The sequence below is a fragment of the Falco peregrinus genome, chromosome 9, assembly GCF_023634155.1.
Source record: "Falco peregrinus isolate bFalPer1 chromosome 9, bFalPer1.pri, whole genome shotgun sequence".
Classification (NCBI taxonomy): Eukaryota; Metazoa; Chordata; class Aves; order Falconiformes; family Falconidae; genus Falco; species Falco peregrinus.
Window position 1 is genome coordinate 17,660,291 of NC_073729.1, and position 144,179 is coordinate 17,804,469.

The 144,179-nt window shown below is 39.9% G+C and overlaps 1 protein-coding gene and 2 long non-coding RNA genes across 4 annotated transcripts; all 3 read left to right on the plus strand.

Annotated features, from left to right (window-relative positions):
• The first annotated feature begins 3,856 nt into the window (after nucleotides 1-3,856).
• LOC114012951 (uncharacterized) lies at nucleotides 3,857-34,783 on the plus strand. 2 transcript variants are annotated; one of them, XR_003555753.2, is made up of 5 exons: nucleotides 3,857-4,249; nucleotides 4,983-5,152; nucleotides 7,089-7,173; nucleotides 28,671-28,770; nucleotides 34,529-34,783. It is a non-coding gene; the product is annotated as an uncharacterized LOC114012951 (long non-coding RNA). The 2 variants fall into 2 exon arrangements; XR_008748811.1 differs by lacking the exon at nucleotides 4,983-5,152.
• A 100-nt stretch (nucleotides 34,784-34,883) lies between these two features.
• SMIM38 (small integral membrane protein 38) lies at nucleotides 34,884-40,834 on the plus strand. The gene has a single exon (XM_055814773.1). It carries the CDS (start codon nucleotides 39,221-39,223, stop codon nucleotides 39,350-39,352), a length of 132 nt encoding a protein of 43 aa, XP_055670748.1. The 5' UTR covers nucleotides 34,884-39,220; the 3' UTR covers nucleotides 39,353-40,834.
• Nucleotides 40,835-44,358: 3,524 nt separating this feature from the next.
• Nucleotides 44,359-100,253, plus strand: LOC114012953 (uncharacterized). The gene is made up of 10 exons (XR_008748896.1): nucleotides 44,359-44,654; nucleotides 46,443-46,608; nucleotides 60,115-60,223; nucleotides 60,634-60,805; nucleotides 61,165-61,548; nucleotides 84,094-84,165; nucleotides 84,558-84,649; nucleotides 87,158-87,244; nucleotides 97,031-97,098; nucleotides 98,660-100,253. It is a non-coding gene; the product is annotated as an uncharacterized LOC114012953 (long non-coding RNA).
• The last annotated feature ends 43,926 nt before the right edge of the window (nucleotides 100,254-144,179 follow it).

Below are 144,179 nucleotides of genomic sequence, written 5' to 3' on the forward strand. Positions count from 1 at the left end.
ACTTTAGCTCTTATATCAAACTTGGTTTAGTGAATGAATGTTAAAGTTACTACCAGGTCATTGACGCTTTGTAATGTCTAGAAGCAGCTAAAAAAATCTTACAAAAGGGAATTGTTAACTGAAATTGGTCTGATGTTTCACTGGATCTAAGGCGGCTTAGGTTCTGAAGCCTTTCAATGAGAACTGAGCACCTAAACTCTGATGGGGAGAAGAGGAAATGGTCTGGAGACTTAAGCATGCTCAGTATCATTAGAGAACTCGTAGAAGTATGAGCTAATGTGTTGCAGAACTGTGAACTGGGCTTTCCTGCCTTCTCAATATCTCCAATACCTTACTCCTGATACCATCACTCTTTTTAAAGATTAAATAGGTTGTGTAGTACCTAAATGAGAAAGTTAGGGTCATGGGAAATCTGTTGCTTATTCAGGAATAAACACTAAATCCTCGGACTTCTTTAATCATAAGCTTCATATTTCATTCTGTACTTAAATCTTTTTGTATATTTGTAGACCTACTGTCTTCCCACAATGAAGTGAGAAAAAATGTTCAGGAAAAATCCTCAAGGCTGAGATGACTTTCTTCAAATATGAAGTATATAGCGATGAGTACAGCAAACTACTGGAGGAGGCACCTGTCATTATCTCCCATAAAGAATATGAAAAGAACTTCAAGGCTGTATGTAACATAGTCACAACACATAATAAGTATGTGTGTTTTTAAAAAGTGTCCTAGTTAACTAAAACTGATGCTTTCTGGAGGAAACAGTCTGATATACAGTTACCTCCATCATATATGCAAATCTGAAATACATGAATACTCATCAGTTGTCCCCACTTTAATTTGATATTTAAGGAGTTTGACAAAAGTGTGACATAAGGATACTATGCACTCATTTATGGTTTGTCATGAATTACCCATGTTACCTACTGTAAGGGAAAACTTAATTACCTTCCCTGACTTAGAGTTCCAGCCTTTTATGTAGTTCATTTGCATTGGTTTTCCTATCTAGTCCTGTACTTGGAATTTTTCCACAGTATTTGTATAAAAAATAGTTTACTGATATTGATTCTTTTTTTATCTTTATCTTTGAACTGTAAGTTGAAGACAATTGCAGCTTGTCCTTTTCTTTAATGCTAGAAATTCCTTGTAACAGTCTGTCATCTTTTTTCCATTAAGCTAGCTGAGCAGGTGTTGTCTTTGTTCTGTACAGATACTTTCACGGCCCCCATCATTGCATTATTTGAGTGCCTCCCAAGTACTTTCCTGAAAACATTCTGCTGGGATAGGAAAATATTACTATCCTTATTGTGTAGATGATCAGCTGAGATATTTGGTGATCTGCCCACAGCCGAGCTTGAAATCCGTGGGAGAGTTAAGAATTAAAACCCACAGTCCCTGCTCATTGCCTTTGCTCACAGGCAATACTGCTTTCTTTTTTTGCAACAGCTGTGAACTTCAATTGTATGTTTGTAAGATGCTGTTGACACTTCCACAGCGATTGGTTTATAGTTTTGCTACTGCCTATTCTTGCATGTAAATTTTATGTTTACTTTGTTTTAAAATAGGAGAAAAAATCCTGGAACCTCTGAACTTCTAACTCTACTGGTTTCCCACCTTATCAAAAAAGGAGGGAAGTCTATTACTGATTTGCCATCTGATTTATACTTCTTAGGGATGATCTGAGCTGGCACATGTGCTGGAAGTTTAGTACATGTAAGTAAACTGCTAGATTCTAGTAATTAAGGTACTACTGTAACTGTACAAAAATCCAGGGAAAAAATACAGCAGTTATTTGACTGCTCCAACTTTGACTTGTCAGACCTGAAACTGGCTTCAAGTATGCTTGAGTTTTCCTTTAGCCACGTCTTCCTTTGTGCTGCTTGTGTTTTATTCTTTTTGGTGAGCGACGAGTCTGACTTGTCAGAGCTGGTGAGGGCTTCCAGCATCATACTGAATTTGGAGAAGCGTCCAACAGGCTAATTGCCTTACATGATTTTGCTGACAAAGGATCATCGGCATTTGAGAGAATGGAAATTCATATCAAAATAGAGTGCATCTTTAAGACCAAGTTCTATTGTATAGCGGGTGTATGTCTGTGTAATGTGAAATATAATCTCCAGTAGTGCTACAGGTTGCTGGGCTGGATGCAGAAATTACTGAGTCAAATCGTAAGGATTATGTTACACAGCCTGACACACCAGGTAAGACCAGAAGGGATTTTGATTTTTATTTAAAGTTAGAGTTATTGTGTAGGATTCTGGGTAAAATCAGACTGGTTTCTGTTAGCTTAAAGAAAAGAATTACCGTTTTGTGTGTGATACGAAACTGTAACACTATAGCATTGAACTGGGTAGTGGTAGTATAACAATGACCTTGTACAACAAGCATCCTACTGAGGTGAGCTGGAAAGCCAGTCTAGTTTGTATTATTTTATTATGTTAGGTCTCCTTGCGTTTAGGAATGAATTGGTTCCACACGTAATGTGCTGAGCTGTTGCCAGTGCTATTTTTTAGTAAGTAATGATCTTAGAAAGTAAAACTCGAGTCTTTAATGTGTCTTTCCTTACTTGTTTGATACCAGTGAGAGTAATCTTGTATTTCACCAAAACTGCAAGTGTTTGGTTTCCAGTGTCCCGGATAATTGGTGGTTACTCTGAAAAGACCTGAACAATTACTTGTTCTTTAAACATGTTTTTTCTATACCTTTTCTGTAAAATCAAAGGTGAAGGTGTTAAATCAAGACGATATAACTTAGATCAAAGTAGCCAGCAGAAGGGGCCATAGGAGGATTGTCCTTTAAGCTTCACCACGTTGTGTAAGGTGTTACCTCTTTCTTTCTCTAATCAGATTTCATGAAGAAAGCAAAGTTATTCTTTCTTGAAGTAATTCAATCAGAGCCCTCGGGTAGATCAGCAAGAAAAGCACCTGCCTTTCTTGCTTTAGATTTGGTTGATAAACCCCAGTTTTTGATAGGAGTTGGTTAATCCATAACTGAAGCATGTGGCCACAGCAACACCTGCCATGCAGGTGAGCTTTTAGTCTTGTTAATATACAAATACGGTATATATTTTTGTATTAACCTTGCATGAACATGCACCCAATGCACCCAGTGATCATTGTTAGTAGGAGAATTTAATGAAATGAGATCATAAATGTCTAATGTACTTTTTGTTGGGCAATAAAGTTGCCCACATGTTGTAATTGAGGTCTGAAGTTAACATGCTTGCTGGGGCCTCTCAGGGGTAGATTACGTAGGCTAATAGAGCACTTGAAAAAAATGTTTTTCATGCTGTGCTTTGCCTCCTGTTATGTCCACTAGCCTTTCCTCCTTAACTCTGTCTTGGGTTGGTGCCCACTCTAATATCTACTGCCATCAAACTCAGCACTTGAAAATTAGGCACACGTTTGAAACATCTGCTTGACTGAGACCCCCCACAGTGACTATTAAGCCTTTGCCTCTGACATTTTCCGAAGTCCTTGGTTCTCTTCTTGTCTCCTGAGTGACCCTGCTGTAGTCCTCTGCAGATCTGTAAAGCAGGCTCCTGTACTTCCTAATTGTGCAGATATTGGAAAGTGAAGTGGAGGCTGAAGGTTCGGGTTCAGGCTTAAATTTTCTAGAACTCAACTACAGCGTATAGGTGGCCAGTGTGTTTAAATCTGGAGCACTTTATATTCAGTTCTGTCCCAAAGTTTCATGTGTGTGGCTTCTGATTTGCACAGAGAAGTGTTACCTGGCTTTTCACCAGACACTCATGAACAGGTGTTTGGGGAGGACCCCATCTAATTTACCAAATGAGAAAGGGTTGAATTAAATCCCATATAGATAAAAAAGGTGTTTCAGATAAAAAGGGTTGTGACCCATCAATGTATGTAAGAATCCCACTGAGAGGAAGGCAAATGCATTTTATAAGAAGGAATTTCACAAGATTTGTGTTAACTATGTTACATTACAGCTCCTTTTTCTGTGGCAACCAATGTGTTACTGTGCTAACAGACTAACCAGAAGACAGAACTCATGTTTTACAGAAACTTGTGTTGTGTCCTTTTACAGAACAAACTCTTGATGGAATATTTGTCAGGATCTGTAGATCTGCTATTTCATTGCTACGGTTGCTTTCTCCCCCAGCAAATGTACACTGGCTGTGCCTTTACGTGTGACTATCGGGGGATGTTACTGTGCCCAATGACCTTCCCTGACACTGCTTTTCTATGGCCTTGGGTGACAGCTCCACAGTTACATTATGTTTGAGGTAAATACCTTTGATGTGACTATTGTATCATTAGATCTGATTGTCTGTCTTGTACCCTGTGTTGGTGTTCAGGGTCAAGTAAGTAAAATAGTACATAAAAAAAATAAATGTGTGAAATGTTGCCATTTGAATTTGGAAGTACTTCACTGCAGAGGTGGGCTTACCAGTGGGGTTAATGGGACTGGAGCCCTACAATTAACTGAATTCTGCTTTGCCATATGTGCTTCAAGTCATTTTACAGAATTATGGTCACAGCACTGCACAATCTTTCTAACTGTACTATATCATCTTAGCTGGTTAATTGTGACTTAGAAATGGATTACCCATGTGGAAGATTGTGGTGGGTCAGACGCAGTGCTTGAAAGTGCTTTTGGAATAAGTTTTGAAAAGCTGATTGATGTGACCTCTCATGGAAGGGGACTGGGGGCACACAAAGTCTGCTCTGCAAGCTCCTTGGGGCAGAAATCCCATCTCTTGTGGTGAAAATAGATGATGGAACTGAGGCAAAATGATTTTGGGCACAAGAACTTCTCTCGGGAGTGGGGACTGAACCCAAATCCTGCATCTGCCACTTCTGTTAGACTGTTCTTGGTAAATTTGACATGAAGTTGGAACTTCGGTCCTTTGGCTCGCATGTCTTAATTTGCTGCTGTGATGGTGGATTTCTTGTAAGCAATTCTCCCACATTTTCCTGCAAAGGTCCTCATTATATTGGTTGGCTGTCTCATCACAGATACCATGCTGTTTGTGATCTGTTGGCACTGTTTAAAAAGGAAATTGTGCAGGGCTCATCTGCACAGCTTCCCAGTCACAGACCAGTGCTTCAGGGGAGCAGTGAACAGGGAGATCAGGAGTTTTCTTTTCACATGCTGCAATCTCGTTTTGAGACGCCAGCTTGCTGAGGTAGGTAGGCTTTGGGCAGGAGGATGCTCGTGCGTGTGCATCTGAATACTGGAAATCCCAGGGCCAAGTGGAGCTGCACAGAGGGACAGCCTTGCCTCTTTTTCCTGACCAGGGAGAGGAGGCAGGAGCCTGAGACAGTCTTTTCCCCTGGAAGCAGCATCTGAAGGGGTCCAGCATCTCCTTGTGAGGTGGAGATGATAGGATGAATGTGGGGGTGCACGGGTGCTTTTTGGGAGGGTGTGAAAGGAGGTGTGAGGTGTTAGGAGTTGGAGAGCAGAGATGTATAGAGGAATTAAAGTTTACTTGTGTGAGTTTGTACTTGGTATGTATTTGTAAGATGAATTGCAATGCTATTACAGAAAATGGGGAAGCAGGGAGAAACAAGATGTTTAAAACCAGGACAACTGAAAAAAAAATTGAATCCTGAAGAAGACGTAAAGATTGTCTTTATTTTAAAAAGCTTCGTGCATACTAATTTTCTTTTTTGTTTTAATTGGGGTGGGGGGGGGGGGGCATGGCAGGATTATTTTTTTTAACTCTGTAGTTGTGATGTTAGCCAGCAGAGGGAGGTCAAGACCCCGTTTTAGACTGTGCAGGTTGGGCTGTATGAGCAGCACTTCTGGATGCACTTAATGGAACATTCTCAGCATAGTTAAGTGTTGGGGCCTGAATCAAGGGGTTAGGATACAATCAGGTGGGTTTTTTTATGACAAAATGTAAGAAGGTATCTTTTGAAGCAGTGAATTATCAGTAATGCAAATCTGTACCTGGAACACCCTTGCATTGTGATTGGAGTAAGAAAATGTAAGAGTAAGAAAGTGAAACTTCTTAGAAGCTACCAAATCAATTTTCATTGTCCCATCTGAATGAAATATAGTTAAATACCACTAATTTCTAATGAGTCTCAAAACACTTTCTGATCTTTGAGAACACCAGACAGCAGCAGTGGGCATAATGTTTTGAGAGTAACCTCTAAATTTTAACACAATGATCAAATTTTCTTGTAGATGGTTCTTGGGAAAGAAGTTAATTCTACATTTCTTCAGGTTTTTAGTGTATATTCTAGGACCTGTATATTCTAGTGGCAGGGGCATCCTGCTACATCTTTTGTGCCAAAACAAGAGTAATAGTGAAATATGTGAAAATAAATCAAGCACTGCTAGGTTTCCTTTAAACCTATAATTGTGGTCCCTCTGTGACAATAAGCTCTCAACTGAGCATTCATCCACTCAACTGAGCAGTTGGGAGGTTTATACCATCTCAAGCTGATAGCTTAAAATGTAAACCACATTTTCAAGTAATTCATTGTATAAAGTGGTCTTGAAAATGTTAAATTATACTAATTTGAGCAGATGTTGTTGCCCTAGCAATCTGGACAGATTTTTCACAACTGAGCAGCTTGTTCTTGTGTGCAAATACATATTGACAAAAGCTTCTTTGCTAGTTTCTTGAATTTCTTTAGATGGGCATTCTACAGATGTGTATTTTTACTGCAAGGAAAGATGAAGTGTTGAAACATTTGAAGACTTAATTATAGGTGAGGTGAATCTCAAGATACAAGTAATAGCGTTTCCCTTTTTCACTTAAATCTGATGGGCTACCACTTGTGTTTATATACCATTGGAAACTTAATGTAGATGTAGTAGTAACGACTAAAACAAGTTGTGCTTTGTAAAGAGACCAAAGAAAGGAACTGAACAGTCCTTGAGTGAAAACAGTGAGGGGAATCAGCGTGTCTGGCATTGACATAATACTGCGAAATCAATGCTTTGATCAACTATAAAGCATAACAGCTGTGTGAAAGGTTTGCTGTGGTTAGCTGGCATTATCTCTTGTGTAAAGGAAAGTACATTGTAAACTAGTAAAAATTAACTGCCAGAGCACAATGATGTTTTTGTGACTAGGAATTCAGATAAAGTTTTGCTTCTGTTGGCAGAATGATAAAAAGAACTGGGGCCATTTGCATACAGGTGAAGAGAGGCGGTGATGTCCCGTGTTCCGCAGAGGCCAAGGCACCACAGGTATGTGAAGTGCTTCAGCTCTAAGTGCTGCCTTTAATTGATTTTTTTTTTTTTTTTTTTAAACCTGGTTAATTGTGGAGTAGGCAGAAATGGTCTTGGGGAATGGGCAATACCAGGAGAAGTCATTGGGTGGCAGCAGAGCATTTAGCACTTACCATGGCAGCCCAACAAAATAAAAGCAGAAGGAACTGTAGTTCTGCATAATTTTGGTATAGGTAACTGAAAATGAGATTTCAGAATGGTATTTGTGGTGAGAGAGTGCTGTGTGTCTGAGACAAGAGATTTCTCTCCAAAAGTGTGTTTGCATCTCTCTCTGTATATATATATATAAATTAAATATTTGTGTATAGATACATGTGTACACGTACACATTAAACCTATGTCTTTGTTTTTAGCTTGTTATGTGCAGGTTTTAGCTCTGGTAGAGTAGCGAGGAGCTTTAACGTGATTATTACAACTACCAGCTCCCAAATTAGATCCCATATCCCTGACAGATCAAGCTTGTTCCAAAGATATATAGCTTAGTGCCAGTGTGAATAAAGCCATGTAATAGTTCTAAATTACTTTCCTGCTGGAAGGAATTGAGTGGGTCTCCGAATGTGGCCAGCAATACCCACTTTCAGCAAAACTGATAATTTTTATTGGTTGTGTTTGGCTTTTCGTAACAGAAGTATGAGAAGCAGGTCAGTTAGTATTTGTTTTCCTTTTTGGAAGGAGTTAACCTCTCCATATTTTTTCTACAGTGTAAATATTGAGTCTTTTTGGATTATGTGAATGGTGCTCGAAGGACTTTGAAAATGTTCTGGTTTTGGAACTAGAAGCTCAGTGTGTTTTGGGTGTGTTCATTTCAGTGAAGAGACAGAGGATTTGTTTTTATTTGTTTTGCGTTTTCCTTTTAACATCAGACCTGGAGAGGGGTGATGCTATCTATGTACCTTAAAGGAATGTGGTATGGCCTTAAGAAGAATGCCAACTGTAGCATGCATACATAAATGTACGTGTTTCCTTTTCATCCTACACATTATGGCATTGCAACTCTGTTTGCTAGCTTGTGCTGAGTTGTTTGAGTTGCTGCTACTGTAAGGATCTTACCTTTGAACTGTTCTGTGATAGCCTGTTCTGCTGTCACCACCATGGGAATGCTATCCATCTAATACTTTATGGACAGTGTCCCTGCAAATATGGAAACTCAGTGATTGAAAGGAATGTAACATGTTCCTTTTGCTACTTTGCTTGGGAATAAGAAAGTTAAAAATGGGCAACTGTAAGGAATTATTCCACCATCAGGTTTTAATTTCTGCTGTTTGGAAGGTGCCGCTAACAATTCATGCTGGATGCAGTCTTCCAAGTATAGGTTGAACTGAAGTGTGTGCAATGCTATGCTACAGAGCCATGTTTTATCTTGAACATAAGCAGTTTGGGGACAAAAGCCCACACTTAGAGTACTTGAAGGAAGAGGCTGCTCACACTGACTTCCTACAGGCATTAGGGACAGTCTGGCTTGAGATTTGCCTCTGCAATAGGAAGGGACTTGTGGTTCATAGCTTCTGCTGACAGCTGAGCTGAACGTGAGCTACCAAATCTGTACTTTCTGGACTCAAGATCTTGCCTTGGTAATGCCAAGTTTTTCCGAACAACACTCATTTCTGTGTAGTTTCAGGACTCTGCTGGATTTGGAAGTCCCTGCTCAAGCTAAAACCCAAAACTTGTAGAAACAAGGTATTGCCTCTGATGAAGAGCTGCCCTGTTTTCAAGCTCTCACTGAGCTCAGAATTCAGTGCTTGCTCCTACACCTCCAAAAGCTATTATCTTTTTCCAGTAAGGGGCAGCAGTACCTGGATCCCAGCTACCTAGGAGTCTTAAACCCATGTTTACTGGTGGCATGTGACCTCCTCAAGGAATAAGGGCTTTTGGCTCCTGCAGAGCTTAATAAAGCCTATTTTTACACCCTGTTTTTAGTACTGTTGGGGACTCTGAAGAAAGAGGTCTCTAAAACTATATTAACACTTTGGCTGAGCGTATTACTGCTGAAAATAGGTATTAGAATAGAAGTTAGCACATCAGTTGACAAAAGTATCAGATGTCCCCTGCCCTGAAAAACTTACAAAAATAGGTAAGAAGCAATGCGTGAAAGGAAACCTGTTCAGTTATAGGAAGGTCTGGTTATAGTGTTTTTTAGTTTTATTCACTCATTCCAAGCAAGAAGAAATGGCATGGAGGTGAACTGTAGAGAACCCAAAGCAGGAAAGAAATTCCACAAACTCAGTATTTGCCAAGTGTGCCTGGACTTGCTCCTTTGCGATGGCGATGTAACCCTACCTCTGTGTGTTTGTGTGCCTGTGTTTGGGAAGCTGAGAGGGCAGGGTGTGCTCAAGCACAGATGTTTTAGGTGATCTCAGCTGAACACGGGGCGGGGGGCAGTCTTGGAGGCATCAGCACTGATTTGGTAGGTCAGAATGTGAGCACATCTCTCAGTAGTGTTGTAACATGCTTTCTGTGAGAAATGTAAGCTACCATGTCACTTAGGGAGCAAGTAGGAGGTAGGTGGTACAGCTAAGGGAGCTGCCTCGTGGAAGGCACAAAACAGAGAATGGGGAAAGAGGACAGTGATGGGTAAGGTGGCAGTGAGACCTCATTCCTTGTATTTGGACCAGATGCCATGAGGTTATTAACACTGCATGATCTTCTTCTTTCTATCTGCAGTGATTAAACTACAGTGAATGCAGTTCATCCCTGCCGTTTTCTCTTACTAGTTTAAGTAATTCCCTCATTAATTGTTGCATCCGCATAGCTCTGTACTTATTTCTATTTGCCTATACAGGGGGGAGATGTCCCCTCATGCAGTGTTTCATTATTTGCTTCCATGCTTAGTGTTCACTTTTTCAGAACATTAAGGTGTAGACTGGAAAGGACAGGAGTTACAGTACTGAAGGTCAAGGGTACAGGCTCTTAACGATACCTCTCTTTGGCATGAACGTGCATACTAGGAATGCAGTCATTGGTGAGAATGTGATGGTAGAAACAACACTGTGCTTTTTTATCTGTAGAGAATTTATTTGAAGCCACTTAGGGATTATGTCTGCCTGTGGTGATTAAGAGAATTGGTGGTAGAAAATGAAGGTGACTAATGGGAGTGCTGTCAATTTTTTGTTTGTAGTACACATTGCAGAATTTTCTTACTTTCTTTTTGATGAAGACGCTGGTTGAGGAAAGAGGCTGATACTGGAAAAACTTAAAAGGCTATTAATTAGAAATCCATTCTAACTGTTCTGGTACTGATGCTTTATATCCTTTTTGAGACTGTGTGCTGGTTCTGTCTCTTGGAGGAGTCGGCTTTCTAAATCTCAACTTTGTAACCCTTAATTAATAGTTTTTTGAAATAAATTGCCTCTGGCTTTCATTTTCTTCACATTCAGGGGTTTGTCATCATGACTGCAGAAAAAAACCCACAGTGCCTATTGTCCTGTGCCTATTTTACGTGCTGACAATGAAAAAACTTTCTTTTTCCCACAAGTTTGCAATGACATTCTCGTCTTTTCTACGGGTTACTTCAAGAGGATAACCACCATTTCCTCCCAGTTAACTTCCCTGTGTCAAAGAGATTTGATCATTTCCATGGGTGGAAAAGGGCAGTTTGCAGGCTGATAATTGCTTACATATCTCTGCAGGCTGTTGCAAAGGATGCTATCTTAGGGCAAATCTCTAGGAGACACAAAACCAGCATGTTAACAGAACAGCATGAGGATCTGTAAGATAAGCGTTGACTGGTGCGTAGAGTCCTTATAGCCTGAGTAACCACAACCAATGGTCAGTTTTGCTAGTAACTCTAGCAGGAATTCTTGAGGGTTCCCTTGGATCCGTCTTGTATTCAGCAAGTGCATCCAAATCTCACATGTTTCAAAGAGTGATTTTTAGGCTGATGCCTGTTTTAATGGAAGTTTTAGCTAGAAAGGTTCAGGCTGTGTAATTAGGGAAAAGATTATACAGGAATTTTTGAGCAAAGAGGAAAGTAAGTACTGTCATCTTGAAGAAGGGCAACCTAAGTCATCAAAGCATTGATGTATTTTTGGGATACATTGAGCTGAAATGCAGTTACTCGAAAGCTCTGTAGGCAGGAAAGCAATATACGTACGACTATATGAGTGCTAATGAGGTGCCTTGGTGTCCTAGTATGTGTACTGTTCTTGTGGTGGAGGTGACTTCCCAGAAAAAGTGATGTAAAAATTGTAGAGACACTTGCTTGAATCTACGCTGAGTATGAGCTTTTGTGTTGACAGGTAGTGGTACCGTTACCTCTGCACGTTGTAAATAGCTGTCAATAATCCATGTAGTTGTGTTAATGCTCTGAATTCTTCTGTAATATGGTCTAGGATATTTCATAAATTCTGGTCATGGATGTGCAAAGAAGCATCTCTACTTTTTCTTCAGCGTTTAGGATGATGTTGTTCAAGTCCCGACTCCATTACCCTCGTTCAGTGCTGAATTGGTGGCCCAATTACAAATTAGGGGGTTGTGCCGATTTTTGCCAGTGTACCACAGAACTTTGTCATGTGGCCTTATATATAAGGAAATTAATAATTATGTATTATTCATAAAACAATGTTTCCATCATTTTGTCCGTTTCTTCTCCTTCAATACACCAGCAGAGGGTGAAGGATTTATTGCCTACTGAATTTAGTTTAAATTCAGGGATAAACTACTCTGACTCCCCTTCTGAAAGAACTGTTCCTGTGATCTGAAACACTCTGTGCTTTCTGAATGCATAACGTATGCTGTGTGCCATGCGAAGCTAGGAGGTACGTCCTCTCCATGTCTGAGTAGTGTTCACAGCAAAAACTTCCAATGTACCCTTTTCAAGCTTTTTGAAGCATTATTGTTTTCTTTCAGAGCTGCCAAGTGGATGTCTGTCTGGAATGTGCAGTTTTAAGCTTTTTTTAGATCTGCCTGATAGTTTCTGGTCTGCATGAGGGAGATGATTAAGTAAGGTGGCTGCAAGGATCCGTCTTGATCTGAAACTGTTGCTTTCTACAGCAGGCTTGACTGCTCAGTGCACACTCGGGGAGTTCTTCCACTCTTTGTTGCATGCCCTACTGAGCTGGGTTACAAACAGCACTTTGTATTCTGAAAATGTAGCCAAAGGTGGAAACTTGAACTTCCTGGAAGAGAAAACAGATCCTTTTGGTATCTCAAAACAGGTTAGTCCTTGCAATATCCCAACACATTTTTTCTGACTAGAAGGCCGGGATTCTGAGCTCTTGATTTCTTAAGAGAGTAGTGGCAATTAGTCTACTATTCTGCAGAATTTTGAGCAAATTTTTTGAGCTGTTCTGCAGAAGGCGGCATTATTTCTTGACTCCAAGTCCACTGAGGAGTCTGAAAGATTTCCACTGCTTTCAGTGGGCTTTGGTCAGACATGTGATGCCTGATTCATGATTATGGAAATAGCACGGAATGTCACTGTGGGGTTTTTTTGGACCCTAAAAGCAGATGGGCAACATACCTATAGCCTAGCTTTTCATATTTTCCAAGTGCTTTTCCACTAAGAAAATGAAGTAAATAGTTACTATAAAATTATCAGTAAAAATTTAGATGCTCAATGTGTTCAGAAACAGTTTTTTAAATGGTTTTCAGGGTGTCTTCCTGAGTCTTTTGAAATTTTCTATATCCAAATACAGTTTCTCATAGGACAATTTTTCAAATTGAATGTTTTCCTATTGTATTCAGGCAGCTCAATGAAGAGAAAGGAGTGATTGTGAGCAGGTATGACTTGCTCCTAAGTACCCTGAAAAGATAAATGAGCAAGACTTGAATAAAAACAAATTTGTCACCATGATTTAATAGTTCAGAGATGCCTAGAATAAAAAGTGTGGTTACATTTTTGTGGTGCATAATTTGTTTGAAATAAATGTTTTTTTCCAAAGAATTTTAGTGATTTAGGTTCTGTAATATTTGGCATGTTTGTTATGTGCTTTCTGGGGTTCCTTTTGCAAAGATGGATAAAGGATTGATATCACTCTGGAGAGCGTTTATCTAGAGTAAAGGCAGTTTCTTTTCATTCTCTGATTCTTATGGTAGTGACTAGGGGCTGTTTGAGATCGGTGTTGTATTAGTACACAGGACAGTAATAATTCCTGTCCTAAAGAAACTGTAACCTAAAAAGGCAGCACGAGGAAAGGGACATACAGGGAAGTAATGATAAAATAAGATTCATTTCAGTGGTGTCTGTCTTTCTGAGATAAGGTATCTTCTGGGGGGAAACCAAGTGGATTGGTGAAGGGAAGAACCTGGCTGAACCTGTGCAGGAGGTAAAGGATGATGAAATGAAGTTGAGGTGAAAAAACAGAAAGGAGGGGAGAAAGGTAGCTCCAAACTGGGTGGACAATGCTGAGTCGGAGCCTCTGAGTGATCTCTGACTGAAGACCATTTTCTTTCTGTTGAGAAGCACAGTGTGTTTTTATGTTATGTATACATATTTGTCTGTATGTGTGCGTGTGTGCTCAATTGCAGCCATCTGTCTGCATGTGCTTTATTAGTCGTTTCTCAATAAGTATATCTGTATATATATATTTTGCAACATGGTTATTGTGCTAGGTTTTTATTTCTCTCTTGGGAAAAGCATGAAAGACAGAATATTTGAGAAACAAACTTCTTTGAACCTGACTTCCTCTATCATACAGTGCCTCCTTAGTGCTTCCTGTGTTGTGGCCACACGGTGAGATACTGTCCCAGTGGCAGCAATGGTACAACTCCAGCATGGTCAGTGCTGGGACATCTCGAGGTCTGAGGGGAAGTCCTGACTTGGTGTAAGGCAGTGGAATATTTTGTGGCGATGGTTTTGACACAAAGGTTATATAGCTGGCTCAGTCCTTCTGTATGTCATGGAGTTCAGCAACAATTTTGGTGTCTGAGATCCCCAAATCCTTTTGAAAGCTGTACGCATTTTGTGTGTCTTCTCAAAGACTTGTCTCTTTCTGCACAAGGTTCACCATTCAAAAATAAATTCGCGGTGTGAGGGTTCTTGTTTTCAGTATCTCAGAAGTGTTAAAGTCTAACCCCAAAATTTTGATTTATGTCCTCCTCGTTCATTGACGGGGGGAAGAACAACAGATAAGTTGGGAACTTGCTTGAGTTTCAAAAAACAAAGCACACAGGGGCCCATTCTTTTTGCAGTAAACATCTCTGCTGAAGTGCTCAGAAAAAAGTGAGGGCTTGAAACACTAGATTATTTATTATTTTTCCCCCCTGTGCATTGGAGATGGATTTGGAGTTATTTCTTCATTTAGCCCAGAAAGTTGATTTTCATTAATAATGCTACCTCTAATGTTTCATTGTAGTCTTATTTTAATGAAATGTTTCAGCATTAAGCGTTTTTCTCACAGCAGTGAAACAATGTACCTTTCCCTGCCAAAGACCACATTGACTTATATCCTCCTCATTCCTGTAGCTGGAAGGTGCAGTTTGGAATTTTTCCACTTACCCCAGCTGCCAGTTTGCCATCATTGATCATTATCAGGAGTCATTCAACTGAAGTGTCTGATGTACAGCAAAGCGTGTTCTTGGCTGTGTGTGATGTATTAGCTGTTTCAGGTCTTGGGGTCCTGCTTGTGCTGGTTTCTGGAAGGCTGTCCTTTATAACTGGTCGTAGTTTGCTGAGAGATTGCTCCTGTGGTATAATTAAGTTGTAGTGCACTGATTAGTTGGGGGAGTGTGTGTGATTGGAGGGGAAGAGTTTGCTGACACCCATGTTATAAACAGAGTACCTAATCCAATTCCTTGGCACTCAGTGGAAGTGTAGCTATTCAATTCAATGAGAGGAGGCTCATGCCTAGTGCTTTTTTGAGCAATTCTGTGTCAGCAAAATGTTATGCTATCTGGTAAGAAAGGTGTTATGAGATTGTGTGAGTTACTTGCATTTGGTAAAATCCTCAGACAGTTAATGGGGCGAGGAGGAGGAGAGGAGAGAAATAAAACAAGGTCTATTGGAAGCTCTTATTCAGTTGAAAAGAAATCAGATTTTTGTCATGTGAAAGTACCTCATAGTATTTAGTACCTTAGAGTTCACCAGTAAGTGAGGTTGCAGGAACCTGGCACATCATGCTAATGCACAAGGCACTGTAAATGCTTTGGGTGCTGAATTAAGTCAGTTTCTAAACCCGGAATTTCATCGCTAGTGAGGCTTTTGCTTTTCTGTGACAGCTAAACACTTAGACTTAACATTGTGCTTTGCTTTGCATCAATGCCTTGTTTCAGCAGTGTAGTTAGTAAGTTAAGATATAAAACCAGAAGGAATTTTAAAAATTCAATTGATCTTAGTATTTTATGATCATTGTATTTTGATTTAGTGATGCTTGTTTCATTTTGAGTTTTTCGGTTCCATGTTAGGATTACATATGCTATATGAGAATTTGTTTAAAGATCATTTTTATTGGAAGTAAAATAAAAACTGGAAATCTTTCTGTTATTCTAAGGGTTTATAACAGCTTGTTTGTACAAAGTCTAAATTTGGAGCCAGGTTTGACTTGTCCTTTAAAACAAAAATAGTCTCAGAACATTGCTAATAAATGCTGGAGGATTTGTTAGTGCTCAAACAAGTTTGAAGATACTTGAATTGTTTGCCAGACTTACCCTTTACGCTGATGGAGTTTGGGTTAGAAGGTATGGGTCTGCATTGTGCTTTCCTTAAATAGCTGATCGTTCAGTATTAGGTGCATAACAGCTGTCCTTATTTTTTTGTAGTTGTTCATGTTTGGTTTTTTTTAACAATTTCATATCTATTAATCATTTGTTAACCCTTTATAAACCATTTATAAATGTACCTTGAATAAAAAAGTGTGACCATCCAGTTTTTTCCTCAAGTTTAATATTAAAGGCGAGTCCAAGGTCAAGATGGGCACAGGGAGGCTTTAGAGAGCTGGTGCAGTTTATATTTTGGCCAGTCAGCTGAGGAACCACGTGGAACTAAAATTAGTAAAGTGTATGCAGTAAAGAAAGTTCACACGGTGTAATATGCTGTGGGCAGTATTAGCGTTGATTTACCCAATCTGTTAATGGTGTGGTCTGTCTAGACCTTTGGAACATTCCTTAGCTCCTTATTTAATGTAGGAGGAATCATTTCTGAAATTAGCATATAAATTGTCCAGAGTCAGCAGCCCTTTAAAACAGTGTTCTAGCCTTGTGTCATGGCACAATAACTGTTGAAAAAACCATAAATTTCCCAATCAGGCATGTTCTCATGAAGAAGCTCTCAGCTTCAGGTTATATGCTGAAATAATGTGTAAACCTGAGAAAATTCATTAAGTTTAAAATGGGGGAATTGTCAGGATTTGATTTGGGTAAGTTGTATTTATTTAGTCATGTTAATAAGGGGAAGCATATTATGATAAGGAAACATCTGGCAAGGTCTATTAATGTAGAAGGTGTTAGTCTATCTAACTGAAACTGGAGGCTTTTCTGACTTGGACTTAATTTTTTCTTTTCTTTCCTTGGTCTTCCACATAACATGTATGCAAGCCACGCTGTGTGGTGCATTCATTCCACAGCTCAGTCCACCCGAGACTCATACGAAAGCAAATCTTGCTCCTCGTGCTGGACACCAGCTTGCTGCAGAAAGGTGTAAGGAACCTGTTAGAGGCAAATCCACCTCCCTGGCTCTTGTTCTTTTGTTGGCTCTTCTGAAGTGCTGTACGTACTTCTTCCCACTTTAGCTGCAGAGAGTTACGTACAGCATCCCGTTCCTAGGTTGTGATTTTCAGAGGTAGGTAACATAACACGCATTCTACTTGTGAATTTGTACAGGAATTGGAAACTCGCCTTTTAGATGCGTACACAGAGATGGAAAATGAATTACTGTATGGTGTGGTAGGTTTATTTGGCATGAATCTGAGATGACCACACTGAGCAGTTAGGCCAATAAAATCTTTGTACTACAGAATCATGTGTTCTGAACATGCCATGCACTTCACAGAAAAACTATTTCAGGAATGTTACTAGAGAGCTTTATATGTTTATTTGGTACTTATTTTTCGTCTCCCTTGCTCCAAAAGCCAGGTGCTTTAATCACAATGAAATCAATTGCCCAGGTCACAGGGAAAAAGAAATGGAAAACAATTACAGAAACTCCTAAAAAATATCTAAAATAACACTTTAATATGTAACTGAATAAAAATTTTAAGTTGGGATGTTTCCTTACCTCCCAGGGGTTAAATACTGAAATTTTTACTGAAAATACCCTATTAAAAATTATTTTTCATTCCAGCAATGTTTGGCTTGTGACCAGGAAAGCCTCCAAGATGCTGGATCTTGAATTTGTCCTGGTCCCAGTGTCTATCCTATACGGCACCCCAGTGTTCTGGAGAAAGAAAGCATATGTTTCTGAGGAGTGGGGGAGAAAACTTTTTTTTTTTTTCCTTATTGTAAAGAACTGAACGAGCTGTCTGTGTGTGTGGTGATAACAAAACCAAAGCCAGCTTCTTCAAAATAAATTGCTTACCTGATGCTTTGCTAGAGTAGGGCATGAGAAGAGTCACTTCATAAATGCTTTATCTTGTCTTTTGTTCAAATAACTTTATTTTATACATGAGCAGCCCCAATGACCTTCTGATTGGGATGCCATGTTTAGGCTTGTACTTTCATTATCAGGATCTCAAAACAGTAGCTTCTTTTTGTTTGCTTTTTATTATTTTTTTTTTTAAAGAAAGATAATTTAGATGGCTAAACATAGGAATGCTGATAGATGCAAAGTTACGTGCAGTGAGCACGGTTTGTGTTCTGTGCTGTTCTAGCCTGGCACAGGGAGGCCTTGGCTGGTGTCTGTGGGCCTGAAGCTTGATAGAAACTAAAATTGTGGTAACAAAGTGACGGGCAAACAGTATAGCTTGAAGTAGCATACAGGAGTCCTGGCTTTTATTTGCACACTCCACTTGGGGTGAAATGGGTACACTGAGCCTTCCCGCTAGAGCAAGCGATAGCAGTTATTTTGTGATCGTGAGCTTAGCAACCGAAGACTTGCATTTATTTCACAGGCTTTAGAGGGTGTCTGATCCAAAGATAACCGTGCTCAAAAGTGTCAGAATGTACTGGATGAATCAGTGCAGGCCATTGCTCATGCAAACGTGAGGTGGTTTACAGTGCTTTCCGACAGGCACAGATTTGGAGAGGTGCTACGCGAGGTCTCAGCACGCTTCTCTGCACACCTCCTGCACCTCTGCCGTAGCGCTCCTGGAGAGCTGCCTCTGCCAAGCTTGAGATATTGTCAAGTACCTCTGAGGGACCACACTTGGGATTATTTCACTAAGTTTGTGGCTCATGTCAGATCTAACTGTGTGACACAAAAACTTGCTGCATCAATAATGCATGGTGTTTGCGGGGCAGAGTTATATTCCTACAGTCTGCATGTTGTAAAAGCCACGTTATTTTGGGTAGTCCCCAGTGGAAAAAGGGCTTTGAATTTTCTTATCTATGCTCCTCTCTGACATGATGTTGCTTGTGGTAAATGATGTATGTTTGTTTTTATGTTTTCCTTTTAAAATGTTTCTGCTTCAGTGGCACTTTAAATGTTGGAAGGGTTTCCCCTTTCCCTTATTACTCAATTTAATTGGAATTATGGTGCCTATCAAAAAGTATTACTGCAAGGTGACCTGGAAATAATCATTTCCTTTCATCTATACCAAGCATTTGTAGATCATTTAAATGTCACAAATAAAAAAGTCTCATTCACAAAGAAATGGCTTTATATGAGCACAGTAAAATATGAGATTTCATTATATACAAAAAGGCTATGTTTTGTATTCCTGGTTCACAGAGCAAACCTCCAACACATGTGGAATGTATGGCAGGATGTAGGACCCTCTGAGGGCTGTGCACAGATATGTGAAGGGGAAGGGGGAGGGGGAAGCATTTGTGGGTCTAAGGAAACGACCCCTTTCAGTAACAAATGGAGCATGTGCTCTGGGTCTCTGGGAGGATTTGTGCAGGGATCTTGCTCTCCATGTGCGCGCATTCCTCTGAATCAGACAGGTGTTAAAGTGAAATGGTGCCCAGAGGACGCAGCACCCTCCTATGCTATCAGCAGCCTAACCACATGACGGATCCAGAAGCAGCCAAGCACAACTGCTGAGGGGTTTGCCAAGGGGTTAGATGCCAAATGCTGAGAGAGAGTATCCTTGCCAGCTTGGCACCTTTAGGCCATGTGGCTGCTGCTGGCATGGAGTTGTCATTGTAATGTGCTGGGGAGAACGGAACCAGAAACTGTCTTAATAGTTCCTTGTGAATGAAGATCTCTTATTGTTGTGAATATAAAATATTAATTACCTTACAAACGTGTTTGAGAGGCTGTGTGAGGCTTTGGCATCTGTCCAGATTTGCAGTGGCAAAACCAGAGGATTGCCTCCTGGCAGCTGAATTTATTTATGCCCCCTCCAGCATCATGCTGGAAATAAGGGGGGAAGTGTTTGAAAACAATTGATGTCTGGGGAAAGACGTTCATTGGTTTCTAGGATTTGGATCAGTCCCTGAGCTAGTGCCTTAGGAGTGGATTTTACCAGTGCTTACAATCTTTTGGCACCTGTTACAGGTTTTGGCAGTGGCACAGGACAGCTTTGATTGCACTGTGACTGGAGCAGCGAGCATATGTCTAATGCCCATCCTAGAGAGATCAGCCTAGTGCCCTTAATGCCTTTCCTATTGGTTTTTTTTTTCTACTTTCTCTTCTCTTGTTCATCAAGCTGCTGTTAGTAGGCATCGTTACATGCAGGCAAGCACCCATCAGTGTCTTCAAAGTGAACAAATCAAGGATAAAGCAAAAGGTGAACAGGAACTGGGAGAGTTCTGTATTACCAAATTCCAGCTGCTTTTTGCATTTGATTTTGAATTGTTTTTCAGGCCCTGAATCTTTAAGACGTGTGGTAAACGGCGGACTCCAGGCAAAATGATTCATGTGCTATGTCTGAGATGTAATCACGAGCGTTTGGGTTTATAAATGTGTTAATTGAAATAACCAAGCATGTATCTTCAAGAAGAGATATCAGCGGACCCATTAAAGGAAGCCTCTGCCTACATGTCTCTGTACTGATTGTACATCTGTAAATGGCTGCAGTCCAGCAAAGCTCTTAAGTGCATGCTTAACTCTCAGCACAGCTTGGCTACAGCAATGTTGCTAACTTTGGCGTGTGAGCTTTTATGCGTTTGGGGCATTCACATGCCTAGTGTGAAGCACATGCTTATGTGCACTTCTGGATAACTCACTCTTTCTTGTGTCCAACAGGCCTGTAGCCAGTAGTACGAGTCCGGTTTTCACCTCAGTTTCCCACTCCTGTAGAAGGTATTGAAGATGACAATAGGGCCGCACATCATCTATAGATCTGAGGTTTTTACCCTTCATTTGAGCATCACCTAAACAGAGGTACAAACCCGTGAATAATGTCATGAAGTTTACCAATACAGCGTGTACTTTACCTTTCCCGGTGCCTTAGAATCAGTCTAAGGATTCCTGGGGATCTCTTGAACATAGTCTAAAATCTGTTAATTAAAATACATTGCGTGGTTTTTTGGAGAGGTCCGTCTGTAAGCCACTACAGTCACCAGAGCAGTTCATGGGGTCTGATGGATAGACCCATTCTTACAGATTAGATTAGTAAGTTTACTAGATATGAGACTGTTCATAAAGGCTCCCATTATTTTAGATCACTATTTAAAATATTTTAGCAGTACAGTCTGACTCTGAAGAAATCCATTCAAAACTGTGGCAAAGGAGGAGAGCATAGTGGAAAAATGGCACGCTCAGGTATCACACTTAAAATCCATATTGCTGCATCACAGTTGTGTGTGTTTGTGCTGATGGATAGCTTGAGAATTATGTGTTAAAATTTATCGTTGTGTTTACTGCCTTGTGAGAAGTAAGTCTCAAGAGCTGGGGTGATTAGATTTGATAAGAAACTTCTCAGGTGCTTATGGTGGTAATGCCTCTTGGAATTACAACTCGGCTTTGTTATTTAGAAAGTCAAGAGAAGATCTTAGGCTTCCTGTCTACCTACAGATTTCAAGTAAAATGGACATTGGTAGAGGCAGCTCAGCTGGTAAAGCTCTTAAATGATGAATAATGAGAATTTAATTAAATAAAATACAATTGTCACAGCTCAGACCTCATTAAGTACCTCTGTCAGCCAAACCCACCTGGTTTAGAAAAATAAAAAATAAAAAGGTAAAGGAAAAATTCCATTAGTAGCAAACAACTGTACTCATAAGTAAAGTCCAAGCAGGCAAACTGGGCAAAATATTCTAGTGTGTGCAGTTCAGAGTCCAGCCGGATATTTTCCACACCACCATCTGCATCAGAAGGTTGCTGGACAAATAACCCTGATTCTCTCCAGTAGCTTCTTGGTATGCCTGAGGTGGGATTCCAAAAGAGGAATAGCTGACAGGTTGTTGTGTTTTGTTTTTATCTTCATGAAAGCCTGTTTGTATTACAGGGGTCATAGTGCATCTCTAGTCTTTGGTACCTGTACTCATTTATCTTAAAGTTGATTTTTGGAAATCATGAAAAATCCAGATGGGGAGAAAATACCCTGTTGTGGGAAAGTTCTTCTCTACTGCATTGAAATAATTGAAAATGGGTTTCTAAATAGTCCAAAGAAATCCCATTACAGGTCAAGAACCAAATTTCCTTTTTTTAAAAAAAAAAAAGTAGTAAAAATGCAATTTTGAGAAATACTTTAAAATATCTTTGTCCAGCTTTTTGCCCCTGGAAGAGGAAGTGAGAAATTTAGAAAGCAGCACATGTGACAGATGCTGTTCAAGATGCTTAACACATTACTTAAAGATGCTCTGTAACCATCATGTTGTGAGTAATAAAAGAATGTGAACGAGATGGAAAAGGAACAGTCCAGATTGACTGTAGCTGCATCTGTAGCCTCAGCACTCTCACATGATGTAAAGAGGTCAACAAATTTCTGCCAGTTCCTGGAGCATTCCTAAACGTATTTCTGCAGTGCAAGGCAACATCAGATTAGGGAGCCCTCAGGTTACCTCCAAGTGAGCTGGCATGTCTGTAGTGGATTACCACACAGGGATGCTAGCTCCAGTGCCAGAAACAGTAAAGCTCTGTTACTGCCATACATAGTTAATTAGCTCGGGTGTCACACCAAGCAAACACAGCTATATTGCTTCTGGTTCTGCAGCTAAGTTAATTGAGGCTGGCTTGGGGATCTTTGCCCCAATGTGCAGTGCAGACATATCCAGGAATGCACTCCTGTTGTTGAGTGAATACTGTATTTTCTCATAAATGTGGCAGGAGTATAATTGCAGGGTGGAAAAAGAAGGCCAATATACATTCACTTCACTTTCGAAACTAAATTAAACCTTTGACTTAACTCACTTCTATACCAGCTCCCTGCAGGCATTTCTACAGGCTTCATTAGAGCCAACCTAGAGGCCATGGAAAAGGTCTTACAAAAGACTAGCCAGGAAGCCAGTCACAGACCCAGATCCTGCTGCTACAGAACACAATCTGCCTCTTGGCACCTTAGGCTTGCAGCTGCCAGGCACTCTCCTTATGTGGTCACTGGTGTTGGCTCAGAGGCTGGAGCAGATAGACGAGGAGGGCTAAGGGGGAACACATTCATCACTGCCAGCAGCGAGTGGAGGCAGTGCCAAGTCACTATGTAACTAGGCACATGTGCCAATTTGCTCAGTAATTGGATTGCTATTTGAAAAATTAAAGTGGTGTCTAGAAAATTCTAACCTTTGCATTTATGAACTATGAAGTTTGCAGCTGAGAGGCTGAACAGGAAGAGTGGAGGTGATCAGATGTAGGTGTTTAAGGAGAGCAAATGTAGGAAGTAATTTGATTACTCATGAAAGTGTTATACCAGCCTCAGAAGTAGCCTCTCTGTACCGGGGAGACAAAGAGCAAGGCACAGTGCAGTGGAAAGCTCTAATGTTATGGATAAGCTGTAACCCATTGCTTACTAAGGAAAATTAGTGCGGACTTGTCAGCTGAAAGTGATTTGTATAAAGAAAACATAATTACAGGGGAAGGCCTGATAATACTTGTTGGGTTGTTCCCCCCCGCCCCCCAAAGGGAAAAAACTGTTAACGGGCATTATTATATCTTTTCAGTTTTTTTCTGAGCTGGTGAATTTACTGTTTCTGTCTACTGTATATATTGCTCTCAAATACATTTGGTGAACAAATCCTATGTGCTAATATTAAACATAAGTGATATTGAATTTTTCAGCTGGAGAGAGAATTTCTTATTCAGAAGTATGCCTCTGCCACAAACCATTTCTGCTCCCCTTGAAGTCGAATTCAGACCTTGCTTTGACTTCAGTGGAAGCCTGATTATATCCAGAAATATAGTTACCCAAATTGTCCTTGAGGCAGTCCATTTTTCTTTGCTGTTGAGCTCATTGGCCACCCTTATTCAGCTGAAAACTTTGAGCATATGGAAACGATGGTTTATAAATTGTTTCGTAGATAATATTTGTAGTTTAAAGTAGAGTCCAGTTGCGAGTAGACGTATTAAAGTAGTGCCTGTGTTCTTCATCACTTTTAAGCGGAAACTCAAGCTGGAAGCTCTGTATTTAAAATAATGAAAAGTAAAAATCTATGGACTCATACTGAGGAAGAACTATTTGGAACCTCTGTGAAATGTCTGATTATTTCTCATGCACTCAGTCCCGGTAGAATGAGGTTAACACATGTTAAAGCCAGAGGCTAAGGAAATTTTGGGTTACATTTCTGCCCCTAGATGGAGTATTCTACACGCCGGTATTTTTTTTTAATATATTTTGGGAGAATGGAGCTGTGTTAGAAGCCTTGAAATGCCTCTTGTTCTGAATTCCCTTTACAGTGTATCAAGTGCTGTCCATGGGGACTAGACTAACTGGGTCCCGGAGACCATTTAAAAGAGAAAAATCAAAATAGGGCTTGTTTGTATAATTGATCTGATACTATAAAGGCCACTGCAGTTTCTTACTGTCTCTATTTGTTGGTTAGTAATAGACATATATGTAAAAAAGCAAGAAGCCTATCCTTTACAAAGTGTCACTAATTACTATGAAACATGTGATATTTGCAGCTTGCAGTGCTGAATCTTTCTGTGATTTTTCATGGTATTCCCTTCTCTTAGAATACTGTGAATACCATGGTAACCTTAACCGCTTGTAAAACATTTTAATAGTGACCACTGTAATATAGTGGTTGTGTGCAAACAGCATGCACCATTGCTTCGGAGGTGTTTGTAACACTTTGTTTTTGTCACAATCGAAGTAAAATGTTGCCAGATTTCAAGAACTGAATCCTAAATTTGCCAAACAGGGAGCTGAAAGTAAGTTCTCCTGTTCTGCAGCTCCTGCCTTTGATCATCTCGGGAGTTTCATTGATACATTCCTACCCAGCACTCACAAGCTTAGTGAACCATGGCTCCAGAAAGCACGGAGTTGCTTGGGAAAAGCATTTGGCTACAGATGCTGTGCTTGGAGGAGGGGGGTGGGTGTCAAATTGGAAGCCAGCTTTTGAAAAACCTGGATTGTTTTGTGTGTGTGAGTGAGAATTCAGCTGAGCTCTTAGCTCAGGTATGTTCACATGTGGGCTTCTGGTTTAGCCTCCTATAACAGGAGCGACCAGCTGCAAAGTTTGTCCCTGGACCGGGAGCTGAATTCCTGCAGAATCCGGGATTTTGGTTTGGACCTTTTCAGATATGATGTAAATGCCAGCAGCTTCCTAACAACTGTTCTTGAAGCTCAGAGCAGAATTTAGAGCAGACCCTTGTAAGTTAGGGAATTGCACAAGATATCCCTTCTCAGAACAGAAAGAAAAAGCCCAACAAAACCTACGCCATCTGACTAGAGTCCTGAGAAATGCTTTCCAGCTTTCAAAGAAAGAAAGGGTCTTAATTCAGATTTGCCGGAATCGTCTAATTAGTCCCTTTAATGCCATGCACCTTATAGTCTGTGCCACCGGATTCGTCCTATAAATGAGACGATGGGCTAATTCATCTTGGCAGCAGTAAACAGACCTTGTGATTGTCCTCCTTACAAACACCGGCCTGATTTTAGGAAAATGCTTTGACCAAGCCTCTGTCTCTGCTCCCTCCCCCGTGAGCTGAGCACACCCCCCCCTCCTTTTTCTGAGTGCTGCCTGTGCTTCTTGCCCTCCTTCTTCCCCACCAACCCAACCCACCCCGTCTCACACACAGTGACATACCTCACACATTTGCCACTGCTAACAACAACCTGTCAACTCTTTCTTTGCACTGTGCTAGGCGCCCTTTGTTTCTGCAGCCCAGCAAGCCTTGCAGCTGTTGTCCGAGGCCTGCTCCGACAGCCTGTGATCAGTCAGCTGCAAAATCCTCCCTGAACAACTCGGTATTCACAGCTCTAATCGGGCCAGTGGACTGTTTCCTTCTCTCTCGCAGTAAATCTTTATCACTTGCGCTCTGCTCGTCAGTTAGTGGCGCCAGCTCTTTGGGCTGCTCTATCCCTTTCCCATACTCTGCTGAGCTGTGTGCTCTGAATGCTAACTCCAGCCTTGTTTAGACTGGGTGCTGCCTCAGTGCTGCAATCCACATGTTGGGGAGGTCCAAATTCCAGCTCCTTCCCCACCTTTTAAGCTGGAGGTACATCAACTCTGTATCGCTCCAAAGGTGAAGATACTCAAAGGCTCCCTCCCTCTGCCGATTTCATACTTTATCCATACAAGTTAATTACATGATTGTTTTACTGTTTTTCCCCAGCAGGCTGTTGTGCTTCTCTTTAAGAGCTGGCTTTGGTAGGAAGATGAGGGTGAGCTGCCCAGCCTGGGGAAGCTGGTGATGGCAAGGGAAACCCTGGGGAAACTGGCACAAACCTTAATTTGATCGCATGCCCAGGGCTATTAACCTTCCTCCTAATGGTCCTCCCATGGACGGAAACGCATTTCCCTCCATCCTGTCCCTGACTTGATGCCATCTTAGTCTTTTAAAAGATTTACATCAAAGATGTTGAATTGTGAAGCAGATTTTTAGAAAAAAGGATCAAAGTTTGCTTTCTTAGTATCCCAGCTGAGATGAGAAGAGCCCATGGAGCTTTTAGGGTGAGGTTTCCGTCAGTGGGGAGTTGCAGAGGATTTATGCTTGTGGAACTGAAAGCACAACTTTTATCTGTGCCTGTTGCCACTTATGTTGCAGTGTGAAAACTCCCCCTGCCTCCTTTGGCAAAACGTCCTGGGTTTTATTTCCCTGCGTGCTGTGTTTGGGCCTGGGGTTGTAGATGACGGTGCAACTGAAGATCAGCTAAACGGCACATTTTGCAGAGAGACTCGGCTAGCTTTTAAGGAAAGGTTGCTGGCGATTACTTTAAAAAAATACATTGTTCAGGGTAGTGAGGGTTTACTCAGTTTATAAGGAACACGGGAAGGTTCTGTCTGAGCATTGGTCTGAGGACCAAAAAGTAATGATTTTTGATCTTATCTCTGAAAGCGGAGTTCACCTCTGGGACTGGAAACCCCATTTCTCTTTTTGCATCAGCTTCCCCCATCTTTGTCTTTGTTTCAGCCGTTCCAGGTGTGTGTGTGCACATGTGCATGCAGGGGTGAAGATAACCAAATATAGAAATATTCCTTTAAGTGTAAAACATGAACTGGCTTTAAAAATGTTGCTGTTAGTTTTATGAGACAGCTGAAAAAGAGATGCTGCTTGGAAAGTCTGGGTTAATTTCTACACAGACTTTCTGTGCCTTAGTTCCTTATCAGTACGTTATTTGCTTGGTGAAAGATAAGGTCATGTATATCAAATGCTTACAATGTTGGCATCGGTGATCAGGTTGAGCCTGTAAAGAGATGTGCCCAGTAAATTTAACGATGTCTGTCAACTTGATGTACAAAAGGACATTGCCATTAGATTGAACTACACATGTATGTCCAGTAACCTGTGGTGCTGCTTAATTACTGAGCTCACAATTTGAGTCTGGCAGCTTTGGGAACAGATCAGCATCCCACATATCTGCAGCAGTCTGCAGTCAGACCGGCTTTCTGGCCATCCTGGTAGTGCTCTGCTGGTGTGCTCTTTGTAAAGAGCTCCCACACACGCTTCTAGGTGGGATGGGTTTTGTTGCTGTGTGAACAGACCTATAAACACTCTGTGGGCTTGATTTGGGAAAAAGGCTCACATCTGGCTGCTGTTTGCCACAGAAGTGCCCTTCTGTTGTAGTGTGTTCTTCAGTGAAACCGAGCATGCATGAACAGGATTTGAATTCTGGCCCTTTTTCTGTAGGCTGTCTCCAAGGGCTGCAGTTAGAAATATGATCTGGAATAGTAGGGAAATAGTATGGAGTGTCCCACAAGCAGGCTGATTGTTCCATTTGTTGGAGGAAGCTTTGCTGTTGGAGGTGCTGTTGGGATCGGAGTCGGTTTGGTGGAATGTAAGATCAAGAGGATACTACAATATCTTGTTTGCCTAGGGCTTGTCATCTTAACCCTTTCTAGTCCCTGGTCTGACTTTCTCTTCTGTTACTGTTCATGCTTCCTTCCTTTATGTTCCAGGGTTTTACTAGTTGTTCTTCAGTGATGTTTTTCCCCTAGCTGTCTCAATGGCTACTGTGGGACAGGTGTGGTGGCTGTGTTTCGTATCTTGGTGCTCTTGGCACAAGCAATGAAAGGAGACCTCCTAGGCAGTCAGCCACCTATGCTTCCTCTGTACTTGCAAATCTCATCTGTCATGTGAGCCTTGATGGGGTTACTTTGCCTGCAGCTCTGGTGGCTGTATCCTCTGGAGGAGATCCTGGCTGTGTTCCTTGACCACTATCAGCTAGAAGTGTAATAGCAGAGTCTGGCCGGTTTTCTTTCTGACAACTAGTAAGCTACTGGACACAGTTTGTAATATGGTTGTCTTTTATCAAATAGTGGTGCGTTTCCATGGTTTGGGGAGTGGGAAGGGTAATCTATCCTCTGCACAAAAAGCAGTTGATTTTGAAGTGTGTCTCAAGAACTTGATGTCCTTTTAAAGGCATCCTTGAACATCCTAATATTTTTTTTAAAATATTTTTTTATTTATTCTTCTAGAAAACTCATGGTAGCTAGAATTTACGTATAACCTGACACTGTGGAAGGAAACACTTTAGCTTTGAATTACAAAGGAAGATTCTAACAGTCTGAATTAAGTGAATAGAACAAGAAGACTTTCTCAAAATGATGATTTATTTTTTTAATGAAAAAACCTTCAAAACATAGTGCAGTATTTTTACTCTCTTTACGCAGAAGTAAGTAAGGCTGTGCGCAGCCCAGCTGTACTTTACTTACTATGTTAGCACTGTCCCCATGTCCTGGTTCTCCTACTTGTCTACTGATGATTGTGCCTTGAAGGGAGGTTTTTCTGAAGGATGCAGCTGGGGCTTACCTTGGTATGTTTGTAATTCGGTGGTGCTTGGTAATGTGGGTCTACGTAATGATAATGTCAAATAATAATCAATTATTAGAAAAATGTCTTGAAGTTATGACAGGCATTTTTTATTTGTTCTTTTCCTCAGAACTTTGTCCTGCAGGGGAAAACTGCTCACAGGAGGCAAATATTCCTAATGGGAATGTACTGTTCGAAGCATCCTATCTCCGCTCTCTTGGCTTAGAGAGGTAAGTTCAGTCTTTCTTCTTTTTTACCCAAACCTGTGATGAAGCCTTAGTGTCGTGGTGTTTTGGGTTAGTTAATGCTAGAAGAGGACATGTTCATGGCTGTAAGATAAACAGGATGTGCAGAATTTCAGAACAGTTTATCTGTTCTCTGTTCTGAATTGAGTGGAATTGACTTACTTTCCTAATGCATCTGGATGGCATATATTGGAGCAGGGTATTTTATTTGTCTGCTGTTTTATTTTTAAGAAGCAATGTCAACTTTTTTCCTAGTTCCTCCCATATCTGTCTTTTAAGAAAATCTCAGATCTCAACATCTTTTCTATTTGATTTTTTTCCCCTGAGTTATTGATACTATACTTACACAGTAATTCCATTATAAAATAGTTTTTTAGTCAAGGAATTTCGATGTCTGATTTGTCTCAGACTTTCCAGAAAAATTCTACCTTGGCATAAATTTTGCACCTGTGAAAGTTCAAGGAAATTGGTTTAGCCCTTGCTAAATGAGGAAGGGATTCTGCCAAATTTGAGTTTATGATGAAAGGCTAGTTTGAGTGTGGATAGACTAGTTTTTTCATAATTACTAGGTAATATTAGCGTATAATAAGTCTTATAAAAATATGACTAAATAGATGTATTTTTTTTTTATTGCTTATAAAAATGAATTTGTGTTTCTTCTGTGCTGCTCAGGGAAGAATGCTTACTACTAACCAATGTGTTTAATTTTGTGAGCCACTTCTTGTGTGCAGATTTCCCATACATCTTGAACAAAACCATGTAAAAGACACAATTTTTCCCCTCATTCTTTTTTTTAAGTGGATCCATGTGACCTGCCTCTTCTCCAGACTCTTCCTCCCCGCCCCCCTTAGGAAGTTGAAAGGGAATGCAGGGCCATGCAGTGTTTGTTAAAGCTGATGGAATATCTTTCTCCCTCAGGGTATTTCTTTAATCAATCTTCCTTTATACCATTAGGTCATCTCCTCCTTTTTTTATTTTTTTTTTCTGAAGAAGCTTTGTTTTGTACATTTTCATGCATCCTGACGTTTATTCACAGAATTATGGCCTGATCACTTCCTCTCTTGTCTTCAAATTTTCTGTCGTTCTATCTATTTTAAGTGTCAGAGTACAAAGATAACCCCATCTTAGTTCTCTCACTTTCCCCAGCAGTTCCCCCCCCTTCCCTCCCTGCAATGAAAAAATGAAAGGTTTCATGGTCTTACAGATTTTCTTTATGCTTATTTTGGCCTATGTGCAACCCAAATACATCATCGTGCTATAAGACGGCTCTCTAAGGCTCTTGGATCAATTAAAGGTAGCCCTATTCATTGCCAGTACAAACCTTTGCCTATTAACTCTTTCAAAGGGCATTTGTCATCGCAAAAAGCTGTGAATGCCGTCTGGGTTCATTGATTAAAAAAAGGTATTGTTTTAAGGCTGCTGAATATCTTAATTAGTTGTAATCAGAGGGTAGCTTGTGTCTGTGAAGTGATACAGTTACCTTTCACCTACTTGCTTTATTTTCTGTGTTTTTGAAGGGGAAAAAAATATCTCAAATGTAATTCAAGCATTCTCATATTTGGGTACAAGAGGAGCACGCTTGCTGATCAAACTATAATTTGTGACATTATTTTGAAAAGCCAAATATTTAATGTGGTAACCCAGAATATGTCTCATTGGTCTATGATCAGCCAAGAGCAAGTCAGTTGAGAGGCACTGCTCATTGCCAGCTATCATTCTCCTTTCTTCACTCAGAAATCCGCTGTATTCTGTATTCTGGAAATGTAGAAATCCACCCCGATTCTGCAAGCACTTGCACGTGTGCTTAGCTTGAGCACATCCATTAACATAGAGTATATACAGCTCTGTTTGGCAGGTGGAGGTAGAACAAGGTAACATTTTTTTTTTTTTTTAGACCAGTAGTTCATTTGCCACAGATGTCTCAAACAATTTGAAGCTGTTTATCAGTGTGTACCGGAGCTCTGGCAAATTGTTTTAGCTGGAAAAATGTCTCTTTCGCTGTGCCCTGAATCAAAACATTTCTTTCAGTAGTTATAAATACAAATCTGTTTTCTATTTAAAGAGACCTTTTCAAAAATTCAAGTCAACACATTTCCTTGGGCTTCGTGAAAAGTTTTGTTTGTGCTTGTTGCTTTCTTGGTCTGTTTTCCTGAGAAAACAATATAGTTTATATTTCCATTGAAATATTTAATTTAAATCAAATGGTTATTTATGGGCCTTTAGAGGAGAGATTGGGGTGTAGACCAAACCTTTCCAGCCATGTGTCTCGATGGTGCAGCAATGGCTTGTGTTGTTCGACCCTCGCCCTCCGGAGACGCATTTCCAGAGAAGGTGGTGTGGAGATACATGATTTTCTTTTCATGTTCGTGCAAATATCTTCTTACAAGGAGGAAAAAACAATTGACAAAAAAAACCCCCTGACCCTAAGTCACAGTTAGTAGAAATGTGTGCTTGAATAAGATACTAGATACAGTGATGATAATGAAACAAATTAAATGTTATTTCTTATGGGAAGGGGAGGTTACATAAATGGTGTCTTACAGGGTGTTCTCCTGATCTGGAACAAAACGTCTTTAGAAAATACCTAACACACTAACCGTGTGTATCAAACTGCTGGTGCAGTTTGGTCATCTGGAAAGCAGGGCAGTGCCATGTCTGGGAGCCACCGGACAAATCCCTAATACACATTTAACCTGTGGTTTGCTTGATGTATTTTATTACAGGAAATCTGTGCATGCACATGCACGGGTTCTCAAGGTAATGTGGCAGAGTCATGTAAATGCAAATGGTGCCGTATTCAATCTCTTACTTTCAAATGAAAAAAATGTATTAGACAATGTATGTCTTCAAGTTAGAATATGTTGGATTTATCTATTTTTTGCAGAAGCCAAGAAGATATGTGTACGCGTCCCTCGCAGGACAATTCTGCTATACATGCTTAGATTCTGCATTAAGTACTTTTTTTGAGTACTTCATCTCCTTTTTTATTTTTTTTTTTTTTCAAAAATGCTTCCAAAAACCTCGTTCTGTCTTCAGTTGACTGTATGGATAAGAGCCTATTGTCATCTCAGATTCATAGATGAAGAGAAACAGTCCGATAAAAATTAAAATCCCAATTCAATAAAACACAAAAACTTAAGCACTTATTTTAATGCTCCTGCGATTTTGGCTTAAACTATTCTGAAAAGTTTCCTGTGACACTGTCAGAGGCAAAAATAAACTATGCAATTGAGTTGCAGACGGTACCTCAGCCACAGTATTCCTCACTGCAGTGTGTGGACATAACAATTTTTTTTTAATATACTAGATAAAAAAAAATGTGATGCATGGCATGGTCATACGGGACAGACATTTTCTTTCCATAGTTGGTTGTTTAATTTAGTGGTTTATATACTATGGTATTGAAGCTTATTTTGGTGTGGACATCAGTGCGGTTCTAACCTTTTTCTTCAGCTTTGTAGATTTTCACAGGAGTGTGTAGTGTCTTTTCTTTGGTCAGGTGCCTTGGAAATAAATTTTGAGAAATAACTATACCCATTTATACTGTAGCAGTGATGTGCATATGTATTTATATATAATGGTATTGTGTGTCTTGCCCTATATAACATTTTTAGGTGTCTGTACAAGTAGGAGATTTATGAAGTGTGACTCATTTTTCCTTCTCCACGCTGTTCCAGTGGAAGAGCTTAGACTGTGATGAGAAAAACTAGTACACGTTATTAGGAATTCCGATAAAGTAGGCTGAATAAATTTGTTTTCTTTGTGAGCCTTAATCCTGTGTTGTATTGGCTTCTTGGACATGGCTAATTTATTTGGAATTCCATTCTGTTCTCGACAGCATTCCTGATTAGCAGTTTGATCACCCGGAGCAAAGTTACATACCGGCTTTCAACTCTTGTAATCTAGCAGTGTAATTTTTTCAAATGGACTCTTTTCTTTCCGAGTTTGCCCCAGCTCCCCTTCTTTTTGTGTGCAAAGAGACTTTAAAAATAAGCAGGATAACCTGTTAGTAGAATGAAAATCTTGTTCAAAGCACAATATAGTTTGCTGAATGCCTGACTCTGGTCTGGCCACAAAGCTTCTGATGAAAAGTTCGAACTAGAATATGGAAACTTCCAAAATCATACAGTCAGATCATCCTGTGTTTATTGTAAATCTAGCGTTGTGTGGCTGTTGAAAAAGAGACTTAAAGCAAATCTTTAAGGAGATGGAGCTGAAGCATAAAGCCTGTCATGCACTCCCACACCATTGTATTTTTTTTTTTAATTTAGCATGAGAATAATAGGTCTGATAATTCATTATTACTCACATGGTTTGAAATAGACGTAAGAAGTTTTTTCTAGCTACACATGTATTTAATAAGGACCTTGTTGAATGCAATCATATTCTTGGTCCTCTATCTTCAGTTTCCCAAACCCTGTTAATTTCCAAGTGAACAGTTACAAGAAATACTTCAAATATACCTTTTGGATAACGTTATTTCATTTTCAAATAGGCAAAAAGGTTCAGAGCTGTGTTACTGCAGCATGTGAAATGTTTACTTTCCATTGTTTATAAAGGATAAAAGTTTTTTTCCCCAATAATTGCGTTTTAGGGATGGAGTGATGTTCTCAGAGTTATTTCCATGGTCTGTAGTTTGCCAAAGCTGTTTTGCCTATGGTAGGTTTTAGAAACTTTATCCTTTACTGTAACCCTTATTTAGTACGTAAGTTTGTCATGTGCTGGACCTTGTATGTAAATTGCAGTTGTCATTGTCACTTATCAATACTGGCTTATGCTGTCAAAGCTAATGAGGACTAGGAAACCCACATTTAAATGTAAACCACAGGCAGATTTTGATCTCAGATCTCTTTTTGGTAGAGTGCAGGAGGAGCATCATCTGAGGGAAACTAGAGGAAGAAATGCAGCATGTAGCAGAGCCCTTCTGTAAGCACTTAATCTGCCAAAGACATGTCGTTACAGACAAGAGCAAACTGGGTTTTCCACCCTGTGACACTTCCTAAGGTCCCAGTCTGGTTTTGTACACAGTGAGAAGCAAGGCTTTTAAGTCACAAGAGACTTAGGAATAGCCCAAGAGATACACAGCTCTTGTCAGAAGTCTCAGACTGTGGCTTCATGTGGGAGTGCCTTGGCTGTATAATGTTTTGAAGAGCTTAATCTGTCCTTCTGTCTTGTTCTGATCTTAAATTTTTATGGGTCTAAAAAGCAGCTCTTGACAAACACTTCCTCAAAGCTGGAGCATACTTTAGCAGATTTCTGGTTTTGAAAAACCAGTATTTCAGTTAAACACTGTTTTGTCAAAAATAATTGTGATAAAACTCTCTACCAGATTGATGTGAATTCTATGACTTCAGTAGAAAAAATAAAAATCCACTCATGAAAGGAGAGCTCTGAGAAAGGATAGCTTAGAGCTAGATCCGTAATGTTTAACAGAATTCAGTGATAATTCCTTAATTTCCTCAGTGGTTCTTTCCAAGCAAAAAAATATGTATGTGTGGAGGCTTAGCAACTTATGTAGGGTCTCTGACCACTAAGTAGGGAATTGCTTTGGTAACAAACTATTCTGAAGTTTGTAACGTATATTCTAAATATTTATGCTAGGCTTTTTTCATTTAAGTGACTAAATATTTTTGGTTTTTTACATATGTTTACCATTAGGTTAGTATTTTGGATGTTACTACTCTTAATTAGTTGGTGTGATTAAATATCATGGCATACATGTGGTCTATTCTGCTACTTCTAGGTCATGTTCTGATAATGCTCCTAGTACAAAATTCCTATAAATGAAAGGGAACCAAGATACCTACTGCTGAGCAGCGCAGCATACAGCAGCGTGTGGAGGTGATAATGGAGTCACAGCTCCGTAACTGTGAAGATCTCACCCAGTCTTCTTTTAAAATGCTGAAGTCTTAAGGTAATTAATTTTAAGACTGCTTTATAAGTTGTTTTCATTTTCTCCTTTTTCCTCATTTTTATTACTGGTTTTCCTATGATCTGTGCTTTTTTTTTTTTTTTTTTTTTCTTTGCTTTTAAATCTCACTTTTGACTGTGAGGCCTTTGAGGATGAGCTAGTGGTTCTGATTTTATGGACACTGAAGTTATTCTTAAGAGAAAAAAAATGTAAGAAGTGAAGTATCTTGTTTCTGTCCTCTTGTTTCTTGATCATGGAAATGGGCATATCAAACTAGCTGGTGGGAGGAGTGTGTTTGCTGGGGATTTTCCAGTAGAAAACCAGTGGGGCAGGTGTTTGATTTCCTTTGACTCAATGCAATGTTGAATGATCTTGATATGTGCATATTATCACAAGTTATTTGAAGCAGGAATTGACTTTGAACGTTAGATTTTGCCCTCTAAAGGTATGAATACCTTGATCTGGCTCTTTTGAAGTGGTATTTTGGGTTTTAGTGCGATGTAGAATGCTTGTTCAGGAGATTTCACGTATGTAAATTGGAACAAGGTGCCTTCTTGCTTCTTGATAACTATAGAAGGCACGTGATTCTGAGAGATAAGCGTCAGTCTTGTATTTTTTTTATATTCTTAACAATGAACTGGGAACTTCTTGTTAGCCATGCCAACACCTGCAATACTGCTGTTTTCTTGTGTAGATGTCCTGACTTTTGAATGTGGTAAACACAGTAAGTCAAATATCCTATTTTTTAATTCTAATTTATTTATGTTTTGTGATGTATTTCAAACTGATGAAAACAGTGGATGCTTTATTATTGTTGCATTGTCTGCTTTGTTGCTTGTAAATTTACTTGATATTTTAAACTTTTAGGAATGTAGTGATCTTTTGGGAGATAGACTGCTTTATAATTGGAACTGGAGAATTAGAAGTGAAATCTGTTGCCTTACATTTTAAAGGTCAACAAGGATGTATAATACATACTTTTTTTTGCTTTTGCTAAACTATCCGTCAATGGGCAGTGATTACCAGGACGATTAACTATGTGCCAATTTAAAAGCAAAATATGGAATTTGGCTTGGAAAGTTTCAAATTAGAAGGTTTAAATAAATATTTGTAACAGAAGAGGGTAGTTAGGTTGGTTATGTGATGAAAACATATGTTAGTAATAAAATATCACCCATCAGAAATACTGTTCTATCATACCATTGTTCTCCAGAGAGATGATTAGTTGAAAAATGATTTTAACAAAATGAACTCTGAACAGAGAGGATGCTTTTGTGTGTGATACAGCATACATTCTTTGAAAAGGCAAAGTATTAAAAATGGTGCCAGGCATTAGGAACATCTGTTGTGTGAAAAAGTGTATTTGGGAAAATCCAAATAATAATTATCAATATAGAGGTTTTACATAGTGCTTTTCCTTGCTCAGTCTCAAAATACTTAACAAAGGAAGAACAGCTATCTATATTAAACTGCATTTTCTGAAGCCTACCCACACAATGTTTTCATCTGGCACATAGATTCGCCTTGTTTATGCTGTGTCTTTAATTTTCTGTGGGAGCAAATCTGTCCTAAGAAATGAAATCTAAGCAGGAAAGCACTGTCCTTCCATCTTCAGCAACTGAAACGCAGTATTCATTTGTGTGAATAAATGCAGTACCCATGAAGAGTGCCAAGTTGACAGCCGTGGCATGTGGAGCCATAGAACTCCTATTGACCAGGCAGCCGTCATGGAAGCTTACCCGGCTTTGTCAGCCTGTCCCAAGCAGAGCCCAGCGCCAGGCACGAGGGTCGTGCGGTGTCTGTTCTGGCTTTGACACCTCTTGGGCAATGCTGGAGATGGCATAGCTGAGAACCAGTTGTGAGCCCGGGGAGGAGGCACCTGTTCACTTGGCACTGGAATGAACCACCAATTCATTCCTCACGTGCCCTTAAATAACCACTGGGCTTCTCACCACTAACAGACTGAACTGGAGCTGGTGGCCAAGGCATAGGATGTGCTGTATGACATGACAGCCCTGTTAGCTAATACTCAAATTGGTAAAATCCTGCTGGTGCTTGTCCGTGATCCTGCTAGCGCATGGACAGCAGGATTGCAGCAGGGTGAAGGAAGATGGTTGTGATAGAAGAGATGCTTTCAGGTATAGCGGTCACATCCATCTGGAGGAGACAGATATACAGGTGTGCCCTTTTTCAGAAAACCTTGTGTATCATTGCCTCAACCAATAGATTACTTTACAGCTACCAAATGAACCAGTTGCTCAAGTGAATATGTAATGTAGAGCCCCTGGCTGTGGGCTTACAGTGGTTGTATTGTAGCAGATAAAGCTGCTGAACATTTTGTCAAACTGTTTTTCCTCCTTAAAATCCCTTTCAGAAAGATGAAGATGTCCTGTCTTTTCATCTGTGTGGATGTAGGTCCCTTAAGAAAATAGGTTGTAGCTGATTTGCTTGAGGGCAAGCTGGATAGACTTTTTGGGTACCTTTCATACTTTTCTCCTATAACTGGAGGCAGCCCTGGTAACATATATATGCACATATATTTGTCCTTTCCACCCTGCTGCATTTTTTCAGCAAGAACTTTGCTAGTTGAAAGGAGTAGCTCCTTAAAACTGAGCATCTTTTAAGTTTGTAGGTATAAAAAGACACTTATTGTTCAACGTACCTCCACAAAGATTCCTCCTTAATCCTGATTGTATGTACTCATCCTTTGGTTGAGCCTTCCCGTGCAGAGGAATTTGAGTTGATTGGCATTCCTTCATAAACGCACATAGGGTAATACATCAGACTTTCTTTCTAAGCAGTCTGATCAGTTCTGACACTTTCCAACTCCATTTAAAAATCCTTGTAGTAGTTAAGAGCACCCATTAGTGCAAACAAGCTCCTGAAATACCTTAAAGTATTTGCTTTGTCATACCATTTAACTGTTTGCAAAACCTGGAGCTTGGCTTCTGATACACAGTCAATAAAAGGGAACGGACGTGTATGATAAGTACATGTACATGTGCTTGTGTTGTCCTTGTAGAAGGCGATGTGCTTGCTCTTGTGAGGTTACCCCAGTCAGGACAAATTTGATGAGAAAATGGTCCTGTAAGAGAATACTGACATACAGTATTTGGGTATGCCATTTCGTTTAATGCAGTTTTGAAAATCAGGGAAGCGGTCCTGACACTGTGCTATTGCTTGGACCTTGTCCAAGTCATTTAAGTGGTCTTTCATATTTGTGCCTTTGGAACTCCATTTGTCCAGGTCCAATTCCAAAGTCCAGGCCCATGCAAGGTATTATTTCTGTAATAGTTCCTATTTTCTTCTTGAACTGGTTCCTGGAGTTTGTGCTTGTTCTAATGGGGACTTGGCCTCAACAAGAACCTCAGCGTATTGCTGTACCTATGCCCTGATTTTAAAGGAAAAAGAATGTCAAATTCACAGAGCTTTATGTCTCTGAATCAGGCTTTAATTTCTTTTTAGATGGAAAGTGTGGTTTCTGGGGAAAGGAGCTTGCTAGTTGAGCAAGTTCAAAAAATTCTTAGCAGTTCCAGTAATTACTCATTTCATCAATCCATCTATATTTAAAGTGAGCTAAACAGAGTTCTTTCCTATAATGTCTCCTTCAAATAATGCTGCTTTACATTTGGAGAGCCAAATAAGGAAATAGAACATAATCTTACAGGAGTTTCTTTCCCTTTTAGTTCATATAGCTCAGAGGCTTGCTGTAACAAGAGCTCTTGTTTCTATGAAACCCGTTTAACATATTTAATGAAACAAACTATCTCCTAAAGAAAGCGGGAGCACTTCTTGTGTGTGCCTTGCGCTAGCATTGGCTCTTGAGGACATTTCTGCAGTTGTCGATGTACTAAATGAGTGATGCATTTTGGACAGCTTCTGTGTTCTGATTTGTTTTGTTGTGCTTTTTTTTCTCCCTCCCTCCCTTCTTCCCCTTTTAATTTGTCTAGGGAAAAAAAAAAAAAAAGTGCTCCTCCAGTGTTGTTTCCTGCAAAGACCATTCTTAAGAGCTCGTTGGACAGCACAGGGCTCTTGAAGTGATAGCTAATTGGTGAAAGAAAGGCCCTGATTGTCTTGAGGGAGCTGGAAAGTGCTGCGTGTGCTGCTGAAAGGGACTAGGGAGAAGGTGCCTGGTTTCGCTGAGCAGCTGCTGCTGGAGATGTTTGGAGATTACATCAGCATTGGAAAAAAGGGGCAAAAAAAAAAAAAAGTCCAACTTCACAGAGACGGAGTTTATGGAGGTTTTTTCCCCCTTCCAAAGGTCTTCTGACAATACTGTCATTGTCAATATAAGAGTTGTTAATTCTTTATGAATAGCACATGGGGCCTCTTGACTAAATAGTACGTTACATGTCCCAAATCTGTCAGCTGGACTCTTCTCTCACATGCTAGTGAGATCACTTTGATTGGAATGTTACAGAAATTGCTGGGCTGGCTGTGCAGAACTGAATACTGCATTATATAATTAGATCTCCCAGAGTATTTTTTGGTTTTTTTGCATTACCTCATTATTCTAGTTTAAATATGGAATCAGTCCTTTTGATGTTTTTACTGGTGGTAATTATATTAATACGATTCGTTTTGTGGTCCTGTCTTAGTGCTTATATAGATTATAAACTGGCTCAAAGGTTTCCTGACACAAGAAAGGAGCACTAAGACTTCAAAAAGTTGTGCAGATTTGAATCGACAGTGATGAGAAGTGGATCAGGTTAAATGGAGCTCAAGCAGATTTTACCTTGGGATCCCATTAGAGAGAAACGACTTGTTGAGACTGCAACCAAGTGAAGATTCTTCAGAAAGCCTCATGCTGACAGGGGGGAAAAAACCCCAACTGATTGAGTCAAATGACTTCCTATCGAGCTCGGGCATGAATTCGTGTTTTTGGGAGCAGACTTGCAGACTTTTGCCAGTTAAATGATCAGGACAAGCTGGAAGGAATCCTATTGCTGGGCAGTCCAAGCCTGCCAGTGGCCCAGCCTCGATAGATGACATGTGATGGCCTGCTGCCTGCTGGCCTGGACGTTAAGATGTCAGCTGCCACAACTGACAGCGCCCAAATGAAGCTGAAGATTGCTGGCTGCGCTCAGTATCCACGTGCCGTGCTGTCGGCTCGCAGGAGTGGATTTTTACCGGATGGTCTGATTTGTTACCAAATTCCTTGTGATTTTTCCTGATCGGTTGGATCTGAAACTGGCTGAAACTGACTATAACCGGCCAAATCTTCACATTTCTTAGCAAGTGATAGATCTGAGTACCAGAATGAGCTGGATACTGCTGAAATAATCTGTTCCATGAAAAACAGATCTGTGCTATAGAGATGGAACTCTAGCTGTGTTTCAGATGCGACAAGGGGTGGGAGGCACATGACAGCATGGCATGCAGTGAGTTTTGACTCCAAAGCCATGCAAAATATCTTCATATTTAGCCTTTAATAAGGAGCTTAGTAGGACACTGAAGGATGTGACTACTTCCCCAAGGCCATAGCAACTTAGGATTTCTTGGTTAACTTGTCTTGCAAAAATGAAATAAGCTGTTCCACGTGAACTCTCTGCTTTCAAATGGATGTTATACTAAGTCAAACACCCAAAAATCTTACTGCATATGCAACTTAACATATGCTTTTAAGAGATGAGTTTTTCTACAGTAAAACTAGGAAAATTGCATTGCCTGAGAAAGACAGTGTCCTAGGCTCTTTTTTTTAAAAAAAAAATAATAGTCCTTTTGATAATTTTAGTCATATAAAAGCGAAGGTTGCCACTTAGTAAACTGTCTTCTATATCTCTTGGTAGCATGCACGACGATATCAGAGTTCAGCCTAGGTAATTCCAATAAAGAGTTTCTGGCCCATTCACAACACACACTCCTACAGGCTTGTCTCATTAGTTAAACAGCCCTTATCACTTTGTCTTCTAAAGGCTCCTGAAATGGGGACATGAGAGATGGGGTGTGTTTATGGTGTGGAACAGGGTAAATGTCAAGTCATTTGATTTCAGTTTCAGATTTTAATTATGATGGATGACCGGTTTACTAAACAGCCAGCAATGTCTGAAGATGCATGCTATTGACTTGAAATGTAGCCAGATAACAATAAATTAAATGTAGATGTAACTAACTGCCTTATCCATTTCTGTGGTTTTTAATGTTAATGATGAGTGTGTCCTTTTTTTTTTTTTTTTTCTTACCAACACCACAAAGGGTAAGTGAAGTGTTATGTACTTGATGTGCAGACCTGACTTTGATAAGTAACTGGGAAAATAGGCACAGTGATCCATTTTTCTTCCTTCAGTTAAACATCGCTATTCTTAGCTGTTATATGCTAAACAAAGCTTGTAGATGAATTGATAGTGCCTTTAAGAAACAAGCCTTCTAATCCTTTATTTCAATTATATTGAAATTGTCGGGTGGTGTTACATTCATACTGTTTAAAAACGTTGATGTAATGAAAAATGATGCAGGTGAAGTTGTGGGTTAGTGCCTTAAACACTTGGTGATACAGGGAACTGACACTGCTATGGAATTCACAGCTCTGATTCCTTTATGTCTGTGGAGCAGCATCTGAAGTCTTCCAAATCAGAGAGCATGGTCTTGTTATGGACCATACTTCTACGCAGGCCAAATTTTCGTTGCCCTCCATGGCACCGTCAGGAAAGAATCATCAGAACGTTGTCATGCCTGAGATGTCGTAACTATTCCCCGCATTGACTGTGGGGAAAGAGAACTGGTACTTGGTGAACTTACTGATTGGTAGGCTTAGTGAATAGTAGGTATCTATCTTAGATACAACCCCTATCTCAAAACTCCTCACTGGCTAGACGTGGGGATGAGTCTGTTGGTAGGCTGGTTCTGTTGGTATTTGTATATTTAAATAATTTAATTTGGACCTTACATGTGTTACGTGAGTTTCACTCTGATTATATGAATGGTCTGGCCAACGTTTTACACAGGTAAAACTGGCTGGAACTCTGACTTTATTAGAACATTAAACTTTTGAGGCCCATTTAATTAAAAAAATACATATTTTGACTGCAGAATTCATTGGGATCTTGTTACCTACTCAACTCCTTATGCATTCAAAGTAATTTTATTAACATCTTGGTTCTGTAGATTAATATCACTTTTATCCAGTGTTGCAGGACCTTTTGAACATGGGAGGCGGTCCTGTTTATTCTGTCATTACAAAATTAGAGCAATCATGTTTTCAAGAGTGCAAAGTTTAAAGGAAAGGAGGATCTTCCTCTATTCCCATAGGCATTTGCCCTTTTTCTATTCATGGAGATAAAAATCTATGCCCTCTGAGAGTTGGTACGTGATGATGAGAGAGAACGCTAGCTCTGGAGCTGAAAGAAATGTGGCTCCATTTTCTCTGGTCTGTGTTAATGTGTCTTGACTAAGCTTGGCCCCAAAGTCATGTCTCTGCTGGACTGTGCTGTGTGATAAACCAGCTGGGCCCGCTGTGCTTTGCTTGGCATTGTCCTCTAGTCACTACAGGTTGTACTGGTGAGCCACTACACTGAGTAGCCACGTCCGTGCGGTGTGCCTGGGCCACACTCTCACATAGCAAAGAACAGAGGTGGCCTGGGGAGTGTTCCTTGAGCCTTTGTAACTGCTGGAGGGGGCTTCTTTCTGCCCCCTCCCCCCCCCCCCCCCCCAAGGTGAGGCCATCTCATCTGGAGCGTGGGGAGCCTCTGGCACTGATAGGCAGCATCCTGTTATTCCCGACAGTTGGTGTGAGGAGTCAGAATTCAAACCAGAGTTGTTCTGTTGCTTTGGTGGGAGCTCACCTGGAGCCATCTTCTGCCCTACCTTCTGTCCCAAGCGTAGCCACAATGAAGGTCTAAGTGATTTGTCACCGCCAATGGTGCAGTTGGCCCTGCTTTGTGCTTTTTAAAGTATCCTCAAAGAACTCTCCTGGTGTCTGAAAGCTCATGGTATTGTTATGCTGATTAGAAATTTTCTCACAGATGAATTGGTTTTATCTTGTTATATCCTGATTTAACTGTATTTTTTTTTCTTCAGCAAAATATATTATACAGACAGTATTTTAAATTGCAATTATTTTTTTCCCCCAAAACATAAAAGTTAGATTGTGTCTGTGCTTACCAGTTAATTTCTGTTTAGTGGATGGAGTGCAACAGAAGAACAAATTTTGGAGGATAACCACTTCATGTCAAGTAGTTGTAGTTTATTTAAGATCTGCCTTGAAGCCTGTATTTCCAATGGGATTCAAATGGGCTTGACTGGAAATCACTTTGGAGTCTTTTAAAGTTAATTCCGTTTCATTTAGGTATCAAGAAAATACTTACAGCCCACTGATTTTGTTTGTGGTTAAGGATGTATTTAAAAATGAACATGTGTTTAATGGCAGTTTTGAGCTGTGGCAGTGTGAATGCAGATTGCAGTGTGGAGCACCCTTTCAAGACATGAAACAAAGGTAAACGTAAAGAATTAGAAAAATAATAGTTAACTAGTGTGATGACATTATAATCTTATCTAATGTAAAATTATTTTATATGCATAGATTAAAATCTACTACATATAAATACATTGAGTATGTATCTATTAATTTGTATCATTAACATGCTGTGTACAGTGACTGAAATTACCGTGTAATCTATTGGAAACAAACCCCACTTTTTGCTTTAAGACATTTTCACAAAGAACCTCTAAGATCAGGTTAGATTCTGTTCTGATTTACTTTTGGAAAAATCAAGATTTTGTGACTCTGCCGACAGGCATAACTACAGATTTGTCTCATACTGTGTTTGATACTGCAGTACCATTGGAACCAACAGCTAACGTTGACCTGTTGAGGCACTACTAGAAGCAAGTGTAATTATTGCAGCTTATAAGCCTCTTGTAATGAAGTTTAAAAAAACCTGTTTAATATTCCACTGTTAGTTGTAAAAGAAGTCCTTTGTGTGAACTTATTTCTGTATATGTTTTTGCTCATCTACCAGTATATATATAAAAACATGTTTACATTTATACATGTAAAACAAAAATAGAAATGTACGATGTATGGATGCAGAACTGTTACTGTGATATTGTAACTGCATGTTTCTCACGTTTGTAGGGTTATGCTTTGCTTTGGTTGTAGCCAGCGATTTGAACACAAGTATAGAAGTCAGTCTGTAAGTACTGCTTCCCATTTGGTGAGTACCTTAGAAAGGTTATCCTAATTTCCGTGTCTGAATTTCCTCCTACTTAAGATCAGTGTTATGACAAAGGTCTGCCTTGCAGGTGATATTAGGGTCAATTTATAGAAGTTGTAGCGAGTTTATGAACTTGGCAGTAAGTACATACAGGTATGTGTGTAGATGTGTCTATAAGCATGTATGTGCATGTATATTTTCATATAGGGAAGTTAATATTGGAATATTGCATGATAACAGCATGTCCCACTTCAAGCTGCTCAATCTTGTGCAGCTCTGAAAGAAAAATTACAGATTTACATGCTTATGTAACTGAAGTTGCAAAATGCCATTTGCGTTGCTATATGTTAGGACTGTGTTAATTTATTGTGACTTTTCCTGGTACCAATGATACTGGTATAATCAAACTTGTTCCCAAACCAAATAGCAATTTTGAAGTTCCAAAACTGATATTATTTTTTTTATTTTTTTTTTTTTGCCAGGGCTCAAAATCTTTCTGAGCTATAAAAGTTCAATTGATTGTGAATATTTTGTCATCTGCAAATGTCATTTGTCCAACGTTCTGTAACATGCCATAAGTTAGCCTTATGGACTGCATTATGGTATGGAGAACTAAGTGCAGATAAGCTCGTGGTCTGATGAGCATGTAATTATATTTATTGATTGCAATAACTCTGCAATTTTATTTTGCAGTGCCATTACAACGGCATCCACTTAAACAATTACTGTCAAACCACATAAACCAAACTGCAGAAGGACTCCTTTAAATGGATCTGGTGATGCAACAGGTGGTCTAACTACTTTAGGTAGGTCCATTTCAGCAAACTCCAGAGTGGAGGAGCTGAAGACACAAGTAGGGCTACAGTTACGTTGGCTCTCGCAGAAGGAATCTGAACAGCTGGAGGCCCAGTGGCTTGTCTGCCAACTGTTTACAATGAACTGCCACATCATAAACTGAGGCTCGGGGGAAATCTTGTAAGCAGCGCTGCTACCCGTGTTCCTATTCTGTGGCACAGCCTGAGGAAACGGAAAAGTATTGTTAGGGTGTCTCTGTCAGGATTCATGTAGGCATCAAATTGTTGGACAATTAAATGGCAGAAGTCTTGTCTTGGCTGTGCTAGCAGGAAGCCAGAGTTACTTAATAAAATGCAGTTGGTTTATGCTTGCTTGTCACCAAAGGGGGTGACCTTATAGGGTGGCCCTTTGACTCTCGCTACAGGCAGGGCTAGTAACAGCGTCTATTACTAAGGCAGCTAGGCACTTCCAGTCCTGAAGGCCTATTTTCAGCTGTTCACAGCTTTGTCAAAGTAGCTTTTCAAACTAAATTTTTCCATGTTGCATTGGGTGTCTGCCTCGGGCTGAATTCTCTTCAGAAAGTTTCAGCCAGAACAGTTTAACGTCTTCCAAGAACAAGACTAGAGAAAAATACATTGTTTTACCCATGCTAAAAAAATATTGGCAATGTTTTTCTGTGAAAAGACCTAATTGTCCCATTCTGGGAGATGATTTCCTCCCGCCCCGGCCTTGTCAGGGATATGTAACTTGTTCACATGAAAGAAACTACGGAACTACCTGCTTCTAATTCAAGGGGGATAAGACCAAATGTGATGGGGAAACGAGGATAAGAAAATTGGCAGGGAAAAAATGTAATGATGTTTTGGGTAGAAAGGGAAAGTGCGCAATGCGTAATTGATGAAAGGCAAGCTGGACCGCACTGTGTAGGAGGACTGGCACTATGAACGGGCAGTAGAGGTAAAGAGGGTGGCCAAGAGCTGCCATAGTAGTGGTGAGAACCAAGGACTGTTCAGGCAGAGGGACTGGGGCAGAGGAATGGTAGTATGCTAGGAAGGAATGAGGGAGGCTGTTTGTACGGATCTGATAAGGAGTAACAGTATAGCGGGGAGAGCTGGGAAGAAGCAGGGAATGACAGTGAAATAAGAACAGCCAGTGAGTATATGGACACTGTGGCTGGATATAGGGGCTGAAAGCAAAACGTACATACAAGTGTGTGGGTGGTTGACTGAGCACCAGGCTGAGGTAGGAGACAGACTGGATGAAATTAGAATAGTTTGGGCTAGCAGACAGGATAGAAGTGGAGTCTGAAATCTATGGTAAGGCTGCAGTTGGGAGGCTAAGACTTATTGAGCCAAGTGATTTGACCTGGAACAAGAAGTCCAGGGAGCTGTTAAAAGAATAAGCGCTGGATAAAATGTTTGCTGGATCATTCTCCCTGTAAAATATTGATATAAATCCTGGGACTGAAACTTCATAGTGTTTTGGCTATCAGCAAATTTCTGTGAAACCTACTGTCAAAAATTGCTTTGTCCCAGTCTACCACTAACCCTCCAGCATAAAGTGCTCTGCATCTGTACACGCTCCGGTTCTCTTGATGAAGCACAGAAGTGTCAGCGTAGCATTGTATGCTGAGCATCCACAGGGCTGCATTCATAGGACGTAACGAAGTTGAGCATCGAGATTAATATAGTGATAGATTTAAGGCTTTATGTGCATTTTTTTTTTTCTGTTCCCTGAGTATTATGATACAGTCCTGAAGTGCACTTTTCCACAGGTTCTTTTGCTTACTTATTGCACAGGATGAAATGGGCTGGGACTGAAGCTTGCAGGAACAGTGCTTTGAATATTCCAGAAATGGCAAGATGGAGTGTGAAAGACAGAGCTTTAGGAAGACTAAAGTTTTGAGTGCAGTGATGAAGAAATTCTGTCTTTGCCTCTCATTGAGTTAAGTGAAAACACTTACAGGTAGGTTTTCTTTGCTTTTTGGCTGTTTACCTGGAGATCCTGGGTTTAATATGCTTATGTGTCAAGCACTAGCAGCTGCAGATTATCAGTTTATTGAATAAACTAGTACTAGTTTAACAAAGAAAATGGTACACAGAGAATGCAAATTCTGAGAATCTGGAGTGAGACATGTAAAATAAGTAGATGCAAAAAGAGTAATTCTTCTGTAGCTTCGTTTCTTATTGCAAAATGGTATAATGGGGATATAACAAAAATTTTAATCCACATCTGCAAAACACATAAACATTAAAGGACATTCAGGAGGAAATTAATTATTCTTGCACAGAGGACCAAGCACTGATAATGAAGAAAACATGAGAACTCATCAAGCAGGTGCTGTCCATCCTGTCCACTAAATGGCACCGGAATACTTCGGAAAAGTAATCTACTGGGCAAATGAGTATAACAAAATGAAGAGATAATAAGTTTTTCTCCTCATGTATCATGAATTAGTCAATAGCTGCCTGTCTCTAAACTGCTAGTGGGCTTTTAATGTGTCCACTAGATTAGGCTACTCAAATGAGGAGTGGCCAGGTATGTCTTATTTTCTAGATCCTGTTCACACTTGACTGTGCGATATAAGCAGAGCTTCCAGCGCTGAGATGCAAGTGCTCTGGGTGTATGCCAAAGAAAAAAATGTAAGGGGAATTTATGTAGATTAGACACAGCCATAGCATTTAGGTATGCATAGGAGGTTTGCCGGCTGATCTTAGATCTCTAGACTGTGTATCAGTCGTGCATGTCTGAATTACTTTATTTTTTTATAATCCCAGGTGAGTTTGAAGCCCAAGTCCTATGTTTAAAGGAATGCTTGAACTTAGGACTGGCCTATATAACTTAAGAGACCGTTTTCCTGACTGCCTCCCCTTTGAGAACTGGCAGCTTTAAAACTTTTCATCAGAGTTTCTAATTGATACTTGAGGTGGATAGTCTCTCTTTTTGTTGTTTTAGAATAATTTTTAATTTGTCACCAGGTAATAAAAAACCCCAAATAATTACTACTATATTTTGGGAATTATTAACGAATAATAAAATCTAGAAATATATATTTCTCCTCCCTAGTCTTTGTATTAAGATGAATTAATGGAAAAAAGATTCATCAAGGGCTATTAAATGCAGGAAATCCTTGTGCTACAGTGTCAAAAGCTGAAGAGAATATTAAAAAAGCATCACTATATACTTGTCCTGTTCTTAGCCGCCTCTTAGATATCCGCTGTCGATCATGATGGGAAATCATGCGAAGTTAGCTGATTCTGAAGGGTTTTTCTTTGCTGGTCCAGGACGCACGCTGTTTGCATCTAGAAAATAAGAATCTGTCCGTTATATTAGAATTCGTCAATGGAACAAATGCTCGCAGAGGGTTGGAAGAACTGGCTTCTACTGCCTGTGTCCTCAACAAAGCAGTGTCATGCTAAAAGGATGAAGAGAAAGATGGCAGTGAGAATTATGAACTACCTGAAAGCATGTGACTTTTTAATTAAACACTTTCTATACCAATCCCAGAGCAGGTATTTCCCGTAGCGTACCTCTGTGGCTCTGGTAGTTGATGAGATATCTGATTTTATGTCTGCGCTCACTGCCTCTTTCTTTAGACATGCTTTCTTTGGCGTGCATCTCAGACCGAATATAGAGATTTCCAGATTTTCAGTCCCTGCAAAATGTCTCCCACCACGCCTACATTTAAAAGGGTGCAGGATCCAGTTAGCTAACTTGTTCCTAGGCAGTTAAACTACTTCACATGAGCGCCAGACCACGGAGTAGATTTAACATACTATTTTCAAATATGTTAACAGTGTTGTGTAGGGGGATGTATTGTATCTGTCTTAGTGATAATCTAATTGGATGTCGTCCTTTGTATAACCCTGTTAACATTTTAGACTATTCTGGGAAACCCTGTGGCCCAAGTACTATGGAATGTAGTTAGGAAAAACAGTGTTTTCTCAAATATTTCAGATGTGGAATATTTATTTTGTAGCCAGAGAAACTTGTTTTGTTGCCAAGCAACTGACCATGAGTGAGATCTGCTGCCAACTGTACTTGAAAAAAGCAAAAAAACCTACTTTCCTCTCCTCAGGCGGCATGTGAGCATTTACAACACAATGAAGAGAAACTTTAAAATAAAATCTGTGTGACAAGATTCACTGTTAGTAGGCTCAGGTCTGTTAGGTCTTCTCCCTTCACCTTCCCCTGAGTCATGTATAGTTGACAGAAGAAGCTACTAGTGAAAATAATGGTGCAGGAAATCCAGTCACTTTCAAAAGCATTCCATTTGGAAGTGTGCTTCATCAGAGCCCTAGACAATGCAGTTTGATTGTTAGCTGTTGGCTGAGATTCTGGTCCAAAATTAAGCGAGGACCTTAGATGCAACTCAAAATTCTGCTCAGATTATTTTATTGCCTTCGTAAGTTCACTTGAGCAGGCATCCAGATGTTTAAATATTGTTTGTTTTAGAATTCAGGTACCCAAGCTGGTTTTCAGAGGTGCTAAAGATGCTCAGGTTGCACTCAGTGGATGAAGGTTAAAATGGGACATGAATTGCTTTGAAGGCAGCTTATAGCTATGTGGTTGCACCCATTTCAGCACAAGCAAAGCGCTCCCTACTGCACACATCTGTTGAATGAATAATAGCTAGTTAGGGAATTGTCTGTTAGTAAACAAACCTGTCCCTTGCAATGGACTTAGAGTGAACAGTCATTCTGGATTGACCTTGATGTTATTGAGATTCATTCCTTGCACTGGCTGTGGCTGTAATGAATGCTTCCACCTCTGCTTCTGAACTGGGGCCTTTATCAGCCATAATAATGGGGGAAAAGTGTTCTTTAACTGCTCTTTTAAATATAAATGGCCTGTTTGGCCACAAGTGGGCACAACAGAACATGCTTCCCACCTGGATAAACAGGAGAAGGGGAGCATTAATGTTGCTTGATATAAGAATCAGTGTTGTAGCTAAGTCTTACAGAGAACTGAGTCAAGAAATCATAAAATCATGCAAGACAGAGCTGTGAAATTTCAGGGTTTAGGAGCAATGTCCATGACGTTTTGGAACTTTTCATGGTACGTGTATATATGGTACCATTTTTCATAGCATGAATCTTTTAGGGTTTCTCAAAGACGTCCGGGATGCACCTGTTTATCTGTGTTTCCAGTGTGTTAGTCTATCTGTTCTTTGTTGTGTGTATAGCACAGCTCCATGCTTCACTGCCTACTTTGGAGATGTTGCTTGGGTTTCTCCCAGGAGAGGCCAGATGTCAAATTCTTTATGTTTTCAAGCACAAAAGGAGCTTGCCCATGATGCTGCTGTTCAGCCTCCTAAAGCTTCCTCTCCAACCTTAGTTCTTCTTTCCATTTGGTCCTCCTAGTTGAGAATAATGCCTGTCAGTTGACCTCGTTTAGCAGGGAAGGCTACACATGCTGGCATCACCTGTTCTGCAGCTTGATGTTCAACTGCTGGTGGAGATAGTGTGCACACATGTTAGTTTGGCTAGCTTCTGTGACCACAGATTTAAAAATTCTAATGTTATGTGAGGCACTTTTGTGGCTCTTGAATTAATTGGGAAGTTCAAGTAGTGGATTACTTCAAAAAATGCTATTTCAAGTTTATTACAATCGCATAAGAATGTTTGTAGTTTTCGATAAGACAGGAAAAGATTTACTGAACGTGAAGATGAAGATGCTTAGCACATTTCTGGTGTGTTTGGGGGAATTAATCTTCCCCAAATTCTACTCATAATGTTTTTCTCTAGCTAAAGAGTACATGTAACTTCTGTGCTGATCAGTTTGAGATTTTTATTAACATAGTTTCATTTGGGAAAAGTTTTGAGGTTTCAGGCTGGCTGGATTCCAAAGATGTAGAGTTATTCAAAGTGTAGCTCACCATAAAACCTGCTAAGTTTACTTACGGTGCAAAATAGTGCATGAGTATGGGTGACTAATTCAGTTTCTGTCATGTAAGTCGTAGTAATATTATCAACAAGAAGAGAAGTTCAGCACTCTGTAATGACTCTAATGTATACTTTTGATATAGTTATACGTACAAACATATTTACCATTTACAGGCTGTGGCATCAGTTAGCCAGCCTGTGATACTATTTCTTTCCATTAATTTAAATTTTTTTCAAAGAATAGTGTTGGGAGCTGTGAGATCTGTCCTAAATACAAAGACAATTTACGTGCCGGTAATGCCTATGTGATTCAGACTAGTGATCCTCTACGCTGAGCCATGCATAGGTATATGAAAGAAAATATGCATTTAATACTCTTTAGTTGTAGTACCTCACACTCTGTAAATTTTTAGATGCTGCCGTATGAACTACTGTGATACTGAAGTTTGTGGCCTCCAAAGAGTACTACAGTGGAGTCAGTGTTTCTCTGCTCTATGCTAATGAATTTTATCTTCTCCAGTGGCCTATAACAGAACTCATCTGAGTAGTTACCAAGAGAGGAGAGGGAGAGAATAAAGAAATGCTTGCCTTTCCTTCTTTGAAACTTTGTTGTTCTGTGGCAGCCCAGCCCACGATCAGCAGCTGTGCAGGCAGGAAACAAGTTGTGTCTATACAAATGGAACCGGCAGGTAAATGACTGCGAGAGCTGCCTTGCCTTTTGAAAGGATGCATGAAAATGTGAGTTACTGTGTCTCTGGATGCCAGAGGCTTTCATAAAGGAAGATACTAATGTATCAGGTTCAAAAGGTGCATAGGTGTTTTGATAAAATGAATTTTGTTTGGGAAGATATCTTTTGGTTCCGGCCTAAAACTTAAGCTCAAAATAAGAGAGGCCAGATGTGCCTCACGGTACTGGAGTGGTTAATGCCCTCCTTCAGAGTTCTTTTTATTCTTTTTTTTTTAATTTTTTTTTATAGGGGGTGTAATTTCCCAGATAAATTGAATGTTGACATACCTATGGTTAGTACTAAATATCAGAATTTTGGGTTAGCCATTTAACATCTTGACCTTAATGGTATGGGTATGCGAAGAATTGTATTTCATATCTAATAATTAATGAACCTGTTTTCCCATCTGCATGCAAGTTAATATGAGAATACTAAAGGACATGACAGGTGGTTTCTTTTTAATGACACTCAGCATTTCAGTCTCTTTCCTGCCAATATTTTTTTGACCACCACAAGCAGCAGAAATCTTAAAAATAATCTGGAGGTTGTGGCTGCCTAAAGATCCAGCCTGGAAATACTGTTCAGCCATCTTGAAGTCTTTCCTGTTTGTGTCACATAATCGTGTGACGAGGGAGCGCAGGCAATACTATCTGAGTTTGCTGTCCAGTCATAAATCAGAATAACAGCTGACGAAAGGGTGATCTGGTTCAGTGTTTTGCCCAAATCCATGGTCAGAAATATGGTTGCACATATTTTTTAACAAATAATTTTGAGTAACAAGCATGATAGGTTTTGCAAGATGGGGAACAATGTACTCTCTCTTTTGATCACAACAGCTATTGAAAACATTACCCCACTGCTCATATGGGCATAATATAGGGGCTGTGGTATATTATATAATATGTTGTTTGAAAATCTTTAGTACATTGTGCTCTTACTACGTGCCGTGGCTGCTTGGAAGGTCGTTATTAGTCATCCTGGCCCTGGTTCTTGGCCATGCTGTAGTTAATTTGCACCGGTCTACTGGAACTGTACCATGAAAGACAGTCTATGAGCAGGGTAATCCTTTGCTGTCACTCTGTTGCTGTAACAGTCCCTGTGCTACCTAGGGTGCAAAGCTATAACGAAGGGAGTGTGGTCAAAACATCCCAACATTGCCTGAAAACTGCACTAGCTCTAAGTCACCGACAGCTGATGCAAAGCAGAACAGCTCTGAAGATGCTCCGCTTTACACTAGAGTTTGACCAGAAGGACAGCCGTTCTCATGGGCTGGGGAGCCCTGGTAGCGTGTACCTGCCTTGGCTCTGCTCTGGGCTCTCTTTGTGCAGTTTGAATGCTGCTGAGAGCCTGGCTCAGTGAGTGTATGCTGGCTGTGGCAAGGCTCTCATTTTCTGAGTGCTTGTACGTGTTGCATGCACATTGCTTGTAGCTGGGGCTGCAATGAATATATGCATAAGCTATAGCTGGCAAGCACACAGCTGGTAAATAGAAGTGAGTCAAGTAGTAGAAATGTGCTCTCACACTTCTCGTGGTTTGCAGGTATTACTAACCATATTTTACAGCAACATTTACCGGTGCACCTAATGCAGAAGCTGGGTAAATGTAAAAAATCGTGTATCTGCTGAAACACTGCTTCTGTTTTTTCCAGGATTGGAAAGTACTGAATTATTTTTATTTTCCATAAAAGATAGAGTTCAAGGGTAGTGATAGTTCATTGCCAGACATTTTTTAGTTAGTTGTTTTGTCCCGTTCTCACTTTTTCTGCCTGTCTTCTGCAGTTGAAAAAAATGGGCTATGCAGCCTTAACAGTCACCTGTGGAATAGTTAGAGCAAAGTGTAATATTCTGAGGCTCCACTTTCCCAAGGTTTCCTGAAGGAGTCTCTGTTTATCATTCAGCCTGCAGCGCCTGTATTGGGTTACACTAGGAATGTGGAAAGCTATATGGGAAAATCTGTCAGGCTGTGAAAAGATCTCAGCCTTTGAAATTTTATGGACCACGCTTGCTAATGCACATTCCATATTTCAGGGTGTCTGGCTACCCTCCCTCCTTGCAAGGATGTGACGTACTTTGTAGAATATATGTGCATGTTTTGTTACGAATGCTACTAAACTGATAAACAAGGGCAGAGACCTAAGGAAGTCACAGAGAGGAAATCCCATGAGGCAATAAATTCTAGTGACACCTACTAGTGTTGGTACAGTTAAGGGTCAGTTCCCCATTTACAAAATGATCTCTAATATGATAAGGAGCACTGATGTAGCTCCTTTTCTGCAACAGCGTTCCAGTAAAATCCCAGTTTAGGAGTGGGGCCTGTGTTTTTCTTACATACAAATAATTATGAGGCTCATCTACAAGTTAGATCTTCAGCTGCTGTAAATCACATTTGTACCAATAAGAGGATTTGCTTTCACGTATTTCAGCAGGACCTAAACAAGTTGTCAAGTGTGGTTTATAGGACTTTGCTTGGATGTCTTGAGGACAGCTGCAACAAAATGTAATCACTAGAATGATTTCCTCTTCCCCCCCCCCCCCCCCACCTTGCATGTACTCACCAAGCTAGTCGACTGCCCTGACTACCTGCTAAAAAGGGGGGGGTTATTAACAGCAGTTCTGTTGGTGGGGGGTTTACAGGTTGGATTATCTATAAGTATGTGCATATATGTGAGGCATAAATTCCACAACAGCACGAGTTTGTCTGCACGGTCATGTCTGTTAGTTTTTCTGTAAAGAAGACGACTCCAGGTTTATGAATGCAACATAGGAAGTCAGTCCTCCAAGTAGGCGGATCCAAAGCCATGTTAGGATTTTGCACATTGAAACAAAAATGGCAAACTGTGCTCAGAAGGCAGTAGACACGCCTTTCACATATAATCAGTGTCCTGTAGCTTTAGAGAGAGGCTCTATTTAACAAGTGTTCCTCCGTATATATGCAAAAGATGAGCTTACCTGTTGGACGAAGTTCTGTGGCCATATTGTTGTCATTTGACTGTAAAATGACTCAATACATTTCTTGAGTTACTGTTGTCTTATTTCAGTAGCTCCCTATTTTTAAAAAAACCAGTAATCGTTTAGAAGTTACTAGGGTTTTGTTCAGGGGAAAAAAAAAGAAATGCTGGTTTTGGACAGCCGCTGCTCCCTTGAGAAGCCCACCCTTAAGAAGACCTGGCCTGGACTTAACTTCAGACTCTAATGAGTGACCGTGGACTTCACCGATGACGCGTGTCTATAACACCTGGATAGTTATTGGGCAGATTGAATCCCTAGCAACACCTAAATTTATGCATACATGTTCATGGATGCATTAAGGCTGATGGATTATGGACACCTTTCCTTAACGTTTGTGTTGTTTTGTTGGGCTTATATCCAGGCCTTAGTGTCATTCAAACCTCATAGTTTTTGTTTAAAATATGAAGCAAATGCATTGTGAAATTGATATACTTCCAAATAATTTTGTCATCAGGCAATTAAAATATCATGTGCTATAAACATCTCTAAGACGCTATGGATGGGAAAGTTGCCAGTTTCACAAGTCACATTGCTTTCAAAAGTACAATGAATGTACAGTACTCTGAACAGTCTGGAAAGAAAAGTAATTTTCCAGCTCTTAAAAATCTTTTTTTAGCTTTTTGCAGTGCTCTGAAGTCAAATTATGATGATTTTAAAGGCAGAACTGCTAAGTGCCAATGATTTGTCAGTACTGGCGCACTTAAATTCCTAAAAACATGGTCAGGCCCATGCTTAATATCTTAATTGTGCATATGAAATACTTTTAAAGTAAAACTAGCCAGAAAATGAGTGCTTCTTATATTAAAAACAATAAATTAATTTGCTTTATTATATTAGAAAAAACTTCGGATAACGTGCCTTTTTACTGCAGTGTTGCTGTTTCTGGTGAAGAATATGACTGTGTAGACTAGGAATTTTAAGAGGCATCTGTGAACTTTGACTTTTTTGACATGATTAGACACTTGATTATTTTCCTTGACTTTGAAAACTGCATCTCTCATGGGCTTGATCAAATTGATTTCAGTTTATAGAAAGTTAAAGAGCACCTCTTGAAGTAATTTGTTAGCTAGAACAGAAAGTATCGTGAACCCGATGCCTTAGAAATGTAGTTAGAGGTCTGAATGTGATGTGATTAACTTCAGACTTTTTGATTTATTATTGGTCTGTGTCTCAGTTCACTGAATTGCAGGATGAGGATAGGGATGCTGTGCCTGCCAGGAGGTGGGCAGTTTGGTATCTCTCCTCTCGTGAGCATTCAGAGCGGCAAGGTAGCGTGTGGGAGAGCCTGGTACTGTTCAACAAGGTGCACTAAGGGAAAGATCACAAGCTAGTCAAAAGTTGTGTGTTCCCTGACAGTTGTGGTTGTGCAGGTCTTCAGTGTAGTGTACTTTAAAAAAGAAATAACATTCTAGAGCCTGTAATCGTTATCTCGAAAGAAGAAAAAAACCCAGCATGACAACATTAATGACCAATCCCAAAGTAATAAAAGTTCCTTTAGTCTATTGTTGCTCTTTAGGAACAAGAATCCCAATGGGAAAGCCCTAGAGGAGTGCCAACAATTGGAAAATGTTACCTAAACAATTAAGAAAATTAGCTTGAGTAATATAACTATTTAGGAAGTACCGCGGGCCATGTGTGCTGTATGTTGACGCCCTGAACACATGCATTGGTTAATGCGCTTGTCCAGTTAATTCGAAGGAGTCTGTGTCAGCAGGGCAAGTGTAATAGTATCTTTCTTTCATTAGTACAGAGGAACAGAAATCCAGGCTGGCCTTTGCAATTCTGGCTCGATCGCAGCCAGAAACTCTGATGGGGCTGCTTTGGGGCGTTGGTTGAAGGAGGGAGTTGCCTGGGCAGAGGCCAGGGGGCAGCGAAAAGCCCCAGCAATGGGCATCTCTTCTCCCTGGTCCTTGATCTGTGCATGAAGGCTGCATAACTGGCAGAAAGGAAAGGGTACGAGAGGAGCACAGCATCCTGCTGGGGCTGAGCCCTTTCTCAGCAGTGCCTTGCTCCAGCGCTTGCCCTGCCTGCCCTGCAGCTCCGCAGAGGTGAGCAGCCCGGTTGGGGCAGCCTGGGACTCTCTGCACTCACAGAGCCTGCAGGGTACAGGCTTCCCCAAGCTTACCTGTCCTGTGCTTCCCTGCTACTACTGCTGGCAGTGTTTGGAGCTCCCTGCAGCGTTTCTCTTGCATGTCCCAACACCTTTCCATGCCGGGCTGGAGACAGAAACCTGCAGCCGGTGATGCAGTTCTGGGTGAGGAATTGCTGCTGCTGCCAAGGAGCAAGAGCAGTCCCACGGCTGCAGGGTGTGCTCCCACTGCCGTTTGCTTGAGAAATCGAGCTTTGTTGGCAGGAAGATGAGGGCAAAATGCTTGATTATGTGTCTAACTCCTGCTGTACTTTGGCACAAAAGGTAACGTTGCCTGTGCTGCGGAGCAGCGTTGATTTGTCCTATCCTCTGCTGTAAGTAAGCATGTCTGCAATAACACAGAAGCAGGTGCACCTATTTATGCCAGGTGCAAACCTACTTGCATGGTCATATGTATGTAAATAAGTCCTGCGACCTTCTGAACTTGAGACTACCGTTACTCAGATGAAGATGGAACAGGTATGGCTGTCTTGCTGGAAGTGCTGGGTGCCCAAGAGCTTTTTGCCATTTTTTTTTATTTTACATGTCGTGTGTGTACCGGGACAGTGTCTTGTTGGGTGAGGTAGTCTGTGGTGACAAAGGGGTCATAGAATGGAATATTTTGAGAACCTAGAGTATGGCAGAGAGGATTTCGGCGCAAATTCAGAGTGTTTTCTTAGTAAAATGTATGTATTTAAAATGATGATGTTTTCAGACACAGAAAAAACAACTTCAAAGTTTTTGAAGAGGAGAATCTTACGCAGAGGTACCTTTTTGATTACAAGGCCTTTTGTCTCCTTTATATCACAAACCTCTCACTTTACACTGCTTCGGCAGCGGGAAAGAACCCTTACAGTGAAGATGTATTTACTGCCGCTGCCCCTGGTGCTACATTGCCCTTCAGGAACGGTGTAAAGAGAAATCAATATAACTGAGAAGCAAGTACTTATGGATATATGCTGAAGGAGTTATTGCAGTCTGATCTGCCATATTTTTGGAAAGTTCACACTTAAATTTTTGTTGGAAATCGTATCTGGAAAAAGAAAGCTTAGTAATGTGGTATATAAATATGAGTGAAGCAATGAGCATGAGATTTCACTGCAAGTGCTGAGGGAGTAATAGATGGGAATTAGCAAAAGAATAGGAGGAATGAATGGGGATATGCACTGAGAGTTTATTCTCTTTGAAAGATGATCTCTCTGCCTGAGACTTAGAGTCACTAAATAGCTAATGGCCGATACAAATGGTTGCAGATAGGATAGATGGCATCAAGATTGATGGCTGACTGTTGTTGGTCTAGGTTTTTAATCCAGGCTTCTGCTGGAATGCAAAGTTCCTAGCTCAAGATCAATTATACAAGGACATCAAGAAGAAAAAGACAGTCACGGTATTTGTCTGCTTCTCAAACTACCCAAAATGTGAAACTGTTTTTGCTTGCAGTGACATGCCTGTTAATTCCAGGCAATGTAATACTTGCTTATTACAACCCTTTCCTTGCAGTTAAAAGTAAAAAACCCTTTTCTCATGCACTGCTTATTCCTTGCACTTTTTGATGAGTTGTGATTGTGTTGTCTACACAGATAAATCCTGTGGGCTTGGGAGGCCACTGTAACGAAACAAGAAGATGCCTGAGTCACTTGGGGTGGGCAGCATGCCAGTAACTGTGCTCTTAACCTAAATTCATCGCACTGCAGATATAACAGAATACACTCAGAATGACAGGGGACAAAAGAATTACACACCAAGCAGGGATGGGCCTGAATCAGTTGGTAGCTCTGAATTAGGAGGCGCTTTCATGCGAGTTCATCTCGGAAACATACAGCTTGTCTTTGCTGGCATTAATAAAATGGAAACTGGTGCATGGAATGGAGCGCTGGATAATGTAAGAAACCTGAACTTTCAAGTGTGGCTCCAAACCATAAGACATACTTAGATAATGACCATGTAGCAGTTGTCTCAAGTGTAAAGGGTTCTTTATAATAACACCTGTTAAACTTCCTTTGATTTTCCATTAACTAAATTCCAGAGGAGAGGTATATGAGTCTGGGAGGCTGAGAAAGAGAGCTATAACATTTTAAGCATAGTTTAAAAAAAAAAAAAGGTAACTATAAAAGAATGTGTGCTATTATCTTTATTTGCTTTTAGCTTCTGATCATTCCTTTAATATCCAGAGCACGAAAATGGGATATACATTATCTGCACCGTGGCATGCATCAGACTTTGAAAACGTGACTTAAACTGTTCCTGTGCTCACTCACTGAATATCTTTCTGTGAAGGAGATGAAAAAAGTTCTACTCAGGTCACGGGTGACACAGCAGACTGCAGACAATTGGTGCCGATTATGTTAATTAAGATGATTTGATTGGCAATAGATACGAATAGGATTGAGTTTCCATACAAAATAAAAATATTAATTGAATAACTTCCTGCCAGTGCTAAAAGTCATAGATAATTGAATGAGAAAAGGGAACTAGATTAATTGAACACATAAATTCTTTACTGGGTCAGTTTTGGTTAAAATGCATGAAAATGCTGGTTACTTATTTTAAATGAAAGCTTTTATCCAAATGTCAAGTGCTCTGACTTCTCACTTCTCTGTAGTTAACCAGCTATGGTCAAAATTCAGTACAAGTGGAAGACTGAATCTTTAAAGATGAAAGCAGAAGAAATTTTTAAATTTTTGTCACTTATTTCTGGTTACTGAAGAATTCTCTAATACAGCAGATAGTGTTGATGCTTTTTCTGTTTTTTCTACTCCCCATTTATGCCCCATTAAGTTACCACAATAGTCTTTCATGGGATATGTAGCAATTGCACCTGACAGTGATGTGCACAGATTTGGGTTCTATCACTGCCATTCTCTTGGAAATAAAAACCAGAACCTACTTTCTTTGCCCTCTCAGCCCCACAGAGGTTCCTTAAGTCGTGTATTTTAGCTACGAGACAGGACATCCTGTGTGATTTCAGCAAGTCCATATGGTTCTTGAATGCTTTTCCCAAGGTGAGGATTAGAGAACATCAAATGCTGCCTGACGGAGAGAGGAAATCTCATGTAATGCTTTTGTTCTGCTAACATCTATGTAAAGAGCTGCCTGGGAGTTTTGGAATGGAATCTGTCATCGCTGTAATCCTGTTCTGGAAAATTGTGATGGAGACAGCACAGGGAGTGATGTCATTGGCTGTCTGACACAGTCATTGCCCACAGCAAACTCATCTCCTTACCAAACTTTCCTTTGTCTCTGACATTTGAATGCCTAATTGGCAAGCTTATTGGTGTTGCTTTTTTTTTCTTTCACAGCTGTGTTAAAATTCAAAACACAGATATGTGAGAGAGAGGCTAAAACAGAGGAGGGTCTGTTCAATGCTCTCTGCAGACTTCAGAGGAATTTTTGTGCACTCTGCCTTCAGTGTCATATGCAGGAAATTTTTCTTTGGTCCATCCAACGCAATAAACAAACCTCCTGTGTATTAGCTTTAGATTTTAGCACTTCTGTCACAGTCTGTGGCAAGTGGTAAAACTATAATAAGCATTTTTCTTTATGTGTAAGGGTTCTGGTCTGCCCTCATTCTCTTAGACACCTGTTTGTTAAGGTCCTGTTGCCATTTAGGGCAATGGTAGCTCTATGACATAATGCAAAAACACTATTTATATACCATGTATAAGCGACTAAATAAGTTGAACAGTCTTACGTTTTGTTTTTAACCTTCCCTGCCTTTGTAGATTGATCCACCAGTGATGAGAAATGCTGTGATCTACACTGCTGGGGTGTGAGAGGGCAGCCTGTGTTGTAATCCTGTGTTAGAAGTGAATTAATTGCCTGCTTTCCTGGGTAAGTTGTGTTGCATATGGGCACCCTCATTTGTCAGGTAGCGTTGCAGGTTGTGGTTTATGAATTAAATCATCATGGTGTTAGACATTTTTAGATACATGCAGAGTTATTGTTTTACAAGTGATAACTTTAAGTATAACACAAAATGTCTTATTTTTAAAGATTATGATTATCATCAAAGAATGACATAGCTTTGGTTATGGCTACGAGTGCTTAGTATCATTGAAACTTAGGGATTATGTTTAAATGTATCAGGAACATACCTCATGCACATAACTGCTGCTTCTTGCATGTTATACAAGTAAAGGACCTCCAAAATGTTGGCAGTTGCTAAAGCTACACATAAAATGAGGCATCTGCATGTATTTCTGAGTTCTTATGCCAGTGTATATCCCCTGGCTGCATTACAGCTCCATGCCGGGATGATACCAGAACAATTCTCCATCCCTCTTTTCCCTGTTGTCACCCCAGTTTCTATGAGCATGAGAGCTGGATGGGAAGGAAGGAGTGATGTGCTGAAGCTGTGTCCCCTACCTGGGCAATGGGAGACCTCCCGTGCATGCCAGATGATTTCCCTCCAAGGTACCTGACTGATGAGATGGATTTCTTTGCCTTTTGGACTTCATTTTCAGGTTTTCTGAGTGTAAGTTTGCCACTGAAATTTATTACTTTCCTTAGTTTTTCAACCTGATTTTTCTGTTGCTAGCATTATGTAGCTTTGATTAGACTACTGAGTAGTGTTAGAGAGACAGGAGGGAGACGCAGGAGTGAAATATGACCCATTTGTATAAAGGGTCTACTTCTGTTCCACAGGAACAAATCCTAAAATAAGTGGTTAAACTCTTCCAGTCAGTGGCTGAAATAACATGGCTCTTGCACACAATTGTGAGGCCAACTGTGTTGAGAGCCCTACAGCTACGGTGTCTGCTGCTTTGTTATAGAGAAAAATGAACTAGATGGATTGTTTGAATCCATTGGGCAAACGCCAACAGAGGAGACGGACCAATGTTGTCCTCATCACTACCAGCACCACCACCTGCAGGGATTGTTTCCACCTGAGAGGGAAGAATCCCTTCCTGCCAGGATTGGAGACATAGGCGTGAGGACTTGGTATGGACTCAAGTGGTTTATTCTTTGTTCAAAGTGGAATCACAACTGTTACTTCCTGATGAGTCTGAACAAGTGGAAGAATTTTATCTGCTCCTGAGAGATGTCTGGGTCTGTCACATAGACTTTTTGCTGGGGACGAAGGAAGTCTGGCTTTAACCCTGGTTCGGGCAGCATCCCACACTGAGTTGGAAAGAAAGCTCAGCTTTAAAATGGAGGTAAGCGCAGGAAACTTGTGAGACCTGTGGATGAAAATTGCTGCGTCAGTGTTTCCTATGAGGCAAATCTTGGTTATGTACTGAGATCATAAATGCCACATGACATGTTGGTGTTCTTCTTGTGCATAGTGTTTCTGCTGACGGTACGTTGGTAGGAAGTTCCACTGAAGCAGCTTGGAGCTGAAAACTGAAGTGAATCTTGTAGCAAGATTTTACCAAAAGCAAGGCTGTGTTTTTAAATGCACTGTGCAGAGAACAACAGAGAGCCACACAGTCTGTTGGAAACACTATGCTAGATTTGAAGTCTTTAGTTTTATAAACTTTGCCTAATTCTAAAATCTTATATGGTGTCACTAATTATTTTCTAAAAGTGCCTGTCAGTAACAGATAGTTTTCTTAAACAGCATTAATTCTGCTTGCACATGGACAGTATATTTTCCTGCTTTGGTTTGGATGCTCTTGGGTAAAGCTACATGGCGGGGGGAAGGGGAGCAGAGTTCCCAACTGGGAATCTTCAACACAAAAACTATTAAGGGGTGATAAATCATTGGAGGCCCAGCATGTGATTAAAAGCTGTGGCCACCAGCAGTGACCCATGGGGATGGAGGTATCAGTGACAGAGAGCAGGGGGGAGGTGTTTGGCATTCCTGTTCGGAGGCCTAACCAGGGCACAGGGGTTTGTTTATGTTTCTGTTCCACTGACTCCTGTGAAATGCCCTCTGTCTGTACAGGGAACACACATTGAGTTAGAGAAAGTATCTCTGGTATTTCTTGAGATGTCAAGGCACAGATACTTGAAGGTAATGTGTGAGTATAATTATCCGGGGTTGCAGAGTGAAAACCAAACACTTAGTCTGTTCAGGGCTCTGTGAATCAACAGTCAGCATCACATAGTTATTGTAATTTTAGGTGAGCTTCCCACACATGCACAGAATATTGTAAATATGACTCCTTTCCTTTCAACTAAGTCCATCTAGAAAAACTAGGTTTTGTTGGACCAGGCATGAGGACATCCAAGCTCAGGTTCTGCCTTGTTCTTGCCTTAACAGAAAGCTTGATTAAGTAACAGTTTAAAAAAAGAAATGGCAAAGAGCATTACCATTTGGTCCATTTTAATATACATTTGGAGCAGTAACAGTGTATTTTGTGGCTGTGCAGGAGACAGTGGAGACATGATTACTGCATGTTATTTTGTATATCAGCTATTTGCCAACAAACATTGTGCCAGATGTTTCTCAGCAAGTCCAGAGGTACAGATGCAGTTGCAAAATGCTGGCAAAGTATAGCAGCAATGAATGAAAGGGTGGGTTCGCAAGGCAGCGAAGGGCAGGATGAAAGGGAGCTCCACGCCATTATGTGGTGGTAATCTCTGAGTTCCATTGGTAGAGGTAGAGCCAGGAGGGGAGAAGCTTGGTTTGGTAAGTGGAAATGATCACAGAAAAGGACTTGAACAGACGAAAAGAACAATAACTTAGCAAATGAGGTGCCTTTCAAGATGAAAGCAATTTGCATTGGTAAAAGGGCTGCGGAAACTTTTTTTTAATGCCACATTGTTTTGATAGGCTCTGTAATTGTTTAGAAACATCCTTTTTTTCCTGTGAATTCATTCTACCATGTGTGAAAGATGGTCTTGTCATGCTTAAAAGTATCATAGGGATCCCTTTATGAACATGTTGTCTTGTGTTTGACAGCAGCAATCCCAGAATGCTCCAGAGAAAACTGCAAGAAACCTCATGTTAAGCAGACCTGAATATACATGAGGGCTTCTTCCTATCCACTGTAGGCAGAGATTGGCTTAAGGCCTGAATCAGAAGATTTTATATTCCTTCCTATGCTCTTTTTATTAGCTTGGACTGGATATTTTCAACAGCCATATAATTCTAAACAACTGAGAAGCAACTCACTGTAAACTTCTTGACTTCTCACCAGCACCAGGAATATCTTAAAAGTTTCACCGTGCCACAGATAAACAAGTGATTGCTATATAATTGATGCTGCTCAACAGTGTAAACATGAGTGATATGGACACACCTTGTAAAGAAAGAACATGACACAGTAATAATAATTCGGTGTAAAAGGCTGACAAGGACTCTTAGCAAGTTTGGAAACATTATGGTTGCCAGATGCGCTATTCCAGATGTCAGGATTTCCTATTATATGCTGCTTCCGGTCAGGAGAAGTGGTTCCCGTGATAATGTGTTAGAGCCTTTGAGACATGAGGGTTACACGACCCTGAAAATCAATTCTGTGACTTTTGTTGAAAATTACGCTTATTATTAGAAAAGACTTCAATCCTTCACACCCTCTTGTGCATGAAGGGATAGCAAGATGCTTTGGTACGTAGGTGAAAGATTGAGAAAAAAAATAATAGCGAAATATGGAAGAAGTCAAAATTAATTCCTAGGCGGGAGGCCAGTGCAGGGTCTGGGCAGTGGTTAACTCCCAGCACAACCCTTGGCCGTTTAGAAATGCACTGTGCGCAGAATTGCAATTTTCCTGCCAGGGTGCTGCTCAGCCAGTGACTTCCAGCAGTCCCTGCTGCATCCGAGTAGCATTATAACACGGAATAACCCCAGCTGATTTCATACCCTGCTGCTAGCTCCATTCCCTCTTCTTGGACTTCCCTAAAACTGGAGCCAGATGTTTACTAACCAGTTATCTGCTGCAGATGGGAGTTTACTGGTGTCAGCTTGTCATGACCTTGTAGCTTCTTCAGATTCTAGACATGGAATTGCTCCCTGAACTTCAGTTTCTGTTCAAGTTACCTTAAGCCACGTGGCTTTGAAAGTCAGTGCTTCTCTCCGTCGCTGCACGTGGCTGCCATGAGTCTGCCTTGGTCCCTCCTGAATCCCTGGAGACATCATTCTCTTAGCAGCTCCCGCTCATTGTTGTGTGAAGGCTGCAGATCCTTCATGGCAGGGGAGATCAGACAGGTCCTGCCCCCCTGTTCCAGATTTGGGGATTTCCTAGAGGGGCTTTGCCTTAGTTTGACCTTTCTGGACCTTTTGAGGGATCCAGGCTTCCATCAGGCTGAGTCCAGTCACTGTTCCAGTGCCAGCTCTGTTACCTGGGACCCAGTGGCAATGTACATGGAGTGCCTAGGTCTAAGGCCGAAGAGTGGCCTGTGTTTCAACCATCAAGGGGCAAATTCAGTGTTTTCTTGCCAGTCATTTTTGCCAGCTAGAGATCCTTGTGTTTGTGTTGCAGACTTTTTCCCTTTGGCAAAAGCTACCAGCCTAGTTTTCACAGAGCAATTTCTCTAACTTCGTTCCTTTTTTTGCATCACGCTCTCTTGTTTTGCAAAGCATGGATCTAAACCACAATGAAAGTAAGAAGGGAGAAGTGAAGCCTAAATGTTCCTTAATGTTGCACAGAAGTGTTTAATATCTGCCTCTGACTGCCAATAGCAGAAACTCTACTAGTTAGAGAAAAAAGGCAGAGTTTATTATTTTGCCCAAGAGCTTTTTTAGAAAGTCTCCTATACCTGGTATCAACCCTAATAGACAAACTGAACCGCTGTAGGAAGTCCTTGGTAGAAGCAAGAACTATATACAGGTCTCCCGTGCCTCAGCTCAGTGCTTTATCTGCATGGCACATGAATTACTTGTTCTATATCTAATTTCCATCCCTAATTACAGATTCACAAATTATTGTTATTGAATGCTTTACTTAATAACTAATGTATATTCATTTGTAGTTTATATTCCAGTACCTTGTGGCTTTCTCCAGGTATTTCCTGCTTAGAAAGATAACCACTGGAAGCCCAGTGCTTCCAGGAGCATCAGTCATGCTAATCCGTTCCTAAAAGGAGTTTGTTCTGCTAAGGATACTTGCTGGGCTAGAGGGTCTTCCATGAGGTGATGGGCTGGGTGCCCAGCAAAACAGCAGAGCAGGGAGTGAAGCCTGGCTCAAATGTAAGGGAATCTTCCAAATCCAGTTACTCTCCATTCTGGCTAATGGCAAGAATGGCACCGATTTTAAAGGGCACTTGGACCATGTACCACACCTCCTGGGAGATGCCACTACGCAGGAAAAGTGATGGTAGTACTTCCGTAGTTTTCCAGTCACCAGACTTCCTTCAAGTGAACAATTTTCCCGTGGCATTGTCAAAGGCACGATGTTTTCCACCTGAAGAAAACCAAGGTGTGGAAGTCTGCCTGAGTTTGCAAAGAGTCTGGAACAAGAATTCTGAGTTGGTGAAGGCAAGTTAAATGCCAACACTTTACAGCTCATGGAAAGAGTTAAGAAAGGCGAAATATGGAGGGTTCCACCTGCACCTCAGTAAATGTGTGGTATGAACCATTAACCATGTGAGAGGCATAAAGGATCAGCAAATTAGGAAAATCTCATTTTCCTGGACATGAATTCATGCTTGCAAAAGTTTTGGAAAATACGGGTCAGTCTTGAGGTTTTTCCTTTAAGTATGGAGTCTCTGAAAGCTGATCTGTCTTTATGGGACCAGTATTTAATATTATATTTTTGCTTCTTGACCAGATGGGCATAAGCCTCGTGTAAGTTAGTGCACATCTTGGCTTTCAGTTGTGGGAGACACTGTGATATGTGTGTGCAGACCATGCCCCTTGGCAGAGCCTCACGTTGCTATATGGAGCTCTGTATGAGCACAGGCTCTCATTAATTCACTTAACATTGCTAAATAAGCCCTCCTGACAGCTTGTGGGTTTTTTAGTAAGGCTTGAGCGGTGTGAAGAAGTGTTTATGGATGGAACGCAATGGTATGATGAAAGATACTGCACATGTATTCTCAGCAATGATCCAGTCCAATATTTCACGTTTCGGCCCAGGCTACTGCTGGGAGCACACAGTGCTGTCTCTTTTTAAATAGTTATCTGTGGCCACTTCAGAATTATTTGGTTTGGTTATTTATATATAGACTTTTTAAAATTGCCTTTTTAAAAGACAGCCTGTGCTTATGATAAAGGGTCCTTTGGCTTTCTGTGCTCCCTCTAGCAAAGTGACTCGGCCTGATTATGGGTAAAAAGGCAACGGTGCTGTGAAAACCAGCTTTTTGCAGACCCAGAGGGTCAAAGCAGTAGCCTGGAAATGCATTGGGGTCACCATGCAGACAGGAGAGTCCTTTAACAATTACATTTAATTTGACTTGCAATCAAACAGAAGTAGATGGAGAAGCAGGAAATGGTATCTTTAGGCATGACATGAAATAGTATTGCTGTCAACTTGAATAAGAAAATCTGACTTTTTTTTAAGTGACTACATATTTAAATAGCCTGTAGGGTCAAACAGCCTTTCCTACAGCTCTTTGATAGTTGGCCTGATAACGGCATATACGCTATAAATATCCTAAATCAATAACCCTGTATCACTGCTGAAAGCAGGCGTGTTCACGTATCACAGCAGATGGGAAGAAAGCAAATAATATTTGTCTTGCCTTTCAAATTGATTTCCTGTTTTTAGTAAGCCAGAGTGTGTCCATATGTTAATCAGATTGCTAAGAAAGATAGCTCAGGGCAGCAGACTTTTTCTTGACCTGCTGGGAGAAGGGGGGTAAGGAAGGGAGGAGGAAGTCCTCCACGGGCCTAAAATATCTGTGGCAGAAGCAGTTTTTACAAATGTTATGCAAATGCCTGTGCTTCCCTGACTTTCCCTGGGAAGTGCTGAGTGCTTTCCTTCCTAGGCAGATGATCTTCACAGCGCTCAGTGAGGTGCAGGATTGCACCTCTTCACTGAGTATTCCTTAAGCAGTCTTTTCTTGCCTCTTGGAGAATATTTGCCATGACAAAAATTCTAGTGTCCCGATGTTGGGCAGAAAGACCCAAGGTCCTTGGGAAATGCGAGGGCTGCAGCCCTCCTCCTCTGCTTTCCCTTGTCCTCCTTCAGTGCCATGTGTTTCTCTGCTCCTCCACGCTTGCACTAACACGTGGCTGTTTCAGCTGCCATGTGCCCTACCATAGAGCACAAGGACTGTCCCTAATGGCTTCCAAATGCACTCCCAGGTCCTATTATTTTTCTCTTCAGGCAGGAGATTTTAATTAACTTTAATGACAAATAGTTCAGAGATCATTTGTGCGCACATAAACACTAATGATGTTTATGGGCAATATGCAATTGCCTGGGAGGAAATGATGGTACACTTGATGTTCCAAGCATATTCTCCGTGGAAGACGTTTATGTATGTTCTGCAGGCTTTTCAGTTTTATTCTGTTTTAAAAACCCCAGATTTATAAAATCTTTGGTGTGACAGTGTGAAGAGAATAGTTTCAGTGGACATTTAGTCAATACCCATGGTCTGCTAGAAAGCTCACATGGCAGCTGCAGTCCTGCAGAAGTTGTTTGCGTGTTCATGCCAATGTGGCACACATCATAAATATGAAAATCAACCATACATATAGAACATTTTCTATATTGAATAAACCACAAATACAAAAATCAATTGATAATGCCCCAGATTTGCATACATTTGGTGTTTTACGCTTGGCTGATAGGAGTTAATACAAGATGATCCTGGCATCTCCATCAAGTCCCAGTTACCTCTTTCAGTCTTTTGAGATGGAAGTGGATCCAACAGGCAAAGCGCTAGCCTTGATTTAGGAAACTGCTTCCAGAACCCTACCTTTGTGTCTGATTTCTAGCAGGTTACTAGTCTATACCTTTGTTCCCCATCTTTTGATGGAGAGCAGTACTTGCTGCCTTGTAGATTTGAAAAATACACTAAAGACCGGGATGCGGTCAGGTTCCACAAAGATATCTAAAAGAAAAGCGGGTGCGCCGTGGATTATTTTAACTCAAATCCTAATTTATGTTGCTTGCTGTTTGGGAGATCACAGGGGAAGCAATGACATGAGAATGAAGCTGTTAACTTCTTTCCTGCATTCAGGGTGCATTGGCTGTGTTCAGGAACCATCTAGGAAGTCCAAGTGCAGGGCGGACCAGAGCTGGTCATTCCTCATATTTCTGAAATTAAAAGATAAAAACAGACCACTCCTTCCTGTAGTGGCTTTTATTATTAGAAAAGAAAAGTAATTTTATTTTGGAGAGGAAGGGTGATTTTATGGAGCTGGAAGCCAGATGATCTCGCTTCTATTCCTGGTGTTGACACAGATTTTCCTGTGTGCCCTTGGAAAATTCTCTTGCTGCATTCCCAATTCCAATCAGTGAAATGCTGCAATCAGTGTTTGTTATCTCTGAGGAGCACCCTGCAGTTAATAAATAATGCATGGTTGCTAATCAGGTTTTGACACATGCATAGATACTTGAAGTTGGTGTTTTGGTATCCAGTGTGGTTTTGGTGGTGTTCCTTTAAAAGGATTTAAACAAGTTAGGTCTTAAGTCCTGTGGCAGTTTAGGAGCTCTGTTTCTGTCTCCATCAGTGTGTAGCTTAATCTCTTTCAAAGTTCTGTCGTGGAGTAATGTGCTGCTGTGATAGAAAAGCGCTAGAAATAAATTGATTTCTTAATGAGCAGCTTAGTAATTCCATTAAGAGAAATAGAGGTGTAATCAAATTAAACTTTATAAAAATATTTTCGAGTCATTTTTCTAAAATATGTAATCGGCTGATGTCTTGGTGAAGAGCCAAACTGCATCTCCAACCTTGCACCTCCTACTTTCATGGCACTGCTAGTACTACTCAGAAAAAGGACACACGGTTTCTTTTCCCACCGTTTCTGCTGTTATCCTTTTACATACATGTTGTCAATACTGTGCTTTCTAACACCTTCCCTCTGTTACCTGCTGTTTCTTCACACCAGAAAAATCCAGTTCAGCTTCTGGGTATCACTGTGTCTTCTGGCAAGGGTTTGCAGGAACCAGGTGATCCTTGCTACTGCCAGTATTTGTGCTCCCTACATCCTGCGGTTTATGCCAGTTCAGCTGATCTGTGGAAATCCTGTGGATACTTGGTACTTTAAGTTGGCCATGGCATTCCCTGTAGTACTTGGGGTGTAACGTTCTCCAAAAGGCCAAGTCATCTAAGGGAAAAATTTGTAGTGGGACTGAAGAGGAGTGCAAGTGTCAGCTCTTTCTGGTGACTCTCTTGTGTTGAATTAGCAGGTAGAGCCTCGACAAAGACCAGAATGTTTTGAAGCAGCCACTGCAAAAAGACTAAGTGAGAAGCCAGAGACAAAGTGACGTGGCGGGGGTTATGGAGCAGTTCAGCGCCCGAGCCGGGAGCAGGTTACAGGCTTCCTGACACTAACGAAGTGCTTTAGCCACCGGTTTGTGTCAGTTGCCAAATATCCAAAGTCTTTATCCAGATCCTTACTGTGTGTATAGCTGGGCTGTGGGGACATTTTCCTTTTTCCTTTCCCAAATAATCACCGTTTAAAAATCAGTACCAGCATTTTTTTTGTTCCTTTCATTTACTTGGAGTCTTCTTAGCTCCACATCTGATTCTTGATAGAGGCAGGTACTGTAATTTCTATGCTGTTATCTGATCTATTTTCTAGTGTGTCTAGCTGGTTTTGAAAGCAAATAAAAAAGTAATCCAGTTAGACTTTATTTAAATTCATTCAGTAGGAACAATTATCTCAAGTGCTTCAGCTCCTGACATTCATCGCGCTAGAAAAGAACACAAAGATATTTATAAAAGTATGACCCTTTAACTCAAGTGGTGCTTGGAGAACATAAGAATAGAATCATTCAGTTGCATTAAATAATATGTGGTTAAAATGTGACTAACAGGTCTTGATTATGGCCATTAATGTTTGTGTTTAATAAGGAGGGTCTAATAAAGGCACTCTAAAAAGGTTACCAAATATTACAAAGAGTTGCTTTGCTGTTTACATCAGCAAATATTTTAGGTAGAGGGAGAAAATTGTGAAGTGTTGGCTGTTAGTCTTGGGCGAATGTAATAGATTCAATTATGTAATGTGAGAATGAATTTGTTCTGCTTTGCCTTAGGTTAGAATTTAAGCTTTTCCCCTTCAGATTTATTCAGATTAAGTGGCTGCTGAGAAGCTGGAACCTTGTCAAACAAACTTGGCTTTAAATTTTAAATTATTTTTAATCAATATGTGAAGAGGCCAAGCTCTGCCATATGTTACTCACCATCCATTAGTTGGTAGCTGGTCATTAAACTCTCACTAAGGTTTCCTAACTGTGACTATTGTGGTGATTCCCCCCCTCCCCTCCCCTCTCTCTCTGTAGAGTATGGGCAAAGGGGAGCATTCGTGGCAGATTGCCTTGAGGACAATAAAAACTCTCATGTAGTATGGTTGTTTGTTCAGACACAAACAATAGAGACATTTTGCTATTACCATTTGCCAGCTATCAAGGGGTTTCGAGCCCCCTCCCCCTTGGTGCCTACAACTCAAAACAGATGCAAAATCTTTCTTTTCAGTCCCCTTGAAATGACCTGTGGTGGTGCAGTGTCATTTAGAGGAGAAATTATTGGAGTGAGAGTGGCTGGTAACAATAGGGGCCTTGTGCCAGGCACATGACAGAACAGTGAGGGGGCTGTTGGTGACTTTATTGGGGAGGAGAACGGCGATCTGGCAGGTGCTGCCATTGTTAAAGGTCTCCGCTCCTAGACAGTGGTCGCAGATGAGTTCATGTCATTTTGTTCGGGCTCTTTACGCCAGGTTCAGTGATGTGACACTGGTCAAGTAGCCGATCCAGCTTTTCTGATCTCCTCGACTTGGTCCCTTCTGTAACATAACCCTTTATTGCTGAGATATGTCAACATGTTTCTAGGCCATATGGCTTCAAGCTAGAGTAACTTTTGTGTTCTCTGAAAGGGACATAATAACTTAATGTTTACTCTGCTAATACAGCCCTGGTACTCACTACTGATCCTGGCATTATTCTGTGGAGATGTCATCCAGAAAACCAATTAAAGTGTATTGATACAAAATGGATCCATTGGTTTAATGCTGAATTTGACAACAGCAGCGATTGTTGCTTACAAGCTGAAAGCTCCCAGTCACTATATTTAGAAATGTGCGCGCTCGGCGTTTTCCTTGTTTTACGCATCACGGTGGCAGGTTCTGGTGGTGGCATTGCAGACCAGCAAACCGGGGTGAAGATGTTTAAATTTTCTTACACTTGAAAGAATAATGTGAGTGATGTTAAGTAGAAAAGGTTAAATGCTTTGAAGTGAATGTATTAATGCATTAATTTTACTCATGCTGTCCCCTTTCTCAAAGCACCAGGCCACACTATAATAGCTACATCTGCTTCTGTTGTACATATTGTTTAGTTCTAGTTTTTTGGCTCAGAGAATAGAAACTGGTCTTTCTGTGGGGAAACAAAGAATTTGTTTTTGTAAATTGCCATTTTTTTTCTGAATAAATCATGAAAAACCTGGCAGATTGAACAGATCAGCCATATGGAAACTGGCAAATTTTAGTCTGCTGAGGATAATTAAACATGGATGTTATGTAGTCTAATGAGATACATGTTTGTGGTACAGGGAAGGACCAGGGAGACACAAAATGAGGAGATGGCACTCCGAAAGAAAAAATTACATCTTTAGGGTTTAAACTGCTGACATACCAGAGATCTGAAGTGTTTTCAGAGCTGTTTGATAGGCCTGGGGTAGGCAGGTCTCATCCAAACAGTACTTGTTCATCTAAAGTTGGCAGACAATTTGTAAGATTCCACTGAAAGTTGTTTTTTTCCTTAACAAACACTGTAGGGTGGTGCTGATAAGTTAAGAGATAGAATAAAGACGTGGCCATAACACGTAGAGGAGTTCAGACCATATAAAATCATTTGTGCTGCAGATAAATGTTATTGTTCTTTATTAGACAAGTCTGATTACCTTTTGATTGTCAGTATATACCATAAAATAAAAGATAAACCCATTTGCAAGCAAAGGTCTTGAAAATTTGGTACTGAAGTGGGCCTGTGAATGTGTCTTTTTTAAAAAAAAATAGTAGTACATATGGATTACTGCAATTGCGTCAAAAATAGAACCAAACCCTAAAAGTAATCAAAAAAGACAACTTTGCAGGAAACAAGATGTAGCTTTTGCTAGGGACAAAGCTAAATCAGGTATTGCAGCCCTTTTGAGATACGAGCCCTCATAAAATACCTCTGTGAGAAGCCTTTTGAATTTCAACTCTTCTGTTGAAACCCTGGGAATTTACCATATTTAGTCCTGTATCCTAAATGCTTATCTACAGGGTCTTCAGTCAGGACAAACAGGTAGCACAGAGAGGAAGTAGTTTCTAGAGTAAAACCTGGAGTCGATGAGCTAGGAACAGAATGGGAAAAGGTGTTAGGGTTTATAGGAATGTTTAATATCAGTGTAATGGGAAGTGACTTGAGGATGCAACCAGCCTAGCCAAACACTGCATAAACAAACAAGCACTTTCCACCTCATTCCCCAAAAATAACCAGCAGAAAAGCAAACTGAAAACAAAGCTAAGGGGGACTAGAGAAGGGTGTATGCGAGTACGATCTGCTAAAAGAATGCCACTAAACCTTCCAGATAGCACTACCTATAATTCTTAGGTGAGGCAAAGGGAGTCCCATCTCTGGGTGTGCCACTCACTTGCATTGTGACCTTTAAACGAGGTAAAACTCTTTTTCTTACCTATCTTATTCTTTCTTATTGTCTTTACAAGCAGTAAAAGGGAAGAGATTTCTGCCCAGATGTGGGGAGGTTTTCATCAGGTTCAGTAATGCACTCTGACGCTTTGGATGGCAAAGCCGAAAGTACCAAGGGAAACAAGGGCACACGCATGTATGGTCAGTGAAATTGAGCCAAGTTCTCCCCACTACCCCAGCTGTGTGACAGGAGCTTGTGTGGTCAGAGAATCCCCTCCCTCCAAGTGGGGGCCTCTTGCAGCTGGCAGAGCTGTGGAATATGCGTTGATGCTGCTACGCACACAAAACTGTGTTAGTATAGAATGCCAAATGCAAGCTTTAAGAAATGCCAGGCTTGGGCTGGGCTGCCTGTTGGACTGGCTCCACTTGTGTGGATGTAATAGGATGTGGTCTTCAATGGTGTGACCGTGCACGGGTTTCCTACAGGGCCCCAGATCCGGTCAGATGATGCGACAGACCTGCTCGGGAATGAGCTGGAGCTGAGCGCTGAGGGCTCGGGGCTGCAGCCTGAGCAGCTGGAAGATAAGTAAGAAATGAGGGGGCTGGAGGCTTACCAATGGGATAGGTGATTTTTTTTTTTATTTTTTTTTGTACAGAGAGTTCGATTAAGGTTGTGTAGCCAACCTTAATTCTGACTTCTCGGGCTATCTGAATGTTGGGAATTTGATCTTGCCATCCTTTTTACGTCTCTGTGTTTAGAAGTTTCCATAAGTTCGTAACTTCCTACCCTTAAAAAACCAAACTATGTATCTATATCTATATATATTTTGGTCAAAACAGCAAATTCTAGTGTGCTTTGAAAAGTGTGTGCACAGGGAACACATTTGCAGGTATTTTAACAGTAGGCAGGATCCAAGCTTGGCTCTGGTTGCTGCTGCACTATTGTCATCTTGGGCCACTTTGCCACTTGTCCATCTTGCAGCTTCTCTTCTGACTCGTTCTCAAACCTGTTCCAGTTCTGTCAGATCTCAACTCTTGCTTATGACCCTAGATATGCGTTTTAGGGGAGTCTCCTTAGCCTGAGTCCTATACCCATATGATAGCTCAGTCTCAGCATGTCTGCTTATGCTCTCAGTTTGTGTCTCTGGTGTGTTAACACCCAAGAAATCCATGTGCACAGGTAGCTGCAGGTACTGTGTTCGGGCTGAGGGCCATGTCTGGCTCAGTCTGCTCTCCAGCTGCAATTGCCAGTCATAGTCCCCTTCTCCAACCGGTTCCTTCCATCTCAGGATCCTCTCGATGTTCTCTGTACTGTCTGTAACCTACATAATAAGCATAATAAATAATATGCATAATAATAAAAAATAAATCAGCTTCATAATCATGTTACCAGACCCACTTGAAAGCATATGTTTAGTGGCAGATTAAGGTCAGTCTCACCAGCTTGGGTGCACTTTAATCATCCCCAGGATTTGTGAAACTATGACTATTTTGATAGTAATAATTACAACTTCTTATTTTAAAGTAGGAAGCAGTGATGAGGTAGAAGGATGACACTATTTACTTTAAGTGATTCCATTTAAAGGTGATTTTTTTTTTAATTACATTCCCAGAATTTTCCTAAAAATATAGATTATGTTCATTGGATGAGCTCACCTGTGACTCCCTCTTTGTCATTTAGTAGACTTGGTTACTGTGGGGAAATACCATAGCATATAAGGAATAAATCACTCGTGCACGTATGAAATCAATTCTCTCCATTTCTGTAGTTTAGAATCATTTACACTGGAAAAGACCTTTGAGATCATCGTGCCCAACCATAAACCTAACTGTGCCAAGTCCATCACTGAACCGTGTCCCCAGGCACCGCATAAAAATACTTTACTTATGTCTGCATTGATAATCTATTCTTAGGTACATTACCCTGATACTTTTTGCCTCACCTACCTCTCTGACACTGAAGCCAGAAGTTATACGTGTGATAGTATGTATTTTGTTCACGCTGTGTTTGCAGATACTGTAGGTATGTGTTTTGGTCAAGGTTTGCTTATCTCAAGTTCTCAGGCAATAGAATAATAAAAAAAAATTATTAAATTAAAATCTCTAATCTTCATCTTAAAAATACCTAGCCTGGAAATGATGGTTCTCTTTTGGCAACGTGACACAAGAAGTCTGAAAATTGTCACAGTATAACCTTACCTTTAAGATAAGCAAACATGATCAAAACCAAACATGTAAGCAGCCTGCACGGTATGGTGTAAGATACTGGGGACAGATTCAAGGAGGGGTTTGTATAGCAAGAAACATCAGGCTTCTCATCTGATCTGCAGGAATTAATACTGAAAAGGATAAAATCAGGTTTTCTCTTTTACAATAAAACTTACTTTCTCTTGCATACACCCTCCAAAATAGAAGATGTTATTTGACGTTTGTGAGCTGGAAATGGTAAGCTTCAGTAGATTTCTTGTGTTAAAAGGGCAAACTAAGGTATTCCCCAGTAAGTAAGGCTCAATCATGTCTGAAAATACTGATGTGTGGCTCAATCGGTAGGATGGGTAACCATCAGGAGTCGTAGGTGAAAACAGCCCCCAGAGATTTGCTTTCACAGAATAGGCACCGCTGATCCCTTTTGAAGAGAGAATCTGCTAACTAACTTGCAACGTTCTGCTTGCAATGCATTCTTTCAAAAGGAGAATTGGAAATACAGAATAGTGGTGAAAGCACTACAATGAAAATGGGAAAAAAACACGGTAGAATAATCTTGGAGGAATGTATGGATGGGGTGCTCAGACAGTTAGGGAAAGGGGAGAAGGATATGGGCAAGCTGGAGTCCTGTTGTGCTTCCCGAGACTTTTCTAGTGAAGGGACAAGGTGCTACAGTGCAATGTCATTCAGTGACGGCAGCACCTGATCCCAGGAAAAAGCGCAGGAGCTTTGAGCTTGTGGAAAGCTGGAGCCCTCTATACCTAGCAGAGGCAGGTACTGCCACCCGCGCTGAGGCTGCTGCTTTCTGCAGGGGAAGTAGAAGGCCAAGACCTGGGAGATGAGCCCGGGACTCTGGTAGTTCAGGACTTGTCGTGGGAACGTTAAGCACCCACAGAGCGTGTTGTCAGCTCTGAGGCACCAAAATGTGCTTCCCCTACCACTGCTCACCAAACACCTTCAGGCACTGCTAAGTAGTAACAGCGGTGTAAATCACTAGCGAGGTCATCAAGGCTAGCTGATAGGAGACCTGGACGTGGCCTCCATGTTTCGTGGGTTTTTTACAATGTCAGTGCAGGTTCTCTGTCCTTTGTTGGCAATGAGGGGGGTTTAGCTGGTTCCTTGTCTGTGAAATCAAATGCTCATGGTGGATTTTCCTTGGCATTTGCATCTTGTTTTGCTCTGGAATAGAAGTGAGTGAATGAAACGGAGGGGAGAGAAAGAAAGCAGGCCGCAGCCAAAGCTCAGGTAGAGGAATACAATGAGGAAGTTAAAACCAGTGCTGGGGTGTAAGGCAGAAAATTAATATTATTTTGTTTATTAAAACAAAAAAAGATCCTCAGGAACTGCTGTTAATACAACTGATCAATTATTTTTAAAGACTGTTTTTGTAGCCGAAGGGGAAGAACAGTGGCCCTTCTATTATGGCAGGCTAGCAGTCCTGGGAATATTCTATTCCTCTTCTGCTTGGTATGGAGTACGTTTGAAGAGATAACAGTGAGGAGCGTATCATAGCTTTATGATCACTCATCAGCTTTGGGGAGCCTGTGAATTGAAAGGCCCTCAGACTGGCCAAGGTTGAAAGGTTGAGGCTATAACCAGACTTTTTGTTCCTGAGACGGCCAGAGCCATTACTGAACAACAGACAACTGTGAATAGATGATGGGCATCTTTGCTTTGTTGCTGCTCCCTGGTTTAAGGATACTCTTGTCCTCCTGCTGCCCCTTCTATATTTGACAAGTTTGCTTTCAGCAGATATGACAGGCACTGGTGGGGGTCACTGGCCCAGTTCCACATTTCCACACTTGGCTTGCTCCAAGTTCACTGGCCTGAACTAATGTCTCCAATGGAGGTCGTACTACTGAACATTATGAGTTTTTATATATTAAACATGCATTAGTGGTTTTACCCTGCTTATCTGACAGCTGTAGAAAAATAAAGAAAATTCAGTTTGAACTTTAGAAAGCAGGGCTTAATTTATGTCCACTACTTTTGTTCCTCATTTTCTTTTTCATTTGCCAATTGCAAAGCTCAAGGGAGATAATAAAATGGAGGAGCTGCTACTTTATACTTCCACGTGCTTCCTAGTGCCTGTGCCTTACTGGGTGAGCTAAATCTGAAACTAGGAAAAGAGTTTTCAGATGGAAATTTGATTAAACAATGCAATCATCTGTCCCACAATCTGTTTTTTTATAAGGAAAGTATTTTTTTTTTCCAGGGGGAATTTTCTTTCAGAGGGTTTTGTATGAAAAGGCAGACGTCATGAATACTGATGGGAAGGGTTCAGTGTTTTGTTATTTCTGTATAACAAAGACAAAATGCTTTAATAAAATCAGAAAACACAGATGTTACTTTGAGTATATTTTGCATCTTCTACTTTTTCTTTTTTTCTTTTTTTTTTTTTTTGGTTAAAGTTGGGAACAATCCCTCCCTCAGACTGACAATAGCAGCTCATGACAGACAAAATTAGCAACTGGAAACTTAGCCAAAAGTTTAGGCTTTTTAGTTTGTTGTTATTGTTTGGGATTTTCTTAGATGGTGAAAGGCATGCTTGAAGGAAGAAGCATGGATGAAATGAAAGCCCTTGTTTCTCACTCTCAGTATAGTTTGACTGGATTTTAGGTTTTATAAACAGTTTAATATGGGAAAATACACAACTCTTTGTTTAGAAATTAGCCTATTGTGTCTTTCTCTTTTTTGTGTGTGAGGACTTTAGAGGGAAGTTCATATACATGAACTTTATATATATATTGATAATATATACTTTTCATGCTCATTTAAAGACATTATATTTTTATTGAAAAAACAGCCACATGTGATTGTCTGTGCAAAAGCAACACCTATTAATTTCTCCGAAGTAACGTCTGTTTCTATGGAGGAAGCAAGAGATGACTGGAGATACCTTGTCACCCACACTCACAACTGAATAATGAGCAAAGTAAATTAATTTCATTCCTGTTTGCTCAGTCATTTTGAGATGTCGTGGTTGTCTTACATTCTGTGTATTTTGCAGTGGCAAAGATGTCTACTAGAACCTTTGCAGGGTCCAGAAGAAATCTTCTGGCGTGATAGTGTGTCTCTTTGCCCTCAGTGCTTGCTGTTTTTCTCCCCGCTCGCAGAGCTGGACACTCCCAGGGTTGCCTTTGGAGTGCCTGGAGTCGGGAGGAAGCCTGGTTGGGGATGACCTCCAAGGCCACCTGGTTGTAGAAGCCTCACTCTGTCCAGGACCGTGAAACTATATCTGAGTTTACAGTTTGTATGATGATTAAATGCTTCTGAACACAGCGGAGGAGGAAATCTGCAGAACATAGCTCTCTGTAAGATCTAGCACAGATAGATCAGTGCTAGCCTTGTGGGGGAAATGTCATGTGCTTGGTTTTCGTCTGCTTTTGATGCATCTTGATCTCTGTATCAATGGGGCTATACTTTTAGAGCAATGGCTACTTCAGAGTGGTCTCTAGGTACCTCGCTGCTGAGGTATGTTTTACTCTAAGAAACGAAGATTTGAGATTCTCTGTTCAAGCAGCGATGTATTTAGAGTCATGATTTTGCAGTTTTTCTGGTTTTGCCACAGGTATGTTTTCTCCTTTGTTCAGGCCTCCTGGGAATTTTCTAATGAAATGTGCTTTCCCAGGATTGCTGGGTGGTCAGTTATTGCCTGTCCAACATATTTTTATATGGATCTCTCGCTTCTGCTGTCTTTTGTTCTTTCAGTGTATGACCTCTTCAGAGAACGTGCCTCTGGATTCATACTGCATTTAAGAAATTGAGCGGGATAGTAGGAATTGGGAGATTTGGCTCCTATTTTTTGAATTATGTGTGTCATGTGTCATGAAAATATTCATTAAGTATATGGCAATGGAAGGGAGCACCTTGGAATAATTATAGCTTTAGTACAGGACAGCAATAACACCTGCTGAATTGCACATATGTGAATAAGAAGTGATGTTGTGATGAGAAGGGAGCACAGGGCAGGAGTGGAAACACCACTGTCCTCATTCCATGTAAAAGATAAACCAACATCATATTCTTATGCCAAACTGTCTAGCATGTAAACGTTCTTTCTCAAAGGAGGTACATTAACTGGGATATATATAAATCAACAAAAATAACTAGACCTGATTTCAAAGCATGTTCCCTGCAATGCTGCGTGATCTCTGGTGTGCAACTGCTGGATTAACATGAGGTTACTTGCAGTGGTAGAAAATATATCTTCTGGGTCTACCTGTACATACTATATTTAGTGAAGAATCATTGTAAAAAGGAAAAATGACTGCAAATTCTGATACTAGTGACATTTCTTTATTTCAGTAACTTTTTTATTTTTCCACTTTAGGGAAACTTGTTCCCAAACTAGTTGTGTAGCATTGCTTCATATGTAAGTGTTTTGATTGCCTACCTCTATTAGTGCTGCTGATGCAGGAGAATTCTAGCTGATGAAATCTTTCTTTTTCAAGGTATTAATTTGACTTTTGATATGCAGAATCACATTAGAGACCACAGACTTAACTGTGAAAATGAGGGAACTAGTGAGCTGCTGTGTGACCCATATCCATGGCTGGAAAACTGAATTCTCAAGGAATGGCCTTTTTTCCTGGGCCTCTGAGAGGATTTGGAACAGGCTTATCCACAGAAGAGCTGAATTTAGGGGTGGTAGAGGGAGAGAAGGGGGCCTTGGTGGAAATGCAAGGTAAGGAAAAGACATTTTAGCGCAGGGAAGCATCCTGTATGTAGAAAGTATAGTACTAGGTACTGTGAGAAACTCAGTACAGAGGTTTCTGGCTTTTCACATGGCGTGTTTGTAATAAAGACCATTCCCTATCATTTCCATGTGGAAGCATTACTTCACACTTGCAACTGCACAAGAGCAAATGGAGCAGAAGAGCCTAATTAAAGTTACAGGGACTTCTTTATAACAGAGCAAATGTTAGTTTAATTATACAGTTACAAGTCACAACGACATCGGAGCAGACGCCCCAAGTTTTATACATTTTTGGCAAACTAAGTAGGAAACTATGTGCTGAAGTGAGGTCAACAGATGGAGGAAGAGAGGTACAGGAGGGGAAGAAAGCTACACACCCATGTACGGAACCAAAAAAGCCCCCCAAACCCCAGTCAAACAAACAAAAAGAACTAAAGAGACAAATCTTGGAAGAAACAGATTTTTAAACAAAGTTTGCCAAATAAGCAAACTTTTTTCCCCGAGAGCAGATGCAAAGTGCCTTTTCAGTTCATTTTGGATAGAAATAAGTGAACACATGCTGTGCTTTAATAAATCTTGGCACAACCACAATAGGGAAACTCAGACCTTGATGAACAATTCTGTGTTGGAGTTTGGTGATGCTCACCAAGCCCCTTTGTGTTCTTCCCTCTCCTTTTCTGCTTTGGAAAAAAAAATATTAGTAATCTGCAGAAGTCAGTTTCCTCCATTCTACGCGAGGACACCACCGGGGCAGGTAGACTATCTTTAAAACATCTAGAGAGTCTGTAGTAGTTTGAAATCTGCTCTTTTGAACATGGGGCTGGGAGTCAGAACTGAAGAGTTGAAAATCCAAACCCTCTCGTGCTAAATGGTTCTGCTAACTGACCTTGGGCAAAAGTTAGTGAAGCTTGTATTTTCGAAATCCTTACCTAACCCTTCTTAAATTCCTTCTCAGGAAATCAACTTCTAAATTTCCTTCTTAAATTCCTTCAGCTGCAAAGTAATCTGGTTTTCATAAAACCAAGGCATTGATGCAAACCTCTGTGAATCTTTGGTTCCCTTTTGTGAAATGGGATAATACAGTTGCTAACACTTTATTCCACTTCTATTTTGGGTTATTATTTTATTTGCTTTGAAAAAGCATGGTGATGTTTCATAACAAGTTTGCATAACCATGTAGTGTTCTGTCTCTGGATTTGCTATCAACTCCTCTCAACCTCCCAGTATTGTGCTGTCTATTGTTTATTTTGGGGTTTTTTTTATGATTTTTTTTTAAGACAAGGATAAGGAGTGAAAGCTCTGTCAAAACCAGTGGAAACAATCCTGGTCTTTTAAGAGAATTGGGATTTCATCTCAAATATTTTTATTTGCCTAACACCCTTGGATAATTCATGATAATAATAATAAACGGGTATCGTACTCTGATCCCTGCCAAGCATTATGGGTAAAGACTTAATACATTTGATAGATCTAGAGTATGCTTATTGTTAGCTATTATAACTGTATCTAACAAGGACAGAGTGCACAGGGGAATATTATCCTGACTGCAGGTGTGTTGACATTGGTGGGCTTTATGACACATCACACGTTTATACAAAGACCTAAAATTCAGTAGAACACACAGTTGGCAGATTCCTGCCAGTCCGTTTTTCTGGGCTGCCATAACCTTTTTGGAGAACAGTTTTAACACGCAGAATAGGTTTAACGTTTAAATTTCATTACGCTTCCAACAGCTGGATTTTGTACAAGTCTGGTGATACATGAATCAAAGCTATCAAGATCACAGACAGTGCAAACAGGGAACGTCTGACACGTGAACCTGCCAGGTGTGCTACTCTACTTTCCAGAAAAAGCTTGCAAAATTCTGGCTATTGTATGTCTCCGTACTTTGCAACTTCCTGAGGCCAGCCTTGTAGGTAATACTGAAAGAGGAGTTGCCTTGGTTGAAGGGAGAGTTTTTTTCTGAGTTAAATGTTCTGCTTTGCTGTATGGTCGTGGCTTACCTTTTTCTTAATACTATTTTTGTATGAGATCATAGTTTACTCTGTTCAAATACCTATGGAAAATGTTCAGACACCTCTTTTGGAGCAACTTGGAACACCTTTGTTGATGTCAATGGTCACACTCCTTGGAGATGAATGCTTTGAACTAGATGTACAAAAAGTATCTGTACTGCAGGCACTGTGGCACAGACAGAATATACTCCAAAACGGAACTTATTTTTCCAGCCCCAGAATCCTTGGAAAGCTTCATGAAATTCATGTCTTTGGAAACTGTTTGGTTAATATGCACTGTAAAGTTACCAGCCTGAACTTGTGTCATGGAAAGACTGATCTTCTCACTTAGTGTAGGTAACTGAACCTCCCTCCTTTTGTTCCTGTAGATTGAATTGGTCTTGAGCCTTTGTCTCCGCCGAGTACACAAAGCACCTAACGGTGTATGTGATGGCAGGCTTAAAATACAGCATTTTCTTGAATCACAATAGTGCCAGGACCTTGATGAGAACAGAGAGGAAAAAATGCCTCTTGGTTTCTCCCGATGTTGAAGCTGACGCAGTGCACACATGAATTGTGAATCTGCATGTGTGAAATGATTATTAAATTGTGACAGAGAATAGGGGAAGACATGAAGTCATCTGGAGGCTGTTTAGGGTTAGAAGCAAAGTCAGATATAATTTGAGAGGCCTGTGCTCGTTTCATTCCTTTTTAGTTGGAAAATGGTAATAATCATAAATTACTCTTTGCAAGCAGAAAAATGCCTCTACTACAGTCTTGGGTACTCACATTAGACCCTGTGTTTCTGAAGTGGCCCTTGCCCCTCATAAATTTCCTCCTGAGATTAGGCACAAACAAGATAATTACTCATTTCTAGGCCAAAAATAGGTGAATTGACTGGGACTTAAAATATTTGTTTAATTAATAGATTGAATCAACAGGAATTAAATACTTCCTTGTCTGACTGTGATCTCTTTGTGTTGGGTGAAAAAGCCAGTATATCTACCTATGCGGAATACTTGTAACCTGGAATGAGTTTTCTATATTTGGGAATTATCTGTTTAATGCAGGTAACTGCTTGTTTGGGTTTCGTTGAAAGGGTTCATTTAAGACTAGTTTTCATGCTGGGTTTTAGGCATACTGACATAGAGGTCAGATATTCGTTCCCGTGAAATAATGGCAACTGATGGAGTTAAAGACAAACTTGATTTGCCTGTTATAGAAAAGTAGGAAGAGGTACAGTCTGTTCATCACAGTATTTGTTCAATATGCCAAATTATCTTTTAGCGAAACTCACATATTTCATCAAATGTGCTGAACGTTTGGGATTAAATGTGATTTTGAGCTCTTCCTCACACCTCTCACATTGTATTGAACCTCCTTGCTTTCACTTCAAGACAGTCCAAAGAGAGACACCTGTCAGTTTTTCTTCTGGAATGTGGTGGAAATACCCTGCAGACAGCACTTACCAAGGTAGCTCTTGCACTAGTGGGACACTGGGCGTGAGCAAATTTGCAAGATGGCACTATTTATGGAGTACTGACTCAACTTCGTTGTTCAGAACACTTTAACTTCCGAGATCTTAGGTGAATAATACTGCCAGGTGCTTTCTTGCCCAGTTGGGGCTGTTTTTTTGTTGTTTATTTTTAAACACACACACGCGCAGAGCTCTATTGGGAAACTATTCCGGTTTTACTAATTTGTGTTCATAATGAACAAATGGGCACAGAAGGATGTTGACAGGGATCTAGAACACAGTTCTGATAGTTATGAGGAGTATCTCACCATATTGTGGGAAGTCAATCAAAACTGGATTTGGGAAGGAAAAATTCTGGTGCGTTTTTGACCAATGTCTGGAAACCTTCAATCTATGATGATGTAAGTCACAACTAACAGGCTGGTCCTGGATGTAGAACACTGGTTGCCATTTTGTGTGCTTATTCAGTCTCTGGAAAAATCTGGGCCTCATGAGTAGTGAGAGAAATGTTCTTAATTTTGCTTTTGGGATATTACTTCTTTAGAGAAGATGATGCATTTTGTCGTTTACCGTGTTCCCATGACTCAGAACTTCCTCCTGCACTTTCTGGTTGTGATGCTTGCTGTGACTTGCGAATAGAGGGATTTGCCATTCTGTGTTCTGCTGGTGATGAACAATGTTCTTTGCTTCTCGTTTGTCCACAGCTGAGCTGGGCAGAAATGGACGCAGTTTCAGAGATGGTTTTAAAAAGCACTCGGGCTGTGGCAGCGCTACAGGTAAGTTATGTTTTTATTTACGTGCTTATGATAGTTATGTCTGGGAAAACTTGTAGGGCTTGCCAGATACTCTGCTACCCAGTAGCTATTCTATCTTTCCACCAATAGTTTTCAGACTTCTGCCAAGTTGTTTCTCTTTTGTTATGAAAGAGATAAAAATAAAATGGGCTGGACCTTGATCAAGGAATGATTTTAGATACAGCTTGGCAGCAGCAGCAGACCCTCAGCAACATTTTCCATTGTACAGTCACTCTTTTTTCTTAACTGGGCAGTATGATAAATTGCTAATTTCAGGTCAGGCAGCTTAAAGTGCAGAACAAAAACAATGACACCATGGAACATAAAAAGGGTGTCCAGCGTATTGAGTTTAAATTTAAGCCTGTCTCTCTCAGGAAGCGGGCTTTAGCAACAAAGATGGAAACACGCCTCAGAGGAATGGCTGAAGTGTAATGAACAGGGTTATCTTTTAAATCCACCGGGAAAAGTGAGTTAAATCCTTTTTTCTGAAAAATGGATGAATGAAACCTGATTTTTCTTCAGCTCACCTCCTTCATATAGAAATAATTCTGTGTCTGATTCACTACTTTTTTCTTTCAAGTTCACCTAGTCTCTCTGTTCTATTTTTAAGAGATAACTTGGCAGCAGTAAAAATTAATTGCCTCTTTATATGTCTCTTGGTCATACAGAATAAAAGATGTTAGAAATGGTCACAAAATGGTTGGTCTTCTGGTCTATACAAGCCTGTACCGATATTAGGAAATACTTCAGAAATGCTTGTTGGGCATTTACCAGCATTTTCAGAAGTATCTAAACAAGTTAGGTGCTTAGATCCCACGCAAAATAATAGGATTTAGGACTCTCTTGATAACTTCAGATATCCAAATACCTATAGAAATTGAACTGGTAGGTTTTAACACACTAAAATCAATGGCAGCTAAGTACTGAGTGTTGCAAAATCTTTTTAAAATATGATTCTGGGCTCTTTAGTCTCCCTTGAATGTGAGATTGAGCTGTTTAATCATTTAAATCAACTTAAATTCTTAACATTTTCTGTGTCCTCTTCCCAAGGGAGGTATCAGCACTGTTTCAAAGATTTCATTGTCATGTCAGTGTTTGATGCATGAACGCTATCCATCTGTGTTCAGTATATTGCATTATTTATCCTTGGTGCTTTTACCCTTTGAATATAAGGAGATGTGGTTACATTGCTGATTGTTTTAAAAGATATGAAAATAATATGAATACCTAAATAATAAGGAATTTATTGAATCTAAGTATGTAAATTTAGTAATTGAGACCTCTCATATCAAACTGGCTTAGTTATGATTTTTGTTGCATGGCTGTGAACAATTTCCAGTGAGACAAGATTTTCTTGGTGGTGAAATGTATGAAAGGTGAATACAAAATTCAGATGTTAATATATGACGGCCCTGTGGTGGCTGTAAAATCCCTGCTCCGTAGGGTGATAAAATGCCTTCTTCCTGCCTGGGTAAGTATCAAAAAGTCTTTGTCCTTTTTTCTACATTTTATCCCATGGCAAACTCATGTCTAAATTACTGTTCATACGGAGATTTTCTTGGTTTTTGGTTCTAATTGAATAACAGAGTTTTAGACAATTTCCCAGACTTATGAGTTAGAGTGACCATCTGTGGGGCTGAAAGTCATTAACTTTCCATGGTCACTTCCATTGTCTTCCTTTTAGGCTACCCATAAGGATTCCAGTTAGCAGCCAAGTGTAACGATGGGTTGGGTTTTTGTGTCAGGGCAACACCTGTCCATTAGGAAGAAAACTGAGGCTTTCCACTTTTTTCAAGTAGATCAGTGAAGGACTGTCGGTTGGGAACATTTGGTCACTAGCAATCTGCTGCAGGCTGCTTCAAATCCATGACTCCAAACTGGAAGATGGTGTTGCCTGATGAACCTGCTTCTTCAGGGCAGACAGTTCAGGCTACAACATATTTTTTTTTTGGTAGGTCATGAAATCACACTTGTGTAACTTCAGGTATGTTTGGCTATAGTTTTAATGAGCTTTCTACAGAATTCTCACCTACACATAACTGAACTTTTTTTATTGAGCACATACCTGGTGTGGAATCAGGGTGTCATCAAGCATAATATGGACCAAAATTATTATTTCATTACAAAGAGATTCTACCTCTAGCTTTATTAATTGAAGTCGTAATTAACTGGCAAATTCAAAGTGGAAGAGAACTTCATTTTTTGTGCGCTTTGCATTCGCATTTCCTATTAAAAAGTCATTTGTTTTTCTGTTTATGGTCAGACACACATTTTGTGTTTGGTACCTGTATTGCTGATCAATCTTTCCTCAGGAGTTGGTGTGTCACTGAATTTCAGCTGCATTAATGAATTCTTATAACAGATTAATCCTCCTGTATATTTTACTTGATTGTTCTTATCTTTACTTTTGTCCTAAAATGTTGCTCAGTGTCCTGTGTTTATAAGAGCTGTATTCTACTGCTGTGACATCTGCATTTCAGGAACAGGATTTCCTGTTCTTTCTCATGTATGATTTCCACAGTGGGCTTGAAATAAGAGAAATACAATTGCCTTTTTTTGTTGTTGTTCTACAGTATATACATGATTATAAGTGCTCTATGGAAACAATACAAAGCCTTTTTCTCTGCCCAAAGGACTTTTCATCATTTTTTAAAAGTAATGTAGCAAGTGGAATGAATCAAAAACTAGTATGGAAAGCACAGAGATGAAATACTCTGTAGCAATTATTTCCTTTGACCCATTTGGAAATTTGACTCCAACAGAAAGTTTTTTGCAGCAATAATTATTATTGCTCAACAACTCTTGTGGATGTTGTGGAAATAATGATTGAAGTAAGAAAAAGGTTGTGGGGTTTTTAGGCAACAAAAATGAAAAAGTAGAAAAACAATAGAGCCCTAATTTATCAAATTGGCTTTGTACGTGCCTGTCTTTTAGATGTTTGACTGAACTAATGAATATTTTCTGTGAGTTTCAGAAAGTTACACCTGTGTTACCTGTGTTAAAGACCCTTCCTTGGTGAAAATATGTTCCCCTGTGGTACAAAGGCTGTGACAGGAGTAAGGTACTATCGTTCGTTATTATCACAACCTGCACACAGAAAAGAGAAAGAAAAGTTACAATTGGAGACTGACTTATTTCTTTCAGCTTGCAGTTGGTCTGATTTTTTTTCAAGGTCCCTCATGATAGACTGCCACTCTGTCATGTTAAAATATGAAAGTGATGCTTTTTTGAATGATCAGCTTCTCAAAGTGGCTACCATAATTTTGTGACAGGTGCTTTGAAATCTTTTCTGGCTGAGATTGGAAGAAATCAAACTTAAAAATTCAGAAGAAATGAAACTGAGATTTGATTCAACTTGTTTGGTTTTGGAACCAAAAGCAACTGCCCATGCTTTAATACTTTTCTCCCTTGTTCCAACTGTAACTTGTGGTAATTTGTCTCTGAAGTCACTGATTTACTATGGTGCACATTATTTGACCCGTAATGCCAGCATAAGATAGGCAATGAAAGGTTTCTTAATTTTGCAGTGTCTTCAGCCTTCTGTTGTTACAAGGCATCAAGTTCCTTTCCATCTTTCCATTTTATTATTTTCTCTCTCTTTTTTTTTTATTCATGCTTGCTGTCTTTTGGCAAACAGGTTTGCATTTCCTTCTCTTTTTTAGAATTTGTGGCCATATAAGTTATCAACTATAAAAAGGCAAGAGCAGGAAAACTTGTCCTTGACATACCCAGTGGAATTAAAAAAAAAAAAAAAAAAAAGGCAAACCATTTCCTATTACTTTGTTCTGTTGGTAATTGCTGTAGGAGGTTGCCAAAAGGAACAGTGTCTGTCTTCAGGTCAGGATGGTAAACTGCGGTGTCCTGCCACACTAAAGAAAATACAGTTCTTGTTTCCTGCAGGGTGAGGTGGAACGGATGCAACTCTGACGGCTAACCTTGTGAGCAGGGTTAACTGCAGGAGGGGATGCAAGGTCTGTGTCGAAAGTGAATGAGTACAGCAACCAAGAGAGAACAGCAGGGTGAAGAGTAGCCCACTGGGTTCAAAAGAGGCTCTCTGTAGCTTGTAGTACTGTTTCACAATTTAGAGATTTGCAATTTAAAGCTTTTGGTCTGGACTAGTTGTCTAATACCGTGTGTCGCTCTGAGTGGGGAAGAAGTGACAGAATCACTGTTAAAGGGTCAGTAATAAATGCAGCAACTTGCAAATACCTCAGATGTTTATTGTTGGATAAAGGGATCGTCCTTTAGAAACACTTCTTCCCTTCATTGTCTGTACAGAATACCTACCTGGTGGGTCTGAGCTTTTTGGCTAAGGTATAGAGTATTTAAAACGTGGTCAGACACATTTCATTCTCCCCCTTTTCCCCACTCTGTGCAATGTCGAGTACTGACATTTAGCTGCGAGTAAAATGCTTAGTTACTACAGACAGTAATGCTTGCTCTATTCTTAGGAATTTTGATATAGCATTGCAGGAATTTGGATCATAGGCATGGAGGGGATTGCTTTGTGTTAATTGCCCTAAAACACAGAGCAAAACCATGGTTCCTGCTTTAAAGAACTTCCAGCAGAGTATGAGATTGTTAGTGGGTGCAGCCTGGCCAGTGGATGACTACAAGCTGATGCAGAACGGAGAATAATTTCTTGTAAGATGAATTGATGAAATTCCCACCTGTTTTCTCTCTTCTGGGGATCTCATAGCTAGCCGCGTTGGTCTTGTATTTGGACATTTGAAGGCTTTGTGAATCCAGGGATTATTTTACTGTCTGTATAACCCTGTTGCAGGGCTGATGACAACCCCTCAGATGTCTGTCAGGGTGTTCATGAGGGGTTTTTGCTGGCTGACTTTAATTTGAAAGTCCTGTCCTGCTTCTAGAAGGTATTGGCTTGTTCATCCTGGAGTGCAAGGTAGCTTTTTAATCTGTTTTAGAATAAGTAATGCTTTCAGGTGCTAGGAAAAAACTGTTTACCCATCTATCATTAAATTAATATTATATTTATGGAGATTTTTTTTTTTAATAGGATTGTTAAAATAGAATTATGTGAGGCATCTCATGGCCACTGCTTTCCTTAAATTGTACTTGAACCTTAGGAATTAGCTGGGAACCCTATTTCACCAGAAATTCCCACACTCAGTGAATTTTTCTGAACTGCAGATTTGTAATGTATGACTGTTACTACTGGAAGTTAGGAATAACTAATATTGATACCAAATATTGCACATTATATATCAAGATTCAATATTTATCATCTAATACTATAAAAATATTGACTTGTCTAGATGCTTTTGGTTTAAGGAAATGGCTTACCATCTGTGAACTGGGTCTATTTTACTTTGGACCACAGCACATCGGCTGCTGTTTGGTTGAATGTTGTAAACGCAAGCGGTTCAAAACCTGGGAGTTAGACCTTCAGAAGGGATGTGACTGGCTTAGAAATAGCAAGCGTATGTTGTGAATCAGTTAGTTGTCTGGGTTTGAACTTTTATCGAGCTTTGAAACTTGTGAGGGGTAGTTATTTTACGACAAAAGACTGCTATCAGAACTATCAGAAAATACCAATAACGTCCAATACAGCTGTGAAAATTGATACCAGTTACAGTTCTGAATGACTTCTGCAGAAGCAGGATCCTTGGGAGGGGGTTACTCGGCTGACTAGGCTTACAAGAGTGGCTGTCTGGGAAAGGGTGACAAACTTGTGCCATCATTGCCATCTCTGCAAACTGCCCTGCTTGAGGGACAGGCATAGTGACTGAATGTGACTGATTCTGCTTTCAGCTTAGCTGGAATGTTGACAGACTTCAGGGACAACACGGTCACACCACATACACCAGGAAAGCACGAAGCAAAATAAGTTTACCTTAATGCTTGGATAAAGATACCGGTAAATTGTGGGGCATTAAAGCAAGAGGGAGTGGGGAGAGGAGATAGCAATCTTCTCTCCTGCCTGGTTTATACAAGAAGCACTTCCTTTTGTGCTTCCCCATTTTCTTGGCACGTGAACTCAAGGCACTGTGTTTCAGTCTTATTTAATCGCTGCTAATGAGGAAATTGCTCTCTATTCTTCCAGTGCTTACACTGCATTTACGCTCAGGATACAGAGCATCCAGCTAATATTCCACGGTTGATTAGCCCGGTGCTGTTAAGGAAACACTTGAACTTGTTGGGTTACATCTCTTCCCTCTGGATGTAGGAGATCTGACCTGGGGAGTGACTGACTGCCTAAAGAAGTATAGTCTTAGGGCTGCTCTTTTTCATCCTAGAAACTGAGCAGCAGAAAACTCCAGACCCCTAGGTCCTTCTCTGGGTGCCTGAAAATACAGACTGAGATGCCTACAATGAATGGTGAACTTGGTGCTGTCTGCTTTGGAAAGATAATGTTATTTTTATACGCCAGCCATCCCTACAAGAAAGCTATGCTTGCCAGGCTTTTGTATATGGTTGTCTCATGGCTTCCTGGCAGTGTGGATAAAACTGAAGTGTCAGCCGTGCCTCCCTTGTTAGCAGGGTAAGGGAAAGAGAGGGACAGTGATGGATGCTGTTGGGATGAAGCAGCCTTCCACCAGCTGCTGCTGGCTCACACACATTCTTTCCCCCAGTGGCACTAACAGCTGGTTTGGCTTGCTGGGGCTGTGCTATCACAGAGGCATGGCCTTTCTGGTATTTCCTACCCTGTATTACATCTAGTAATAGCAACAATAGTACCAGCAGTATTAGTATTCATCTGTCCATAATCATGATAAGGAGAACAAAATAATTAAAATAATTTCAATCCAAAAAACTTAAGTACTTTTAATAAAATATTGTGCTGCTTTCTGTGAGTTGATAGTTTGAAATTTTCAAATATTTTGAGGCTTGTACTGGGTGTTTAAAGAAAATCAGTGCTTGAATAATAGGCTTGACAAAGTTTTTCTACAAGCTTTAGAAATAATGGAGTTGCCCCCTAGGCTGATTTTCTCTTGACGTGCAGCTGCCAGTCAGTAAGTATTCGTGAAGGTCCCATCTGGATGCTGGTTGTTACAGCTTGATTTGTGTGACATAAACAGGGAAAGCAAGACTCTTACTGTGGGTGTCCACTTTGATAGCACAGACCAAATGACCAAGTTTTTAAAGGAAGCAAAGAAACAAGCAAGCAGGTTTAATTTTTCCTTTTTCTTCTATCCTTATAGGTACCCGGGAGGTTAAACACAATTGCCATAAAGCTTGTAGAACTTCAGCAATGCGGACAATGGCAGTACAAATTATTAAAATGAATACAGCTAAGGCCTTGGTCTTCATATAAGAATTAAAAGATATTCCAAGGTTTATTGAATACATATCTTTGCTATAGAAAAATTTGCTAAACTAGTGACTATGCTGGCAGGTTTTTTTTCCCTGTGTTCTGAACACATCTTTGAAATGCTGGTTCACTTCAGGTAGGCCATTCAACACTCATGAAGTGGAAATGATTTTCAGATAGTTGATTCAGTGGCCGCTGAAGGGAGCAACTGTTAATTTAGGTCAGGCACGCGGAAGATGCAGTGGTTTGTAGCCTCTTATAAGCTTACAGGACCTTATGATAAATGTAGATACACTTTTAAAGATAATTCTCTGCCCATATTTCTTGGGTGGAGTTTTTTGCATAAATTGTTTTTTTCAATCACCCTTATGGTTAAAAGAGCTTAAGATTTCTCCATTTCAGTTCAGAAATGAGCAGAAAGATCTAGAGGTTTGGATGAGTGTATTGGCTCTGAGTTTAAACACAAGCTTAACTTCAAGCAGGGCAGCAGCCTCAGTGATAGCAGTAGGGTTACTCACGTGCCTGGATTTAAACAGGGCTCAGATGCTACAATGAATCTGAACGTTGGGCCAGAGATCTTGCGTATTAGAAAAGAAATGGGAATTTCCTGGCTGAGGTACTGTAAATTGAAGCTAAAATCCTACCACATTCCTTTTTAATAACACATACAATTACAGATTTTTAATCCGTTATGTATTTATTTTATTTTACTGGCCGTGTTTTACTGAAGTCCAAGGCTGAATTCTGAAAGAAATAAAATTCTGCTTCCGTTGCCTGTTGCCATTAATTTAGGCGGTTATTTGTAGGTGTTGGGTACTAGAAGTGTGGCAACACTCTGGGTCTACAGTGGCTCCCCTGTGCTGGATCAAGTCTCTCTCTTTTTTTTTTTTTTTTTTTTTCCTTTTTTTCTTTTTTTCCTCCTTTCACAACGGATGAGATGTGTTTAATTTATTGTAGGAAACTCTTAAAGATGCAAGATCCTTTTTAGAGGCTTCTACAATAGCCGTGAAGCACTTATTTAATCCCATTGAATGGAGGCTAGATTTACTAGCTGGGCTAGACATGATTTTTGTTCAGGAGTCATCTCGGAGTACATCGAAGTTTAAAGATCTTTGCAGAAAACCCAAGGAGAAACAAAAGGAGTAAATTTTAAAAGGAACTTTGTCAAGGAGTTTTAGATGTTAAACAGATAGAAAAACCATGGTGGCTTGACTGAAATGAGTGTTGGGTTAGCAGAATCATTACTGATCCGGTGAGACATGCTAATGAGGCACTTTCAATGCGACTTTGATGGAAAAAGGGGCAATTTCATACCAAAGTGCAGCAAGGTTACTGAATCAAAGAAGGTACACTTCAGTTCTGCAAAAGGGGACAATGCTCCATTGTCAGAACCTTTTTCTTTTGACTTTAAACATGTTTTAACTACACTATTTACTAAATTGTACAATGTGGCTTGCCCACTGATTGAGAATTTATGACCAGAAACAAACCTGTTAGGGGAAAAAAGAAAAACTGAGTGTGATCCATACTGTAGCTGCATAAAATAGTTTGAATGAACTTAACCTGAGCACGGTGGGGGGTGCACAATATGGTTTTCAAGCCCAGGGGCCTAGGATCGGAGTTCAAATAGAATTTCGTCTTTCAATAACAATTTAAAAAAAAAAAAAAAAAAGGGGGAGAGTGTTTGGGGACATCTGTGGCCTCTCAACCTGTGCTAATATAGATGTCTTAGTTTTGTCTTTAAAAGCCTGCTTCAGAATCATGCCTTGTCAACCCATCCAGCATGCAAAATTCCTCGGGTTGCATCATGCCTGCAATTCACAAACATCTTGTTTTACTTTCAGACATTACAGCTCCTTTGGTAAAAATAAAGACTAAGAACATCAGTACTTGCTCTTGCTGCCACAAAAAAATAGTCACACAGATCTTTCGCTTCCATGAAGGAGAATTCAAGGCTCCTTTATGAGATTTATTGACCAGCTTTTGGGTGTGATTACTGCACACAAACACAACGCAATGGCCTAATTTCTGCCATACTATTTGTTAAAAGAATGGACAAAACTCAGTTGCAGCAAAGAACAGACTTTTTCCTCATCTAGTTTAGCAGAATTGCTCTGGATAAATTATAAAATGTGTTAACACTGTCTCAGCATAACCGAGCCCCAGCTCTAACAGTTGTAAGATATTTCAGTTATGGGCGTTTTTTAAAATTTCTTTTTAAACTGGAACCTGCCTGTGGCAATGTACTTATGATTTCTCGTCTTGTGAAAGGTTGCACAGCTGGGTTCTGAATTTAACCTCCAACTTTCATGGGTTCCCACAGGCGCTCCTAGTCAGAGTCAGAAACCACAGAACCAGCATAAAAGCAGAAAGGTCGCCAGAATGGAGAATCTTGACAGTTCCTTTCTCAGACCTCAAAATGGAATTTTTATGAGGTTTCAGAAGTTGTTTTAATTGTTCTCCATGTTTCTCTGTGTTTTATTGCTAAGCTTTTAGTTCATGTCTTGGTCTAAAAAAGACTCTCCCACTATAAATGTGCTCTTCGTACATCTCAAAATGAAAAATAAATGGTATCTCACTGAGGAGTCTTATTTTGTAAGGCCTTTCTGCAAGATTTTGGTACAGCACCTATATTAAGTGGCTAGGTTTTATTTGTCATTTGCAATGGAAAAAGGTCCATAATAAAAGTTATTAGATTCAGTGTCAGCTGGCAATGATGAGCTGTAGATCTACAAACTTCTATGATGCTGCAAACTCTGCTCTTGTGCTGACCCTGCATAGTGAACTTGACTTGGATTTTCACAGCATGTTTATATTTGGGGTTGGCAATTATTGATCCTAATATGCTTTTCAAGATCGCATCTAGATGCATGTAGGTTTGTTCAGTAAGAGTTTATCATTGCACAGTTTTGCACTATTTATACATATCCTGTGATGTATTTAATAGATGACTAGAATGAAAATTTTCAGGTTTTATGCATATACTTTTTAACGATGGAGAATGCAACTTTAGGTAATAATATTAAAAATTGAAAACTAGGTGGCAGTAATACCCAGCCGTACAGTCCTCCCTCTGATGAGATGTGATGACTCATAGTTTTCTGAGGAATTCTGGAGGTGCTGCAGCCCCATATTGAGTGGCCCAGCTACTAACGAACAGGAAAAGTACAGGGCCATTTAGTTACAGCCAATCCGCTTCTAAAAAGGAGTAACAAGAACTAAAGCGAATGTCATAGGAGAACTAATTAATGAAACTAAGTACATGTGTTAAAAGCGATTTGCTTCCAATGTGCACTGACAGACAAGGAGGAGCTGTGATTACTTCTGAAATTCTTGTTTCTTGTGGTTGTGGCCAGGGGCCAGCACATGTTTGAAAGTCCGTAAGCAGGTTGCCGTTCACATCGATGGTTAGATGTAGCCTAGGGGATGGGTATTGCATTCACGGCAGAGTAAGCTAGAAGTAACATGACTAAAATCAGCGGAGTCGCTCTGTAGGACTGCTGTTGGCTCTGATCTCAGGAGTTCACATTGAACATCCTCACGTATTTAGACGCATGGACTGAGGCTGCAGTCCTAGAAGAACCAGACAACTGTAAGATTTATTGGCTGACTTCATTGTTTAAATGCAACATGCTTTCCTTAGCTTCATACAATTTAACTGCATGTGCAAAGAAGAATGCAATGTCCTTTTCTGGTCAGCTGAACTGCTTGTGTGGCAGAACTGGAGGGAAAGGTTTGGGGAGTCCTGCCTCTCGGATGTGGGTCTCTGTCTGACAGTGCTGGAAATAGGTTGTATTTGCTTTATTCTCATAAACTGTTTTCTTTGAAACTGGGTCACCTAAATATTCTCAGAACCATCTGAGCCATCACAAACTCATCTTACTTCAGCAGATATTGCAGAGATTTGTTCTGTATTACTTTTAAATTTACGTGGCTCTGTCTGACAAAGATATTTTAGTATCTGCTCCTTTTCCATCAAATAGTTCTGTACTTTGCTGGATCTTGCTGTGCAGTCTTAAACTCAGAATAATTCAGTGGCATTCCTGCCTGTAATATAATTAAAGTTCATGTGCTTTCTCTTAGGAGAAGTATTAAATATATTATAACTTCTTCTGTGCCACGTTTTGGCTCGGTCTAGGATGTATCAATGAGCTCAATGTCAACACCTGCTTTTTTGGGGTGAGAGTGGGGCAAGATATTTCACAATCCCGTTTCTGTTATTACTTCTGTCCTTCTGAAATGCGTGCAAGTAGAATACAATGAGGTTGCGCCGATCAGTTCTTGGAAAAAGGGTCTCTCTCACAGATTATCCAGAATATTCACAGAATACCTTTGCCCAAGCCCAGCAATCACAGAAAGGCAATTCATCTTAGCTGTAGGATTACTTGGTAGGTGATGGGTGTGAGTCACTGGCAGACTTGCTAACTAATAGGTAACAATTAAAAGTAAGTTTTTTCCTTAAAACTAATAGTTCATTTTACTTTCTAAACAACTCTTGTTTTCACAGCCTCACTTTTCATTCTTCCTGACCCATTCTTGATTTGCATAAGTGATGCCTATCAACCCAGTTTTTCTAGTGCTTTATGAAAAATATGATAAGATTATTTTATTTGTTTTTTTTTAGTTTGGGTTTTTTTGGTTTTGGTTGGGTTTGGTTTTTCTTTTTTTGTTTTTTTTGGGGGTTTTTTTGGTTGGTTTTTTTTGCAAATGTTCGGATGTTTGTTATATTAGGAAACAAATCTTTATTCTTTTGTACCTGAGCCAAACTGACTCTAACCTTTCCCAAACTAGATCTCCTGCAGGCGTGGGAGGAGTTTTGACCTACTCTTAAGGACATGTAGAATAGGATATGCTTTGGGGTAATTTACTAATTCTGGCGACTGTGTAAGTAAGCACATCTGGGGTCCAGCATCAATCTCTGCCTGTCAGGAATATAGGCTCTCTTAAGCGATTATCCCCACTCTTGTAGGTATGTAGCCATCTATATGCACCTCACCACTGCAGCTGGGAGCTTGCTTATACATAGCAAAGCCATACCTGTGAATTTTTGTCTCTATATATTTTATAGGCTTAGAGTGCTCTTAATGACGGACTATAGGCTTTTTCTCGCTCTCCTGGAGGCTTAGAGGAAAAAAATTTCCATGCTGGTAGCACGGAGTCAAACCAAATCCATGCATTTATGGACCTTTGCCCCAGCAAGATTGCTGTGGTCTTTTGATGAACAGTGCTAAGGGCCTATTGGATATGTTCCAAAAAGAAATTATTTCTGTAGAGTTATATTGTTGAGAGTTCCTGTTGCTTATAAGAATGCAATTTAAAACAAAAAATCAAGCTGTGATAGATATAGTTATCAGCAATACAGAAAAAATCTTAGCAATCGCTTTTATAGCAGCAGAGATCTGCTGAGGGTAATTATTATGTATTGCCTTAAACTGTAGCACACTTTACACTTTACAATCACATCATAAATACTAGGATATCTGTGATCTTTTTCATGCCTGTGACTCTGCTTTTGCTTTTATTTAGAGTGTTAACCAGATGACACTTCTGTCCCTTAATTTATTCTAACAGCTTCTCGAATGCCAAAGCTCCCGTTGAGAAGCCTTGTCTAAGGAAGGAAAAAATGAGCAAATCTCTGGGTGAGTTTACTGGATTGTGTTCTCTTCCACATTCTGTGCAATTATACCTTACAGAAGTCAATGTTAGGATTGCAGAATGTTGCATAGCAAAAGGCAACTGAAGATAATTCCTTATCCTTTCTGGGAAATACAGTAATATCCTTCATATTTACAGGAAACCAAAAGTAAATCATTAACTTAAAAAACTTGGAAGTGAAAATACTCTTTGGATCTATATAGGCTGAGGGACAAGAATCAGTATAAGTATGTAGGCAGGAAGATATTTTTCTGTGCACTATTTTCCCAGTTACCCTGCATAAATTAGTAAAGAAAGGTGTCTCTGTTTCAGGTAGTTGCACATGACTGAAGAAAAAATGAATATACTTGCCTTAAAATGTCTTGAGTTTTTGTATCTTCCAATGAGTTCAGAAAAATAACTTCCATGTCTAGAAGTCGAAGACTATTTTGCCTTTTATCTCAGTAGGGTCAGGATTGAACTCCAGCATTACATTTCCATAGTGGTTACTTGTGCGTTACATCAAAAAGAAAACTTGAAGTTTTCCAGCAGAAGAAATATTTGTGCCTAAACTAATCTCTTTTTTGGTCTTCATTCTGTGAAAGATGTATCGCCATTTTTCATGTGCACGCAAGTCTTTAGGGTCCAGGAAAAGAGCACTTGAAATCTTTTTTCACATGCTGTGAATGGTACACGCTAATTGTGATGAATGGAGGTGGTAATTCCTATTTCTATTTGCAGAAACATTCATTGGCAAACTTTTAAACCCTCTTGTGCATGCAGAAAAATAAGCACATATTTACTACTGTAAACCTAAGTGTAGGTGTGTTTTAAGATAGTAATGTTTACAGGATTGAAAGCCTTAATCTAAATGTATACTGATTTTGCCATTGTCTTTATGAGAGTTTTTTATGTACAGAACTTTTCTCTAACTTTTCATTTAAAGCAGTATAATATTGATAATAATGCACATACATGGTTTTATACAATTGCATAAGTCTTTCACACTAAATGATCTGAAAGACTTGTATGTGGAAGACTACCTTTACACAATAAGATGTCAGATGTGGGGAGCACTTCTCCGGGCAGCATTACATAGCTATTTCCCAATAGAGCATCTGGCCAGGATCCTTGGGTTAACTTCCCCATCTCCTGCGCAAACTATGAAGGCATCAGGTCTTAATGATTATGTGCAGGCAGGACACAGGATTGTTGTTCAGTCTGAAAGGGCTGCAGTCCTTGTAAGTAATAAAGGAGTAGCGGCAGTGAAGGCTGAACAGAGTCTGTGGCGTACAGTCTTTTTGTGGTCACTAAACAACTGCTGCCATCAACCTTTTTTCTTTTCAAAGTCCTAAACACAGGTATGGCATTAATGCAGATCTGAATTTCTACAGATCCAAATAAGCCCTGTCTAACGTATGTTCCCTTTTGCCTAGACTTATCTATACATGCCTAAAGAATCTTTATACTACAACAACTGTGGTATAAATACACTGTAGTGAGATGCACTGTGTTATGCCTGTCTATCTAACTTGATGAGCTTTCTTTTGTATTTAAATGCTACAGCCTGATCCTGAAAACCTTTCTCACTCCCACTGGAATCTGGATTTTCAGGCTAGAGGATTGCCTTAAAAAAAAGCTACAGGTAATACAGAGGAAGTCTTTCTGAGTCAATCCCTGTAGGAAATGTTTAAATGTTTGTGGGTTTTTTCTTTCTTTCTGGTGTGGGTTTTTTGGGGGTTTGGTTTTTGTGTTTTGGGTTTTTTTTCACATTTGGAATACTTACAGATTATTTTTTTTCCTTGCACTTAGATAACAAAATTAACAGTCTCATTTAGTTTTTAGTTCATATGTGCCAGCAAAAAGGCTGACCCTTGCAAGAGGTGTAATGGATTCAAAAGGCTTTAAAGCCTCTTTCATCATATTTCAATTAGTATATCATATGTTTTATGAAGTTTTCCAACAGAAAAATTATATGGAAACTATATAATATCTTTATTGGTTTCTTGAATGGTGTAGACAAAGTGTGTCACAGCTTTATTCTGTGTTTCCCAGTGAACCTGATAACAATTGTCGCCTCTTAGCGCTGCCTATAGAACAGTATACAGGGATATGCCTTTCATTGATTTAGTTTTAAGCTACTGTACTTACACAAATATCTATTGAGTTCACTCATGTCAAATTTGTAATCTTATATTGTACCTCTTACACTGATTCTTTTATTGTGATAGCCGAATGCTGTCTTTGGGGACTGATCTGTGAATTGTGAGGATGTCTCCTATACAGAGCAGGAACAATGTGGAGCTTCATTATTAAGCCCTACCAAAGTGCTTCTGCTCTGGTCTAAATTAATCACCCTTAAAAATAAGAGGACGTAACCTTACCTAGTTATTCGTTAATGACTCGTAGTCCTTGCACATCAAGATCTCACCAAATCCAGCAAGAGGACAGTTTGCAGCCTCTCTCAGACTGCATCTAATGTGACAAGAAAAATACAGAAGTGACAATAGTTCATGATGGGAAAGGTAGTAGAAGCATAAGAGGAAAACTCTGAATACATAAGAAGAAACTTTTGCGTGTTTGCCTGCTTGTTTTTACCCTATATCCAAAGCAAACTCAACTTAGCGTTTTCATAGAGACTCTCTTTCTTCTCTGACCTGATCAGAGATGGTAGGGAACAACAATCTCATCTGAAAACGTAGTATCCTGAGACTTCCATTTTGGCCTTTTTTCTGATGTTTGACAGTTTGGGTGATGATGCAAACTGATGAAGCATCTGCTCACGGTCTGCTTTGCTGTTGTCCTGCACTTTATGTCTGGTTTTCAAGGAAAATACAAGCTCTTATTCTTCACTGATAGTGCTCTGCACCCACTGTAACTGCTTGCTTCACATCTTCCTGATATGCAACATGTATGTATATGAATGACTGATCGCATCTTTCACTGCTGTGCTGCCTTATTCCTAAGGGTATCGAAAAGCTTTACAGTTTATAATAAAGCATATGCTGAGTGTCACTATCGCACGTGAGAGGCATTGGTCTAATTTTACAGATTATGATCTGGAGAAAATTCTGATAGAATTTGATCAGATTAGTAACGGGTTTTGAGGTTTCTGTAGAAAAAGAGAGGGATGTTTCTAGTAAGATGTTCCAAAATTGGTTGAAAAGACCCCCAGCACAATAAAATGGAAAATATTTTTTGTTAGACTACAGGTTGTCTTAATTCTTACTATAAGGTAATACATTTTTGCTGAAATGAAACAGACACAGACAAAAAGTCTTTCTAAAATACCGAGTTCTTAGGAGGTTTTTTAGAAACCGCCAAGGACAGAATCAAAATCTTCCTCTCTTCTTATTTCTTGCATCAGGAAGAAATTCCTCTCTCTCTCATAATCCAACTGATCTACGTCTGTGAATACCTTTTTAGAGGTGGATGACTTTGATAAAGGACTCTGCCTTTGGAATATGATGCTCTGTGTATGTGATCACATTTGTCAGCAGTGCTGCTTCTGTACCTGCAGCCAAGCAGCCCTGGCCCATCTTGTCAGGAGTGTGCAGCCTCTACACCAGCCTGTAACTTCTATTCCTGGGCACCCTTGCTGCTTTGGGGTGGAGCAGAGGGCCTGGAACAGCAGGTCTCTGCCAGAGCTAATGTGGAAGCGAGTGCCTCTCCTGCCCACACACCTCTCCACTGTTCCTGCAGGTGGAAAGGCAGCCTGTATGGATTTACCTACACCTCGTTGCCTTGGAGAGTGAGGCGGGTGGGGGTGAAAGTAGCCACTGAGCAATGTTATTGCAATGACAGTTTTCTGCATAGTATTTCCCCTTCAGTGTCAATTTTCAAATGGAAAATATTTCATGTGCCACCACAAAACAGAGATACTGCACAGTTATAAAGCATTGCTCCTGAAAGCTGTCGAGAAATAAGTATATACATGAGGTTATTAAAATGGGGTTTGTATAAACCGCCCTCTCCTAGCAAACATTTCACTTCCTATAATTGTGTGCGCTTTTGTTTGAACTTATCAAATATGTGATTGTTCTCCTTCTCCTTCAGCGAGATAAGAAATCCACCCTCCAGATATGCAGAATGATGATGTTGTAATCACTCTTCAAAGGGAGAGCCACAGTAAACAAATGTTGTTCGCCTGTTGCCTCTGCAGCTTCTTTTCAGTGAGCTGCAGAAGTTCCAGAAAAAGGTTGGGACAAAGAGGAGGGGAGAAATTTAGCTTAAGAACAAGTAGATAATTTTCCTTTCTTCAGTTCCAGGAAAGACCAAAGTGTATAGGTCTGTGCAAGAACACCTCAAGTATGTTTTTATATAATCTTTTTTTCTAAGCAGAAAGTGTTTTGCCTCAGAATAGATTGACTCTTTGAAGTTTACCAGAGTTTCTGTAAACCAGCAAGACTGGGAAGCAAAATTGTGTCTTAAGGAAAAGCACTTGGACCAGGTAACACTGTATAACAGCAACAAGGTTTCAGTGCCTGAGGCACATAAGAGTTTTATTGTTGCAGTTACAGCTGCCAAAGTCACATCCCCTCACCAAAGCTGCTATGCTGGCCAAACCTTTAAATAACTGACTACAACTTATAGCTGTATGGTGTGTTTTGGTGGTGTTTTTTCTGCAAAGATAAAATTCCTAAAAGTGATTGGATCAGCCCTATGGAACCAAACTGTCCAGCCCACTTCAGCTGCACTAGCCTGCAAGGTTTCCCAGCCTGCCCAGTGTTCCCCCTTTGTCACAAGGACACCGCCTGTGAATGACACAGCAGACTCTCTGCATTTTTGCTCTAGGCCTTCTGTGGTGGAACTCCTCGCAAAGCCACACAGTGTTAATGGAGGTGTGGTCACTTCTTGGACATACAAGTGAACAGGGCAGGGCTAGGGCTGCTGCCTTACCGTGTTGCGGGCCTGAGTTCTCTGGAGGGCTGATGCAGGTGTCTGTAAGCATAAGGTCAAACGCGATGAATAGAATCATAGATCCATTTAGGTCGGAAAAGACCTTTAAGATCATCAAGCCCAACTGTTAAGCCAGGACTGCCAAGTCCACCACTAAACCATGTCCCTAAGCACCACATCTACATGTTTTAAAGTTACCCATGTTTTCTCTCACATGAGCAATGGAGCAGATGCAAAGTTCCAGCCAGCATGGAGTGCTTGTTTCTGTGTTCTGCATGCAGCCAGATTTGTATTAGTGTGCCACAGATTTCTGCTCACAGCTGCTTATTACTCAAGGAACTAAAAGAGCAAAGCCCAAAAGCCACATATGGTACAAACCTTTGCTTGTTAACAATACAGTCTCCCACTAGAATAGATGGGAATCTGCTCTTTGATTTTTGTACCTACCACCTTAGATTCGTACAAGCTGGAGACTTATCTCTTCAGGTCCTGTGAACAGTTAACAGGGTGAAATTCCATGTTTATTGTTTAGAGGTCTGCCATGATTCATTGTCACATAGTTTGAATTTCTACCCAAATCTGATCTGATCGGAAATACTGAATTTTGAATTCTGAATTCTGAAACTTCCGAGATTTGCTGATTCCTAACATAATAATCATGAATTCATAAGACAGATCTTTTAAGGTCACACTGAAGTCAGTGAAGTTAGGTATTATTTAGGTCATAGACAGCTAAAACCAGGAGGTGATTCAGGAGTTATAGGACCTTCTGTATAACTACTGTGGGAAGAATAACTTTCTTTCCTATTTTTTTTCGCCCAGCTTTTTGGGCTTTTTCTGACAACGGTAGCTGAATAAGGGTTGTATAGTAAATGAGCAAGAGATATAGTCAGCATTTAACAGACTTTAATCTCAGTTAGAAGAGTGCTTGTCTAATTGTATTGCTGTTCATGAAATGTGTTTGTGTATTGTAATTCTGCATGCTATTAATCTTAGCATGCTTAAAGACACCATTAGTTTAAATGTCTTCCTGATTTTGGGCCTTAGATTTTGCACTGTCTGATTGCCTCCAGTTCTGTTGTGTATATTTTAATGAGAATTGAAACAGGCAGCCACTCCTTATGGTGTTTCTGCTCGATTTGAAGCAAAGAGGTGGGTGTGATGCTTAAGGATTCATCTTTCCAAAAGGTAAGGAAAGCATGGAAGCGCAGTAGTAAAACTGAGTAGCTAGAGCTAGTACAGATGGCAGCACCTGGAAACCACTGCAATAAATTAAGTCTCTTGAATACTATCATTATGGCTTTATTGAGAAGATGAATTATGAAATATTGTCTTTGAGAAACACTTTGTATTTTCTGGTTTTTAGTCTTTCTCTTCTACATTTGAAATAAGATTTAACCTAGCAAAGCGTTTAAGCAAAGCTACACGTATCCTTTTATTTGAGCATATACATTTTGCATTTTGCAGATTATTTTGTATTATAATTTTATTTATGCTCTACTCTTGCTTAGAAATCTTACTTATGACTAAAACCTGTCGGCTAATATTAAAGGTCTCGTATTCTGAGTGACTGTCATTACCCCTGCACTCTCATCAAACCAACCCATTCAAAAATGTAAATCCAGGTTGATTTTTCTTGCTTTGAAAACAAAGGCTCAGTTGTTGGAATTGTCTATTATCTAAGCATTTTTGCAGAATGTACATGGATTCATGTCCCTCAGCATAGTGCATCCTTTGTTTGATTTGCTTTCAACATTTTTGATGTAGGTGATTTTTTTCTTTTCTGTGCTAAGAAAGGTAGTTTCATTTTTCATCACTTCTTTTCCAAAGAATAAAATGTTTGTCTGTACAAAGTTTTCAGTGAATGATAATCTGGAGCATATTAACTATTAATTCATTCAAAGGATACTTGGTGACTGCAATAGTGAAATACAAGCCTCGTCTCAGTGGAATCTGGATTTCCTCTCTTTACATTGGTTCGGTTACCTAAAGATCAACAAGTAGGAATTTTGTAAACATTTCCAGAATTAGATCAACATCTGAGCACCCTCATCAAATCCACTTTCAAAGTGTCTAGCTCCTCCAAATCCTGCCTGAGTCAGTGGGAGATGCAGGGTCTCAGAAGTTTAAAAAGTAGGTTATTGCTTTTTAGGTGCTTAAAGATGGATTAAAAAGGCTAAATCTAAACTTCAAGATTGAAAATGGTGGTGTTTTATTCCTTTGAACCAACTTTAATGTCATTGTCCTTGATAAAATGAAGCTGTGGGAATTACGGCTGCTATTATGCCTTAAGCATATGGATATTAGAGTCAGTCTCTTCTACGAACACTGAAGTTTTGTAATGTTTGATAGCTTGCTGAAGATCTCCTGGATTCTAAAAGCGCATAAGAATTCCATTATTCATGTTTCTCTTTCCAATGGTACCTCTAGACACAGAACGCCTTCAAGCAGCTGTATTTTCCACTTGAGCCTGCTTGCATGAAGGACCATAGAGGTACAAATATCCATTCCCAAAGCAATGTATATAACCTCTGCTGTTGCATTTAAAATTTGCCTGAGAATCCCTTTGTTTTCTTGTTCTCACTTTCTTCAAATAGTTCATGCCTATTTTTGAAAAATTAGTTTGCATAGACATTTTATTCAATAAGGTGGTCTTGTCTTCCTTGATTTATAATTTGTACACAAAGAAAACTGAGAAGACAGTTTTCTTCATTATAGTAAGAGGATTTTTGCGAAGCTTGAATTTCATATGCCCTTTTTGATTAGATTTGCAGCATCTTCTTTGACTGAATGTTGGCTGATACTGCAACAAAAATCAGGAGTACAGGCTAGTATGTTTAGCTACCATTTTGGATAAAATCTTAAGCATCTGGGAATGATTAGCTGGAGTGAAAATCAAATTGCCCAGTCATTCTTAAGAAACAACCAGTAAAAATAATACAAGTAAACTTTGCACAGTGATACAGGTTCAGTTCCAGGAATTCAACATGCAAATATTTGTAACACTGTTTCACACTGATGCCCATATTCTTCTGCTGTTCTCTAAGTGGAAGAACTCTCAGGAACAACTCATGCTTGAAGGAGCTCCTGCATGTTTCCACCCATGTAAGAGTCAGAAAGTTACAGCTGTACATACTGTACAAAAGCATGGCCAGAAATAATTCTGTGTGGCAGCTCCAAATCCATGATCTAGTTACAGTGCCTGGCTAGATCTGCTGTAGCCATATTGCCACATGTATTGGTTGCATGCCAAAATGTTTTGCGAATTCTACTGACTTCACAGTCATCTATGTGAAAGTGTTTATGTATACCTTTGAGAAATAGGGTTTAGTTTATATAAGACATAACCAAGAGTTGCAATAGCAAGGATGGGACAGCACATTGTTAAGTGCAGAAACTACAATCATCAGAAAGACTTTCTGTTTTATTTACTGACCTAGACCACAGGAATTCTTTCGTTACTTTCCATTCATCCGGGTACTGTATCAGGATGGGGAAGCAGTCTCCACTAAGCAAATAACCTGTGGAGAAATAAAACAAAATGCAAGTTGACAGGTTTCTGATTTTTGCCTATGAAAATGAGCTTCAGACCCGAGGTTGTGATTTATGTAAATTAAATGTAACGCCTCACTATCAGAAGACAGCTCCACTTGGGCCACGTAAGGACAAAAACAAGTGTTAAAAAACATGCTAAGGGTCCATGCTGCAACACCAGATTAAGGTATGTATTGTATGGAAAATAAATAATAATACTTTTGCAAGCTTCTCTGTTCTCCATCTGTTACTTGAAACAAGAAGAAACAAAAGATTCTAGCGCAATGATTTCTCTCTTTCCTTTCACAGTGCTAGCTTGGAGCTGCCTTTTGCCACTCAGGTTTATTGCTTTCTTGGACTTCGAATTGGTTTCTTCAGAGTGAACCAAAGATTGTACTGACCTAAATGTCACTTGAATTAATGTATTCTTGTTTAAGTCTTTATTTTTCTGTTGGAGCCGCTTCTAGCTTAAATTACCTGGTATTTCAGGGCTCGAAGACAAGGTCACAGTCATGCAAAGAATTAGAAGTATGGGGCGTTTTGAGTTTACTTTCAGTATTTTAAGAGAAACAAGTTTGAACACAATTACTCTTGACCTTATGAAATAAAATAACTATATTAGTACTAATAGCCATTATTATTACATAAAACCACTTGCTCAGTGATGTATTCTTCAGCAAAAGTGGAGGAGAGCAACTAGCCAAGCCATATAAAGAACCGCATGTAAATCATAGCTGGAGCTGGAGAACTCCTCAGCTGTAATGCTGCCGCTGATTTTCATCTTATTTTTCTGATGAACATTCCTTTCCCTTTGTAGAGACCACAGCCGTCCTGAGTCCAATTGCACAGCCACATAGCCTCCACGCATAATACTTGGTCTGTCAACTGCTCATGAGTGATATATTGCAACAACTCAGTGTGCAGTTTTGTTGGTTAGAATCATGGCTCTCCTGGCACGGTTTTGAAATATAAGTAGAAAAGCAAAATATTAGTGTCTAGTATCCAGAAATATTCTTCAGGGAGAATAAGCACCATTATTAAAGCTCACTTTCTATGAGAATAAGCAAGCTATTGCATTCTACTGGTTATATGGTCATGGCAATTTTCCTGGAAAACAAAAGCTAGAGGCACTATTCTAGCATAAGTAGAGCTTTTCTAAGAAGTGGCCTCTAATATTTTGTAGCATTCTTTTAATCCTGGTAGTATTCTAGGTGCTCTTTTCTTTTTTCAAAGTACTTTGCTACTTCTTGCCTTATTCTTGTAGCAGATCAACATCAAGGTTTTCTGACATTATGGAGAAATATTTGTCTGTGCATAATCTAGCTCTCAGTTCCACTTGTGTGTATCCCAGTGACCAAAAGAGTGGGGAAACTGGGAAGGAGGAAAGGGTGTATAACATGTGATGACCATGCTAGGGGATAAATTAACACAATCAATTGCTATCATAGAGAAAATCAGAGTCCTCCAAACAAACAATGGGATATATGCAGATAAGTTAGAGAAAAGAACAGTAGAAAGTAAAGCCAGACTTTTCAAGAGTGGCCAGCTTCACCAGACCACAAAAAATCTTGAAGCTTGGGATTTTGACAGTGGTGAATAAAGTCCTTTTCCATGATTTTCATCAGCAGAAGCAGCAAGGTATGAACTTCAGAAGGATGAAACAAAGGGGAAAGAAACCATCCAAGTGGGTTTCTGTATTTCATTTCTGGATACTTTATATTTCACAGTTGCCAAATAGTAGTCTGCAAAAGAGAAAATGAGCCTTACAACTCACATTTTAAACAAAACTACCTTCCTTTAAAATAGCTCATACTAATATTTGGCATAAATTTATTATATACTGCCATGCTTCCTGATCATTAAATTTCCAAATAGTAGTGTGTGCAGCTTCAGGAAATGCAGAAATGTACTATAATACTAAAGTAGGCCCTATTATTCCCCAATTCTCTTGTAGCTTTTTCTTGTATGGTTCTTCCATAGACCAGAGAAGTTTATCATATCACATGATCTTTCTGTGAAATAAATAGATAAAATGAGTAGAAACAGCTAAAAAGAAAAGAAGAGGCATATAAACAAGAGATAGGAGAAACTTTTGCTTATTTATGTTTTCTGTTTATATTCAGTTTGAATTTGTCCACTTACTGTTTAGGTCTTTTTCTCGTCTTTTAGAAGGTAATTCATTTTTATCTGCCACCTTGGTTTTCTGATGCTCCTTATGGAGACAGTTCTACGTGCTGGATACTTTTTACATTAACTAAGATGCCTGAATCCACTCTCTGCTCTCAACTTCCACCATTTAAAAACGACAATCTTTGCCATTTCCTGTGTTTTTCTGAAGTGAGAGCAGCTGGGAGAAAGAATCCCTAACTCATCTCTGTTTGATTCATAACCTGTTCCCCCTACGTGTCATTCTGCACTCTCTCACCTAACATAGGTATATAGACTCCAATGAATTACTTTAAAACTGTAATTGTAAAAATTTGTAATAAAAACTTAAGTGGTTTTCCCTATTAGAATATATCCTTTTGTTGTTAAGAGGCTTTTAACAGCTGCTAATAATTTCTTATGGAGACATTTAAAGTAGAACATTAAATGGAAAATTTAAAGTGAAGATGTGCCCACTTTTATCTTACTTTTTTACTTATTAGGTGCTCATAAAATTTAGGAAGTTGTTTGAAAAATTACCAGATAGAAAAAGTGCTTTAATCATTTGCATATGACAACAGAAAATTAATTGCATAAGCTGTTTTGAATAGAAATTGCTGTAATGCTGCTAATTCTGGATACATTAGGAGAATTGGCTAGATCTGCACTCATTTTAAATTTGATAGGTGCCTCGGATTAGGGTAACAAGGAAGCTGGAGGAAATTTCTCCCTTTAAATGTCCTGTTCTTTAAGGAGCTGGGTGTGTCCAACATCTAACAGTCTAAGCTATAAAGGCAAACTCCTTTATGTGACTTGCAGCAAGTCCTAAGTTTCATCTAAAAGCTGTGGCTCATCAAACTCATTGGTGCAGTATTCGGGGAAGTATGATGTTGCAATGCACATTACGTCAGTATTGCAGATAGAATACATTTGGTACTGCTGTTGCTTGGAATTGCTGACTTGTAGGTTTTCTTCTGGATCAACTGAGTCAGCAAGTTCAGTGTATTTGGAGTTGTTTTATTTCCACAGCAATTCTGCTTTCAAGTGGTTGCAATGAAAATACAACATTTCCTGCATTCCTTAGCAAAAGTCATTGGTTTTAATTTTATTTTTTACTTTGTGCACAGCTGCAACCCCTGGAAAAGGAGGAATCCTCTGTATTAATATTTGACAAGCACTTGAGTCTAAATGTTAACAAACACCAGGGCAGTACTTCACTGCCCTAAATACGATAAATACAAGTAGTTGCAGGGACCTTCCTATCCATTCTTATTGGATGTGGGATTTTACATGGGATCAACATCCTGCAGTTGAGCAACACGTGGTCTTGCTTCATCTCCTTTAGAGAGAAGGACTCAACTGTGCTATCCAATATTGTTACTTAAATCCAGAGAGGAGGGCTTGCATTTCACCCTGCCCCATTGTTTGTAATATAAAGGGTGAGGAGTAACGAGGTATGGGCATGGAAGAAGACCAAAAAGAACATTAGGGTTACATACTGCTGACAGAGTTGCTATCTTTATCCAGACATTGCCGATTCAAGTTGATCGCATGCCCTGGCCCATGTCATCAGGTTATTGTGGCCTAATGCCACCTTTCCTCCTGGACGGTAGGAGCTGCCGTGCAGCACGCACTTGCCTTGTGGTCTAGGCGTTGCCTGGAGTGGCAGGGATTGAGGAGGTCTGGCTTGAGTGCACGAACATTTGCATTTTGGGTATAGAACTGAAACCCGGAGGAACAGCCACAGCTAGGAAAGTCTGTGTCTGCAAGAGAGGGGTTGCAGGAAAAGATATATCTTGCCAGACCTAGGAAAATGTAAAGGAGTGATGTATAACATTGAGGGTTACAGCAGAAAGAACAGACCAGGCTTATGAAAGTCACTGCTGTTGCAGACACAGACAAAGTGCGGCAGCTGTGTGGGAGGAGAAGGGGGTCACACTGGACCTGAAGTAGAGGCAAAGAAGAGCAGAGAAACAACTAATTGCAGAGAAATGCAGTAAAGCAGAATAGTCTGCCAATTTGCAGAGCTAATATACCCCTGAACACTGAAGCATTTTTTAGCAATTCTGTTGGTCTTTTCGTAAAGCATATGCAAATGCTACTTTAGTTAGAATAAGAAAGCAATTAATTTTGGTGGACATCAGAAAAACATTTGACATTATTCAAGAGTAATTACAGCCTCAGAAATCATGAAGTTAGTATGAACAACTGTAGATACCAACGTGAGGGGAAAAGACTGTATATTCACTTGGCAAAAGATGGGAACATATTTGTAAAGATGGTTTAAAAGCTTCTGGCATACACCAGAGCATAGACTCAGAGCAAATATATTCCATACATCACTGGAGCCTAGCTTGCAGGTTGGCAAATGTCCTGCAGGCTTGAGCTGGAGTTTTAAATTTGGTCTTTTCCCTGCATGTTACCTGTGATTATATAGTTATCGTTTCACTGTTTGCAAACATTTCCTGGCTTGTGTGATTTCATCCTGCTTCTTTCTGCTTTGGGGCTACAAGCAGATCCCCATGTCTTTTTAGTGAAAGGCACGGAGGTCAGGAAACAGGCTCAAAGGGTGAGAGCCTGGTGAGTGAAGGATATTCAGACAGAAGAAATAGGCAGCCTTCAGATTTTGTTTCCTTATATGAAATGATTCTGAATTCTCAGGTGTCTGAAAGCTGCCAATCATTTTTAGTATTTCAGATGAGAAATGCTTAGCTTAACCATGGTGGATATCACTAAAAAAAAATAAAATTATATACGCTGCATATGTTACATGTAATTAGTGGAAATCAAAGCTCTGTTGCAATGATTTTTGTCTTTTTTTTCATAGTGTCAACCTTCTTGTGCATTCCTCTGAAACAGCTGGTGCCAGCCGCTGTCCTTCACACAACAGTGTCCTGGAGCTGGAACACAGGCTGTGGACACAGAGAGGTGAAAGGTACTTGGGGAAGACAGTGTGGGGGGAGCTTTTGTACCTAAAATGGTTTTTTACCCACATTTGGATCAAGCCACTTGCTGTTCCAGGAGTGAGAAAAGAAGATCCATCAAGAGGTACAGGAGGGACTGTGAGGTGAGTTGCCATGCGCTAGTTCTCTTGTCCCCCAGGAGGACAAGAAGCGAGACCAGTAGCATTGATTTTTTCCTCGTTGTTACCACGTTCTGTGTTTCTGTGCGAAATACTAGATAAGGTTTGAGTCATAATAACGTGGGAAAAGAGCTATTGAAACTATTTCTTTCGTGGGAGCTAGATGGCGCCGTAGATTAATGCCTCAGCCTTTTATCTGGGGATGCACCGGGGCAAACCCAGTTTGGTCAGGTAATGACTTGGTAATAAATTCATCTGTAGGAACTGAAGTCTAAGTCAACGAAATTGTTCAGATTCTTAAATCCTCCTGAGTGCCTAGCCTCTCCTGGGTATCAGCAAGGACCCATAGCTGGAATCGTACCACCACAAATGGGGCTACAGTCCTCCGTGGACACCAGTACTTGCTGCAACAGGAGCCTTGGCTTACCCCAACGGTGGGCTCTAAAAAGGCAGGTGACAGCCAGCAGAAATCCTGCACTTGCATTAACATACCCAGGTGGATAAAAGTACAGCTGCTGGTGCTGCACCTGAATTTAATCTCTGCTTATCAGCCATAAAAACATAAAGACATTTACGTTAAAAAAAAAAAAAAAAAGAAGCCTGGAATCATCCAAAGTTTCCACTGAACTATTAAAAAAAAAAAAAGAAAAAAAAAGAGAAAAAAAAAAGTAAAGCACAATAGAATAAACTGGAAAGCACAACTCCGTGCACAAATGTCAGCACACTGTTGGGCATGGGATTTGTATTCAGACAAAATCTTGCTCTTCTTGTGGGAAAGAGCCTTGCTTAAAAACAAATGGCCTATAAAACAATGCAAGGAGACTGAGGAAGACCCCTTCATTGTGAAAAACTGAAAATTCAAAAAGCACCATGTGAAGTTAAACAGCAGTCAGCAATGGCAGCAGCCACAGGACAATTTGGAGGATGATCAGTAGGGACTGGAAATTGTTTAATGGGGGTTAAATATCCAGCTCAAGCAGATACACTGAATTGTTGCTCTGTGTCTGGTATGAAGAAAATTTAGTGATAACTGGCTTCAAACTCTCTACCCCCCAGCCCCTCATCACCGTCATTGGCCCCAGCTGTTAGCAAAAAGACAGCTGAATAACTGGCCTAGGAAATGACTTGTCCCTTGGCTGCTAAAAAGGTTGAAACACAGTGATGCTGTCACCAGCCTCAGATGTGTGGCTGTGCAAAAGACCTCCATTTTCAGCTGAAATGGCAGGCAGGCTTCAGAGCTACATGGGGTATCCAGACCAGAGGTCTTTTCATTTTTCCTCTCCTGGGCCTCTGGGACCATTTATGACTAGAAGCGCCACTGGTAACACCAGGGCAGTGAGGTGGAGACTTGGGCCCTGCTGCGTGGAGGACAGGCTGCTCTGCCCCTCCGCCATTTTCAGTGTGTTCCCGCCTTTTTTCTTCTGCTGATTGCAAGTGCAGGCTCCTTTGCTCGGCAGCCGGTAAATGAGGGTTCTTCTCTGCTGCGTGCCGCCCTGACAGAAATAACTGCTTTCAAGCTTCCAAAGAAGAAAAAAAACCCAAACCCCAGGTAGAAAAATAATATAGCTTGGACAAAGTACCTTTGGGAAGAAGCTCCCGAGATTTGTTCCAGCGAAGAAAGAAGGTGCATGTGCGTATGTTTCCGCTGACTGTGTGAGGGACAGTACTGAGGGGACAGGCGTTCATTATGGGACACATTTTTAAAGCTTTACTACTTCTTCCTATTTTTTTCCTGACATTTGCTGTTTTATACTCTCTGGCAACCAGCAGAGCTTCACCGATGCTGACTTGCAGAGCCCAGAGAGATACTAAGGAAATATTTTTCCTAGCAACAAGCGGCACACAAAAACATGAAGAAATGCTTCCCCCACTCAGATTTCCCTTCAGTTTTTTCGGTCATCTGGTACTGAGATAAGAGCTGTGAGGTGAAACCTGCTTGTGTTTTGCAAGGCAATCTGGAATAGAGGAAGATGTAAAAAAACCTTTGTGCCTGTTGTTAACTAGCACGGAGGGCTGTCTGAAATCAGGGCGGCGTGGTGCCAGGCAGACACATTGCCTGCTGTGCCACCTGTCCTCCAGGTTGCTGGGCCGCTGCTGCGCTGCTCACCACCGGCTGGTGCTGAGGTAATTCGCCTTAAAATGGTGGCTGCACCCTGGCCCAGTAGTACAGTGGGTGCTGCCTGAGGTGCCTCTTTCCGCAGACCCTGCTACAGGTGAGGTTCTTAGATGTTACTGTAATGAAAATGGGATAATTAATGAGGGGTAAAGGTGAGGGCTCACAGGTGTAAGGAATGAGCAGCCCAGCCCACCCCACCCCGGGAGGCTATGAGTCAAAGCCCTGGCTGTGCAGGTAGGAACATTGCCAGTGCTTTTCTGAGGTAAATTGAGGAGAGATGATGGAGGCCTGTGTCCGCAGGGCTCCCGAGGAGGTCCCTGCTGGGTCCCTCCATGGCTGACAGGCAGGTTTCCAAGGGGTATGTGCTGTGGCATGCCTCAGCTGCTCTCCTGAGGCATTTCTTTTGGCTGGGCCTGGGTAAGCAGAGGGGCAGCTGGGGCTGGAAGTCAAAAGGAAAGGGTCGGTAGCAGATAAGTGGGGCTCAGCTGTGGCCCTCTCAACTGAATGTGGTGACTGGAAGCAGGTTTGAGACCCAGAGCTAACTGATGAAGTGTGAACACCATTTTCTTTCCTTTGATGTCTTCCCTTCCACCCCCTTATGTCTGAGAGGGAAAGTGGGAATGCTGCTTCATCCTGACATACCAGTGTTTTCTATTTTCTGCCTGCTAATGGGACAGAGCTAAAGTGTTAGTATTATTTTATCTAAACTGTAGTTTTCTGGGATTTAATTATTAGCTATATTGGGGCAATGACTAGTATTTGTGTCTACTTGCAAGTAACTCCCCCTTCCTTTCTGTCCTTGCTCAGCCATGCTGAAACAGCATTTGCAGATACAAGGGCAGCGGCTGCAGCAGAAAGGCTTTGTCAACACCAGCAAATCACTGTTTCTGCCTCTGCAAGGTCAGCTTCTGAAGGCAATGTGTCTGAGACTGCAGCTCCACAACTGGTGAGGAACACTAATTGTTAGGAAGTATTTAGAAATTACATAGTTTTAGTAGGCAGAGAGAAAATATTACCATGGTAGAGCCAACCTCTGAACCTAAGGCCAGCCTTGCACCCATACGGTGAATATTTTGTGAGTAACTTCAGTGGGGTTAGGATGAGGCCCAGGAGGTTCTTACTCATCACTTTATGGGTTACTGACAAGAAGAACATCTGCAGAACATGTTCCTGTGTCATCAGTGTGTTTCCTGAATTTGTCCTCTAGTATTTTAGAAGAATTTATCCTTTGGAAAAGCTTGATATAGCACACTGAAAAGTTTTTTCTGCAGTGGAACACTTCTGTGATTGTTCATAAATAGCTTGCATATAGACAGACATACATTCAGGCAAAATATAAAATTTTGATCTCCAGCTTAAGCCAGCAGATTTGTAAAAATAATTTGAAAGCTTCGTGTAGGTAACAGAATATACACTCATGGCAGACATACATGTCCCAAGATAAGACACTATCCTGCAGGCTTAAGCTGGAAATCAAAATTTTATATTTTACCTGAATTTATGTCTACGTTACAAGATGATTCTTAAGAACTCTGCTTAGTACCTCTGTGGTTCCTGCATGTCAAGCTGGAGCTGTTTTTTTTCTGCAGTCAAGCTGCAAATAATCTCCAATTACGATGATTTAGCAAACTTTAAAAGAAAACTGAATTGTGAAGGATGAAGTTTTAAAAATAATCCCTCAGGGATTTTTTTAGCTGAACTTGAACTCTTAACGGGTTTCAGATTTGCCAGTTGCTCGTTATAATTTATCCGGGAATTGTATTACAGTGAACATCCTAACATGTAGGGACCAGATAGAAGACCTAAAGACTATTGTGTGAGGAAGGCCATATATTCTGTTTTATCCTTCACTTTGGAGAGGAAAACAATGTGAGGAAATGGTGTGTTGATCAGTATGTTATACACATGATGTTCTATAGAATGAGACAGACAGAGCAATTGCCTTCTATCAATTCAGATAATGTACTATGGGTATGTTGGTACGGTACATACCCTGCTCCGTGGTTTTTTAATGGCTTTTTATTATTTCTTTTCTGAGCTGTTGTTGAAATATTCTAATATTCTAAATATAAGTCAGAGTAAATTCAAAAGCATGTATTTATTTCAAGACAGGAGTGGAAACAGCCCCTCCTTGCAGCTAATAATAGGATCAACATTGTTAAACAATTAAATTGAAAAATATTAATAATAGGTGCTTTATGCATGTTAAACAAAACTTCAGTAAGTGGTCTGTTTTATTGTTTAACTGTATGTATGAGTCATAAGGAAAGTGTTAATGTTCAGGATGGGATATGAATCACGTATTTGTGAACAATCTTCCAAGGCCAGCACTGAAACCCCAAACACATTTATTCTTTGTAGTTAGCTCTGCGCTTGGAAACTGAAAGTGTAATCAAAGTGAGAGTTTGTTTATTAACTAGCGGATGCTGTGCATCTTATTTACACAGATTGATAATGGGGGGTGAAAAATAAGGAAAAAAGCTGGTAATGCATGGAGCAATGTGTCCCTAGGGTACAAATCACAAAAGGAACCTGAACAGCAGTAGCACTAGCCATTAAATGCTTAAAGCACTGTGACTTTAAAAGGAAATCCCATATTCATGAAGGGAATCCATATGGCAACCTATTTGTGAAAAGGGGTGCCCCATTCTCTTAAAACCTGACTTGCAGCATTTATTGTTTTGACTGCTTTAGCATTAGGGTGAGAGAATTCACTTCAAGGGGAACAAACAAAACAAATGAAATGCGCAGGAGTAACTTGAGTGTGTTGTTATATATTGTACTGATTTGCATTACAGATAGGAAATTGGAATTACTGAACAAGGTTTTTGTGCTGGCTGTATTTGGGCATGCAAAGTATATCAGGTCCTTTGTAGCAAGTAATCTCACCTGGTAATTATTTCCAATCATTGGTAATAAGTATGTTGCTAATTGCCTCCTCTCTGGAAAGGCAAAGAGTAAAAGGAAGGTTGAGTTGCCTGTTCTGGAGGAGGGACAGAGGTAACTCCCAGGGTTTATACCCAGTATTATAGGCTCAGAAAAGTTTCCGAGTGTTAGCTGTGGGTTAGGGGAGACCTCTGGAAATCCAATTCAGCCTCTGATACTGTCTGACCTTGAAAAAACTGTTTTTCTTATCTGTTTTCCCAGCTGTGAAATGGATCCTGAAAAGCATTTGGTCAAGCTGCCTGTAGTCCAATGTACAATCCTTCCTTTACGCAGTGAATTGCTGTTCAATTTCAGTGATGCTAGGAGCGTGTCATTTATGCCATTATGGCGTACAGCATGGAACTGTTTTGGCATAAGACTGAATCGGCGTGGCTTTTGCAAAGGTATGTGTTTGTTTATCTAGCTCCATGTTGGCATTCTCATAATTTTAAAATATACTTAACTTAGCAATAACAAAAGCTTTCATGTTTCTGTGCATCTGAGGTTAATGTAACTACCATTCTAACCTCCTAAGATCATAAAAATCAGAATATTAATGATAATACTAAAAAGAAGCAAGTAGTTTAGATAGCTTGGCAAGGCTTTGACTGAACCTGCACTTGAATGGAGAATTCCTGGCCCTGTACTCCTACCACCAAACCTCACTTACAGATAAGAAATGACATGTATTCACGAAATGTGTTCATACACGAAGTATTCTGCTTGAGAGCCTGAATAACTGTTTTGCCGCACACTGAAATAGGACTTGTGCTTTCACGTGACAGGATGCTTGGAGTCATAGCTGGCACACTCCCGGCCTTTTTGGAGGCTACTGCAGCCACCTCCACATTGCCCCATGGCTTGGGATTTCCCTTTGAAATTTTGTGCAGATAAGTGTGGATTCTTTTACTTTCAACTTTAAATGAGGTTACGGTTAGCATGACCAAGCAGAAACACATGTAGAATACAAATCAACAGTAATTTTACATGTAAAATTCATTTCCCAGCAACTTCCTAGTTTGTTCAGGACCTCAGATATAAAATTTCCTTTCTATTTTGTCAACATTCACACATTTGAAGCCAAGCAGTTGCTCAAGGTTTAAAATAACAGAACAGAATATATAAAGAATTAAAAGCAATTCCTTTTGCTATTTTGGTCGGTATTAATGTTCTGATTAAACAGCTGTGTCTTTTTTGAATGGGGTCAGACCTAACTATCTCTGCTACTTTCTTCTGTTGCAGAAACATAAACTGACACTTGATTAGGAATGCGTCCTCCCTCAGCCTGTGTTGATTTCTTTGTATTTCTGAGTGGTATGCTTTATCTGCTCTGTTTAAGCAGAGGTAGGGAATGCCTGCTTTTAAAATGAAAGCAAATCAAACCCTTTGCACATAATCAAATTTAGCTTTTTTAGTTTTGTTGATACCATATAGGTCTCATCTTCCTTGTGCAATTTCAGTTACAGTACAAACACAACTGTACAAACCAATGGCCTGTTGTTGCTTTATAGCAAAGTACTTTCTGGAGGCTGAAATAAAAATTGTACATTGAAATGTATTAGAATTTAAACAACCTATTGAAGATTCTTGGATCAGTCTGTTTTGTGGTTCTGACAACGTTTATTTTATTGCTTGGTATCAGGTAGTGTCTCTGAATGCCAGTATCTGTGGATGCATCTGTATTTATGTTTGCCACTAAAAAATTGCATCTAAGTGCTGTAACAGAGGTCAGGAAGATGTGTTCAAAGAGCATTTCCATTGCAGTCTACTGTGAGCTGATACCTCTTTCTCTCTCCGTTTTCTGTTTGCTGCTTTCTGGCATGGGAACTGGCCAAAATAAAGGGACTTCCCTGCAGTGCAGAGCTGTTCCAGTTACTCTTAATGCCTATCCTTGTTATTGATGGTGAAGCGTGCCCAGAAAAAGGGATGGAGCTGGTGCACTATTGCTCTGTTAGTGTTGTAGTTTAACTCTGTTAGCCTGGAGGAGTTTAAAGAGGTCTTACAACCTTTTGTGTTATTTCTCTTCTGTGTAATGCTGTGCAGTTCATATCCATAATTTAGTATGCGATCTATTGGTTTTACTTATTTGTGAGTTTAGCAGGAGGTCAGATTTATTGAATTTTTTTCTCATTGGGAATTAAGTTTGTCTGCCATTTCTTGTCTAAAAAGAGCCTTTCTGACTTCTGCCTGCCTTCAGCAGGGTCAGCTAGGAAAGCTTGCCGCCTTCTCAAGGTTGAAATTTTAAACTTTGCTGCCATACTTTGTCTGGGGTTTAAATAATGACCGTGCTGAGCTGATTAACAGAGAACATTCAGTTTCCTTGTTGCTGATGAAAAGGCTGGAATACGTGTCCAAATCCCATTAGTGGAAATCTAGTCACTGCTGAACTATGCAAGACTTTCAGAACTCATGTAGTAAAAATGTACAAATATTAGGTATGAAAGAGGAAAAAAGAACTAATTTTGAGTTTTCTGCACTATTGCAGTGTATTTAAAACAAACAAACAAACAAGCCATAATCTTTGTTGGTACAGGGGCAAATAATCATTACTTCACATTTTGTAGTTTGAAGGCACATGCAGCATTTGCATAACATAGTAGTTACACATCTTACCTTAATAGTCTTCAGAGTCTTAAAATCTATATACCTGCAAAATCCCCAGACCAGCTGCCAAGCTCTCAGTGATGGAACTGTGAATGGAGGCAAATTAGAAATGGTCCCTTCAGAGTTGCACTTTTTAGGTGCTTGTATTTAGTAGTGCTCAGGTACTTATAGTTGAGTGCCTGACTTTATCAGACTCTGTGCTGCTGAGAGAACAAAACAAGCTGTTTTTTTTCTCCTGTACCTATTGAAATATCCCATTTGAATAATTCATTCAGTCCCAAAGGAGTGCTGATGAACCCTTGTGCTTCACAGTGGTTTTCCAGGAAGAGGAGGAAGGATTGTCCTGTTGTGAATGTTCCTAAGGCTGCTCCACCCTGTTTATAACATCATTGTTGCATCAAGACCTCTGGGTTGGGGCCCTAGATTAGAAAAAGGGGTGGGGTGGGTGGGGGGGTGTTGTGTATGAAATACAAACATTACTGTAAAATGAAATTATTAGAGGATTCTGAGGAAAAACAGAGAGGACTGTTTTAGGTATAAATTAGCAGTGATGGAAAAGATACTTGGTTGAGTGTAAGCTTTTGCATGCTGTTCTCAGTACACAGTAAGGAATAAGTAAATGCATGTCAGAGGCATTTATTTCTTAGTTAATGTAAAGCTGTCCACAATGTGCTGATTACAAAGTTCACTTTACTCAACAAGTATTTGCAATGGCTTGTAGGTATGAAAAGAAGTCTATTAATAATTCCATATTCTGCTTTTTCACGTGACCTGTATTCTGATGGTAAAGTTTTCTGTATCACGTTCATTTGCTAAATAAATTTATTCCTAGAAATAAGAATATGATAACTTTACTCATACAACTAAATTTCTACTGTGTTCTAATACAGCAGGTTCAAGAGTTCTGTACTGTAGACCAATGACTCTTTCAGATAGCATTTTGTTCTGCAGAAAGAGATGTATGATAGAGGAAAATAATACATCCACCAAAAGTTACTTCTCTTCCTATCAAACGGGGAGTGTGGGGCCAAAGACAGATCAGAAGGGAGATTTTGTACTGTTCCTTTGTTTCAGGAGGAGTCTTCCTCAACAATGGGAGTGTTTCAGTCAGCCTCTAAACAGTGACAACATTGAGAAATATGATTAGGATGGAAAATTGGTTGTATTTTTTACTCCCCTCCCCACCAATGCCCATTTGGCTAGCAACAAAAACTCCAAAGAAAACTTAACTGGCATTCAGCCCAAGTATTTTAAATATTGGAATTGGTACACTGGGTTCGCATTCCCACAGTTCCCTGCAGTTGATACCTTTTACTGGGCTATTGGTAATCACTGGGTTTTGTTTGCTTCTTCCACTTCAGCAGCTTTGTTATTGGAGTAGTTGTTTTTATAGTATTATTAACATGTATGCCACTAGCCTGTCACTGTGGAAAATCATTTCATATTCATGCATGTTTATTGTCACTATTTTACAGCCTGCTTGTCAGTTTTTAGGTGGATAAATGTATGATGAATTGCAGAGAAAGGTATTGATACTAGGAAAAAAAAAAAGCTCTTAGAGACTCAATAGCTTAGAATAGTTTATTTTGGCAAGTTTGAAAGATAAAAGAAGAATGTCATATTTACTGGTATATGAGATTCTAGTGAGAGCTATTAAAATCTGACCTAGGGCATCAGAACAGAAAGTAAATTATTTTTCTAAGCTTGGTACATTGTAGTATTTTGAAGTATGCTTGTCAGCCTTTTGCCTTTTATTGCCTTCAGATTTGCCCGGTCATAACATTCTTTCAATTAAAACTAGAAACAAACTGCTGATTACTGTGTAGGAAGGGAGGGGGGGGGGGAGGGACAAAAAACCCCAAACAAACAAACAAAAAAGAAACCCCAAAAAACAAAACCACTAAACCTCTCCCAGGGTAGGGGGTTGAATTCCAAATTGGCAAACTGGAAGTGACTGACAGTTGTTGTTATTAGAGCTGGGAAAATCTGATGTGCTCAGAAAAACCTCAGGTAATTAAATTCAGGACAACTGTATTCCCATTGACCGAAATTAGGACCTGAATGGGAATTCCCAAAATTGAAAGGGGTTTTTAACAAATACTCTGAGTTTGGCTCATTTCTGTTGGACCTTTCTGTGGGTCCCTTACAAGATTTGTCATCTCTGAGTCTTCTCTGGCTACACTGGAAAACATCTACAAGTCATACTTCCTCACATTGGCAACTGAAAATGCAAAGGCAAGAGTTTTCCTCTGCAAATAATATATACTGCAGTCCCTCATTCCCCAGGTTGGGTAGGTGTTATTTGTCATGACTCTCTAGAAATTTTTAGGCTGCCAAGCGCCTTGTATGTTTGAAAGGAGCAGAGCAGATGCCTCTACTTTATGTGGCTGTTCCAGCCAGGTTATTTCCTCATTGCACCAAGACTGCACTGGCTCAAACCTACCTTTGTGTTAAACATAACATATAATAATCCATTTAAAGTATAACACATTTATTGCTTGGCTCAGATCAAAGGTGCATGGCTTCAAAGGCTTTAATTAAACTGTGATCATGTAGAATGCTGGCTTTATCTATATAGGTGTTACAGACTATCTATATAGGTTACAGACTGATGGTTGGGTGGTTTGTTCTGTTTTTTTTAAAAAACTTATTGAGTTCAGTATTGCAAAAATTTTGTAAGATGTTTCCCATTGTTGCTGTTGATCAAAGTGTTAAATTCAGATTTTCCCATTAGATTCTTTCTGTTTAGCTATGTTCTGGTATTACTGTTCTTCCTTGATGTTTCAGTCTTCCATCTCCCTCATGTGCTGTCCAGGGTTCCATAGCTTCCTTCCTCTGACTTTACTGGTGCTCCAGTTTGTAAACCCTTAACAAAGATGCCACAGAGAGGAAGTATGTCTGTTTCTAGTTCAATTTTGGTTGTAGAATTCAAGCTATACCTGTTTGTAAACTATTTAGGTCAAAATGTGATTGTCTACTGGAGTCCATAGGGTAACTTGAGCGTTTTCTTGAACCATGGTTTCTTCTGGGATTTGGACTGAAGTTGAGCCTGGTTTAATGGTTTTCAAGGCTTCAGTCAGTGATTTTTAGAGATGGTTAGGAACAGTGTGAGCTGGGCCAATGTCCCCTAATGCTTAGAGAGTTAACAAAACTCTGAGTAGAACCTAGTGATTTTACACAGCTCTGTTTAACTGCAACTAAAACCAACTTTATTCAGGAACACAGAATTAATTATAATGTATTATCATAAGGCATCTCTATAGATTGTCTATGAATTATGTTCCTATGTATTGTTGATTTAGTGAGATGAATAGTAAGGTTATTTCTCTTGGGAAAAAGGTAGATAGGCAGCTAGCATTGACTTGCTGGATTAAAATCGAGAAAATTAAGAAGTGTAAGGAAGGTGCGAAAAAAGGTTTTGGGTTGAAGTTAAAACAAGTTAGGTGCTAAACTAGTAAAAATGTAGCTAACAGAAGTTAGGGTTGTGAAGTAAAAGGGGGAAAAGCTGTGTGTAGTCAAACTCAGCCACAATGTAGCTTTTCTGAAGTCAAATTAAGGCAGGTATAATTTTTATTTTATAACCAAAATATTAGCAAACCAGAGAAATTAGTTGCAGGCAAATCCAGGGCAAAGTCCTTTGCTATAAATGACCCAACTTCACTAAAAGGAAAATGCTAAAGAATGAGGTCATTTGTGACATTTTGACTCAAGCATGTGCTGCCAGAGAGAACGGTTCTGGAACAGTAGAGGTGTTTCCAGAAAGTAAGATACCCAAGACTTCAGCTCTACAGTCTAATAATAATCGATAATAAGCTCAGTATTGGGTGTTTTTTATGGTCAGCAGTTTAGAAACAATGGTGAGGATGAAGTGAAGTTGGAAATACTGATTTCTGTAAATAAAATTTAATTTTTCTACTTGATTTCATACTCTTGTTTTCTGGGTGTCAGTGAAACTTTACTGAATATAAAGGGACAAGCACTCTTTCTCCTATTGTTTTTGCCTTATGAGTAGCCAGGACCATATGTTGCACTTGTCTGTGATTGATGAATCACCATTTGCTTCAGATTCCCTTGTAAACTGACTTATCTAAGTCTTGTGTGTAAAAACTTAAAAGTCCAGTCTTGCAAGCTTGCATGAGCAGCTAGTCAAGTGAACAGTCTTGTTTAATTCAGTGGAAATGCCCACATGCATTTTTTTGTGAGATCAGGCACACCAGATGATAAGCTGTGTTTTATTACATATACTCTGTACTTTGGCCAGTATCAAACAGTGATGTTTTGTGATTTTTTAAAAATTTTTTTTTTAAATGATATTCAGAAATCTGGAAAGCAGATACTGCGTAAATAATTCACTGTTTTGGTATAAAGAGCGGGGGAGTAGATTTATTAGTATTTTCCTCACAACACATTTACATTTGGTATGTAGGGTCTTAAAAAGAGCGTAAGTGAGAGCCAACTGCCTACAGAGAACTCTTCTTTTTTCGTAGTCTTTTCTTTTGGAGGAGCCAAGTCATCCCTTGCAGTAAACTGCTGAGTCAATACATTTAAAACCTCACCAACTGTTTCTTATTTCTATGTAGTTAACTGATAAGAACCTGTTTAAGGGTTACACCCTTCCGTATTTACAGTGTTAAGGCAAACATGGTTATAGGAAGCAATTACATTAAAAATTTACAGTGTGTATTATATGGTATCGCAGTATTCTTTTGGCCTATTTAAATTAATTTGTGTGTGCGTGCAAATGTAATGCTGGAAGCTGGAGAGCTGCGCTCACAATGATGGATACAACAGGCTGCTGCCAAGCAGCTTCCTCACAGAACCTTCTCTCAGCCTTTCAACTGACCTAATCCTCGATGCTCCTAGAAATAGACAAGTCCTTCAGTCCCCTTTGGTATTTCAAATTCTGGCTGCAGCAAGGAGTTGCTGTTTATTGAAATGAAGAGTGAAATCATACCAGAAATGGTACTCCTAGCTATGGGAAATAGTTACTTTTCCCCCTTTATATATTAGAGCCCCCTTTATCTCTCTGTGGGGATTGAGGAGATTCTTAGATGACTGCAGAGGAACACAGGGATGTTGAGAGTTGCAGGTATGGCGTGAGATCCATGCAGTCATGGGGGAGTTCTGCTGAAATAACAAGAACAGGCATCCGTAAAGTTTATAAAAACTATTCCGTAAATGTTTACAATGGAATGGAAATGGTGTTTCATCCAACAGTTTTTAAAATGTTCTGCAAAGTTTAGTAGATTTTAGTTAGAACTGTCAGTGCAAATACATTTGAGGTAAAGTGATTTTTCTTTTTAGATCAAAACTATAATCCATATTTCAATGGTGTATAAAAAGGTCTTTGAAAGCTCTCTTTTGGACTCCTAAAATTTGCGCGTCAAAGATGAAATAATAAATACCTTGTGGTTTCAGTGTTTAATTGTAAACAGTCAAGAACCTTCACCCCATCGTGTCGCCTCGTTTCCTACTCTCACGGATGATGTTTGGCCCAAGCCAAAAGACAATTCTGAAGAACTCTGTTTCCACGCTCCCTCTGCCTCCTCCTTTCACCTTTTGGATAACTTAAGAAAAAGCAGCTGTTGTAAAGGGTGGCAAAACTCAAGAACTATCTCTGGAACAGGGCAGGATTAAACAATGTGGAAGCATGCAATTTCTGTTTAGGATGAATTACTAAAGGGAGAACTTGGACCAGGATTATAATTAGGAAGAAACGTTTTGGGTTTTTTCCAATGGATAAAATAGAAGATTAGAATCTGCTGTCTTCTATCTTCTCGTTTTTCCACTGGTTTCTTCTGTCTCCTTACCTTTAAGATAAATAGCGTGGCAAATAAACTAATTTATAAGATATATCCAGGTCATTGGTACTGCATTCCACTTGTTTTAAAACTAAATGGTAACCAATGCAAATGAATTTTATGAGACATGATCTTGCAGTGCATCTTAGAACAATCTGAGGAAACTCATCAAATGGAAGCCTCTCAATCCAGATGGGCAAAAAAAGATAATGCCTGGACTCAGCCTTGGCTTAGCCACAATATGTGAACTGAATTCTTCAGCCCTGTCAAGACTGAATTCTGAGTGGGTGTTGGTGCAGAACAGGATTTTGGATGATGGCGTGCATCGTTCCAAAGCTGAGGCATGAGTGACATTCAGGCACCAGCAGTAAGGTGACAGCTCAGGCAAGGGTTTCCAGGATTCCAAGTCTGCTCTCATAAATTTGCTCAAGGTCTATTTGCAGTATTTACCTCTTTCCTATGCATGACTTCTTTCCACTGGATTTCATGCAGAGCTGGTTACTTTAATAACCTTCATGCCTTTTAGTCCTCCACAACAATATGTATCTGATGCGCGATCCATTTCAAGGGCATTATGAAATTTAACTTGACTATCTTTAGGGCTTTTGAAAACCCTGGATTATAGAAAAGCTAGTAATTATCGATTGTTTTACTGTTAGCTCATTTGTAATTTTTTGCCTGGGCAAAGAGCAGTGTGTTTTTATGTTGCCTGTGGTTTCTATTTGGAGTAACAACCTTAGGCTGATTTTTAAGGACATTACAGTAAGAGTCCAGCCGTTTCTCAGAATGGAAACGGAATTACATTTTGTTGCCCATGTCAAAAATATTCTGATCATCTTATTTTTGTTCAGTAGGTGTCCTTATGCTTGAAGCTTGGATTGGATTTGGTATCTGAAAGTTGGCAGGATTATTGGCTTCCTGTGAAAGATTTCTTTAAAATCCCCCCCCCCCCCCCCGCCCCCGCCATTTCTGTTAATGGAACATGGTTTTACATGGGGGGGGGGGGGGGGGGGGAGGGAAACAACAATGGGGGAACAGGGACATTAAAACCAAATCATAATTTGGATATGCTTATTAAAGATTTGTGATACTGCCATTAGTTCATGCCTTAAAGTATGCACAATGTAATTGGTTTCAAGTCCAGAGCTGAATGGGATCTTCCTAGATCTAATTGCAATCCTAGGTTGCTGTGTCCCATGTTAAGCACGGACAACTGTAAAAGGAAATTTTATTTTCCTTTCTCTTTAAGAGTTGTTCCTGAACAATGTAAAGGAACAAAGTAATTGGATTACTGATGGGACATAGGGGCTGGGAATGCAAGTGAAAACCAGAATCTGGATGTTAGTTCAATGGATTAGAGTTGCAACTAAGGAAAAGGAGCAATGTTTAGTAGTAGGGTTTTGAAGGCTAAAACAATTTGGGCAAGAGCCATATTATGAGAAACCAATGGGATAGTTGATGAGAAAGGTCTGAGGAAGAATGTGGGCTGGAAGAGAGAAGTAAGATTGCGATAAGCCTGGTATCTGGGGACACTTGAATACAAAGGCTAAAGAGGAGCTAGAAGATGACAGAAGGGGAAACAAGAAAGGGTGTTGTGACTGTAAAGAGATTTGGAGTTTTGCCAGGGTGAGGCTTCTGCATTCCTAAGTAAAAAGACTAGGAGAGGCTGAATGGGAACTGGGGTACGATACCATTAGTTGAGCTGATAAGTTTTGCACTGAGCAATGCTCAGCAGTTATTCCCTTGATCAAGGAGCATTTTCATGTCTTCAGTTTGCACTGGCTGTCGTTCTGCTGAAGGATCAAGCACAGCTTTCTGAGAGCAGCAGCAGGTGTGTAGGTAGGGACAGCCCTATTGCTGCTGGAACTGCACTCATCTCTTTGTAACCAAAAAGTTTCCCATTCAGCTGCAAATTGCATCTCACTCGCAGAAACTTGCTTTGGCAAGAGAAGGTGATGATTTGTGTAGTGGCTCAAGCTTGAAATGGATGAAGGGGGATCTTTCCATTTGGTTAACAATTGTAGAGGATACTCCCAGTGTCTCTGGCTGCTGCTTGCAAATGCAGAATGAAGTTCCAGTGAGCCTGGCTGTTTGTGTGCCACTTCTTAGCTGAATCATCAGCATTAAAAACCGCATTCAATGCTTTACTCAGAGCCCGCGTGGTATTTCTATAAGGGAAGTTACAGTCACACTGGGTGGAGGAACCTCCCTGTCTAGCTATGGGGATAGTGAATACAAGGAAATGCTTGCGGTTCTGGGCATGATGGCATCTTTTGGTATTTCTCTGCTATTTTTTGCACTGATGCATTTAATTTGGCAGTTGAGAATTTCATAGCAAACACTCTGTAAGATGCAAACACTCTATTCCAATGTTTTATGTTTTGGAACGTTAATGGATTTTTAAAATTTTTTTTTCCCCTTCCTGCTGAATGTTTCTTTTTCTTGTGGAGGTAAAGCTGTGTGTGAACTGCATACTGAGGGGGGCTGCTGCCCAACTGAGGCAAGCACACAGATGCTTTTAGTGTTCCTGAGTCATGAGTGGGCTTTGAGAGCCGCTCACAACCCCTCCTGTCCAAGACTGTGGTGTGCTTTCCTTTCCCCTCTCTCTAAACGTGTGACATGCATGTGATCCCCGAAGTGTTTCTTAAGATTCAGATGAGGAAAATCATTATTTATTCTGGTCAGCAGCCATGTAGCACTGGAGAACGGACAGTGCTCTGCTTTACATTCTGCTACAATTGCCATCTCCTTTTTTCCCCCATCCCAGCAGTTTCAGCTGAGGGTGAGAAACAGTTGATGCCCACAGCATCTGTTCATATTCGCTCTTTAATGAGACTTTTGGAATCTGTAAGGAATATTCTGAGGGTCTCGGTGAGTGTAAGTTCCCGTGTATTGTGATGAGAAGTGCATATTACTCAAATTTTTGTGGGCTTCATTGTATTGGCCTAAACTTTGACCCTGTACCACTGTGACCTAGCTTCCTGGCAACTTCTGAATTGAGGCCCTTTCATCCCAGCTGTGTGATAGATCCCAAGCAGGATCGCGGAGTAAATGTGGTTTCTTATTCATGAATTAAGCCTTAAATGAATTGAGCAACACTGGTGTATTGTAAAAGGCAAGGAAAGATTGAAAAGGTCTTTTTAGAGGACCAGTGCTGAAGGTGTTTGGATTGAGACAGAATAACTTGGAGGAGTTACAGCTGGGCGAATCAGTTTATTATTTCTTCAGATTTTTAAGGCCTCCTTTCACTTATTAATAAATTCTACTCCTCTATCTTTACCTATTTAATTTTGAAGAAAAATAAAAATGATCTGTGGCATAATTCTCCTTTCTTTAGTCTTTGTTGATGAAAGGAGTGCTTACATGCAACTTAAATAATGAAGGCTTCCAATGTGCACTATTTATATTCCCTCTTGTCTATACTTATGCTTTCATGAAAATGAAACTTGACTGAATATACTTTTCATTTCCTTTTCAATATTTCGTTAGTGCACAACCACAGTTTATTGAATTTTGCACAGAACAAAATGCAGCCTTATAATGAAATTAGTCCCTTTTGAATGTGGAGTATTAAGATATAATCCCTTTTGCTTTCTGTGTCAATGAGTCTGAGAACAGACAGTAAATCTGACTTTTAAAATATTTCTGTGAAGTTTGAGAAGTCCGAGAAGTCCGCAATTTATCTTTCAGAAATAAAGAACAGCTGCCACTGTTCTCGTTGACTTCAGTTGAAATTCTGGAGTCTCTTGGTTAGGAAACCCAGGCGCCTCTGATGAGAAAGACATTTTTCTAACATAGAATTGTATTCTGTAGCCCACGCATAAGCTGGAGAAACATTTAACAGTTGAGACAAGGAAACACAAGAGCAAATGAACATCCATAGTCATTTATGTGCCTGTTGCTGGTTGTAAGTGCCACACATCACTTCATGGCTGGAACACCTTCAAACGTGGCTTGTCTCCAGAATTTTGGGTTGCTCTTGGTTACTGCTCTGCTGCTAAGAGTTATTAAAATGCTAGTTAATATTTGAATTAAACCCAGCCTGTCTGTTCCAGCTAACTACTATTCTCATCACAGGTTTACTGTCACATTTTCAATTGATTTTATGCTGCATCTGATAAGTGCATTTGAATAAACAAGACCACCTTCTCACCTCCTGATGAACTTCTGTGCACTGGAATGGGTAATTTTTAATTCACCTCTGGTTTTTAAATGTGTTGGTTTAAATTTGTGTAGATAAGATGTATACTTACGTGTTCAAGGAATCTGTGGATGTATTTCAGTTACTGTTTCAGCACTGGCAGATGGATACCTTTTAAAAACGTGTAACCACCCTGCTTGTAGCTAGTGATTTTGTGTGGTTGATCAATAGGTCCTGTACGCAGGGGTCTGTGATGCTTCCGGGGGGGAAGTGAATGAAGTGAACACAGGGGTAAGACTAGGTGATATCTAGAGGTCCCTTCCAACCTAAACAGTTCTGTGACAGCAGGAGTTGCTGAAGTGTATGCATAGCACTACTGGGACACGAGCTGCTTCTGAAGTGGTACCAGGAACTCTGTCTCTTGCCTTTTTCAAAGCTAAGATGGGGAGCAGCTGTTTGGAGAGTGAAGGGCAGCCCAACAGCCAACCACCCCCTCCTGTGCATGGCCTGCAGAGAGTGTGGAGCTGCCATGGCTATGCCTGGCTCCGCATGGGCAGGGGTGTGAGGGGCTGGGGCACTCCCACAAGGGGCTGGCTCCCACAAGGGGCTGGCTGCTGTGCTGGTGAGACAGCGAAGTTGTTTCTCTCCGAAAGGACTGTCTGTGCAGGAGGCCGAGCAGGTCCCCTGCACTTGCACTGCTCTTTCCCATTTCTTTCCCCTCTGAATGCATTGAAACAAAACTATGCCAATGTGGGGTCAGTGGGTTTATATAGGAAGTGTTTGGCTTTAGGGTTTAACTGCTGAGGAGCTTTAATCAAAATGTCTTTTTTCGATTATTTGCTGTTTTATAGCAAATAGTTAAATTATGTGAGAATTCTTCTCTTGGTTCAATGTCTCAGTTGAGTTACTGATGTAATACCCTGGGGAATCCTGAGTTTAAAATAAGCTATTGCTGTCATTATAGCCTTATATTCCATGTATTTTCATGCTGTTTTCAATCCATGCCTTTCCAGCCATTAATGCCACACAAAGCTTTCCCTTGGGAAAGTGACCAGAAGCAGCCTGTAGTTGACATTAGGGACCTCTGGGGAGAAAAACAGAGAAATGGAAACTGACTGTAGCATGAATCGTTTCTTGATGAAACAGATATCTTGTGGAAAGTGGATTTTTTAATTATTTTTTTTTTTGCCCCAAGTGGACTTTCTCCTCTTGCTACTGCTGTAGCAAATCTATTTGTTAGTGGTAGAAGGAAAAAAAATTGGTTTAATCCATGCAGACCTGGCTCTTAGAAGTTCACAGCCCTTTCTGTGGCTTCTGCCTTTGCTGAGACACAAACTTCTAAAGATTTGACTCCTTGAAAACATATGATGGTAATAAAGCAATCAAATTAATTATATTGTCAGCAATTACTATTCTAAGTGGACTTTGAAGGGAGTATTGTTTTACCAGGAATTAATCCCACCTGCATCACCTATACTTTTATTAAGCAAAATATCTTTGCCTTTGCCTGTTTGTACACTGGTCACTTCATTTGGTGGTAATCATACGTACATACAGGGAAGGAATGTTTCCTGTGCAGTTTATTTCAACAAACTATTGTGTATCAGAATAGATGCCTACATTCCATTGCAATTTAGTTTTCAGCAGTTTGTCCTAAGAAAAATAGAAGATGAAATAGCGGAAATATCTAACTTCCATGTATCAGGAAATCATATGTAAAAGTGTTGTTATTGCTGGCTTAGCCCAATCTGCTGTTAGTCCTGAATCCTTGTTAGTGACCTGATGAGACCGGATTTCATCCCGTCTACCTGCTGGGTGGAAAAGCATGTCACAGCAGCAAAAGCATCTGCTTCCTCTAGTTCAAAGCTTTGGCAGTGGTGCGTTTGATTCTTAAATTGGTCTTAGAAGTTGTTTGGCAAGTGTGTGCTTAGTCATCTGTATTTTTATTTTTGGTTCATGTCACTCAGCAGCTCTTGGTTACATTCTTCCATTAAAAATGCACAGATTTGCTTTCTTTTATAGATTTGAATATCTCTTGAGTTTGAGTGGTTAACACCCTGAACATCTGGGTGGCGACAAAAGTGAAGAAGCTTTTAATTCATAAAGCTGAAATGATTGCTATATGCACCAATAACTCCCCTGCCTTTTTCCAAAAGGATATATGAATGGGTGAGTCATATTGGCAGAGATGGTGATATCAACAATAATAACTAATCAAGAACAAATATTTTAAGTGACTTTCACCTGTGTACAAATATACCAGGTGCCTTTCAGCAAACTGAATGGTGTGACAGCCAGAAAGATGTGCAACTTGCAAGTTACTTGATTCAGTGGTATGTGGTGCATAAAGCAATTTCTCAGTCTCTCCAGATTTCAGAGCTATGTGCAGACAAAATACCTCGGCATCCTTCTGCTTGTGTTGATGATATAGTCTCTACCTTTTTAATATTTGGGCTGTACGTTCTAGCTAATGGGTAAGCCTCCCTCCAGTGGTGCGTCTGTTACTCTAGAAGCAGCTCTTTATAAGAGAGTCTAAATTAATTAGACTTAATGTATACAAGTCTTGCAAGAATGTTATTGGTAAAAGGCCAAGTTTTTCTACATTGCAAGGGGATGTGATAAGGTTTGGAACTAGCACAGGTGAGACAAGAAATGTGGTTCCTACTCAAGAAAGAAAAATGCCACTGAGGTTTTACCTGAACTGAAGTCATATTATGTGAACTTGACTTCAGTCAAAATTTAGTAGGGAGTGAAGGATGCTCATTGCTTTGCCCAGCCAAAACGTACCAGTCATTTCATAGAGTTTAAGAATGGGGATTAGACATAATGCCAAATTTATTCTAGGCTTCTACAGTACAGGCTGACAAGTAGAATATTCATTGGTATCTATTATGGCTTTTATGTATACACCTGTGATCAGTAGTGGATGCAGGGAGATTGTTAGCTGCTTGGACTGGCCACTGGGGAGTAAATTTTTTCTTTCTATCTGAGGGAAAGCTCATAACCTGGTCAAAGTTGAGTGGAGGAGCCAAGTTTCCCAGGTAGCTCTGAGAGAAGGAAGGATTCTAGAATTGTGCCCAGTATAAACTCTTTTAAAACTACACTTGGTTATGGAAAAATATATGAATATAGAAGTACATCAGGTAAAAAATACAGTAAGGGGGTTATGGTTTTGGTCACAGATGGAAAGCTTTTCAGAGCAAAGTCCTTTTGTTTGTGCAGAGCAAAACAGAAAGGGAACCTCACTACTCTAAAGATGTTGAGTGCTATAGCAGCACTGGTAAATACACCAGTAAATTATTTGGCTTCTTTTATAGGTTTTTAATAAACATTCTAAGTGTTTGTGCTTGAACAGATATACATGCTGTCAGATGGGAACTAAAATAGTTCTAATGACCCTGCAGATGTGATTTATTTTGCCCATCACATAACTGGGAAAATAAAAATGAAGGATTAAGTTATAATATCTATGTCATGGCAAGCAAGCAGTGCCTAGAATGAGTCTTTTTCTTCTGGTTTCTAGGATTATGGCAGTTGTTTTTTCCCCCGGTGCCTAGTACATTAATAAGGATGTATAGGTAGCTTTGTTTTATAAAATAATACGTGACCATTTTGAAGAAAGACATGAAAACTCACTAAGTAATGGAAAAGACTTGACAGTCACCTAGCCCAAACCTGCCACCTGTTAGTCACCTGATGTACTTTTCTATGGGCACAAGCAAAATTAAGAATTCAGTGGAAAAGTTGCTTCTGAAACTTGATGTTTTGTAACTGGGAAGCACCAGACAATGGTGTGGCTATTTTGACATGTGTACTGCAGAAATATTTGGAAGATCTAATACCTTTTGCGGCAAGATTATTTACCCTCTCTTTTACCTCTATCATCACCCCATTTCCCTGTCCCACCCTCAAAACCCCCCAAAAAAACAACAGCCAACCAACCATAATTAAAGTGATTGGATGAACCTACTGGATGTAGATAACTGACCTCTTTTAGATTCTGCTGTCATATCAAGCATATGGTTAATCATGAGAAGCTTCATCTTGCTTTGAGATATAAGAAGGGCCATTGAACTCCAAAAATGTAATGTCACAAAAAAAAGAATGTGTTTGTACTAATTCTTATTAGCTGTGATGCCGCCACTATAAAAGCTTCTGTACGTGTTGCGCTGTTTTATGTTCTAGTTTGTGAACATGAGACACCGCTCATTAAAGAAATCTGAATATCAAAACAGCATTTTGAAATAATTTTGGTGAAAGCATTCATGGAATGTATTATCCATACATAAATAACACTAGTAGCATTATTCATTGTGGCCTTATTTCTTAGCAAGAAATTATCTCTTGAACTCTGTAACGAGGCAGGACTGGAAGGCAAAAGGGTAGAAATGGCTGAACTACAAAAGAAAAGAGGATTCTTTAAAAATAAACTTGCAGCAGCGGGCACTGTGAGAAATGGTAGCACAGTTTACAGTGTCCCTCAGTGTAATACTTATGAATTGGTAAGTTGCATGTAAATCTTTTGAAGCATTTTGTAATGGCAGCTACAGCTGCTTGTGCTGGAATCCTCTTAGCTCGTATATCAATCTGACTCCATTCTAATGCAAGAGATTGCTGAAGGACCTACAATGCTGTGAAGAGATGCACCAGTTCTTCACTAGAATTGTATCAACTGAGGTTTCCTTACAGATTTTGGCTGTTGTTGTACTGGAATCTCTGGTTTTGAATAGGATATAAAATGGAGATCCTGAGCAGTTTTTGACCATACTGTGAGAAAAATCCTGCTGCCCTTCTCTGGAACAGCAAGTAAATTATCCTCTATGATTTTCATAATTTGGAGCTGTCCAAGAAGATGAGCAGGTCAGACCTCATAGAAACAGGTACCTGATAGCTGGACCTAGTTGTAAATCGGTTTCCTAAGAACTCTTCAGTATGTAGGAAAAAAAATAATTAGCAGGATTACCTGGAGTGGGGGTGGGGGGTGGGGTGAAGAAAATGTAATCAGTATGACACTCACAAATGCAAACTGTCAGTTTGTGTCTTGGAATCTGAATTAATGGAACATTAATGTGGCTGCACAGCTATAGGTGATGACTAGGCATATGGAAGCTTTCTTCTGCCTTTTTTTTGTACAGTTATGTTGATATAATACAATTTATAAAATTAAGTCAATATATGAACTTCATTCACTTATCCACACAAGACTTTGTTGTTTGTGCATTAGGGCTGTGATTTTATACTGTTTTCTGTTATCAGAGTATCTTCCTTTTGTAAACCCTAGAATTTCCTTAAAGCTCTGCCTATAATGACTCCAGGAGCCTTCTTTCTTTCTGACATGTGACTAGCCCTGCTTCAGTTTGTCACTTTGGATCTGACTAGCTACTAATGGAAATTGTCAGAGAGCAGCTGACAGCTTAAACAGAGATCATTGTGGAAAAAATTGATCACTGGTTTTTTTTTACTATTCTGGTAAGATTCTCCATTTCCACATTTCAACATTTCCAAGTTGAAAAAAGAGGGAAATAAGCCAAATTATAGCTCTTGTAATTCTCTCAGCTTTAGCTGAGTTCATTTTTAAGGAGCTGCAGGTGCTGAAATAGGAAGTCAGCAGGAAATGGGGCATGTTTTAAGTTGTCCCACTGTTAGGTAACTCTCAAGTTAATCAATGTTTCTGAGTTCAGTAGAGGGAAAGGTCAACATGGATTCTGATAAAGTTTATCTAACAACAGTAAGTTCAGAGGCTGGAGAGGGAAGATGAATTGGACACTTTTAATTGTACAGCAATTTCCAAAAATATCAGTTAAGGAGATGCAGATAATGTGGACCCATGACAAAGAACATGTGGTGGGCTACTTTGAGAAAAGAAGAGATATACAGAGGTGCAGTATAGACAGTATATTTTTATAGTTCCTTGTTTTCATTTCCAGTAAGTCTGCCTTCTTTCTTGTGGATAAGCTCCGAAAGGTAAAACATGCGTAGCCACACACGTGATACTGTTACAACTGTGAAAGCAAATCTTTTGAGTTAAATATTCAGAACTCTTGATTACTTCTGAAGTGGCTTGTTTAATTCTGATGAACTAAGCACCATGCTAGAAACAAAAACTGGTGAAATTCAAGGCCCCCTAAAGCCAGAGGAATTTTCCCAGGCTTTTGCTAAGGGCCTTTTCCACTTGCAAGTAACCCACCTTACTTGATTTACAGTGTTGATATTCTGTTGCTGATTCAGTCTTGGTTCAGAGTGTGGTACTCAGCAGGGCAAGAAGATTATATCCTAGCAGAGCAACAGAGTCTATTTTGGCATCAGAAGAGAACATGAGTGGAAAAAGATATTTTTTTTTAGATGCAGCATGAAATGGGTAACAACATGCATTGCATCATTTTGTAGAGAGATGCATCTGGAGATGCTCTAAGTAACCCTTTCCATTACTTGGAAAAGAGAACTTCAGAAAAATCTGATCTTTTGCAGTTTGGGCATTCAATACTACAAGTTATCTTGACAGAAAATGTATTTCCCAAATAATTATTTTTTTTCTAGCAGGAAATATAGTTGATGTAAAATTCAGAATGATGTCAGAAAACGTGGAATGTCTGCTAGTTAACCCAGAGTTCAAAGATTTATTCAGAAAGACAGACGTATAATAGAGATTTGCTTAGTCTTGGGGTAGCAGGGGGTGAATCTAAGAGCCTGATTTTCGGGACATAAACAGGTTCTAATACATTATTATTTTGGCCATATGTGGAAGCATATGAGGAAAATGAAGTTCATTAAGAATGTTGATATTGGCATATAAAGTTGGAGGTACTGGCAAGTCTCTTTTCATAATTATACTGTACATCTCCAGGTTTTTCCTTGTGTTTTTTCAGAGCTGTATATTTTCCAGCTAAATATGACATGATTGGCTAGTTGCTGAAATAAACTGAAGCATATTTGGTGAGGCAAATGCATCAAGATTTTAAAAGCACTTATTCATTAGTAAATAATTATCCCATATAAACCCATAGACTTTATTTTAATAACTGGAGATGGATTTATTTCATTTAAGGCTGGCATCTCTATTGTTTAGCCTGCTGTTCTGGAAATGTAATGGTCAAAAGTAAGATTTTTATTTTTTAGTGCTTAGTGGAAAATTTGTTGACTTTTCATTATAATGAAAAAATTAGTCTAATTGAACTCATTCTCTGTAGCTCCTTTGAAATTTTCTAAATATGAAAAACAATATTCTCAACTATTAATTTCAGCGTCATAGATAACATTTGCTTTGAGATCAGTTTTAGCTGTTGAAATGTGAAATCACTGGACTGCTTTTGTACAACTACCTTCAGGAGATTCTGCCTCCAAAGCTGCGTATCTTGAGCATTTGTGGCAGAGGGAGGCTCATCTGTTCAGAAGTGAGTGGATCTAGTTTAATGCTGATCTCCTTCCACACCACATTGTGAAACAGATGGATCTTTGGATGAATTTATTTGGCTTACTTTCCTGCAGAATTCCTTAAATAACTATATTCCCTGACAGAAGCAATCATTTTAAGCCAGAAGGAGTTGTTAAGATCCTCCAGGTTTCTCTCTGGCCTCCCCCTGCAGAGACCTCTCCCCATGTAATGTATCACCACTTCAGCCAGGGAGCTGGTGATGAAGCAATGCGAGCCACGTGCCAGGGGCTCTCTGCCTGTTCTCCCTAGGTACCTGCTGGGTTGGGTGAGCCAAACCAGAGACTGTGCTCGATCTTCTCTGGCCTCCTGCTCTCAGGAATGGTCAGGGAGCGTTCATGCTTCTAACACTGTGTGCACCAGCACTTCTTCTGCAGCAGGATGAAGTTCCTTGAGCTGTGTCTCAGACAGCTGAGTTTGTCTGTTTTGGCAGTTGGTATTTATGCCTCAGATATTTCTGGTCAGGAGGATCCAAAAGGGTTTAAAAGAGGATCCCAATCTCAAAATAGTTTCCTGGCTTCTCTCGAGTATAGCTTCAGCCTGCCATAGTCTCCAGAGAAGGCTTTTCTACCTGTGAAATATTTTAAGCCTGGCTTTCCAATTCCTTATACCTTTCTCTTGGCATTCCTTAAGCCATAAAGTGTATTTCCCCCTTGATTTCCTTCTGCAGGCAAAGCTGGAGGGGCCAGCCCGCCAGCAGGGGTCAGGGAGTGCCCGCGCTAATCCTGCTTCCAGCACCCGAAGGAATGGTGCTGTAACAAAACCCAGACACCTAAGCTGCAACCATTTTTTGCACAAAAATGGACAGTTTTGTTAAACTGACATATAAATGGACAGTTATACAGACCAAGCACAAAATATTTAAATTCCTCTCTGCCTGTAATACAGGTGCCTAAAAAAGACACAACTCCATGGTTTTAAGGTCTACACCTGCTCATGGTTTTCTTTAAGAACCAATGTGAAAGAAAGTCTGTTTAGGTTAATTTCCCTTGTTGCATAGCTATGGAAGACACATACAGGATGTGAGTATACTCATGTCACTGACCTGAAAGGCCTTTCTCTAAACGTCAAGTTTTTTCATGTGTCTCTAGTAAAGAAGCAAACTTTCCTCCACCCCTCTAATTTTTAAGAGAGAATTTAAAGTCTGCAAACACATCCACCTTTCAAAATCAGTCTTGAATCAAATTCTTTCACTCTTTGATGTTAAGAAGTATGCCTAGGACATGGAGTAATCACATTCCACAGCTGCCACGTCATCAGCTCATGTTCATTTTTGGAATAGGAGCTGTATCGTGTACAGATCCATCTCTTCAACCTGCACTAGAATCTCAGGTAGAATACAGATTTCCTGTGGGTTACACAGTCCTGTGCAGAAGAACAATAAATCGTTAAACATCATTAAACTTGAATGTATGTGCACACACACATGAGTTTATACAGTGTAAGTGCTTATCAATCACCATCTATCTTTATCTTTCTTTGCTGGGCTGCACTTTTTCTTTTTTGTTTTTCCTTTTTTCTCACACACAACCCCCGTCTTCCCTTAGGAATTGCTTTTGAAGGTATTTTGATTAGTTATGTAATTAGCCACTTGTACAGTTAAAAGCAAACTTTCAGGTCACATACAGTATGTTTACTCTTTGGCTTTAGGAGAGCTTCATTCAGAAGAAATTGCTATTGTTTCTTTGCCTTCCCATGGGAAAGCTTTAGTTTTGGAAACCATTCAACAAATGTAAGGTATGCAAAGAATACTGTAAAGACAGTCGTTGGGTTTGCCAAACTTTTTCTTTATAGGCAGTAGTTACCAATTACTTTCTTCTGTATAAAGCTAGAGGTTTTTCTTATGCACGCTGTCATGGACTGAGCTTTGATTTCTTGATAACCTATGAAACTGATAAACTATTAGTGTCCTCTCCTCCCTCTCCTTCCTACCTGCCCTTCCCCCAGCCTGCAGCAGCTTTTAAAAAGATAAAATGGCTTACCTTAGCTGATTCTGACTGATTACCTCAACCATTCTTGAGACAAAGCTAGCATCCAGAAATACGGTGATACAATTGTCTGAGCTGTTACATTTTTATGCTTGAATCTGTCATCTTTCTTTTATCTTCAATGAAATGGATGTATATTTCAACAACAGAGACCTTTTTAAGGTTGAGAATTCACTGGAGAGCTGAAGATGCTTGCAGCTTTTAAAATCATTTTCCATGAAGGAAATGTTCTTTAGTTGTCTTTCCCACTATGATCAGTACATTCACTACTTCAGGAATCATTTCCCCGAATCTCTGTCATATGATAGTATCATAATGATCCCATCCCTTTTTGATTACAGATTTAATACACAATTGCACTGAATCCAAAATACATTGAATATATGTCCATCCTAAAATGACTCAAGGTCTGGGGCTAAAATTGGTGTTTTTGGAAGGTCTGAAGACCTGGTAATGGATCGTTTTCAGAGTCCTAGTTCTTACAGACCTGCCCTCACAAAATGAGCAAGGTAATGTGTGACAACAAAGCCAGCAATGATTAATTTGGGCAACCAGTAGATTATCCTGTATGTGGGCAACCTCTGGCCAGCTGCTTAAAGCAGCTCTCCTGTTATTTCTGGTGCATCTAAAATGGGGATATCTGTTTTGGCAAATAGTTTTCACGTGTTCAGTCTTTCTCAAATGATGTCTTTAGTAACATGGGTGGAATATTCTCTACGAAGACTATCAAAATGTATAGTGCAGTTTGCAGCTAGGATAGCAATGTTTGCACGTACTAGGCATGACTGGGAACTGCCGTGCTCTGGGTAGGTAGGTAGACATCAGGTCTGTGTACATGATTTTACTGTAGCAGTGGGTATGTGAATAGATCTGAGAAGAAAGCCATTGCACTGATCCTACTAGTCAGCATAAGAACTATCTGGTTATTCATTTGTATAGCAACAAAGTCTTTAATGGTGACTGATGGATTAATCTAGTTTGTGAAATACATTATTTCAGTTTGAGTGGTTATGTAAACTCTCTGGTTTGCTTGGGTTCTAGGATGAATTTCTCGATTAGCTAATTTCATGTTATTATAGTGATAACGTATTTAATGAAAATTCTGAACATACCTCCTGAAGATAATTTTTGAATGCTTAAACCATGGACATACGCACTTCTCATCTGAACGTGGTAAATTCTTTTGTATGCATCTGTTGCTTTAGATTTGTGGGGAGAAGAGCTTGATTTTTAACTGAAAAAAGCAGAATTCCCTGTAAAATGCAATGAATTACCATATAATTATAGGAAATGAAGGGATTAGCAATATCACCATGTATTTTTGGTAAATCTCAATCTTGTAAAATCCAGTTAAGCTGTCTTCTGAATGGCACAGTGGGAAATAGATGGAAACTTGCAGTTGCTGTGTTGGTTGGTAGAATGAAAATTTCTCAGAATTATGCTATTGCTGTAGTATAAACCATAGCATGAAAATAGATTTGGCGATTACTCTCCTGTTCTAAAACATAAAAATTCCATCAAAGGCTACACCTTACACCTTGCCTGTTGATATAACTGCAATGTGAATAAAAGAACCCCTTAAACATGACAGGTAACATTTCCTAATTGCACCGTGATGGTTTGGCTGTGAGAGACTGTCATGAGGAAGCACTTGGGCACCCTGGTTACATAAACTCTTTGCTATTTAAAGTCTTGAAGCTCTGCATAACTGTCATACATGTGATGACCTTTCCTTCTGTTGCTGTATCCCAGCGACTGAACTTTGAGAGACTGCATGGGACACCTCTGCTTGCTTGTTTCTTCACCTTTTCTTCTTCTATGCACTAAAAACCGCCTCTTTGAGTACAACTGCCCAAATTCTCAGGAAGAAAATTTGCTCCTGGGTGACTGCAATTCATGTCTTCTGTATTTGAGTTGCTAGAGGTGACTGAAATACAGCATCTTGCTTGTGCTGTGATTCTTTTTCTTTTTGGCTTACTGTCACTGAACACATGCTTTCCATGGACTATTTTGCCTTAGATCATACTACTTTGTGTTAAAAACTAATAGCACTTAGAAATTTGCAGGGAGAAGTTTCAGCAGTATGGAAAGTGGTGTGTTCTTGACTTTGGCTAATCTGACCTGATTGAGCACAGAAGGAAATCTAATAGCTGCTGATCTCCTGGGAATGCATGACCATTGTGTCTGTCATTGTCTTGAAGGCTTTTGACTATGTTGAGTAAAAGACTTAATAGCACTGTAGCTAACAGGTTTGGGAAGAAGGAGGATGGGGTTAGTCACTGTAGCCAGGCTATGGTGTCTCTAGTTGACAAGGTGTGTATGGCCCATGAGAAGGTTTGTGGCTAGGGATGGGTTATAGCCTTACCAGAGGGGATGGGTGACTTGTTAGTCAACACCTCTGCTAATGAGTGGATTTTGCATTTCTTCTGGTCTGAATTGTAGAGTCATAGTGAAGCACCTTATGCACCTTATGTCCTTATCGCTAGGACAGAATGAACTGCAAGCCTAGGAGGAAAATAAAGCAGAAGTATAATGAAGATGTGGGTGTTCCTATATATAAAACAAGGACTCCATTTCAAATGAACCTGAGGGAAAGCTAACCATTCCCAGGCAGAGGTGTGGTGGGAACTCAGATAAAGGTTTGTACATAGCCTGCAGGAAGAAAAGCTTAGAGTAAAATCTAGTCTATTTAAATTTATATTGCAGTTTTGTAGCCTGTGGTGCTGTGCAGACTCCTGGCTCTGTAGGCCAGGACTAAGACCTGCTTCTAGGTAGACCCCAGTGTAATTCTCAGGAAAAGGATGCTCCATGCAACAGGGATTGTAGCATCCTGTGAGCGTGTAGGTGTTATCTTTTCAAAAATGTGCAGGTTATGCTCATTTCCTTCACTATTTGTGCATGCTGGTCTTTCCTCAGCTTGTGTGCTTGTGTTACAATGTGACCAGAGGAATCGCATCTCCTTTATGTTTAAAGCCCCTGCTTTGGGATTTGTTTGCAATATATTGATCTTTCCTACCAGAGCCTGTGGCCAAAAAGAGGGGAATAGAAAATGGAGCCTTGCAATGAATTTCTGTGAATGTCTGTTTTACACATTGATTAAGGATATTAAGTTATTCTGAGGATGTGTTTACTCTGAGGAAAAGAGAACAGACTGCCTTCTCTCACCCGCTGTTACAGTTTTATAGGATGTTTTACTTTAATCATGACTTAAATAAATAAACAATATATCTGTGAAACACTCCAGATACTGAGAACCACATTGTAATGCAGTAGTTCAGGAGGTGGAGCACTAGCAATTGTTCCTCCTGCTTCCTATTAAACTAATTGTTACCAGTCCTCGCAGGATCTTATTATCTGTAGGTGGGGACAGAAGTATCTGAAAGGACTTCTTTGGGTATTGCATTTCTGTTTTGTCAAGTATAGAAACTTCTCAACAGATCTGATCGGAGTTCTTTTAATCAGTATCTTATCATTAGACCCCAAGTTATTGACCAGTATGAAGTACAGCAGGGTTTTATTAATGGAGCCACATAATGAAATTTGTTGTTTGAGTCTGAAAAATTACATGAAGCTGCTGAACTGGAATTGCAATAACCCAGAACATGCATAGAGTTTCCTGGTCTCTTTAACAGTGAGGTTCATTGTATTAGGATGCACAGGGCTTGGGTCAATAGTTTTTATCTTTAACATAGTAGAGTCAGCAATCGTTTGCCTAACAAAAAGTTAATTTATAAATTAAATCAAATACCAATGGTTAGCATTTAAGAAATGTTTTTGGTAAACAGGAGGTCATGGTTCAATTCACTGGAATCAAGCAGAGAGGGGGAAATGAGTTTGATGTTCATCAGTGCAGGTGACCCCCAAATAAGGGAGTATTTTTGGCTGAAGCACATTTGATCCTTTCTGTTAAGTCTGTTTCATTGTAAATCATGGATTATGAGGAAAACTGTGGAATCTTAAAAATGAGTTTATGTCTCTTTGCGATGGTGCTGTTTAAGGAGTTGCAAATACTAATTTTTATCCCACAGCGTAAATATTTGAAGTGTATCAGTATCAACATGAAAAAGTAGAATTTCATTCCTTCTCTCTGTCCATCACCCTCCCTTCCAGAGTGCTATGGAGCAGCAGTTCCTAAACTGTTGTCCCAACTAGAATTGTCATTGTTCTGAAGGTTGAAAAGTACCATCAGTGAAAATTCAGTTGGGTTGGGGCTTGCTGCAGGACAGATGTAGAACAGCTACTGCAGCTGCTGCTAGTAGAGTTGCAACGGGAAACCATGGGAAGTGAAGGCTGGGACACAGATCCCCTAAGTTTAGATTCTGATGGTTTAGTTGAGAGATTTGAAAGAGGATTTCCCCAGACTTGAGTGAGGATTTTCATCACAGAACTGATGAATGCACTGAGCAGATCTGTTGTTTAGTAGTTTTGCCACTCAAACTCTTAATTTCCATTGCTTTTTTTACAGTGAACTGAAAATAATATCTTTCCTGGAATGTGACATTTGAAGCACAAATGTTTTCCTCTTTGTTTTACCAGAAGAAAATAACAAATACAGAATTTTCTTTGATTGGAACTGATTTTATGTATTTTATTAGGTCATCAACCATACCAAAACACCAACATTTCATGAAGCCCCATTCATTATATCAATGTGCTTTAAAAATTAAACTTTTTTTCTTTTAATTAATCTAGACACATGCCAGAAATACCTCCCAGAAAGACTTTGATGCATTAGTTGAAACTTATTGGAGTTAAGGAAGCTCCAAGGTTTGGTTTTAATCTATTCAAATACTCCAGCATGTATTTGAAGTGTTGAAATTCAAATGTCTAAATTTTGGAGTTTTATGATATACAAGTGGATGTGCAGAGTTGGAGCCAAGGTGCATGCAGTGCATTATACTGAATCTGATAGTGGATGCTTACGGAAGAGAAAAAGAGCATGGTAAATGTAACAGTGATACTATTTCAGAACACTTTCCTGAGCCAGAGAAACAAGAAGTATTTGAATTTTTTCTTTTGTAAATGTTTTCACTAATTTTTTTGAACACACGCAAACCCTTAGTTTAAGTTCTGTGTTATGGTAAGGAATTCCCCAGCTTAAACACGCTGTATGAAGAAATTTATCCTTTTGTTCACCTTAAATTTGTCACCTGCGTGTTTCAGTCCTTCTGTTGGTACATTGTTTGCTATTCACCTTTTCTGTGCCAGTCATGATTTTAGAGATCTTAACCACATGTCCCTCATAATTATCTGTTTTCCAGCATGAAGACTCCTAGACTATTATGTTATTCATTGTGTGGAAGCTGTTCTGTACCCTTGATCATGTTTGTTACTTTTCTTTTTCCGTTCTATGTTTTATAAGATGGGGAAACCAAAATTGCAGTATTTGACCTGTGGGCACATCATGGACTGTTTAGTGGGGAATGTTGCTTCTTTCCTAGTTTCTGCCATCTATTAGTTTTCTGACTATGCTGGTAGACTTGTAGTGCCTGTGTTATGGCTGATGTGCTGGAATGAGTTCATAACCATTTGGTAAGTTATTCAATAGGTTCTTCTTACTGCTTACCCTAAATAACCTTGTTCATCTCTGTTTCCTACTCCAGTTTCCTCTACTAATAACCCACACAGATGCACTTGGCCAGGCTACTTAGAAAAAGCACCAGGGCCATTGTGAACTTTTGTGTTTCCTGTACTGATGTGTTTACCTACAGCTAAAACAAATGCCTAAACCCATGGGACTAACCTGTCATGTATCAAACATTGTACTGCTTTCTTAACTTTCCCTTCTTATATTCCTTTCTTAGCTATGCTATACATATAAGTTCCCTAGAGCCTTGCCTCCTTCTTTAGTCCTGCAGCCACAAAATAATGAAAGGAAATATAAAATAATAGGATAATTAGAATGGACTAACGTAATTCTGATCTATGGTACTAAATAAATGTTTTGTGACTAAAAATGATGAAATGAGCACCATATATGTCCAAATGCCCTTTGCTTGCCAGCACTGGTATCAGTTTTTGTACTTGCCAGTGTTGTTCAGCATGTTGTGAGCAGAATGATCAATCATTATCACCTTGGTCTTTTTGCTGAGGTTCATATCAAAAGCGGCTTTCACTGTTAATGTGGATGATTGCCAATGGGAACTGGCTTAAACCCTCAAGCTTGCTTTACACATAACTCATCGAATATCTATGCCAACTACCAAGATCTCGACATCAGCTTAGAGACTAAAGTATCTATTGTCCATGCAAATCTCATGGTGAACAATTATTTCTTAATGATATAATATCTGGCAATTGCTCTTGCAAACTATACCAGATGTACTTATTTGTTGCTCTTTAAGAAATGTGTCTTGCAAGCAGCTTCACTGCTCTTTATATGAACTTACAAATGTGCCTTGCAGAAACAATTCTGCTATATA

Excerpts from the sequence above, each read along its gene's own strand:
- SMIM38 (XM_055814773.1), top strand. The coding sequence starts at position 39,221 with ATGGAATCAGTCCTTTTGATGTTTTTACTGGTGGTAATTATATTAATA.